The 107,226-nt window shown below is 36.7% G+C and overlaps 6 protein-coding genes and 1 long non-coding RNA gene across 11 annotated transcripts; all 7 read right to left on the bottom strand.

Moving 5' to 3' along the window:
• Positions 1-7,632: 7,632 nt before the first annotated feature.
• Positions 7,633-9,000, bottom strand: LOC113058704 (claudin-4-like). The gene has a single exon (XM_026226862.1). It carries the CDS (start codon positions 8,904-8,906, stop codon positions 8,097-8,099), a length of 810 nt encoding a protein of 269 aa, XP_026082647.1. The 5' UTR covers positions 8,907-9,000; the 3' UTR covers positions 7,633-8,096.
• A 1,345-nt stretch (positions 9,001-10,345) lies between these two features.
• On the bottom strand, positions 10,346-11,836 carry LOC113058711 (uncharacterized). Its single transcript, XR_003278022.1, has 3 exons — positions 11,819-11,836; positions 11,083-11,156; positions 10,346-10,861 (listed from the first exon to the last, which is right to left on the bottom strand). It is a non-coding gene; the product is annotated as an uncharacterized LOC113058711 (long non-coding RNA).
• A 9,924-nt stretch (positions 11,837-21,760) lies between these two features.
• LOC113058708 (claudin-8-like) lies at positions 21,761-23,011 on the bottom strand. Its single transcript, XM_026226866.1, has one exon. It carries the CDS (start codon positions 22,976-22,978, stop codon positions 22,310-22,312), a length of 669 nt encoding a protein of 222 aa, XP_026082651.1. The 5' UTR covers positions 22,979-23,011; the 3' UTR covers positions 21,761-22,309.
• A 476-nt stretch (positions 23,012-23,487) lies between these two features.
• On the bottom strand, positions 23,488-25,920 carry LOC113058701 (claudin-8-like). 2 transcript variants are annotated; one of them, XM_026226858.1, is made up of 3 exons: positions 24,602-25,920; positions 24,202-24,493; positions 23,488-23,574 (listed from the first exon to the last, which is right to left on the bottom strand). In XM_026226858.1, the coding sequence occupies exons 1-2, from the start codon at positions 25,320-25,322 to the stop codon at positions 24,297-24,299; spliced, it is 918 nt and encodes a 305-aa protein (XP_026082643.1). In that variant the 5' UTR covers positions 25,323-25,920; the 3' UTR covers positions 23,488-23,574; positions 24,202-24,296. The 2 variants fall into 2 exon arrangements, with proteins under 2 accessions (XP_026082643.1, XP_026082642.1); XM_026226857.1 differs by having other exon boundaries at positions 24,202-25,918.
• Positions 25,921-26,391: 471 nt separating this feature from the next.
• Positions 26,392-28,012, bottom strand: LOC113058703 (claudin-8-like). The gene has a single exon (XM_026226860.1). The coding sequence runs from the start codon at positions 27,906-27,908 to the stop codon at positions 27,030-27,032; it is 879 nt and encodes a 292-aa protein (XP_026082645.1). The 5' UTR covers positions 27,909-28,012; the 3' UTR covers positions 26,392-27,029.
• A 4,577-nt stretch (positions 28,013-32,589) lies between these two features.
• Positions 32,590-33,632, bottom strand: LOC113058707 (claudin-8-like). Its single transcript, XM_026226865.1, has one exon. It carries the CDS (start codon positions 33,432-33,434, stop codon positions 32,751-32,753), a length of 684 nt encoding a protein of 227 aa, XP_026082650.1. The 5' UTR covers positions 33,435-33,632; the 3' UTR covers positions 32,590-32,750.
• Positions 33,633-38,096: 4,464 nt separating this feature from the next.
• LOC113058683 (T-lymphoma invasion and metastasis-inducing protein 1-like) lies at positions 38,097-106,716 on the bottom strand. Of its 4 annotated transcripts, XM_026226824.1 has the most exons (29): positions 90,478-90,684; positions 86,092-86,179; positions 76,373-76,439; positions 74,710-75,577; positions 71,594-71,803; positions 71,163-71,436; positions 70,397-70,569; positions 69,328-69,552; positions 67,427-67,612; positions 63,796-63,942; positions 63,429-63,503; positions 62,073-62,243; positions 61,601-61,705; positions 61,093-61,174; positions 60,041-60,127; positions 58,470-58,682; positions 58,049-58,149; positions 46,845-47,039; positions 44,725-44,793; positions 43,406-43,531; positions 43,143-43,251; positions 42,653-42,832; positions 41,765-41,883; positions 40,965-41,073; positions 40,808-40,866; positions 40,588-40,693; positions 40,401-40,488; positions 38,800-38,972; positions 38,097-38,727 (listed from the first exon to the last, which is right to left on the bottom strand). In XM_026226824.1, the coding sequence occupies exons 4-29, from the start codon at positions 75,565-75,567 to the stop codon at positions 38,243-38,245; spliced, it is 4,725 nt and encodes a 1,574-aa protein (XP_026082609.1). In that variant the 5' UTR covers positions 75,568-75,577; positions 76,373-76,439; positions 86,092-86,179; positions 90,478-90,684; the 3' UTR covers positions 38,097-38,242. The 4 variants fall into 4 exon arrangements, with proteins under 4 accessions (XP_026082609.1, XP_026082608.1, XP_026082607.1 ...); XM_026226823.1 differs by lacking the exons at positions 86,092-86,179; positions 90,478-90,684 and adding an exon at positions 106,596-106,716; XM_026226822.1 differs by lacking the exon at positions 86,092-86,179.
• Positions 106,717-107,226: the final 510 nt, after the last annotated feature.

Below are 107,226 nucleotides of genomic sequence, written 5' to 3'. Positions count from 1 at the left end.
CAAGAATAATGAAACAACAATAAATCACACACAAAAATCAGTCTAACCATTGAACTTTGGAGTGACAACTAACCCCGGTCTTCTCTAGGCCTATTTAATTCATTTTCTTTCTCAAAGCCACATTTGATAGAACAGCAAATACTTGGAAAACAGTGAATCTAATAATTTACACATTTGCAAGGGCCATGCATTTGTTCTTTATAAAGATGCAGTATAATTTAGTCCTCTGTTTGCTGTTGGGAGATTCACGTGACATCTCTTCAAATATTGTCATGATCTCAGCTCCAGGACAAACTCAAAGCTGTTTATTTAGAGAATAACACACTGCTTCTTAACTGCCAGCACATATCCTCCCACAGGGCTAAAACCAGTCTGATGTGCCGTATGCTGATGCAGTGTTTGCTGTCCATGCCCCAATGTGAAACAAAGGTTGTTTATGGGGCTGAATGCAGTTGGCATAGCAAACATCTGCAGCAGTGAGTTCATATTTTCAGCTCTGCATCCGTTAACAATCATATCTGGAGGTCTCTATCCATTAGCATTCATATTCAAGGTCAGCTGCTCCACAGGTGCAGGATATTCCAGCTTTCCAGCTCATGGGACAAACACTGGAGAATCTGGAGCTGCAGGAGAATGATGCCATGATAGTTACAAATCCTTCAATAACTCCTATTATATGTGACGCTGAAAACAGCAGACAAGCAAACATATAAATCCATTTCACACTTTTATAAGCCCTATGAAAAGCAAAGTTTCTACTTCAATAAAAATGTATTTGTGATTTAAATGTTGCATGCATTGAATACTCTATATGGATTCCTGCTCTTAGTCTCTCTTTTAAAATAATTTTGTGTAATATTCAAAGTACACTTAAAGGCTCTTAAAGCTGTGGTTCTCAACCAAGGGGTTCAGGACTTCCATGCAGCACACAAGATAGCTTAAAATAAGACAAAATTGTCTAAAAACTACAACAGCTTAAAAAAAAAAGAGTCAGCTTTCTTTTTAACCTGCCACTTTTGTTTAAGAACCAGGGTCCTCACAGTCTTGGATATTAAAAAAAAGTTTCTGGAAAACCTGGATATGAGGGAACATATTAAAAATGTGATTTCTATATCTTGAAAAGTACTGGGATTTAATAATAATAATAATAATAAAAAAAAAAAAAATATATATATATATATATATATATATATATATATATATATATATATATATATATTTTGAAATATTTTGAAATATTTTAATGGGTAGAGAAATTACTCTTTGTGTTTTAAAAAAAAAAATTATAATAATAAAAAATCAATGACTATTAAAAATCATCACAAATTGCAAAGGTCATATAAATTAATTGGTAATAAAAAGTGTAAAACCAGAAGAAGAGAGTTATTAAACCTTCAGTAATTATACAATATACATAAAAATTATCAATGATTATTTTATTTTATTATTTTAATACACTACCACTACCTCAAAATAAATAGAAACAAAGCAGAGAATATTAATTATAAAATGTGAAAATATTGTCTTTGACAATAGGGGGCTTCGGAATGAAAAAGGTTGACAAAAGTTTGCCGTAGTAGTCAGGTTCTGACCGCTCTGACTGTCTTTCGCTGTGGTCAGCGGCTGCATGCTGAAGGGTGAATGTTGACCACTAGAGAGCGTAAAGGCATAGCTGAAATTGGACGGAAGGACTGTTGCTCTGAGTCTGTACCAAAGGCTGCTGTCTTATAGAGTTAAAGGTCTGGAAGTGGTTTAAAATGGGTTTGTTAGCTGGTGCGCGAGCATTTAATGAACCTGATTTTGAACCAATGTGATGATAGAGAAATATAATTCCAGAGGCCAACAGAAAAGCACTAGTTACCCAACAGATGCTAAAATCTGCATCACCCCTGCGCCGATCAGACCGATGATGCTCAGGTCACACTTGCCTTCAACCCTCAGTGACCTCACGCTTTTGTTATCAGCTTTCCTAAAGAGGAACAAACATTTTCAGTTTCGCAATACACCTGGGAGGCCTTTGGCGTAGGATGCTTTTTGCATTTAATCTGTCAAGTTTTTAATAGCACCAGACAAATGCTTTTAAATGCAAACAGAATTTAGGCAGTTTTACACTTTTAAAAGAAGCTGCATAAATATCTACTATAATGAAAGCCTATAAAAATATTTGGGATTTACAATACTGTGCAAAATCTTTTTATGCTTCAAAACATTTGCTCTAAGATGCATGGTTGTGTATCTATTTGCTTTAGTGTTCCGGACAGTATATATTATTGTTATTTCTAAACATTCCATTGCATTGCAAATATTGTTAATATCATAATGATTTATTTGTAAATTCATATTTTGACTATGAACACATTTATTCATTTTTTTTAGCATGGATGCATTAAATTGATCAAAAATTACAGTAAAAACTTATAACTTTGAAATGTATGAAGCAGCACAACTGTTGTTAACACTGATATTAATCATAAACATTTCATGATATGAGAATCACTTCTGAAGGATCTTGTGACTCTGAAGACCAGAATAATGATGTTGAAAATTCCTCTTTGATCACAGCAATAAATTTAAATGATGGTTATTTTCTATTGGAATAATATTACAAAATATTACTGTTGTTAATTGTGTAAGTGATACTTTTGAATGAAAAAAGGATAATGTCAGTCTCATGATGGTGTAGCAAACCTCTTTTTGACGTAATCGACCCAGGTTCGGATCCGCCGTTTACCAAACTTTTTTCTCCCTTTTCAAATCACATCATAAAGGCATTTATTTTCAATATAAATGAAGGCAATAATCACAAAAGATGAAAATAAAGTAGCAGGATAAGGTTAGGGTAGGTGTAGGGAGGGCTTTAATGTCTCAATCAAGGTGGCATTCATTTAATAATTTGACTTAAAATTATAATTTACACTCAATACATTATTACTGCATACTGATTTTATAATGTACTATTTTTTTATAATACTGAGGTGCAGATAATTGCTTCTATTTGCAATAAGTAATTTAAATAGCTGAAAATCCTGCATTTATAGCATAGTGTAAATATAATCTATTGCTCTCTACATTTAGTGCAAATAGTCTCTATGGGTATTTGCACTTAGTGTAAATATCATCCATCCCTAAGAAAATATACCATTTTCACTTTATGTAAATAGTATCTAATTGCTATTTGCACTTAGTGCCGCTGGCATTCCTTTAACAGACACTCTTTCATCTACATTAAATTATGTAAATGCTCAGCTCTTGTCCTGGATGAACATCTCCTCAGATGACAGCAAACTATCCTCAAATGAATGACTCCACTCCGAACACAGATAATCCTGTTGGACAGCAATTTAGTGTCCAAATCCAGAGGTCTGGAGTCTGTTAGCAAAACACAGGTGAGTTAATGTAGTACATGTTGTTCCTACTGTAGATTAAATAGAGCAGTCCACATAGCAGTGTAGAGAGAGTGTGGTTTATGTGATTATACAACTTAAAAATAATGACAAACTGTCTTTGTGAAAGCTATCACATGGCTGTCTTCTGATTGGTTGAGGATGATTAGCTGGTCAGTCACCTAAACTGGTCCGACCAGCTTAAGACCAGCACATGACCAGCTAAGGACCAGTATTAACCAGCAAAGGACCATCTTAAACCAGCTCAAACCAGCATCCCAGCTTTAAAACACACCTAACCAGCATATGCTGTTTTTTTCGACAAGGTTAAAAATAGAGTGGATAGTCAATGACTAGGCAGCAATCTACAGTTTTGTTAACTATATTTGGTTGCTTATCCAAAACACAAAAGCTGTACCAATGACTTCAGATGTATAGTCTGGGTCACGTCTGCCTGGTGTTGATCATAGATTGTACTTTGCATTGGCCACTTGAACAGAGGCCAACACTGTGCATGTCACCTCTCAGGGGCGGATCTAGAGAAATATTGATAGGGTGGCAAGAAGGGGGCAGGAATTTTTGAGGGGTGACAACATATGGTAGACGTATATATATACTGAATTTAGTCACAGTTATCACAGTTTGATGATAAATAGTATATGTGCACACTACAAAAGGGCACAGGCTATCATTTACAAACTTAATCTCATGCAATCAATGTCTTGCATTTGAAACAGTTCATATAAGGAATAAGTGACCATACCCCATAAGCACCACACACTCACTAATGCATACAGTATGCATCGACATGTCATTAAGAGCATTATAAAAGGTTCAGTGTTATCCATATGTCAATTTATTATAAGAAACAAGATTTTAACAGCCATTTACAGATGGGGAGACTGATTTTTTACTGTTTAGTTTTAACCACCATATAACTCAACCAGTCAAGAGCTAGATTTAGCCTTAGATGTTATATGAATATGGTCTCTGAAGTATAGGTTTTATTAGCTGACAATAATAATTAATAAATAAACATTATAGGCACAATTAGTTTTATCAAATGAAATGGTGAAATTCTCTCATAGCGCACTGATGGTAAATGTGTAGCATTTATCATGCATCAATATAGTGAAGAACTGAAAACACCACGCGTGCTTCAGTGTGTGTGTGTGTGTGTGTGTGTGTGTGTGTGTGTGTAGTAGAGCACACATTCCCAGAGATGTGTATAACAACACCTTAAGGGTTCCCATAAGCAGGATTTATTGTTGTGCCCCCTTCCTCAAATATGATGATGGAAGAAAACACCTTCTATAGGGGTGAAAAACTAAAAAACTCAATTTTTTGTAATAAAATAAAAAAACTCAATGAATAAATAGTATTATTTACAAATCACAATTGTAGCTCTCGACATTTACCTGTGGCTATAACTTTATTATGACTCTAATTTATTTTATAGTCTCAAGCATTCAGAAATCATGCAAAAGGAAACTAAGCAGTTTTACTATGATAAAACCATGGTTTATTTTTGTAAGGGTTGTGATATGCACGTATTTTGTTGAAGAAATTATAAAGCCTGTGTCATCTAAAGGTGGCCAAAAATGAAAGATTAAGTGAATATGAATTAAATGTTTGGTCAGTAGCCTAAACAAGGATTTGATCGTCCTGTACATGTAACAGCAGCAATCTCATGGCATTTGTAATAACATGTACATAAATAGTTTATTTTGTATTTGCCTACATTATGTATTTTAACAGTGTTATTATTAACCAATCATTATTGCCTCATTATTTTTTTATATAATGCATTTTAAGCCATTTTAAAGGCTATTGATGGCTTAGGTCTGTTTTTATAGCAACAACAACAACAACAACAACAAAAATATTACAGTATATTAATACTTTGTAAATTATTAGAGTTTGGGGATTGCGAATAATTTGAATCAGTTCGGGAGTTCGTAGCGGGATCGGGAATCATTTGAGTCAGTTATGGGGATCGCAAATTATTTGAATCAGTTCGGGAGTTCGGAGCGGGTTCGCGAATCATTTGAGTCAGTTATGGGGATCGCGAATCATTTGAATCAGTTCGGGAGTTTGTAGCGGGATCGCGAATTATTTGAGTCAGTTATGGGGATCGCGAATCATTTGATTCAGTTTGGGAGTTCAAAGAGGGTTCGCCAATTATTTGAGTCAGTTTGGGGATCGCGAATCATTTGAATCAGTTCGGGAGTTCGTAGCGGGATCGCGAATCATTTGAATCAATTCGAGAGCGGAGCGGGTTCGCGAATCATTTGAGTCAGTTCGGGAGTTCAAAGCGGGTTCGTGAATCATTTGAGTCAGTTTGGGGATCGCAAATCATTTGAATCAGTTCGGGAGTTCGGAGCGGGATCACGAATCACGAAAGATTGATTGAAAGATTACATTTTCAAATTGGCCATTACCTTCAATTCGTTACTGCCAACTGGGGTGGCAGCAGGGGCATTTGCCACCCTATGCCACCCCAGTAGATCCGCCCCTGTGCACAATGCATTCTGGGATTGCATTCTTCATGAAGGATGACACCAAAAGAATCTCATCAGACAACTTGCTGCCTACATTAAGTTTACAATTAAGCCTGTGACAACATTGTTAATATTAACTAAAACCATTACACATATTTTTTGTTAATTGAAATAAAGCTGGAATAAAACAAATATAACATGTAAAACTAATAACAAAGTTATTCTAAATAACTGAACTGGACTGAAATAATATGAGTTTAAGCTGAAGTAGTACTAACGTTAAAGCTGGCCTAAAAATAAATGTAAGCTAAATAGAATTTAAAAAAGTTTTTTTTAAAAACAATACAATAAACAATACTAAAAATTTTTTTTGATTATGATCCCTTAAAATACATCACAGCAAAGTTCACCAATGCTGTGTTAGAAAAACATTTATTTAAACATTATTATTTTTATTGTTTTTATCCCATGGTCTTTTATTATAAATATTCTACTAATATTTTTATTCATTCAGTGTGTCATATTTTTGACAAAAACAAAACCAAAATGATTATAACATAGATCCCAGTAAAAGTCTCACACCTCAGTCTGTCTGAGAGTACGCAGTTAAAAGTTTACAGCAGCTTCTTCAGTTTTCATCAGAATAGCAGTCAGTTCTGATCTGTTTCCTGGTGCTGTTGGAGCACTATTATACTGACACGCAGCTCCTGTGTGACTCATTCTCTGGGTGTGTCGAGACAATAGGTGTCTTACGTTTCACTGCGGCTTTCTGTTTATCTGAAGCCACAGGGCACAGAGATCCCGAATGCATTAAACCACCAAATTCAGCACCTGCCTGGAACTCAAACCTCATGATTTTTTGAGAAAACACATTCTCTGAAGCATTTAGATGAACAGATTTCTTCTGAGAACTATTACTGTGCAAATAGACAGCAGAAATCAGAACACAATCTTTTAAAACTAGCTGTAAATGCAGAAAGATATGAGAAGGAATAGTAAATATCTAATCATTAAGGATATTTATCTTGTTTATTGATTTCAAATCATTGATATTTAATAAAAACATTATATCTGAATATTATAACTTTTAACAAGTTTCTATTTTAGACAGCTTCCAAGTAAGACAAAATACTAGTAAAGTAGCATCCTTTATAACGTTCTGAGGTATGAACCGTATTTACAAATGAATCATATAAAACAACAAAAATATGTTCTCTTAATTACATATTTAAATGTTTAAATATATATATATATATATATTTATATATATATATATATATATATATATATATATATATATATATATATATATATATATATATATATATATATATATATATATATATATATATTTATATATATAAAAAAAACCTAAAAAAATGGGGGGAAAATGAAAGGTATGACTTACTTTGTTGCATTAAAACTGTTTAAATGTTACAGTTTTTTCAGTGTTGTTGTTTCTTTGGTTAGAAGTCTGTCCTTTCCATCTCATATCTGCTCCTACTAAGATATTTATAAAGCCAAAGTAGAAACAATATTTAAATGTTGTCAAAAACACTTCAAAGAATGAACTGGGGAAGAAAAAAAATGAAATGCATAACTAGATGCTATGTTTTAAACTGTTAAAATGTAGCAATTTAAAACGTTATACATATATAGGTATATATATATATATATATATATATATATATATATATATATAGCTGCTTAATACTACAAATACTCCTACTTAAATAATACAAAATAATAAACCAAAGTAGTAACAATAATTACATTAAAAGTTTTCTGTTTAATTAAAAACTTTTTTTCTATTTGTCAAACCTCTGGTTAGAGGTCTGTCCTTTCTATTTCTCATCTTCTCTTACTTAGACATTTAAATTGCTACAGTGCAAATGGTATAACAATTCTGTCAAAAACATTCCCAAGAATGAAACGGTGATAAAAAGAGGATATGTTTAAATAGTCTTTTCCCCTTGTTTTTTATTTTATTTTATTTTTATTTTTAAAAGCTTTGTTTAAAAGTCAGTTCTTTAACATCCTATTTAGATATTTGAAAAAAAAAAAATACTACTTTTTTAGGTCTAATTTTCATTAAAATTTGTTCTAATATATATTTTTTAAACCTTTTGGTTAGAAGTCCATCCTTTCCATCTTTCTCTAACACACAAAAACAAACACAAATACACAGGCCAGTGAAACATCCAGCTGGATTTCAGATATAATCGACGGCGCTGCGGGTGGATGGATATCGGGACGGCTGCACGAATGACTGCTGTCTGGACGGATCAATGAATGACTGCTGTCTGGATGGCTGGTATGACTGCTCTATGAATGACGGTGGCCCGGACGGGTGGCTGTACACCAAGTGCGGTTGGGGGTGATAGGTCACGGGCTGTGGCTGATAAGCCATGGGTGCGTTCCTGGTGTACTTGTACCTGGGATCCGGGCCCTCGTCCAGGGAGCCACTACAGCAGGTGAATATGCACCCGCCAGCGAATAAGAAAGCAGAGGACACCCAACCGATGTACAACGCTTCCCCGAGTTCTCTACGCTGGGCATCGATGAGCAACGGGTTGTAGAAGTCCTGGATGATGACATGTCCGGTCCAGGAGACAGGGATGAGGCAGCAGAAGCAGCCCAATAGGATCATGCATCCAGAGATGATCAGAACCATCCGCTTGGCCCGGTCGTTTCCTTGGATGCATGCCGTGCACTGCATCCCAGCGATGGCAATTAGTAAACCCAGCCCAGTCAATGCCACGGAGCAGCACATGAGCCCCCGAGCAGCCTGGAGGTCAGGGGACAGAGCCAGCAAGGAGTCGTACACCTTACACTGCATCCGGATGCTGGCCTGCCGGTAGCAGTTCATCCACAAGCCCTCGAACCGGGTCTCCATCACGATGATGTTCTCCCCGATGAATGCTGTCACACGCCACATCGGCATCCCGGTGCTGGCCGCCAACCCGACGAAGCCGATCAGGCTCACACACATTCCCACGATCTCCAGCGCGCCGTTCGCCATGATTCCAGGAGCCTGAAGAGTGAGGACTGGTTTTGACTGTGAGGTTTGGCATCCCGCTGGAATGGGAGCTGATAGGTGTTCACCTGTTCCCAGGCTCCGCCCTCTTGCTCAGGAGAGGGAGGGAACGCCAGGGCTGGTTGCTATGAAATCAATCCCCCCGGCGAGGCTTTGTGTCTGGTTTTGTGTCACTAGAGAAGGAGGAGGAGCTCGTAGCTGTGTTGATGTTTGCTCAGCAGGGTTTGATTTCTGTCAGGGATCCTGTTAAGTGAGGAAACACAGCTGAAGGGGTTACTGATACACTCAGACACACAACAACTCTGGACTGCTGTCAATGTTTAACTCCACTGGGGTTGTGGCTCATTAAACTGCTGTCTGATAAGTTCAGAAGAACTCCTGTAAAGTCAGCTGATGGCTTAACGTTGATGTTTTTCATTTAGTTAAAGGTAAAGCGTGTCATTTCTGCACCGCTAGAGATTTTGTTATTTTAACAATTCTATTTGAGTGGTTGTTTGCAAGTACTGTAGCTATGTGGTTTTCTATGGGAATCCCAGAACACAACCACATACTGTAGCAACAGTACCACTCAGAACATAAGCAACTGCACAATAACTTCTTAAAAAACAAAACAAAACAAAAAAAACATTTAGAAGCCCTTATCAGATGCATGGCACCTTTTCACAGTAGAGCATTTTTGTAGTTCCATTTAATGCTGAGGGATTTTTAGCATGTTGCTGTATGGTTGCTAAGGGGTTGTGAGTGGTTTGTAGAATGTTGCTGTATGGTTGCTATGCAGCTGATAAGAAATTCTAACTTTTTTTTTTTTTTTTGAATGTTACTATGTGGTTGCTAGGGTTCTGATAGGATTTTAGAATGTTGAGTATTTAGCATCTTGCTGAGAAGGGTCTGTCTGCAGACTGCAAGACGGGGGCGTAACTTGAAGTAGGAGGCGTAACTTGAATTTGTTCAAATCACACAGAACCACGCAAGACCTCAAAACGAGACTTTGTCGGGATGCGTTCGAAACCGCATACCCTTTAATTAGGCACTTAATTTCAATAAGTACTAACTTAAGGAGCGCTAAAAGAGTTTATACTCTACAGCCTAAATGCGTATGTATGAAATATGAATCCAAATTGTATATCATCATCCGCTATGTTGATCATGTGACCTACAAAGTTATAACAAGCACAAAAACGTAAAAGATATAAGTGACAGGTTTAATTATTGTATTTGTAATTATCTTGATATTGAAGAACGTAGCCAATACTGTTGATTTTTTTATATATATATTGTTAACTCTACTTATGTGATCAAGTGTTATCCTTAAAACATTTGTTTTTTATTAGAAAACCCAAAATCGTTATCTCTTGAATATTTTTTAAATAATTTTACGTGAAAAACGTTTTTCTTTTATAGCATTTCATACTATGAACACATCATTTTTTATTTACTGTTTTATGGCATTATGATTGTTTATTATCAGATACAACCTCTTACCATGATCTTTTATGTAATAATTTGGCAATTATAATTAAAAAGTGGGTCAGGTGCACAAACACCTCACAGCGACTCTGCAATATCTGCACAAAGGGTACTTCGATCAGCTGCTTGAAGATCTCATCTTTGGAGAAGACTGTTAATTTGATACTCTAAAGTCAACAACACATGATACAAAGCTTCATTCAAACTTATTGTTCTAACAATCAAGTATTTACAGATGGTGAACCCAACATCCTCCTGCCATCTGAACACAGCTGATACAGTTCTGCCGCTGCACTTCACAATCTCACTCTTCTCAATGGGGATGTCGTTAAACAACAGGATGAGGAAGATCTTGATGACGGCTCTCTGAACCACACAACCTTGAAGCTAGAGCAGGGGAACACGTGCAGGACAATCTGACTGCTGTGTCTGCTCCAAACTTTCGTGTGCCTGCACCCCATGAGCACGACTACCTGAAAAACATTTACACAGAGTTTACAAGAACATGATTTATTACTTTTGTAGTGGGCTAAACCACTGAAGTGGTTCAAATATATAAATAAATTATACATTTATCCAAAGTGACTTACAGTGCAGTTTTTACCTAATATGTGTTTCCTGGTGTTCAAACCCACAACCTTGCACTGCTAACTTAAGATTTAAAATGTTTCATTTATTTTTGTAGTGTACTTACACAAATCCTTTGATGGTAGCATTACTTCATCAGTTACTCTACAGCAGATAAACACATGTGTGTCTCATCTGTCCCTGTATCATCCAGACAAGGGTCAGTCTCCTCTGTTATATATCTGTGATATACTGCATTTACATGTTGAACTAATAACTGATGTAACTCACTTTTTATCCAACACAAATGTTCCTTAAATTATCAATATTGCAAATGGACAAATAAAATAGATAACTTATGTTTAGTTACTTTATGTAGATTTGTTTGTTTACATGACTCACATTCATCTATAGCAGTGTTGACAAAAGTGAATTCTACACAATATCACACACACATATCACTCAGACACCTGTTTCATGTCTGTTAGATGTGCTCATCTACAATACTTATCAAACATTATCCAGGCAGATGATAAATAGACATTTTAGTACTAGTCTTAAAGAAGTATATATAGTTTATGTAAATCTACTATTGAGTCGTGTACTTAATGGAGCTACCCTGTTAGTTATGCATTATAAAACATGTTTACAGCTAAATCACAAATATGCTATATTATGTAGGTCACAGACAGACTGAGCCTGTGATACCTGGGGATGGCGTCTTTTTACCTTTTGCCTATATGTTGCTTACTTTACGCCTTAGTTTTAATAAATTCTTAACTCCAAAAAGAATACCACTGTATGAAAATGACTTATACAGTTCAATTTAAATAATTATTTCGGAAAAAAAATAAGATTCTCACCGTTGTCTCTCACAGCCATAGACAGTAAAAGAAATGGACACAGCGACCCCATTGGAACTCAATTGAGACAAATGAAGCCCAGTTTTAGCGTTTTTTTAGCACTTCCGTTTCTGACGCGCAGACTCAAACGAAGCTTGATGACGTCAGCAACCTGTCTGACAGCTGTAAATCTTCTAGTAGCTGTGTGTGCAAACTGCCATCGTTAATCTTGCAGAGACGGCGAGCTTGAGCGGGGAGTTCTTTGGCGTGAGTGAGCAGGAGTAAGTATTCTGATTAATTATTTTGTATAGTATTTTAAAATGTAACGCTAGTAAGCCATATTAAGTTAATTGCCTGCGAGCTTCTCCACCTGTCTGTACGGTAATGCGACAGAGAGCCGAGTGGTTATGACGCAATCGTTAGCCTATTTTTTACAAAAACTGTTTATACGGGGCCATAATGTAACATAGAAGGTAATGGAGCCCTTTATACATTGTCGTGTATCTTTAGAAATACATAATGGACAAACAGAGTCTTTAAACGCCTCAGATGTAAAGTTATTCGCTGTCAAAGTGACGCCAAAATGAATGGGAGTCAATGGGAATGCTAACGCAAGTGAAGTTCTGCTAAAAGATGGCAGCCCCCACCCGACTTCAACTTCCGGTCGAGTTCCTTGCCCCTTGCTCACAGCAAGCTGTCATATTCGTCTTCTTTCCAGTTTAACGGCGGTTGGCATCCAGCTTATTGGTGCATTACCGCCCTCTTCTGTTCCGGAGTGTGGGTCAGATAATACGTTTTCCTACTAAAACGTAGAATCTCACATTGTCCCCTAACATTAATATCTACACACACATCATGAATCAAATCCTGCCTAAAACCCCTGCCTCCCTTAAAACGTAATCAATATTCTACTCTGCGCCGCCATATTGCCAATAACTTATCGTTTTGAGGTCTCGCGTGGTTCTGTGTGATTTGGACAACTTCAAGTTTATATAGTTCATTTTCATGATGAAATTAGAATTTGGATCATATTGTTTTTTATTTTATTACATCATTATCTTAGATCACATGTACACGTCTCTTTTGGTCTCAAACACACAGTCAGTGTTGCTCATGTCTGCTGGTTAATTTGCATGAGGGGTGTGACGTTTTAACACACACTGGAACAGCACTCAACTGGTTTGACCAGTGTCGCAATCACTGGACCAAAAAACAACAAAATATGATTGTAGATTCCAGGAAGGGACTATCTTAAGACTACAGACCAGGAACACGTACATCCACACTTCTTTTTACACATTTATTTAATACAATTCAAGTCAAAACAGAGATTTGAAAATGGAAACATGTGAAAAACAAACACAATCATATCACAGAGTCAACATTAAGTCACGGATCCACAGTTAAATGCTGTGTTTTATTGTGTTGCTGTTTTAAAATTTCAGTATATTGCATATTATGTCTGTGCAAATTACAAACAGTGTTTTATAATATATACGAGGAGGATACACATTCAAATCAAGAATGTAAAAACTAATATTCACATTTACAGTCATATAATCAACTGAGGATCCGTCAGTCCTGCTTTCCTCTCCCAGCAAGCAATAGCCGTCATTTCAACGTCTGGGTTAAATATAGACCAGATACAGTCCAGCTATGTGTAACCCACTTTTAGCCCAAATAACATTTAATCTGGATAAATGTATTTTTTTTGCAAAATAACTTGTGAGATGTATGATATTCCATCATGTACGCAGAGTCTACCATGATTACAAGTTGTTTGGTTTACTTTATTTTACATGTTATATGTGTAGGCTGTGCGTAGCCACGATTTAGCTCGTATTCAGACCCGGCTATTGTAGCGCACTTTTTGTCAAAACTGATTAATTTTATTTTTTTGCCAGGCAGTGCATGAAATGGTTAATATTCAATCATGTTCGCATTGGTATGATATCAAGGTTCAATACGTCATTTCACGGCATGGTCGATCACGATTTAGCTCCGAATTGGACGGGCTATATGCGGTCTGCTTTAGCCCACCTGCCGAAATCAAGGCAATCTGGTCTATACGTACGGCTTGGCCCAGATTCAGACCAGCGACCTAGAATATTAGTCTTTGAAATGTTTTCGCTTACACAGCTTAATATATATTTGCTGTCAAACATTCATACACAATCTACGATAAAAATATCTAATCAAATGCAATTGCATTTCCCAACCGCTAGATGGCACAATTGAAATACTACTGAGACATGTCTACTGGGACTAATGCCATTGCGCGACTAGGGGAGGACCAAGGGGCAAGGAACTCGACCGGAAGTTGAAGTCGGGTGGGGGCTGCCATCTTTTAGCAGAACTTCACTTGCGTTAGCATTCCCACTGACTCCCATTCATTTTGGCGTCACTTTGACAGCGAATAACTTTACATCTGAGGCGTTTAAAGACTCTGTTTGTCCATTATTTATTTCTAAAGATACACGACAATGTATAAATGGCTCCATTACCTTCTATGTTACATTATGGCCCCGTATAAACAGTTTTTGTAAAAAATAGGCTAACGATTGCGTCATAACCACTCGGCTCTCTGTCGCATTACCGTACAGACAGGAGGAGAAGCTCGCAGGCAATTAACTTAATATGGCGTACGGGCGTTACATTTTAAAATACTATACAAAATAATTAATCAGATTACTTACTCCTGCTCACTCACGACAAAGAACTCCCCGCTCAAGCTCGCCGTCTCTGCAAGATTAACGATGGCAGTTTGCACGCACAGCTACTAGAAGATTTACATCTGCCAGACAGGTTGCTCACGTCATCAAGCTTCGTTTGAGTCTGCGCGTCAGAAACGGAAGTGCTAAAAAACGCTAAAACTGGGCTTCATTCGTCTCAATTGAGTTCCAATGGGGTCGCTGTGTCCATTTCTTTTACTGTCTATGGGGAGGACCGAACATGGCTGCGCCCGAGGTGGGGACTGAGGTGCGTTCTGGGTTGATGCGCCGACTTACGGTAATGGGAGGATGTGACGTAGCAGAAACGAGTGAGAGTGAGATGGAGAAGGAGGAAGCGGGAGAAAAAAATCGTGGATGGGAGAAAGTTATTTCTATGAAAAAACAAAAGAAAAGAAGATCTAATAGTGATAATAGTTTAAATGCTAAATCTCTGAAGTCAGGTGAGCATAACACTGGAGGAAATGTAAGACAACAGGAAGAAATAAAGGTAAAACTACAGTTTGATTCGCCATGTTCTTTGAATCCATTGAAGCTATCAAAAGTGTTATACAACGCTGTAGGAACTGTGTCAGTTAAGCCATTAAGAGACGGAAGTTTAATCATTACATGTGTTGATAACAAACAAAAGGACCTTTTGATTAAAATGACGATCTTGGAGGGGAAGAAGATCAAGTGTGGATTATGGGAGAAGAAAAGAATAGTGCAGGGAGTGATCACAGGGGTCCCAACTGAGTTGACTAATGATGAGATTATGAGTAATGTGACTGGAGCTAAGGTAGAAAGAGTGAAGAGGTTAATGTATAATAAAAACGGGATTAAAAAGGAGAGTTTATCCATACTGTTATCCATGAGAGAGGAGACGTTACCGACAAGAGTTAGGGTAGGATATATGAGCTACCAAGTACGTGTGTACATCCCACCCCCACTCAGATGCTTTAAATGTCAAAAATATGGGCATATAGCAGCAGTATGTAGAGGAAAAGCCAGGTGTGGCAAGTGTGGAGGGGAGGACCATGAGTATGGTAAATGATAAGGTGTTAAAGTTAAATGCTGCAATTGTGGAGGAGAGCACAGTGCTGCGTACAAAGGGTGTGAGATGCACAAACGCGCAGTAGAGGTTCAGAGAATTAAAGTAGAGGGAAAGGTAACATATGCCGAAGCAATTAAACAAGTTAAAGGAAAAAAAGAAGCAGAGTTAACAGCAGGAGTTGGTCCCGGAATATCTGGACAGAATCAGCAATGGTACTCTCAGGAAATTAGACAGACCAGAAAAGAGGTTAAGTCAAAATATATCGCAGTGGACAATGTAAAGTTTATAGCCTTCATAGCAGAAGTTATCAATTGCTCTGCTCAAACAACAAGCAAAACTGAGAAAATCAAAATCATAATAAAAGCAGCGCAGAAATACATTGGTGTGGGGAAATAACTATAGATAGCATCAATGATTTACTACTAGCCGAAGTTGGACGAGAGGAGTCACAAACATTATGACTCTGTCCATTCTTCAGTGGAATGCTAGAAGTGTAATTGCTAATGGTCAGGAGCTAAAGAATTTTATTGAGGAATTAGAAGTCAAACCCAATATTATTTGTATACAGGAGACATGGTTAAAACCAACACTAGATTTCATTATATATGGATATACAGTAGTGCGCAAAGACAGGGACACTACAGGAGGTGGAGTGGCTACATTTATTCAACAGGGGATAAATTATAGAAATATTGAATTGAATGTGCTGGTAGATGTAGAAGTAGTCCTGGTGGATATATGGATAGCTAAGATTAAAATCATCAACTTTTATAATCCTTGTAAAAAAATAGTGAGAGAAATGCTAGATGGGATGTATGAGGGCGAAAATGGAAAGGTAATATTATGTGGAGATTTTAATGCTCACAACACTCTGTGGGGAAGAACAAAAGTGGATGAAAATGGAAGTACTATTGAGGAATTTATGGATGACAATAAATTAATATGTTTAAATGATGGAAGATGTACTAGATTTGATGCATATCATGGGACAGAATCTGCGTTAGATCTTACGATAGTATCTGATCAGATAGCAGGGGTTAGTCAGTGGGAGGTTAAGGAAAGCTTTCTTGGCAGCGATCATTATGTTATTTGGTTAAGTGTTGGGAATCAAAAATTGTGTCTAGAAGATAACTGGTTTTCAAGATGGAAAATGAGAGAGGCAAATTGGGGGTTGTATAGTTATAAAGTGAATGGTAAGATGATGGAGATAATATCAGATAGGAGTTGTGATGTTGATGAATTAAACTCAAAAATAACAAATGTATTGTGTGAGGCAGCGGAGGAGGTTATTGGTAAATCTTCTGGAATGAGGAAAAGGAAAATGGTACCTTGGTGGTCAGATGAATGCAAGGAAGCAGTAAAATTCAGAAATAAAGCCTTCAGAAATGTAAAGTCAAACCATTCATATATAAATTTAATAGAATTTAAAAGAGCACAGGCAAAGGTTAAACAAGTTGTAAGAGAGGCAAAAAGGAAATATTGGTGTGAATTTTGTGGTAAGATTGGGGCAGAAGTTAAAGTGGGGGATGTTTGGAGCATGATTAGGAAAATGGGAGGAATGAGAAGGGAATTCTCTATACCTGTGATTAAAAATAATGAAGTTGAGGCAGTGACTAATCAGGAGAAAGCTGAGATGCTTGCTAAAGGGTTTGTCAAGGTTCATAGCTCAAAAAACTTAACAGATGGAGAAGTATCATGGAGGGTTAAAGTCATGGAGGATTTCTAGGGAAAAAGGTAGATAGTGAGAGCGTACTTGATAAGGAGTTTACTTTATTTGAGCTAAAGAGAGCATTAAATGGGGTCAAGAATACTTCACCAGGGAAGGATGGTATATGCTACAAAATGATTAAGGAGATAGATGATGTAGCCAAATGTGTAATTCTAAAACTTTATAACAAGATCTGGGAGCAAGGTAAATTACCTTTGTGTTGGAAACACTCTGTAGTGGTTCCTATTGGGAAACCAGGAAAGAACAGGACTGAAGTTAAAAGCTATAGACCAATTGCATTGACGTCGAATTTATGTAAAATAATGGAAAGAATGGTGGTTAGGAGGTTAACGTATGAGGTTGAAAAGAAAGATCTACTCTCTAAACATCAGAGCGGGTTCCGCAGTGGTCGAACAACAATGGACCCTGTAGTTTCTTTGGAGAATCTGATAAGGAAAGCACAAAATAATAAAGAAGTAGTTCTGGCTACTTTTTTGATATAGAAAAAGCATATGATATGCTATGGAAGGAGGGATTATTGATCAAGCTGAATAGGATGAACATAGGTGGGAAGATGTTCAATTGGATTAGGGACTTTTTAAAAGACAGAACAATTGAAGTCAGAGTTGGGGTTAATGTTTCCAAGACATATTCTGTAGAAAATGGGACACCTCAGGGCAGTGTGTGTAGTCCAGTGTTTTTCAACCTAATGATTAATGACATATTTGAGTCAATAGAAGATATGAGAATAAACAGAGCATTATATGCTGATGATGGAGCTTTGTGGGTAAGAGGGAGTAATATAGAAAACATTACAGCTAAGATGCAACTAGCTATTAACAAGGTTGAAAAATGGGCATTTGAATGGGGTTTTCATTTATCAGTGGAAAAGACACAAGTTATCTGTTTTTCAAAGAAAAGAAATAACCCTAATGTAGAACTAAAGCTATATGGACAACTATTAAAGCAAGTTAATACTATTAGGTACCTGGGAGTGTGGCTTGATGTAAAATTAACGTTTAAGGAACATATCCAAAAAATGTTGGAAAAATGTAAAAAGGGAAATAATGTATTGAAATGTTTAACAGGGTACAAATGGGGAGCTTCAGGAACATCCCTTAAAAGAATTTATATTGCTTTGATTAGATCAGTATTTGATTATGGATGTATTGTGTACCAATCTGCATCAAAGACACAAATCAAAGAACTGGACAGAATGCAGGCTAAAAAGTCTAAGAATATGTAGTGGGGCGTTTAGAACATCTCCTGTACCAGCGCTACAAGTAGAGACAGAAGAAATGCCATTAAACCTCCGGCGCCTGAAATTGTGTATGGCTTATTGGATCAATTTAAAAGGACATAATGCATCACACCCTACTAAGGAAGTCCTAAGTGAGTGTTGGGAATATGGGAGATCGCAGATATGTAGCTTTGGGTGGGATGCCAACAGATTAGCAAATCAGTTAAAGATAGAGGATATACATTGTAGCAAGACCTTGCCTCTGGCAATAACCCCACCTTGGTTGTTTTGTTCTCCCAGGGTCAACAAAAGTATATTGAGAATATGTGTTACAATACTGCAAAAATATATACAGACGCATCAAAGGATTCTGAGGGTAAGACTGGAATTGGGGTGTATATTCCTGAATCAGAGATATATATCAAAAAGCGAACTACTGATCATTTATCTATCTATACTGCGGAGATGGTAGCCATTATCATTGCATTGCAATGGCTAGAAGAGGCTAGGCTCCCTAAAGCTGTTATCTGCTCTGATTCTATGTCATCATTAACATCTATTCAGAATGGGGAATCAGGGTGTAGACAGGACCTCCTGAATGAAATCAATCAAATCATGTTTACAGTTAATCAACAGGGAACAATAGTGCAGTTTGTATGGGTCCCCGCACACAAAGGTATAGAAGGGAATGAACAAGCTGACAAACTTGCAAAAGAGGCAACAAAAGAAGAGGAAATTCAAATAAATGTTCTACTTAGTAAGTCAGAGATAGGCCTAAAGGTAATAATCAAACAAAAAGTGAATGCAATGTGGCAGTCTGAGTGGGATCAGGAGAGGAGGGGTAGACATTTATATAAATTACAACAAGATATATCAAGGAAAAGGACCAGTTACACAAATAGGCAGGAGGAGGTTTGGTTTAACAGATTACGAATAGGACACACTGGTTTAAATAGCAATTTATTTATCATAAAGAAACATCCATCTGGGAATTGTGAGGTTTGTGGAGAGAGAGAAGATGTGGAGCATGTCCTTTTAAGATGTAGAAGGTTTAATAGGGAAAGAGAAATACTGAAAAGGGCAGTTAATACAGCTAAGAAAGTATTCTCCTTGGAAACATTATTGGCAGAGCCCAGGTCAGGAAGCATAAATAGCTCTATAGTAGCATTCATCAAAGATACACAGTTAGCATGTAGGATTTAGAATTTTTTTTTTTTTTTTTTTTTTTTTTTGCTTTATTCAGTTTCTTTAAAAACCCAAAATGAACTGCACCTCAGTCCAGCAGATGGCGGTAATACACTTTGTTTGTAAACTGCCATAAAACTCAACAGAAGAAGAAGAAGATTGCGCGACTAGATCACTTTAGCCAAATCTCGCGATAAACATTTCCGCCATTTTATTTTACACGAGGCAGCTTTCGGAGAGCAACAGGTGAGCAACAGTCTGAGTGAAAACCTTCATATTTCTACTTCGATCTTGTAAGTATGCGTGTTATTTTTGATATGTTTATTGTTTAAATTAGTTAGCTGTTATAATGTGTAGAAACCGTGACATTTTAACATTAACATTGCAGTGTACTACTTTTCTCCAAAAAGTTAATGTTACCTGCACGTGTTAATGCAAATGTATCTAAATTCAATGAATGTGGTAAGCATGAAACTATGAAACTTATCATTACTATTTTTTATTATTATAAAGATACCAGTATATATTTGTATTTAAATTAGAGTTGATTTAAAGCAAATTTTGTAAGAACTTTACATAAAATTTAACAGCAGCATAGTGCAACATGAAAAAAAATATCCATCCATCCATCCATGCTTCGGGAAGTCGTGGCCTAATGGTTAGAGGGTTGGACTCCCAATCGAAGGGTTGTGGGTTCTATTCTCGGGCCGGACGGAATTGTGGGTGGGGGGAGTGCACTTTATTTGATTTAAAGACACTGTTTATTGCAAATTATCCTGCAATCAGTCAACAAAGTACGGCAATTGAATATACAGAACACTTGTCAATGACTACCATTAAATGTCTTGTTACCAACATTCATCAAAATATATTTTGTGTGTGTGTTCAACAGAAGAAAGCCATACAGGTTTGGAACCAAGTGAAAGTGAGTAAATGATTACAATGTGGAAAATTTCAGTAATTTGCAAGAGACAACTTCTCACTTTGAGCACACGAATGCGTGTTGTTTATTTCTAAGCAAAAACAGAATAACAGAATAATGGCGCTGACCGGCGTGTAACGTCATCACGCTTTCCGATCATTTAAAGGGACCACGATCCCTGAACAGTTATGCAGAACACAGTGTTACATAATCAATTATAATGTTAATTTTATTTCCATATTCAGCAGTTATGGATCCCAAATATCTAAGAGAATGGCGTCGCTTGAGAGATCGAGTTAATGCTCTCGCTGAAAATGAATAGGTCATTTTCATTGCCATTTAAGTGAAATTACAGAACTTGCATATATGAACTTGATAAAAATGAACATTCTAGAAGAAAATTTCAGATATATATGTATGTGTGTGTCTATATAGCATATATATATATATATATATATATATATGCCTTGTACAGAATTGTTCAATACGCGTATCGTTACACGCCGTATTGCATCACCATTACGCGAGCAAAAATTTTCTATTATAGATATTAATTATAATATTGATATAAATTATTGTCTATATTGATATAAATTATATAGTCTCAATCTATATTCTGTTAACTCTATCTTTTAAATCATCCTAGCAAAAGTGATTGACTAATTAGTTAAAAAGGATTGTCAACAATGTTTTTCTTGAGCAATAATTCTTTCCTTTTTCTCATTTGGCAGACGCAGTGATGACCAGATTCCATCAGCTACGGAATGTGAAATAAAAAATGCTATTTCTAATCATTTCAAACAAGCACCAGGGAGGGCAGGGGGTGGGAGTTATGGATCTAAAGTAAACAGTTAATTCTTAAAAATTAATTGTTTTACATATTTTTCCAATGTTTTATTTGTTCATTTTTATGTTTGAATGTTGTCCAAGTTGTTGTTGTCTATATAATTGTTCAAAATAAATCCCTTTATATTCAATTAGTTTGGATGGATTTTCATTTATGAGAACCTGTTATATTTAAGTGAAAAGAATCCTTATGCCTCATTTTGTTGTCTTTTACATGTATATGTAGTGTAATTGATGACTAGTCTATTCTTGGGCAATGGTTAGACGTCTATTAGACGTATATATGTAGTCATTCAATAGCTGTCTATTCTGGGGTATGTTTAGACGTCTATTAGATTTTCACTGACAGCCCAAAATTAGCCTCGATTTAGCCTAGATGTCTCGGCTGTGTTTAGACGGCTATTAGACGCAAAATTGCTTGCTGGGCCCAGCAAGCAATAGCCGTCATTTCAACGTCTGGGTTAAATATAGACCAGATATAGTCCAGCTATGTGTAACCCACTTTTAGCCCAAATAACATTTAATCTGGATAAATGTATTTTTTTTTGCAAAATAACTTGTGATATTCCATCATGTACGCAGAGTCTACCGTGATTACAAGTTGTTTGGTTTACTTTATTTTACATGTTATATGTGTAGGCTGTGCGTAGCCACGATTTAGCTCGTATTCAGACCCGGCTATTGTAGCGCACTTTTGTCAAAACTGATTCATTGTATTTTTTTGCCAGGCAGTGCATGAAATGGTTAATATTCAATCATGTTCGCATTGGTATGATATCAAGGTTCAATACGTCATTTCACGGCATGGTCGATCACGATTTAGCTCCGACGGGCTATATGCGGTCTGCTTTAGTTACACGGAGCCGATCCGGCCCGATACAGAACCTGAGCCAAGTCTTCTTTGTCCTGGGTGCGTGGTGCATGTCGACAAAGCAGGATCACCCCAGCGGTGAAGAGCAAAGCCGAAGTGACCCATCCGATGTACAAGGCCTGCCCGAGCTCTCTCCGTTGGGCGTCGATTAACAACGGGTTGTAGAAGTCCCGGATGATTATGTGAGCCGTCCACGACACGGGAATGATGGTGGTCAAGCAGCCAGCCAAAAACAAACACCCTCCGCTCACCAAAACAATGTGCTTGGTTCTGGGACGGGAGTCTACCAGACGGGTGCAGCGCATGCCCACGGATGACACGATGCAGGCGAAGGCGCTCAAAGCGACCGAGGCGCACATGAGACCCCTGGCAGCCTGGAGGTCGGCCGGGAGGTACAGCAGAGAATCGTAGACTTTGCATTGCATTCGGATGTTGGCTTGCCAGTAGCAGTTCATCCACAGTCCCTCCCAGCGCGTCTCCATCACGATGATGTTCTCCTGGATGAAGGCCGTGACCTTCCACATCGGGAGGCCCGTGACGGACGCGACCCCGATCAACCCGACGAAGCCGATGACCAGAGCAACCACCTCGCAACACATAGATTCCCGTCTCTTTCTCTTCTCGTGCTTCAGCTGCTCCTCGTACATGTCTTTCACAGATTTCTCATATATAGCAGTCAGTTCTGATCTGTTTCCTGGTGCTGTTGGAGCACTATTATACTAACACGCAGCTCCTGTGTGACTCATTCTCTGGGTGTGTCGAGACTATAGGTGTCTTACGTTTCACTGGGGCTTTCTGTTTATCTGAAGCCTGTAAATGCAGAAAGATGTGAGAAAGAATAGTAAATATCTTATCATTAAGGATATTTATCTTGTTTATTGATTTCAAATCATTGATATTTAAATAAAAACATTATATCTGAATATTATAACTTTTAACAAGTTTCTATTTTAGACAGCTTCCAAGTAATACAAAATACTAGTAAAGTAGCATCCTTTATAACGTTCTGAGGTATGAACCGTATTTACAAATGAATCATATAAAGCAGCAAAAATATGTTCTCTTAATTACATATTTAAATGTGTGTATATATATAAAAAAACCTAAAAAAAATGTAATGGGGGGGAAAAATGAAATGTATGACTTACTTTGTTGCATTAAAACTGTTTAAATGTTACAGTTTTTTCATTGTTGTTGTTTCTTTGGTTAGAAGTCTGTCCTTTCCATCTCATATCTGCTCCTACTAAGATATTTATAAAGCCAAAGTAGAAACAACATTTTAATGTTGTCAAAAACACTTCAAAGAATGAACTGGGGAAGAAAAAAAATGAAATGCATAACTAGCTGCTATGTTTAAAACTGTTAAAATGTAGCAATTTAAAACGTTATACATATATAGGTATATATATATATATATATATATATATATATATATATATATATATAGCTGCTTAATACTACAAATACTCCTACTTAAATAATACAAAATAATAAACCAAAGTAGTAACAATAATTACATTAAAAGTTTTCTGTTTAATTAAAAAAAAAAACTTTTTTTCTATTTGTCAAACCTCTGGTTAGAGGTCTGTCCTTTCTATTTCTCATCTTCTCTTACTTAGACATTTAAAACGCTACAGTGCAAATGGTATAACAATTCTGTCAAAAACATTCCCAAGAATGAAACGGTGATAAAAAGAGGATATGTTTAAATAGTCTTTTCCCCTTGTTTTTTTTTCTTTTCTTTTTCTTTTTAAAAGCTTTGTTTAAAAGTCAGTTCTTTACCATCCTATTTAGATATTTGAAAATAAAAATTACTACTTTTTTAGGTCTAATTTACATAAAAATTTGTTCTAATATATATTTTTTTAACCTTTTGGTTAGAAGTCCATCCTTTCCATCTTTCTCTAACACACAAAAACAAACACAAACACAAATACACAGGCCAGTGAAACATCCAGCTGGATTTCAGATATAATCGACGGCGCTGCGGGTGGATGGATATCGGGACGGCTGCACGAATGACTGCTGTCGGGACGGATGAATGAATGACTGCTGTCTGGACGGATGAATGAATGACTGCTGTCTGGACGGATGAATGAATGACTGCTGTCTGGACGGATGAATGAATGACTGCTGTCTGGACGGATCAATGAATGACTGCTGTCTGGACGGATCAATGAATGACTGCTGTCTGGATGGATCAATGAATGACTGCTGTCTGGATGGATCAATGAATGACTGCTGTCTGGACGGATGAATGAATGACTGATGTCTGGAAGGCTGGTATGACTGCTCTATGAATGACGGTGGCCCGGACGGGTGGCTGTACACCAAGTGCGGTTGGGGGTGATAGGTCACGGGCTGTGGCTGATAAGCCATGGGTGCGTTCCTGGTGTACTTGTACCTGGGATCCGGGCCCTCGTCCAGGGAGCCACTACAGCAGGTGAATATGCACCCGCCAGCGAATAAGAAAGCAGAGGACACCCAACCGATGTACAACGCTTCCCAGAGTTCTCTACGCTGGGCATCGATGAGCAACGGGTTGTAGAAGTCCTGGATGATGACATGTCCGGTCCAGGAGACAGGGATGAGGCAGCAGAAGCAGCCCGCTAGGATCATGCATCCAGAGATGATCAGAACCATCCGCTTGGCCCGGTCGTTTCCTTGGATGCATGCCGTGCACTGCATCCCAGCGATGGCAATTAGTAAACCCAGCCCAGTCAATGCCACGGAGCAGCACATGAGCCCCCGAGCAGCCTGGAGGTCAGGGGACAGAGCCAGCAAGGAGTCGTACACCTTACACTGCATCCGGATGCTGGCCTGCCGGTAGCAGTTCATCCACAAGCCCTCGAACCGGGTCTCCATCACGATGATGTTCTCCCCGATGAATGCAGTCACACGCCACATCGGCATCCCGGTGCTGGCCGCCACCCCGACGAAGCCGATCAGGCTCACACACATTCCCACGATCTCCAGCGCGCCGTTCGCCATGATTCCAGGAGCCTGAAGAGTGAGGACTGGTTTTGACTGTGAGGTTTGGCATCCCGCTGGAATGGGAGCTGATAGGTGTTCACCTGTTCCCAGGCTCCGCCCTCTCGCTCAGGAGAGGGAGGGAACGCCAGGGCTGGTTGCTATGAAATCAATCCCCCCGGCGAGGCTTTGTGTCTGGTTTTGTGTCACTAGAGAAGGAGGAGGAGGAGGAGCTCGTAGCTGTGTTGATGTTTGCTCAGCAGGGTTTGATTTCTGTCAGGGATCCTGTTAAGTGAGGAAACACAGCTGAAGGGGTTACTGATACACTCAGACACACAACAACTCTGGACTGCTGTCAATGTTTAACTCCACTGGGGTTGTGGCTCATTAAACTGCTGTCTGATAAGTTCAGAAGAACTCCTGTAAAGTCAGCTGATGGCTTAACATTGATGTTTTTCATTTAGTTGAAGGTAAAGCGTGTCATTTCTGCACCGCTAGAGATTTTGTTATTTTTACAATTCCATTTGAGTGGTTGTTTGCAAGTACTGTAGCTATGTGGGTTTCCATGGGAATCCCAGAACACAACCACATACTGTAGCAACAGTACCACTCAGAACATAAGCAACTGCACAATAACTTCTTAAAAAACAAAACAACAACAAAAAAAACATTTAGAAGCCCTTATCAGATGCATAGCACCTTTTCACAGTAAAGCATTTTTGTAGTTCCATTTAATGCTGAGGGATTTTTAGCATGTTGCTGTATGGTTGCTAAGGGGTTGTGAGTGGTTTGTAGAATGTTGCTGTATGGTTGCTAGGGTTCTGATAGGATTTTAGAATGTTGAGTATTTAGCATCTTGCTATTCAGTTCCTATGCAGAACATCCTAGTGAGCACATAGCAACATCATAAATACCACCACTCACAACATCTTAGAAATTAAATAGCAACACCCTAGCAAACTTTTTACTATTTAGCACTGCTCTGACGGTGTAAAAATCAATTGTCTGTTCTCTATAAGATGGCTGATAGTAACTGTGAACATAAACTTCTAGTATATAGTTCATTTTCATGATGAAATTAGAATTTGGATCATATTGTTTTTTATTTTATTACATCATTATCTTAGATCACATGTACACGTCTCTTTTGGTCTCAAACACACAGTCAGTGTTGCTCATGTCTGCTGGTTAATTTGCATGAGGGGTGTGACGTTTTAACACACACTGGAACAGCACTCAACTGGTTTGACCAGTGTCGCAATCACTGGACCAAAAACAACTAAATATGATTGTAGATTCCAGGAAGGGACTATCTTGAGACTACAGACCAGGAACTCGTACATCCATACTTCTTTTTACACATTTATTTAATTCAATTCAAGTCAAAACAGTGCTTTAAAAATGGAAAAATGTGAAAAACAACATTAAGTCAACATTAAGTCACGGATCCACAGTTAAATGCTGTGTTTTAATGTGTTGCTGTTTTTAAATTTCAGTATATTGCATATTATGTCTGTTCAAATTACAAACAGTGTTTTATAATATATACGAGGAGGAAACACATTCAAATCAAGCATGTAAAAACTAATATTCACATTTACAGTCATATAATCAACTGAGGATCCGTCAGTCCTGCTTTCCTCTGAATCTTGATGCTGATCGCTCCCAACTCATTTTTTTTATTTGAGTCTCTATAGAAGTGGAAAAGCACAGCACTCACAGTGTGTCTCAGTATCTGGGAGGGTTATAAACCGACGGGACAGAAGAATAGTTTGGCTGATAGTTATTGGCAGGCTGGTATCCGTACGCAGGCTGGGATCCATATCCAGGTCTGTAAGAGTAATTATACGGAGCCGATCCGGCCCGATACAGAACCTGAGCCAAGTCTTCTTTGTCCTGGGTGCGTGGTGCATGTCGACAAAGCAGGATCACCCCAGCGGTAAAGAGCAAAGCCGAAGTGACCCATCCGATGTACAAGGCCTCCCCGAGCTCTCTCCGTTGGGCGTCGATTAACAACGGGTTGTAGAAGTCCCGGATGATCATGTGAGCCGTCCACGACACGGGAATGATGGTGGTCAAGCAGCCAGCCAAAAACAAACACCCTCCGCTCACCAAAACAATGTGCTTGGTTCTGGGACGGGAGTCTACCAGACGGGTGCAGCGCATGCCCACGGATGACACGATGCAGGCGAAGGCGCTCAAAGCGACCGAGGCGCACATGAGACCCCTGGCAGCCTGGAGGTCGGCCGGGAGGTACAGCAGAGAATCGTAGACTTTGCATTGCATTCGGATGTTGGCTTGCCGGTAGCAGTTCATCCACAGTCCCTCCCAGCGCGTCTCCATCACGATGATGTTCTCCTGGATGAAGGCCGTGACCTTCCACATCGGGAGGCCTGTGACGGACGCGACCCCGATCAACCCGACGAAGCCGATGACCAGAGCAACCACCTCACAGCACATAGATTCCCGTCTCTTTCTCTTCTCGTGCTTCAGCTGCTCCTCGTACATGTCTTTCACAGATTTCTCATCTGGATATCCCGTGTACACGCTGCCCACGTAGGACTTATCCGCGTAGGGTTTGGCCGTGTAAGACCCGGCGTAAGACATGATGGTCGAGTGCCAGGACAAAACGACAAAGGATCAGACGCAGATGTTACACTGCTCTCCTTCACTCTGGTGTTTCTCAAATGAGACCGGAAGATCCAGATGACAAGTATTTACAGACAAGAAAAAATGTTAATGATGCTATGTGAACAGACTGGTTCACCTGCTCCTGGAGAATCTGATAAACAGTGCAAAGGAAAACAAACGGCTGTCATTATCCAACTCGACCATTAGATGCCTTATAAATATAAATATCAGAACAGAATGGAAGCATGAAGTAGACCTTTTCAAGGTCAATACCAAAATACAACAACAATAATAATATAAAAGTTATAAACATAAATAAAAATGTATACTTAATCAAACTAAAATGTTAGTCACAAATACGACTTATGAAATTTCATAACATGCTTCGGTACAAATGTATTGCTTGAATAATAATTATAAATATGCAAAATTTAATTATACAAAAATAAAATATGATTATTATTTTTGTTGTTGCCTTTATTAACTACACACACATGTAAATATAAATTAAATAAATTAACATACTTACCCAACCCAATAAAACCAAAAAGGTGTCCAGCACTGTGTGTGTATAGAATATATAGAAAGTGCAAAATTTCATTCAATTTTACTGCTCATTAATACATTATTTCTGAATAATATTTCATATAAGTTTAGCTTTGTGTCACGTTTTTCTTAAAATTCCTTAAAATTAAACATTACATACAAATGAAACAGTACGTCACATATAAAATGACTGTGAATAGCAGCTCAGATAATGTAATGCTTCATCTTTTGGAAGAATTTTGTGATAAATGTATGTTCATATTGACATCTCACATTATCACATATCTTGGCAAATCCAAGCACAGTTTGAGTTGTTGTTTGGATATTTTCTGAAACTCTGAGACAGTGGTGCAGCCATGGGTGTGCCAGGGAGTGCCTGTGCCACCCACAGTGGCAGCTGGCACACCTAAAAATAGATGCAGAATTATTTTTTATAGTCTCAATAAAAAATTTTTACTAAACTTGGGCTATTGTTGTTTAGAATTTTTTATATTATTATTTTTTTTTTCGCGACTTGGTTGATTCAGATCGGCACTTCGGAGCCTGTTCGCGACTCGGTTGATTCAGATCTGGACTTCGGAGCCTGTTCGCGACTCTGTTGATTCAGATCGGCACTTCGGAGCCTGTTCGCGACTCGGTTGATTCAGATCGGGACTTCGGAGCATGTTCGCGCCTCGGTTGATTCAGATCGGCACTTCGGAGCCTGTTCGCGACTCGGTTGATTCAGATCAGGACTTCGGAGCCTGTTCGCGACTCGGTTGATGCAGATCAGGACTTCGGAGCCTGTTCGCGACTCGGTTGATTCAGATCGGCACTTCGGAGCCTGTTCGCGACTCGGTTGATTCAGATCGGCACTTCGGAGCCTGTTCGCGACTCGGTTGATTCAGATCGGCACTTCGGAGCATGTTCGCGACTCGGTTGATTCAGATCGGCACTTCGGAGCCTGTTCGCGACTCGGTTGATTCAGATCGGCACTTCGGAGCATGTTCGCGACTCGGTTGATTGATTCAGATCGGCACTTCGGAGCCTGTTCGCGACTCGGTTGATTCAGATCGGGACTTCGGAGCCTGTTCGCGACTCGGTTGATTCAGATCGGGACTTCGGAGCCTGTTCGCGACTCGGTTGATTCAGATCGGGACTTCGGAGCCTGTTCGCGACTAGGTTGATTCAGATCGTAGCATGTTTGAGATTTTTTTTTTAATTCAGATCTGGACATCGAAGCAGTAAGTGTTTGTCAAACAGTTTATTGGTGATAAATGAATATTTTGACTTGAAGCTTTTTTTTACCTGTCGATTCAGCATGTACATGGGCCCACACTGGACACACTCCAGACTTAATCATCAGTAGGGCTCTTAACTTTTCATCCATCACAGTGGCCTAAAAATAGATGCAGAATTATTTTTTATAGTCTCAATAAAAAGTTTACTAAACTTGAGCTATTGTTGTTTACTTAGAATATATATATATATACATATATTAAAATATTTGTAACTTACGCGTGAAAGGGTTGATTTAATATATATATATATATATATATATATATATATATATATATATATATATATATATATATATATATATATTAAATCAACCCTTTCACGCGTAAGTTACAAATATTTTAACTGAACCCTTGTTTCCATGGCGACGCGTCATGATTGTCACATGGCACACCGCAGCCACTAACAGATGTATCGGTATTCGTTTTACTTTGTTTATAATTTTTATAAAAATATATACAAAAACTTGCTTACCATGTCTGCTATCTGATATTCTGATTCTTCGTTTAAAAACCTTTATAAATTATCTTGATCTATAACGAGATGAGCGCTGCAGTTCAGAGTCCCGTCAGCCGGATTTAACATACAGCACTTGAATTCCCCAGTTTCTCCCGAAATGTTAAACTGAACGAAGAATAGAGTAAACTTTATTGTTCTGCTATGTGTGTCTGATATATGACTAGAACACGTCGGCAAATTACATTTTATAAGATAGTTTTTGCTGCTACCATAGACATCAGTGTGTATTTTACAAACTACCAAATTATTGTTTTACTAGTGATTATGTATATTTAAATGTATGAAACCTAAAATAAACATTATGTGGTTGAAAACACTGCATATTAATTGTGATTTATGACAAGTCCGTCTCTGGCTCAGTGCAGCCAACGCGCGAGAGCTGTTTGAATCTGGCAGTTCTGTGACGTCACTGAACATTCTAAATCATACTCTCAGGGGCACAGAAATAAGAATACAATATATGATGCAATAATGCTAAAAATGTTAAAATGTAATATACATTTTCAATGATTTTTGTTTAAATATATCTGCTGACATTCGGACTGCCAACCAATCAGAAAACAGCAGCTGACTGTGACCCCAGCAGTCTATGATATAAACAGATAAATTTTGATTCCACATTGCTAGCTAGCAATATGTTGCAGAGCTCCTTTCTTAATTTTTTTTTTTTTAGCAAAAAACCTTGGCTTGATAAACAGCCGGACACGAGGCCTTTATAGCTTTACACCTGATGAGGATGTTTCTCCCTCCCCGGGCCCAACATCAACAGACAGTGTTGCCAGATTGGAAATGTCCAAGTATCGTACCAGAAGTTCAAAATGATCGTATTTGGAAGAAAATGATTACATTTAACAATTAACTACATTTTGACACGACCTGCAAATTAACACTAGGAGTATGGACGGAAGCAGTGTGACAAAAATACTATCCCATAATTTTGCACAGTAATCTGACAATAAATGTGGCACACCCAGATTTTCATATACACACCCAGAGTCTCTTTTCTGGCTACACTACTGCTTTGAGAGATCAAATCTGAAAAGCAGAAAACAAAAGCAAGAGTCTATTTGCTTTCTATTGGACTTTCTAGTAGAAACAATCAAGATGTTAAATATAGACCATATTTCAGATTTTCCTTTTCTATTGTTATCAAACTCGTTTTTTTTTTTTTTTGTCTCAAGATGTTCCTTGAGGAAACTTGAATTCCCCATGAAGTCCCTGATCTACTGCAGTTTCCTTCAGCTGCTTTATATCAGTGGGAGGTCAGTTGTGTTACAGGTATCACAGCACACACACACGCACACACACACACACACACACACACACACACACACACACACACACACACACACACACACACACAGACAGACAGACAGACACACACACTCACACAGTCTCCATAGAATGAGGTTTACATTTAGTTTCACTTACAGTAAATGAATGCATGTGGGTGTTTCTCAAATGTCTGGCTTGTATGGCAGATAAAAATCAGCAAATGCAGACAGCATGTCACAATTTTTAGGGATGCTTTCTCGTCCAGCTGTTTTAAAAATAAAAGCTGTAGCATGCTGAATTTAAAGAGTTATGCTTCAATCCTCTTGAAAATATAAACCGGTGTTCTTACTTTACTTAAGCATTAACATTAGTTATTTTAATTATCTTTTTATACTTAATGTCAACTGTAATATTTAATATTACAATTGCAATATTACTTATATAATATAAGTACTATAAATTTTAATAGTGCAAAATGTATTACCACATACAGTACATAATATATTTTATCATTAACAGCAAAAAAGTAAAAAGTTAAATCCTATTCTAGATGCACAAGTTAATGTTGTCATTTTCCTACAAACAAAGAACTAAAATAAATCAATTACTATAATATTTAATTGTACAATATTTATTTATAAATATAAGTAATAACACATTTTTTAAAAATTAACATGACAGTTTGTTTAGTGGAATTCATAATTTAATAATTCAGATATGAATAGTTTTATAAGTTTTCCATACAAGGACAGAACTACAATAAATCAGTTAATATTATATTAAATACTAATGCATTTAATTATAAGTAAATAAATACAATATTTGACTAAAAAAATTACAAATGTAATTAACTTTTTAATATATTTTAAATATTACAATAACAGCTTGTTTAATCTAATTAATTATTTACTAATCTTGAATATAACATTTAAAATTGAAAATGTACAGTATATAGCTATATATGTTTGTGGATGCACAACTAAATTTCAGTTTCCCCTAACAAGAACAAAACTGCAACCCAGAATGTTTGAAAAAATAACATACATACAATCATATCATAAGACTCTTTAAATAGACTAAATGTGTTGAGTTAGTTAGTGAGGAACATTTAATCGAAATAACTAGGATTCAACACATGGATTCTTCTGCCGTCAAATAAATAGCGAAGAAATAAAACTAAAGAGAAGCAGTTAGAGTGAGTCAGACGTATTGACTCGTCCGGTACGAGTCAGAAGAGGGCGTCCGTTTCAACACGCTCACTCCCGCCTTGTCCCTCTCCACCAGGATGTATGGCTCGTCCTCCTCCTCGTCCTTCCTCTGACGGTTGCTGAAGCGGCACATCAGTATCACCCCTGCCACCAGGAGGAACAGGAACGTGGCGAAGCCCACATACAGCGCCTGTCCGATCTCCCGCTTGAGCGACTCCAACACCAAGGGGTTGTAAAAGTCTCGGACGATGGAGTGAGTCGACCAGCTGACGGGAAGAAGAGTGGTGAGGCTGGAGACCACGAACAGACACCCACCCACCAGCAGGACCACGTTCTTGCCCCTGGAGTCATTATGGCAGCAGTTTGTGCCCCTTATCCCACAGACGGACACCAGGACGGCCAGGACGGCGAGAGTGATGGAGGCGCACATGAGCCCGCGGGCCGCCTGGATGTCCGCCGGCAGGATGAGCAGAGAGTCGTAGACTTTGCATTGCATGCTGATGTCCGCCTGGCGTATACAGGCCATCCATAACCCCTCCCACAGCGTCTCCATCACGATGATGTTAGGCCCGATGTACGCCGTCACCTTCCACATGGGCATGGCTGTCACCGCGATGGTCCCCACCAGACCGATGGTGCCCAGAACCAGAGCTAGGATCTCCAGCTTAGCCCTCATGACGGCAGCCGCCGAGAGCAGAAGTGGTGTGAAACAGTGTAAATGTGCACGGGTTATCAGACAGGAATGAGACAGGAGGGGTTTAGTCCATCAGTGCTATGTGGTAACACTGGTTTCTCACAGTTTTGTGTTTAAAGCAAGGCCAAGACTGCTCTCGCTGGTTAAAAACACAACCGGCTCCAAGCCAGTGACACTCAACTTGAGCTAAAGCAGAGGCAGCAATGTGACTATTAAATAATTCAAAATAAAATAATTTAAAATAAAAAATACAATTATTTTAAACATAAAATAAAATTATTTGCATTATTTTAAGTGATTAAAAAACTAAAAATAATTTTTTATAATTTAAAATATTATTTAAAATAAAATAAAACAAGATCAATATTTTCAAAATTTTAAATTTGGAAGTGGTTAGATTTTAAGTGTTTCTTTTAAAATTCGAATGATTGAATGAGGGAATTTTAAAAGTGTGATTTCTAGACCTGGAGAATTTATAAAAATCACCGGTAACACTTCACTTGACAAAACCAACTTTAATGCATTAATTATGCTGTATAATGCACTGTATAATGCACCACATTTATAATACACATTTATAATAGTATTTATCTATCCACTTATACAACTTTAGAAAGTGTATATTTCATTAAAACACCTAACAAACAACTGACTTTAGATGGAACAAGGCAAATATTATAATGCATTTAAACATTGGTTATGAAAAGATATAATGCATTATGATGTATATTATGAATACCTTTATAATGCATTATACCTGAAGGTTTGAAATTTTCATCTGATGAAGTGTTTCCTAAATATATATATTTTTCTAGTTATGCCAAGGTCTAAAATATTTGATCAGATAGAAAATTGTAAGTACAAATATTTGTATCAATCAGGCTAATCAGAACTTTATATAGGATGACTAGAGGTTATTTGCCTCGAAACCGTTTCAACACGTCAAATAAGCCATGCATTAAGCCATAAAAGTGAAAATATGAGGAACAGAATGCTTTTGTGACAGATGCTGTTTCACTGACGGATGATGCTGTGTCACTGTTGTGCATTTATATATATATATATATATATATATATATAAGCGCGTTAAAGAGGGGCAATGACATATGTGAGATTTACAAACAACAGCTCCTAAATAATAGAATTGTTTTTTATAACTATGATCTGGTATTTTATTTTTGAATGCATTGAATTTTGAATAATGTTTCATTTTGACTCCTTGGCCTGGAAGATTGAGATGAAGATGTATTAGATGGAGTATGTTCTCACAGAGAGCACATTTCTGTCTCGCCTGAGATAATATGTCACTAATGTTCATGTAAAACACAGTGAGCTATGAAGCAGTTTGAGGGTTATTGAAAAGTCAACAGAAACGTTCAAACCTGTCTGACAGGTCGGACCACAGAGACCGAGTTTCATATCAACACACGTCCAGCCTCAGAGAACAGGAGTGACATTTAACAACTTTTTTATATATTTATATCAATGAATTCTGTGCATAAATATTAAACTTTTCCTACAAGACAGCACTTTACTTCACCTTTTACTTTCCTTTAACGTGACAGTACAAATGTTTCACTTCTTGTCTCAATACATGACCAGAAAATACATATATGCAACATTTAAGTAGATTTTTGAAGAAAAATTATAATTGTTTACATTTTCAGTAGATGACAACACTTTCAGATTTGCATATTTACACGAAATGTTTGTGCGCCATCTAGTGCATCTGTGTAAAACTGCACCTTGAACATCAAAACTACACAATGCAAAACGCTCATAAATTATTTAATGGTACTTATTTATTAAACATTTACGACGAAAAACGTTAGACGTAAATAAGGACGCTTTTTACGTAATACATGGTAAATTAATATAATTCACTACATTTCCGTTATATGATAGCGCTACAGTATCTTTTTAGAAACTGTAATTTTGGTTAATATTTAGCCTTAATGTTGATTTAGTTCAAATCTACCATAACTTGATAAACTTGCCTTTTTTCCTTCATCAGAAGTCCTCGAGTCATTAATAGCAGAAAGTATTCTTCTCAGCATCTGTCAAAATTGCAAACAAAGACAAAAATAACTTAATTTTAACACTGAAGGATAAGGAACACAATTAATGAACTCACGGAAATAAAGCGTCTTCTTGAGTCAATTTTCTACATGTTCTGCTGTAAGAACAAAAATATGCATACAGTATATATATATATATATATATATATATATATATATATATATATTTTTTACAATATCAAAGTTTTCCCTCATTATGATGTTTTCGCATATGTGTGCACGAAGAACATTAGGACTGCAAAAAATACTTTGCACAAAAATATGCTACCAACTTCGTCCACTGGGAGGCAGATCCATCTATTTCACTGTTAAAAAATACAAAATATATAAATGTTATAATTCTACATTTATAAATATATAACATAATATAATAAATACACTTTCAACTGTATAACAATTATGAAAACAATTCATGAAAACCAAAAAAAATGTAAAAGTAGCATGCATAAACGTTAATATTAAGATTATCAAACATGCACAAGAGCAAACAGTGACCGAGCTTGCTTTGACATGACATACAAATCACTTGTAAAGGTTTAAATCTGCCTTCATTATATAGTTGACTCTGTTCTGAATGACTCATGAAGAGGAAAAACGCTTTTTATCCCTCAATTTAAAATCAATAGCTTAAAAGATTCATGAATTCATTTCTGTAAATGATCTCGCTGATGTGTGTGTGTGTGTGGTCTGATGATATCAGTCTGGCCTGAAGACAGAAGCTCTATCAGCTCCTATATCTCAGAAACATCTGAGCGCTCAGAGATTGATCGCTTCACTCGTCGTGTGTTTCACTCTTGCCTCCAGAGTTTCCTCTCGAACATTCAGCCCGAAGCCATCCTGGCACCTCCATCTGTCAGTGACTTCAACACACGAAGGGCTTCTTATTAACACGGCTGTACATGTGTAAAGACATACTGGAAATGCAGAAGCATCCACGAATCACAGGCGCTTGATACGTACGAAACCAGTTTATTTGATATAATATCAATCCACAGCTCTATATACAAAATAAAAATGCAGTCTCTATAGCTCAATGGGAACGTTTTCAATTAGAATTCAGCATCATCTAAAATAGTTTCCAGTGGCTTCTCTTGATTGCATTCAGCAAATTTGGGAATTTTAAATTATGAACTCAAATTTAACTGTAAAATAAAAAAAACCTTACACTGTATGCATTTAGTCTGCATGAAGGTTTGGATGGTCGAGTGTGAATCGTGAGTGTGAGCATCAAAACGAGGGTCGTAATGTGTCCTTAATGTAGAGCTGAACCACAACAAGCCTTTTAAACATGAACAGAACAGTCCATCCGCTAAAAATCATATTGCATTTATCAACAAAATTCAAGTAAAACAGGACAAATTGACCTAGAATGAGCTGTAAAAAATAAAATAAAACAATCCTCCGCTCTGAAAGGAATCACAAAATACATTCAGCATTATTTTGACCTATATTCCACACAATTACTGGATGAATATTTCTAATTACATGTAGATTTCAGGTCAGAATAGTGCGCAGTATGTACATTTCAGATAAATCACAAAAAAATACACAAATATTTACAACCCAAAGGAAAAACGGCGATTACAGCCTCTCATGACAAATATGAGACAATGCTGAACAAATTAAAAAGTGAGATATTTAATCAGGCTGACATTCTTCTTACATCTGAAGGACGTAATAAATAAATCACAGCCCTTATTTTGGAAATAATATGTATATATCATATTATATATACATACATACATATATATCTATATATGTCAAGAAGGAAACAGAAATGTTTGGCAGACGTTGGCGGTCCAACGGCGAATGTGCAATTCTAATTCTATTTGATTGTACCACAACGTTTCCTGCGGTTTCTGATTGGCCACAGCGCACATGTAGAGCTCGTCTAAAGTGTTTAAAGCATCATATCTTACAGCTACTTGGAAAGGAATGTCTAACATTCGGGAATATTAGTGTGGAGAAACTGTCGTCATGCAACGGCTGAAAAGCTTTAAAGGAACAGTCCCCTAAAAATGAAAATTGGCTGAACTTTTACTCATTGTCAGGTCACCCAAGATGCAGATGAGTTGAGTTTGTTTCTTCATCAGATTTGAAGAAATGTAGCATTGCATCACTTGCTCACCAGTAGATCCTCTGCAGTGAATGGGTGCCGTCAGAGTCCTAACAGCTGATAATAACAAACAGTACTCCAGTTAATCAGTTAACATCTCATGAAGCAAAAAGCTGCATGTTTGCAAGAAACTAATCTATAATTTTAAGCGTTTTAGTTTAAGATAAAATATGAGTCTACAATCCATAATAACACTTCCTCCAGTGAAAAAATCTGTTTTTTCCTCACACCAAACATATTTGTATTGGACTGTTTTTGGCTTGTAATCTGTGTCTGATCCGTGCAGATTTCTCTCCTGGGTCAGACCAGATGACTGGAGAAAAAACATTATATATTATATTGTCTTCTTCAGATGTTAACTGATGGACTGGAGTGCTGTGGATTATTGTGATGTTTTTATCAGCTCTCATTCTGACGGCACCCATTCACTGCAGAGCATCCATTGATGAGACACTGATGCAATGCTACATTTCTCCAAATCTGATGCAGAAACAAACTCATCTACATCTCGGATGGCCTGAGGATGAGTAAACTTTCAGCAGATTTTCATTTTTGGGTGAACTATTCCTTTAATTGAGGTTGTCTCCTGATGTGTTTCAGCTCTGAGTTTCGTCCTGTGTCTGGTTCTCCGTGCTGCCGTCCCGTCGCACCCAGATGTCTTCATCTTGCACCTGCTCATCCACACTGGCGACTGACATAGCACACTGCTTCCCTAAATGAGACAGCTTGGCATGCTGGGATTTGTAGTCCTTCTTGCTCTTCTCTTCCTCCTCCAGCGAGAGGGCGGCGAGCGCTCCCTCCAGGTCCGGCTCGGTGGACGGGCTCAGAGCGGACTGGCAGAACTCATCGTCGTCACTCAGGATGTCCGTTTCCTTCACGTCCTGCTCCTCGTAGCGCTGAAGGTCGAACTGTTCCTCCACCCAGCGGTCGGTGTCGCCCGCCGGAACGACGCCCTGCTGCTGAGCATGCTGGGAGTCTGGCGAGTCGCTGTCGGGCTCGGTGTCGAAAACAATGTCTGTGTCGATGGTGAAGCGGTTGCGCACAAGTTTCCTCCGGCCCAGAGTACGAGTCGGGGCAGACACTGAGAAGACACAGTAAATGTCTTAACTCTCACTTTTGATCAATTTAATGCATCCTTTCTTTGTGTGTGTACCTGCTCTGTTCATGGCCGGTCGGGCTCCTTTCAGCGCACACAGGCGCTTTCCTCCGAAGGGAACGTACTGCTGACTCAGAGGAAGACTCTCCGTCTTCAACAGCTGACGCCGCTGTTTATCTCTCAAGATGGAGTGAACCGTCTTCAAGAAGTCTTTCTTACTCTCTGGAGAGCTGCAGACACATTTTTGCACAGTGGTATCAGTTTAATAATCATGCTGACTTCGTAGTTCACATAACAGAAACAATGCAACAACAAATGCAGCAGTGCACAATAACAGTTTTGACACAAATGTACAGAAAGGCAGTACAAGGTTTCTCCACCAGATGGTGACAGTTGACTTTATATCTAGTTTATAAAATATATTTATATATGAAATATTTAAAATATATGCTAAATATGTATATTTTTGAAATAAATGTTAATATATATTGTTTCTATAATTTTTTATATACTTACAAATTATTTGTAATATGTTTTCATTTTATTATATATATATATATATATATATATATATATATATATATATATATATATATATATATATATATATATATATATATATATATATATATATATATATATACACATACACATTTGTTTTAAAATGCATGATATACACACACACACACACACACACACACACACACACATATATATATATATATATATATACAGTACAGACCAAAAGTTTGGAAACATTACTATTTTTAATGTTTTTGAAAGAAGTTTCTTCTGCCCATCAAGCCTGCATTTATTTGATCAAAAATACTGAAAAAAATGTAATATTGTGATATAAAATAATTGTTTTTAAATTTATTATACTTTAAATGATCATTTGTTTCAGTGATGCAAAGCTGAATTTTTAGGATCATTATCACATGATCCTTTAGAAATAATTCTAATATGATGATTCATTATCAAAGTTGGAAACAGTTCTGCTGCTTAATATTTTTTCAGAACATGTGATACTTTTTAGGATACTTTGATGAATAAAAAGTAAAAAAAAAAAAAAAAAGAAGCTATGTTTTTAAAATATAAATATTTTGTGATAACAATATACACTACTGGTCAGTAATTTGGGGTCAGTATTTTTTTTTCCTTTTTAAAAAAAATAAAATCAATACTTTTATTCAGCAAGGATGTGTTAAATTGATAAAAAGTGATAGTAAAGAAAATATATTATTATTATTTTTTTTAATAAATGCAGTTCTTTTGAACCTTTTATTGATCAAATATATCAGACAGCAGAACTGTCTCCAACACTCATAATAAATCAGAATATTAGAATGATTTCTAAATGATCATGTGATCGACTGATGTCACATGTGACACTGAAGGCTGGAGTAATGATGCTGAAAACTCAGCTTTGCATCGCAGGAATAATTTAAAAAAAAAAGTATATTCAAATAGAAAACTATTATTTTAAGTTGTAATAATATTTCACAATATTACTGTTTTCTGTATTTTTGATCAAATAAATGCAGGCTTGAGGAGCAGAAGAAACTTCTTTCAAAAACATTAAGAATAGTAATGTTTCCAAACTGTATTGTATGTGTGTGTGTATTTCTGCAGATTGTTGAAGTGCAGGAGACACTGACCTGCAGCAGAGCTGAAACACTCTCTCTGGTCTTCCCTCTGATTCAGACTTCACATGGACGATCTCACACACTGCTGCACTCTCTCCATCTGAAACACAGCTCTCTGTTTACCTCTATAGGGTCTGACTTCATCATGCATTGAATTGTTTTGTGTGTGTGTGTGTTGACGGGCCACAGGTGAGCTTACCTGTATTGGACAGTGTGCGCACCTGAAGTGCATCAGTGGGGATCATGTGGCGGAAACGGAAGGGATCTTTCTCTTCACCTGAGACTGATGCTCTGTGAGAACCACTCTGAGAAACACAGACAGATGCGTGTGAATAATGTCACGCATTCATCATTCTGATGTGAATCAGGGTGTGAACACTGTCCTGCATTAAAGAAGAGCATGAAAACAACACCCTCACCATTTTCTTCTTCTGCTTGGAGTAATCCTTACAGATGAACACTACAGCGGTTTTGAACACTGGAGGAGAAACATAACATTACACTTCATAAAATGACTTCAGATCTATCAGCGATCGATCTATCTATGAATTGAGGTTGTATGGGAAGAGAACGCACCGAATGTGGCCAGCTGTGGCTCTTTCTTGCACTTTCCCAGTGAGGAGGACGGGTTGATCCATGTCACGCTGGTGTGGAGGAGTAAATCTCCCATAGACAAGTCTGCAACCTGTAATCATAGCAGACGCCACCGTTAGAGCTCACACAACACACACACACACACGCACACGCACGCACGCACACACATGCACGCACACACATGCATGCACATGCACACACGCACGCACACACACACACACACGCACGTACACACATGCATGCACACGCACACACACGCAAGCACGCAAACACACACACACGCACGCACACACATGCACTAACACAGGCGCACGCACACACACGCACACGCACACACACACACACACGCACGCACGCAAACACACACACACACACCTCTCGCAATCTGCAATCCAGAAGGGATCTCGTCTGTCAGACTGCATCATTTAGAGCCACATTATGCAACAAAGTTTCACTGTTTTCACATTATAAGCTAATAAGATTTAAATATGCATGCAGATGACAGTAAATACTGGAATAAAGAAGGAAACCTGATCTGACAGATTTAAGTTTCTATCAGCTGCAGAGCATGAAATGTGGTTGAACATTTCTGTATTATCCCAAGCTGCACTCACATGCAACCACAAACAAAGAGTGAACTCAGACAACGTGAGAACCATAACTGTGCAACTAATATATAAAACAAAATATTGGTTAACTAAATACTAAATTAGGGTGGATGCAAACAGTAAAACATTGCTTGTCGAGTGAAATTAGTTGACTGGAAGGAGCTGATGACAAACCTCTTTCTTGTCTCCGGTCTGTTCAGAGATGAGGAGGTCAAAGACGGCTCCAAACTCCTCGTGGATCTTCTGCATCTCGTTGATGTGACTGGCCACTGTGTTCATGGCTTTCATTGCAACTGCAAAACAGTAGAGAAAAGAAATTATATATCAGTTATACATATGTGACCCTGGAGCACAAAACCGGTCTTAAGTCTCAAATAGTTGTATCTCGGCTAAATATTGTCCTCCTAATAAACCATACATCAATGGAAATCTTAATTATTCAGCTTTCAGATGATGTATAACTCATTTAAGACAGGTTTTGTGATCCAGGGTCACATATGTGTGTCAATTATATAGCAGTGAATTCAGAAAGTTGGCTGAAACATAATCGTTCAGATTGATGGCTTCAGTTATAACATCTTTCTTGGACAATAAACTACACTTTTTAAAAAGAAATGAACACTTCAAATTAATACATTCAGCAAAGACGCATTAAACCGTTGACAGTAATGACATTTATAATATTACAAAAGTTTCTATTTTAAATAAATTCTGTACTTTTGACATTTCTACTCCTCAACGAATCCTGCATAAAAATCATGGTTTATCACAAAAAAAGCGAAGCAGCACAACTGTTTTTAATATTGATAATAATCAGAAATGTTTCTCGAGCAGTAGATCAGCATATTAGAATTATTTCTGTAGGATCATGAGAAAAAATTCATCTTTGCATCACAACAATAAACACCTTTTTTAAATATATTACAACAGAAAACAGTCATCTTAAAGCGTAATAATATTTCAGTTTTTATTGCATTTAAAATCTATTAAATGCAGCCTTGGAGAACAGAAGAGACTTCTTTAAAAACAACAACTGCATGTTCACATGCACCAGTCTCTCACCGTTGAGATGGTAGTGCTCCTCGCTGTCGGGGTCTGTGAGCGAGTGCAGCTCTCTCAGGAGAAGAGGATACTTCAGCACTCTCTGGATGGGTTTGATCAGATACGACTCCAGCGTGGACGAATGCTGCTGTTTAGGGTTACGCTCGTCCAGAAACGCCTTGAAGGCCGCGTCTGTTTTTGCTGGAGAGGACACAAACACAGGAAGATGTGATAACGCTGTCACAAGACTGATAGTGATGGAAAGATTTGAAGACGGGTGGCGCAAAGTGTTTACAAGTACATTAAGTTCTTCGACTTACTGGAAAACACTGTTACGTAACCTATCCTATAACAAATCTACAGAATCGACATTAAATAATAAAAATATCCCACACGCAGCGGCAGGATTGTATTACACACCGGAGAGCCGCTCACATCAGATTTACAGACCCCATGGTGCAGGACTCAATTCACAGGGAGCAAGGTCGCCTTTGAACAGAGATTTACGCACCTTTGACAAGCACTTTGGGCACTTTGGTGTGGCTGGCACAGAAAGCGCTGTAGATCTTGAAGCGGTCGGCATAATACAGGAACGAGCCACCCAGAGAAAAGAGGATTTTCTGTAAGACGAGAGGGATTTTGAAAGAAATACATCTGGTATTATGGTTTGTGTTGAATAAATCTTGCCTTTGAGTAATGCACCACAACTGTAGTGTCCAAAACATGTTATTATCATCACACACATCCAAAAAAACAAGCATCAGAGGGGCAGACCTTGAACTCTTCCACTCGCTCCAGTTTCTCCAGGTCTGGCACCAGCCGGGTTCCGTCTTCCAGAGTCTTCAGAAACTCCACCTGAAACTCCAGCATCTCCAGGAGGTTTCCAAACAGCACGTCCAGCTATCAGATACACATGCAGGAAAAATGAATGTGCTCAAATGTTATAATTTAAACCAATTATTATGTTATATATGAACATAGAACAATTCAAATTTTAAATGTATGTGCTACGGAAAAAAGCTTATAGTATGGAAGCACGTTTCTGCCATTGAATAAAAAAATTATAATAAAGGTAATTGAAACTTTATCTTGCTTTTCTGACTTTTTCTCAGAAAAGTGAGATGTAAACACGCAGTTGCGAGTTATAAAGTGACAATTTTGAGAATAAAAAAAAAAATCTCAATTTTAATATTTAAACTAAAAAATTCGGAGAATAAAAAATCACAATTTCAAAATTTAAACTTGCAATTCTGAAAAAAAAAAAAAAATCACAATTTTAATATTTAAACAAAAAAATTCTGAAAAAAAAATCACAATTTTAAAATTTAAACTTGCAATTCTGAGAATTTTTTATTTTTTGAGATTTAAACACAATTCTGAGGAAATATCAATTTCAAGATTTAAACAATAATTCGCAGTTCTGACTTTTTTCTCAGAATTGCGGGAAATAAACTATACAATTGCGAGTTATAAAGTCAAATTTTTTAGGGGGGAAGATTGATATGTTCTTACAATTTCAATTTTATATGAACTCGAATTCGTTAGGTAAGTCACAATTACCTTTTTTATTATTTTATTTTATTATTCAGTGGTAGAAACGAGCTTCCATATCACACACAAATAATATAAAACATCAAAATATCTAAAAATCTCCATATATACAGAGTAATGATAGATAGAACTAATATATATGTATTTAATATTACTTCAATAACAAATATAAGTAAAAACTGTAGATATTCACTTTAACATATACCTAAAACAGTACATAATAATACATAAAATACATATTTTTAAAAATACATATACTGCTCTCTAGATATCTGTCTGAACCTTAAAGTCTGGGCATTAAAGGAGCAGAGACGCAGACGGTAGATTGAGAACTTCCTCTCTTCTGTCTGATGTAAGTTTTCTTTCCTCCCACTCTCTACCTCTCTTTTCTTTGTGTGTGTGTGTGTGTGTCTCTGTCTCAGTGTCCTCCTACACGCTGCTCTCCATCAGGATGATTATGAAATATCATTCTGTGTTCTGTAGGTGTGTTTGAGCGCGCCAGCTGATAATAAGATGAAACCATCAGCAGCGCTTCAACTCACCTCATCCTGAGTGAGGAAAGACTCCTTCTGCAGCGGGGTTAAATATCGCCCGATCAAACAGTTCAGATCCTGAAAGAGAGAGAGAACACACAATAACATTAAAGAACAGCAACATTTACAATATTAACAATATATTTGACTGTATATTTGACCAATTTTGTGACCGTTAAGAATTTGGACTGGTTTAAAAAGTAATGTATTTATAAATTTTCAGTAATTTAACTAAATATTTAAAAAGCTTTGATACATTGTTAAAATAGGCTTCACTAAACGTATAAACAATTGATTTTTAGAGAAAAAATACATACATTTCATAGCCTATTAATAAGTCGCATTTTATTACTTCATTCAGAAATAGTTCTAACGCTGATGCGAAAAGTTTATAAACATTATAATAAATGTAAACATAGCTATGTTATTTTAGTTCCCCTCGCTACACAACAAATCGTTTCAATTAACAGTAGCTTATTTAAAAAAGAACAAGATAAAGAAATTGCATATAAGAAGTTATAGCAACATAAAAGATAAGCCAAAATGAATTAATAAAAAAAAAATTCCCATATTTTTGGGCATGCAAAATGAACCCCCGGGAAACAAATGTTAATATTTTTTACGGATCACAGACACTTATCCTCTCTAATTTAAAATAATCATATCATTTACTGGTTAATAATCTGTTAACAAGCATCAGTTGTTGATTAGAAAAAATAACTGAAGTAAAAACAATTAATTGCAGATTATTTTGACATCAGAGATCCTGTTATTTTTATAATTTTTTCTTTTATAATTTGAACTAGTTTGTTTTCATATTTTCAATTTTAAAGTTTTGGTGATTTTGTTGTGTATATAGCTTTTATATTAATTTGCAAGTTTATTTTCATATAAATATAAAGTGTTTTCATTTTAAGTAAAAACATTTTTATGGTTTTAGTTTTAGTTAACGATTATAAACCTGACTGGTTCACAATACTGATTCAGTGAATCATTTGAGTCAATCAAAAGTGTTCACAGAGATCCTGAAGTATCTTTTTAAGTGTTTTAGTCAAAAATACATGTAGCACAAGATGATGTTTAGGAGATGCATTGTTACACTGATCTATACAAAAAGCATTAAATAGAAGGCATCATTGTTAAAACTGAAATTATTTTGAAAAATATTTTTTTACTGAATTTACATGCAGTACATATTTTAAAATGCACTTGGTAGATAGTAGCTGTTTGGTCAACATTATGGGTCAAAAGATCCCCATTAAGAGTCATACATACATAAATATATCCAAAAACTCCCAAAACTATTTCTCCAGCTGTATTGCTCAGCCTCGTCATGTTTAATTTCTGCTGTAGTGCTTCATTCAGACTGTTGATTTAGTTCTTTGCTCAAACAGGCAGATGAATCCAAATACACCGCAAATATTCCCAGTGACGAACCGGATGTCAGTGAAGGTGTTACTGTAATCCCAGCCGTCCTCAGAGAGACGAGGAAATACTGTCACGGCTCTGTCGTTGATCTCAACACAGCGAGCAATCATGAGCTATACAGAGAGAATCGAGCAAGATCTGGCAACACTGAGGATTCAGAACATGCCCAGTGATTTCTTGCACTGCACATAAAAAAACACTCATGTTTAAATAAGTCTGCGCACAATTTCTGTAAATACGGTTGTCACTCACTACCTGCATTTTTCAGGAGACAATTCACTTGTAGGATACAGTTGTCACTCCCGTAAATGTGTGCATGTGTGTGCATGCCACGGGCTAATATCTTATCTTGTGCTCCAAAGAAGAAGAAAACAAATGCAATGACAGAACTGACTTTTTTTGGGTGTACTATCCCTTTAAGTATACAATAACACACGCTGCATAGAATACTGTGAGGTCATGTGACAAACTGCTGTTTTAAATCATTGCATTCGGTTTCAAATGCTATTTTTAAGGCAGTATGCTCTATGCTAGTATTCCATTTCAAACGAAGACAGAGAGTGAGAGGGTGCAGAAAGAGGCAAGCCAAGGGCACAATATCTTTCCCTTCAGGCCTCGACTCGATGAAGGGCACAAACTTATGAAAGTCAAACACACAGGTGAATATGTCTGATTAATCACACACACACACAGGTACTGACTTTGACGTAGGTGCGCTCCGTCTCCACCAGTTCACAGATGACTTTGCGGAGTTTGTCGGCATCGGAGAGCTGGCGTGGAGTGGCGTTGCTCGGAGGAAGTGAGGAAGACTCCGGTCCAGACGAGGAAGAGACGACCTCAGACGAGGGATTCATCTCGTGCAGACTGCGGCAGAAAGCTGCGACCTGCTCCGTACTCTACAGAGAGAGAAACGACAGTCGTGATGATTGAGACATCTGACAGTCCTGTGCTGTTATTATCACACACACACACACACACACACACACACACACACACACACACACGCTTACAGCACCTGCAGCTGGATCCAGCCAGCCACTCAGATGAAGAACGCTATAAAAAAATCATTAGCACTCATTTGCTCTTTTTCCTGCCTCTCCTCTCTTTTCTTTCTCTCTCTCTCCCTGCTCTTCTGAAATGTCTTCATTTCTTCTGAACACCAACCAAAACATAAGCACCTGTCCATGGATGCGGTTGCTATGGGAACGGCTGTGATGGCACATGGACCGTTATTCTCACAGTCACACTGACGGACTGAGAGAAAGTACCATCCATCCGTCCATTTATCTATCCATCTATCTAGATCTTTTGCTACACTGTTTTTACTATGGTAGATCAGTATGAAGGGATGGCCAGAGGCAGGACAGCTGTATGTAATTTAAACATGAGAAACGTTAAACTGAGGATACGAATGTGTCCCAGACAAGTCAAGATGATGAAGAACGTGTTGAAAGGTCACAAATTGAGTTGTTAATGACGTTTTTGACTCATACATGAAATATATCTACCTCTTCTGCAGTGCAAATGAGTCATTTTACAGTACTAGTGTTTACTGTTTTGAGTCTTTTGTTTTTAACTCAAGTGCTTTGTAACGTGAAGCTGTTTCACACTGATGCCAGACTCATTCATTTGTTATGAATAATCTGATCTGATCTTTTGGTTTGGTTCCTAGAAGTTTCAAATAAAAAGAGAAAATGATGAAATTACACAAAGAATGTGAAGAGAAGTATTTCATTCACTGCACTATTTAACAATAGACATTACTGCATGATTATTCAATGTATAAACCATTATATTTTTACAATTTCCAGAAAATAAATAAATTAATAAATTGAAACTAATTCAGATGAGCTTTACTGGCTTGACTGTGTAGAGTAGCACAATATTGCCAGAGCATTAAGCAATTAACATGCATTAAACATAAATAAATAAAGATTACCTAATTAAAATTATTTAATAATAATAAATTAAGAAAATAAATAAAAATATTGGACTAAATATAAATAAATGTATTAATTAATTTATTAACACAAAATAAATAATAAAATTAATACCAATTAATAAAAAATACAAATATTGAACCAATTAAAATTAATTGATCATTATTTAATTATTTAAAATCATCTTTAATTCTCTCACTCTCTTTCACTCTTTCTGTCGAGGCTGAAGAGTTTCCTTCTAAATCACCAACAGTTTGCTGTTTTTCAAAGGTGACAAGTACATATGAACTTGACCAAAACTGAGAAGACAGCTTAAAGTTATCTCAATGCTAAGTGTTTGAAACAAAACTTTCAGTGACCCAAACTTTATCGCAAACGTTATTGAATCATACCTGAAAGTGCTCACCGATGCAACCTAGTTGATTAGAGTTCAACTATATTCAAATAAGTAAAAAAAGTAATGCAATGCACCGAGAGCCAATGGCAATGCAGATAGTAGAGAAAAGCCCACTTCAGATGCTAGTAGTGATTTCAATGCATTACTCTAAGCAAGTGATATTTTTTTACAAGGAACCGGATCTCAGCAAACTTAAATGCATGTAAATAAAGCACAAGGGCTGTATATGATCTTCAAATACTACATCAGGTGTGATTTCTCAGGGTTACAATTTCAGTAAGTTAGCAGGAACATTATGTGTTTTGTGTAAATAATAATTCCTCAGGAGCGTCACATTGTGTCTCTGTCTGTGTGTAAACAAATAAATCAGGGATGCAGAATATCATCTCCGAGGGGCGTCGGGCTTCACCTGTCACTTTAGTCATTAGCTAAAACATCATCAGCTGCCACGACTGCGGCGTACAAGCAGCGAGAGAACTGTCAAGATGTTAGTGATCCCGTTATCACAGAGACACGTTCACACGCTTTCAGATACAGCAGCTGTCAGCTTTCCTCTGAATTTCTCCATCATTCTCTGAAACGGCACAGTCTTGAGACAAGTGCATTAGGAGAGAAGAAGTGGCCCTTTCGTACGCCACACATCCACCAACGCAGACACATCGGAGGCTTTTGAAAACAGAGACATAAGAGATTATTTGAAGAGGAAGATCAAGGCTACTGCACACAGAAAACCTCGTACAAAACCCCGTGATATAAACAGAGTTTAAAGGTCAGCTACTTAAACTTGGGTTTTTTTTCTGTGGAGAGACATAAACAGTCGCGCTGAAGAAGCAAAGCATGACGACACCGGCAGGTTTCCCAGAATGCACTCTTAAAAGTAAATAAGCTTTATTTTACGTCTCTATGTACCAGTGTTCATTTAATTTCATTGAGATAATGTTGTAGTCTTTGTTGAATGAGTTATTTTTCATATTTTCATAAAAAAAAAATTGGTTTTAGTAAAACATTTTTGTTTGTTTTTATTAGTTTTTTTAAATGTCAATATAGTTTTCAATCATTTTTGTTTTAGTTGTAGTTATTTTAATACATTACGTTACTAATGAGATAAATAAATAAATATAAAAGCATTTCCTAGACATTTAGCTGAAATAAAAAAAATTTTTTCAAGTAACATTTATAGTTTTAGTATTTCTTACCAGTTACACATAGTTAACTATAATAATAGCTACAAAAGCATGCAAAAGCACAGAATAATCACAATCCGATTAGTCTTTAAAAGCAATCAAAGACTAGCAAGTAAAACCATACAAAAAAAGTATTGTGGCGGTAAAATCATATTAATAGATGATAACACAATGGTACTTTGATATATGGTGATATGCATTATATTTAAAGGCTACTCTAAGGTATTTCATAGTACTATAATGCAAAAAACATAGTATTATCATACTACCACTATGTACAAATAGCACTTTTACCAAGAAAATCCAAACATCTGACGTTCAGAGAGCTACAGTTTACAAAGCACCAACAAAAACCAGCACAGAAACCCAAAGCAGCTCAGGATAAGCAAAACTGTCAGGTTCATCAAAATATCTACCAAGCTACTCATTAAAACAAACCTTGTGATTTGCATTTTGCAAAGAGAAAGCACTAACATTGACTTTAAACTACTTTTATTTATTTAGCAGACTACAGATGCTTATTTTGGCTGACAGAGGTTTTTTTTTTTAAACGTGTGAAAGCTGCTTTCCTTGTTCATTAGCGGAGAGAGTCTTAAAGGTCCTCGAATGCCCACGCAAGGACAAACAACGGATGAATTACAGTGTTTCTCCCAGCGTCCTTGAGTCTCAAAACAGCGTAACAGCAGAGAGAAAATACGCCACCCTCCACGTCCAGTGCACAACACTAGAAAACACATTAACTGCTGGGAAAATGCCAATGTAAAACACGCTTGTTAGTGGTGTTTGCTAAGGTGTAGAGCTCACAACCTCCTGTTTAAACAAACCCTAACCCTAAAGATGCATCACATTAGTGACATTTTGCAGGCAAAAAAGTACATTGTCTATTGTCAGTGTTTTCAAAAAGAGTCACTTTCAAACCAAGCATCTTTCTGTCAGTCAACATTACAAATTTACATGACCAACGTGAAACAATTGCTAAATGTGTACGGTAAATCTTCCGCCCTCATGCGAAATTCCCAATTGCATGGATTCCTATTGAAATTTTTAAGAACATTTGCAATGAATAAAGATAAAAAGGATGAAATCTTGCAGTGTGACTTCACAGATGTTTGATTTATATTCCAACATTAGGAAATGTTTTCCAAACAAATTCCTGACTTTATATAAACTTAGTGTTACAGTGGAATTAGGGATCTTTTTATTAATCTTAATATGAGTATAAAAGGTTGCATGCTCTGAAGAAACAAACACGTGTTATGCAAAGGGAAATCCACACTTCCAATCAACTTTCCTCTATGAAATCCCAACAAGATCGCCACACCCTGCTTAAAATAACAACTTAAACCAGCCTAAGCTGGTGTCTGAGCATGGATAAACTGGTTTGTAACTGTTCAAAAGTGTCTAAAATCCCCCTAAAACCAACAAAAATCTATCTGGAGACCAATCTGGGATCGTGCCAAGACCACTGTAGGCTGGTCTAAAGTTTTTCCAGCAAAATTGCTCATAATTATAATCCGATTGGTCTGTAAAATAGTACAAACCTAAAATCATAATATTAGATGTTAACATGATAGTACTTTGATCTATGACAATATGCATGATATTTAAAATCATCATCACACAAAACAACAACATGGTATTCTCATAGTAAAATGTGCATGAACAATATAATAATAATTGTCACTTTTTACTAGAAAACCCAAGCAACAATCCACAAAACACCAACAAAAACCAGCGCAGAAACCCAAAGCCCTGTCCTGATCAATAAAAGACAGCGATTTGAGATAAACGGCAATCATAAAACGCTTCTCACCAGGTGCAGCAGGTCGTAGATGGAGTCCGACGAGCGTTTGCTGTGTCTGTTGCGTTTGAGCACAGACATGACTGACTCAGGATCAGCAGAAACAGCCTCGGAGAGAAACACGCCGGCCCACTGTCTCTGACGCTGGATCAGTTTCAGGAAACGCCTCAGAAATCACAAATTCACTGCTGCAGCACCCGACAACATCCCTCCGCTCACGACAAATAGAACAAATAACAAAGTAGAGAGAGAGAGAGAGAGAGAGAGAGAGAGACTCGTCGCCCACCTTCTCTCTGCTCGTCCAAATCTGTATTCACCCGCCCGTTCTGATGCGACACCACCTCATTTATCTCCTCTCTCTCTTCCTGCCACGCTGAGCAAACACTGAGCCACATAAGTTAAGATACTCAAGACACATGTAAAAACAATCAAGGGTGAATGGAAAGAGGAAGAGGAAGAGGAAGTTGAAGGAATCTCCTTTAGAAGGTTGTTCTGATTGTTTGTGATGGGATGTGTGAGTTCAGCCACTCAAGAATATCAATGCTGTGAAAGATAATATGAACTAGTTGTCTGCCTGAAAGACTAGTTGATTACACCACCCGGCTTCATATTTGCCAAATTAAATCCATAATTGTTTCATCCATACTAATTTACGGTGTTTTGCTTTCCACAAAATATGCATTTCATGGAAGCCTTGTATCATTCCTTATAAAAACTCAACTCATTATTTTTTGAGTAATCCTAATTTGCACTTTTCTACTTCTTTGAAACTTTTGAAATTTGACTGCTTTTGTTTTGCGAAATTGATCAAAATACAGAATGATATTTAGGTAAAATTAGTAATATTAAATAAGTTTAAGTAATATCATCAAATTAGGGAATATTACACATTTTTACCAAGATGCATCATAAAATCAGAGTAAATAAACTCTTGAATACTGTTATAAGAATTCCTCTTTTTCTTACCACTTTAAACAAACAAATAAAAATATAAACCTTTACTTGAGAAGCCAAATCGGAACGCTTTTGGTTGCATTTTCTTTGGAGATTTCACTATTATTGATAATATTTAATGCAACAACCTACTGTTTTTAATGAGAGATCACCTCTGATTGCTTGATGACGTTCACTGGCTGTCTAATGGATAACTAATGGATACACTTTCCAGTAGAAGTCTAAAGAGGATGAGTGAAGTACTGCATTCTAATGATTTCTTCCGAAAAAACAAGCAGTGATGAATTGCACACAATAAAACAGAAATACTAGATCATTATCAGATGCATACTAGTCGATGCGGTCAATTCACACAATCATATTGAATCCGTTTTCAAATCTGTGTGGGGAAATCTTTTACCATCATGAAAATTCCCAATTGCATGGATTCCTATGGAGTTTTTGGCTAAGGAAATTAGCCAAACAACAGTAAATGTGACCGCAATTGAAGTGCTAAATCTTTGAAGAATGAATCTTGAAACTAACTTAGTGTTCCAGTGGAATTACGGATCTTTTATTGATCTTGTTATGAGTATAAAAGGCTCCACGGTGTGAAGAAACAATCAAACCAACACAAAGGAAGGGAAATCCACATTTAGAATGAATTTCCTTCCATTCCCTGCTTAAAATAACCTTAAATCAGCCTAAGTTAGTTCAATGGTCTTGACAGACAAGTGGTGGTCCCTCTGAAAAAAAAAAATAGTTTTCAGCTGTTCAAAATCATAAATAAAACATTTGAAAACACTTTAGGCTGGTTTAACCTCTATATCCAGCATGCAACAATACATAATACAAAAAAGCCGATTGCAAAAAATTGGGACACTGTTCAAATTGTGAGTAAAAAGGGAATTTAATAAAAATCATAAATCTCATAAACTTATATATTATTCACAATAGAATATAGATAACATATCAAATGTTGAAAGTGAGCCATTTTGAAATATTGGCTCATTTTGGATTTCATGAGAGCTACAAATTTCAAAAAAGTTGGGACAGGTAGCAATAAGAGGCTGGAAAAGTTAAATGTAGATATAAGGAACAGCTGGAGGACCAATTTACAACTTATTATGTCAATTGGCAACACGATTGGGTATAAAAAGAGCCTCTCAGAGTGGCAGTGTCTCTCAGAAGTCAAGATGGGCAGAGGATCACCAATTCCCCCAATGCTGCGGCGAAAAATAGTGGAGCAATATCAGAAAGAAGACAAAGAAGACTTAAGACATAAGAAATAAGCAACTAGAAGCCTGTATTAGACAAGAAAGGGCCACATTTATATACCTAAACTTGACTAACTTGTCCCCAAACGTTTGCAGACTGTTATAAAAAGAAGAGGGGATCCCACACAGTGGTAAACATGGCCTTGTCCCAACTTTTTTTGAGATGTGTTGATGCCATGAAATTTAAAATCAACGTATTTTTCCCTTAAAATGGTACATTTTCTCAGTTTAAACATTTGATATGTCATCTATGTTGTATTCTGAATAAAATATTTAAATCTGAAACTTTCGCATGATTGCATTCTGTTTTTATTCACAATTTGTACAGTGTCCCAACTTTTTTGGAATCGGGTTTGTAATTATGATCCAAATTAGGCTGGTTTCGGTTTCACCAGGCCATTAATAGATGCATTTCTAATGTGTTCTGGTTCAAAAACAACTTGCCAGAGGGGTTCTGAGGTATTTTTAACAACTCAACATGTCATCTTTAATGCAATTCTTTTTGTAGAGGTCTGTGAGTCGTGACGCAACGGCCAAAAATGTCCATCTGCATATGTATGTCTGTAGCAGTGGTGCTTAAAAGGTGATGAAGGGTTTTACTGTGTATACTGTCTAACAGCTGTCAGCATGCCTCATGATTTATTATATAGGACTGGAGCGAGTGTCTGTTTCATAACGACTGATCATCTGAACTGCCATGTGAAGAGAGAGAGAGACAGTCAGCGGGGGAAAATAAACAGAATGAATGCACAGGACTTAAAAGAGCACGGAGAGAAATGTGCCTTCAGATCCTGTGATTCAGGCTTCATTTCGGTTCGTGAACACATGCTGCGATGGTGAAGCGCAGCAGCTGACGAGATGCACCGCGGAACAATGATACGACAGAATCACTTCAGCTATGCAAACACATGCTGCCCCACGTCAGAAAGATCTCATTTATTTTTGTTGCACCATCCCTAGAGAACGTCCTTTCTTTGTCAATGTGTAAGAAATTTAAATGGACTATTTCCATTCATTTCCATTTTAATTTTGAATGAAGTTTTGAGGTCAGTAAGAAATTATCTTTGAAAGTAGGGCTGTCAAATCGATTAATCGCGATTAATTGCATCCAAAATAAAAATTTCGTTTGCATAATATTTGTCTGTGTGTATTGTGTATATTTATATGTATATGTAAATACACACACACATATATGTATTTAAGACATACATACATATATATATATATATATATATATATATATATATATATATATAATACTTCTTAAATATATACATGTAATTGTGTGTGTTTATTCATATAAATACACACACACACACACACAATAGGCACGATTGACTGATTTGACAGGACAATCTAAAATAAATTAATATTTTTATTCAGTAAGGATACATTAAAATGATCTAAAGTGACAGTGAAAACATTTATAATGTCACAAAATAACACCATTTCTTTTAGACTTTCTATTAAGCTGCACAACCCTTTTCAACATTGATAATAATCAGAAATGTTTCTTGAGCAGCAAATCAACATATGAGAATGATTTCTGAAGATCATGTGACACTGAAGACGTGCATCATGGGAAACAATTACATTTTAGAATATTACAACACAAAGCAGGTCTTTTAAATTTTACAGTATTTTTGATTAAATAAATGCAGCCTTGGTGAGCAGAAACAACTTATTTCAAAAACATGAAGAAACAAACGGAAATGCACAAAGAATCAGCCACCTGAAAGAGAAAGAGAAATGCTCACAGAAGAAGACCAGCGCTGAAGACTCGACTTGCCAAATCCTCTACTGAACACTTTTAGCATCAAAGACGTCTCCTGATATAACTAATCACACACACCGCAAGCCCAGCCGCCTGTTAAAGTGGAGATCAGCACAAATCACACAGAAAAATGTTTCAAATGATCCTCGAGTCCAAATCCCTCTCTATTCCACCTACAGAATAATATCCCAGCAGACAGCGAAGCACTGCTAATGTACCGTTATTCACACCTGAGCTCATGAAGTCAACGTGTTGACAGCTGCTTTAAAAATGGATACATTACAACAAGTTCCCGAAATTAAAACTGAATCCTGTAGTAGGGAAACAATAAATAACAATGAAGTCAGAGCTTTGACGAGCTTTTGGACACTTGCGTAAAAATGCATGAATGACACCGCATGACACATTAGCAAACAAAGCGGTATTTAAAAGTACAGATTTACCCTCATCACAAACCTTTTCTGAGTCATTTTTGCAATGACTTTTTAGCCACTAATTAGTTTTTCTGAAATGATTTGCTTAAAAAGTGAGCTTCTGCCATGCTTTTTAAGAAATAAATGCAAATAAAAGCAACATCTTTAATATTTTGCTGCACTGACATTTATATTTAATGTTACTTAATTAAGTGTCCCTTTTTGGGGACATATAGTGTTGAATCGCTGTGATGAATATTAGTCATGAATCACTAGTAAATAAAACTGCAATACACAAATATATATATTTATATATGTGTGTGTTTATAAATCCAGCTTCTTTGATATTTTGTTCCTAATGCATTGACATTCACAATAAGTTTGACTTAAGTGTCCAAATACTTTGTTGGGGACACAATATATTATAATGGCAGAGAAGATAAACAAACCCAAAATCCTAAGGGAAATCATAATTAGTTGTGTCTCACAGCTCAAAAGTATTTATATTTTCAGAGCATACTCAGACTAAACCTGAATTATGTTCATTAAAGTTATCCTGCATTACATTCAACTATGTGCATGTGTGTGTGTGTGTGTGTGTGTGTGTGTATATATGAGCGTGCACTAAAGCTGATTATAGATTCCTTTGCATTCCCCGTCTGCCCTAAACGCTTCTCTCTCCTTTTTAATAAAGGCCAGAGAGATAGTGCTATGCAAAGAGAAAGATACATGTCTATGCATGCCAAAAGCAATCTTCTCCAAGCTCCCAGCGAGACACAGAGTCCTGCTGTCTCTCTGCTTACCCAAAGTGCATCTCTCTGTCTGGGCCTGACAGCAAACCCACAGCAACACAGCCTTCAGATGCAGAACTAACTCATTCTGCACATCAGAGATGCTCAAAGACCAGGCATATAATGGGAGAGATCTAGTTTTATCATGCTGTGGGACTTGCTTGCAGATCAGACGGGGTGTAAAACTATTTATATTGCATTTAATTGGTGGAGCAAGCAGATTAATTCCACAAATATTTAGCAAGTTGTATTTCTGCATGAATATTCGAAACGCCAAACATCAGGAAATGCAAATACTGTCATCACTGATTGGTGCAACAGCTCGGAGCATATTCAAACGGTGTGAATTGTAGTTAGCATCAAAAATGTGCTAACAACGGCAAAATGTGGAAATCTTGACAGTGAAAACAGACCAAATGGACTGATTTCTAAACTGGTGCATCCAATTAAAAACTGTTAATTGAGTTTACACATGAATAATAAGTAGATAAGAAGTTTGCATATGTAGTAGTTGAGAATCAACATACTGGATTGACTACAATGTTCTGGAAAATGTTCTAAAAAAAAAAAACAATAGCCACATATTTGGAAACCAATTAAAATCAAGTCCAATTTAACCTCATTTTCTAAAAGTGGACCCCTCGTTAATTAAGAGTATCCCTGTAGTACATTATCAGCCGAACTAGGAACAAACCATGTAAGGTCTCAACTCATCAGTGCTCAAGTGACATAAGATGAACAGGGAATTCTGGGAACAGCTTTCTAAAAATATGTAAATATGGAAGGGTTGTGCAGAATCTGATTGGTTCCTTCATATCAACACGTCCATCCAATGAAACAACTGTGACTGCATCCAGCAGCTTGAAGATGTGGGAAAATAACTACACACACTGTCACTACATCTAAAAGTGATGTCTGTCTGGCACTTTTCAGAGAGAGACCACCTTCATCACCGCCTCCATGATTTGGCTAATTGTGCCTCATAATAAAGCAATTAGGATGCAAAAGAAAATCAAAGGGCCTCTGTTTTACCGTCACCCGTCTTAACGCAAACTAATTATCTCCAAACACTCAGCGAAGCTATTTGCACAAGATCCAGTTCATCATTACAGACAGGCATGAAGACAGACAGACAGACAGGGTCAAAGTTATTAATGTGACACGACAAATGACAGAATCTGAACTGTACGAGCCGTCCGGATGACAGATGGTGAAGCGCTTCTGCAGTGTGATTCTTCTCGCTCAGAGTTCAGAGTTTCGATAGGTCTCTCCAGTTCGAGATTTGGTGAGCGTGAACGAAACCCACGCACAGACAGGAAAAGTGTGCCATCGTTAAGGGAGGAGCCACACAAGATCTTGAAACAAAATCCATGAGATGAGAGCAGAGCTATTTACCTTCCCATAGTCGTCAAACTCAGCGAAGAGCTCCAAGTCGTCGTCTAAACTGTCTCCTGAAGTCTCCACGATCAGACCCACTCCATCGTCAAGAATCTCCTCTGTGGAAACACAATTACATTTATTATAGATAGCTGCATTAAACCGTGCAATGATTCTGGATGTTATATTAAAGCATTTCAGAGATTATCTGAGCATTTCTTTTAATATTTTGGTTATAATAATGCTTTCGGCTATCAATAAGACTGTAAAGTTAAACACTTTTTTCTAAAAACTCCCTTAGAAAGACAAGAGCATGAACCCCTTGATTATATTTTATAAAAGTGTTGCATTTTAACATGCACTAGTTAGCGGTTGTTTTGAAGCATTATAGCATCTTCAGTCAAATAAAAGGGTCAGCAGATCTCTGGGCTCCCCTCACCCTGACTCTGAGAGAAGATGTCTGTGTAGATGTTGTCCACAGCGTCCGAGCGTCTCGGTGGCAGGAAGCAGAGCTGTCGGCGGTCAACAGGGGGCAGCGTGTTGACGGTGAGAGAGAGAGAGACCTGAGCGAACGCCACCTTCATGTCAGAGAAGGTCAGAGTGTGTGCGTCCTTCCCGTTCAGCTGCAGAATCTCATCTCCCGCATTCAGACCTGCAATCGTTTAAATATGGTAATATTTCATGAATAATTAAGTAGTGAAATATTGCATTTATAGCCTTCTTGAGACATGCAAAGTGGATGAAATTGTGAAAATATAGAGAGGTTCCATGCAATTAATAAAAACAAAAAGCAAAGGGAGAATTTCTGATTTAAGAAAGGATATAAAAACTGAAGATCATGATTTTGGTCTTGTTTGGCGTGATACATTAATGCAAAAATAAATGTGAAAAAATAAATACAGTTTGTTTCTCCTCCTTGATTCATAATGAATACAGTTAAAATCAAAAACTGTAAAAATAATAATAAATATAAAAATAAAACTGCTGAAATAAAATAAAAGCTAATATAAAATAAAATAAATATTAGATTAAAAACTTTAATTTTAAAGCATGCTAACACTAAACTTAGAAATGTTGCATTGGCAATCAACTGAAATAAAATAATATAGAATAAGCTGAATTACTAAAACTGTATTTTGATATGGAAACCCCGCTTTTTACAATCCAGTGAAACTGCAACATATAAAATCAAGTCATGCCCTACTTTTTATTTTACTAAAATATGTCATCTAAGTTATACAATGCCCTTTCTTCACTGATGTGAAGGCTAGCAGCTAAATAAATAGATGCAATAAAAAAAGAGATTGTCTCTAGCTTTTGGATTCTGACCCAGTTCTCTGGGCGATGTGAAATGTCAGCAATAAGCCAGTCGGACCTGATCCCGCCACACTGATCACGCAGACATCACTCAGACAGACGAGAGTCTTATTCGGCATGTTGACAGTGTCTGGATGTCAAGATACGCTTGTTTTGATGGTCATTTAAAGGGGCCATATTTTATATTTTGCCTAGCGTAAAAGAGTAAGAGAAATGTTGAATATAAATGTACTTAAAATGCATTAGAAACTGAAAAACAGTTATTTTCAAAGTGTTGTTGTTTATTTAGATCCTCCAACGTCAGAATTAAATGTGCCAATTCTGTTACTGTACCTTTAAGGTTTCTGTATGCAAAATGCCTCTAAATGCTCTACAAAATCTTGAAGACGAGCAAGGAAAATCCTGTTCGGCATGATACGTCCTACTTTAATCGTCTCTCTGATTCTTTCTATCGTTTGTCATTATTCAGAGTTTAGAAGGGTTGAGACTAAATCTGCAATCTTTGGCTCTCAGAAACCCCATAGAGCTGACAACATGTTTCATAACACCAGGAGCACAGCGCTGATATCACAGCAATTACTTTACAGATGCTGAACAGACAGAGAGAGAGAGAGAAAGAAAAAAGGACAAACCAAGAGACAGGGGTGAGAAGAGAAAGAGAATGTAATTAGGGGGTGAAACATGCTAATGAACCTTTAGCGAACGCTAGTCCTCCAGCTCTCACGTCAGTGATATAGAGCTGCTGAACGCTGTCCTCTTCCACCACAGAGATAGAGAAACCTGTGAGAGACAGAGAGATGAAGTGATAGACATCCTAATCAAGTATAATCATGAAGCAGACCTCAGATTATTAAAGGGATAGTTCACCCAAAAATATCAATTCTGTCATCATTAGTTCTCCATCATGTCTTTTTAAACCCATCTGAATTTTTTTATTCTTCCATGGAGCATAAAATAAATTTTAGAATGATTCATTTTTCGAATTACGAATTCAAAATTGCTAATAATTTTTTAAATAAATAAATAAATATAAAAGCAAAAATTTAATAAAAACATAAATATAATCTTCTATGACTGTGTTGTTATTATAAACTAAAAGTATTAAAATTTGTTTTTGGAAATTGAATTAAAACTGAATTTAAAAAAATCTATATTAAATGTAAAACGTAAATAATTTTTTGTTTTTATTTTTTCATTTTGCCTTTTAACAACAAACTGAAATATGGGAATTGAAGTACTTAAATCACTAAATAAAATAAATGTATACAGTAAATAAATAAAGAGAAAACTAAAATATAAAAATGACAAAAGAACATAAAATAACTCAAATAATGAAAATTGAAAAATAAAAGCTAATTCAAATAATTAATAAATACCATAATAGTATATGAATAATACCAAAATAACATGGCTACAACTTATATTGACATTTTGTGATGTGGATGTAAGATCACCGAAAGGCAACCAAAGTCTCCAAAAACATGTGATAAGACTGATTCAGCTGGTCATGTGATCTCATTGTGTCGTCCAGCATAAAATGACCATATAAGATCAAATAAAATAGCATTTATTAAGTTACTACTGTGAGTGGGCGTACTCAAATCTATGTAAACTTTTTATTGAAACTATCATTTGAAAACTACTGGGAACACTTGTCATTTCCCGAACTTTTCCAGGCATCATTGTAAAATTCCCAGTATAAACAGGTGAGTGTAAAACAGTCATGATTTGATTCTGGCTCTCACCGTAGCCGATCATGCAGGACTCGTCCCGATCAAACTGGATGATCTTCCTGATCTTACAGTACAGCTCGATTTCCTTATACAGCTGAGAAGAAGAGCACAGGAGATTATTCGTTAATATCCCACTGAACACGACTCTAATATTCCACATTCAAAGAGCATAAACAACGCACACATGGGGCGGCATGAAAGGTCAAGGCTGTTGGATAGATTATGTCTGACCTGCACACTCAAAAAATGATAAATGAAGACGCTGAACAGATGTTAAAGGATGATGAAAGAACGAAGCAATTCCATTGCTGAAAATGCTAATTTGTAGGTCAAAATGTAAAAGGACTGGGAAAACATCTCCTTTTGTGTTTCACAGAATAAATGAGGATTTTGTTATTAAAGCGTGAAGGAGAGAGGAAGAGAAAGGGTGTTTGGATGAAGTGTGATGTCCCAGCAGGATGAAAGTAATGAGACAGCATCTAAGCAGCGGGTGGGAGAGCGAGTTTAACTCCAAACCTACCAGATCATAAATATCCTCCTCCGGTTTGGGGATATAAAACTGCACTTGGTTCTCAATGAGGAACTTGAGCCGCATGTAGTGTTTAGTGGGGTCCAGTTGGTGAGCCTGGAGAGAGACCAGGAGAGATGAAAGCAGACACACGTTTAGTGGATGAAGAGCGATGCCAAGACATGTTACTGGGCTGTATCTTGTTCTCAGTGGTCCAGATGGACAGGAATCACACGCTTAAAGGCCCGAACGCTCATATCAGAGAGGATGCAGCACATTTGCATTCGGCATGCATGCGAATAAATTGCTTTATACAGGGTGGACACAAGCTTGAGACTTTAAAAACTCTCTGAGGGACACTGCATCTGAGTTTACTACACCAGTGACCTTCACACTGACATTCAATTCCTCTGAAAAAACCTGTCATCTGAAGAGAACTCCGAATGTTTCTTGCACCAAAGACCTTGGCGTTTCCTGTCGTTACCTTGCAGATGGACTCCAGCATGTCGAGGGGCGACTCTCCGGGTTGGATGATGGCTAACACAGGCCGGTCGTTTGGCAGCAGCACCCATGATGGAGTGAGGTGGTCTCTGGACCAGATGTCGTGATCTGTGTTGGGTCTTGGCAGACCTTTCACTGGGGTCTTGGTGTCTTTCTGTAGTGTGATAAAACAAAGCAGAGTGAAGCCGCAGCTGAGAACGAGGCCTTTAGAGATGCTATTAAACGTGAAATGATGATGATCCTCGTCTCATCTAATCTAAGCACTCATCGAATATCTTGAGGTGCACTGTATTCTTATAATGTCTAGCATAAAAAAAGACATGATTGGAAAACCATAACAGCATGCTACATTATTTCTGAAGTATTTATTTTGTGCAAAGTATGCACATTTTCTGTATGCATAAAATACATTTAAATACATGTCACAAAATGTACCGTATACAACTAGAGTATACTGTTCTGTGTACCGTTTCCCATGATGCAATGCTCTTAACTTGATATTCAAATTCCATTGTGGTCACTGAACTGAAAGTAGTATCAAAAATGATTATTAAACATTTGAATGGACTTCTAAAAGTTACACTTTCATACAAAATTGGATTACATTTATGTGTTTTTATACACCGTGAGAGTATGTGACAATAATATAGCATATAATCATTGCATACTATTTTTTGTATGCAGTATACATTACGCTACCATTATTATTATTTTTTATTAATCAAGTATCTTATTAAAATGAATTTTTAAAATGAATTCTGATCTTTTGAACCTTAACTTGCATCAAAAATGCATCATGCTTTCCACAAAAATATGAAGCAGCACAACTGTTTCAAACATTGATAATAATCAGAGATGTTTCTTGAGCAGCAAATCAGCATATTTTCATGATTTCTGAAGATCATGTGACACAGAAGACTGGAGGAATGACAGCTTTGATCACTGCAATAAATTATATGGTGACAAGAAGAGACTTCATCTTACTGACCCAAAATTTTTCAGCAATTAAACATGGATAAAAATGCACTGCAATCTCCCACTCCACCATCTTTCCTTCTCTGCTTATGATGGAGTGAGTGAATCAGAACATCAACCCTTTTATCAGCACCCCAGGTCAGTGGATTATAGCACAACCACCTGAACTATTGCTACACCACGAACGCCTACACATCCACCAACGCCAGCGATGAATATACACCCACATCTCTGCCAAACCTCTCCAGAGATCTGGCCCAGAGCGCATCTCTCTGAACAGGGCAATCACATAGTATTTTGAATGTTTTTGCCACTTTTCACTTTTATAGATGTAGTGTTGTATTGAGAGATGCATGTTTCTTACCGTCTTCTCACAGGAGGATCCCTCAAACGTGCCTTCAAGAGGACGATGAACTTGGTCATCTCCTTCCGCAAAAACCTGTCTCAAAAGATCATCAATAATTCAGCAGTCACCCACCAAAACCAAAACATGAAAACCAACTGTATGTGTTTTCTATAGCACTCATTTAATCTGCTCATATTGTCTTTTGTCCTTTGCTTGAGATTTGTTAAATTTGCTGGTCAACCAGAACCACCAGCATGTAGCATGTCAGAGCAGCATGCAAATGAATGTGCATTTATTTTTTATTTTTATGATCTGTGCATAATATGCATGTTTATGACTACTGGAAGAAAACACCGAGTGTGAATGAAGTGTGTGTGTAGTTTACCTGGCTGATGCTGGGATGCCCTTTACTCTTTCTCTTGGAGTGGGTGTCCAGACCCCACAGTGAGGAGAAGCGACTCTTGCGTTTGCTAGTGGAGCGCGAAATCGCCTGTGTCCTACGCCTCACGCCACTCTCAGTGCGAGCCGCCACCTACAGACACAAAACAGCCACATGAGGTATGGGGAAACATTCATACTGTGTGCCCCGGCGATCAAACTGACTAGACTGCTCCTAGCAGGAGTCTGAGATATGAACACAGCTGCTCGGTAAAACCGGTTCTCATCGATTCAGTCACACTGGTGTTCAGCCGTGAGCTTCATAAGCAAAGGTGTTCAAGTATCTGGGTATAAATTGGCCATTACTAGGTCTAAATTGGCTATTATTGGTGCAAACTGCTTATTAACTACCGTATTTTCCAGGCTATAAGTCACACTTTTTTTCATAGTTTGGCTGGTCCTGCAACTTATAGTCAGTTGTGACTTATTTATCAAAATTAATTTGACATGAACCAAGAGAAATGAACTAAGACAAATGAACCAAGAGAAAACATTACCGTCTCCAGCCACCAGAGGGCGCTAATGCTCAGTGCTCTTGTAGTTTACCACAGAAAACAGAGCGCCCTCTCGCGGCTGTAAACGGTAATGTTTTCTCTTGGTTTTTGGATCTAAATAAATGCGACTTATAGTCCAGTGTGACTTATATATGTTTTTGTCCTCATCATGACGTATTTTTGAACTGATGCGACTTATACTCAGGTGCGACTTATAGTCCAAAAACTACGGTAGTCTAAATAGGTAATAAGGTTTTCTAAAACTGGTTAGTAGCTGGACTAATTAATAAGCTGGCTTAAATTGGTCATTAGCTTGTCTGAACTTGTCATGGGATGGTCTAAACTGCTTGTTAGCTGGTCTAAATGCATATTTTCATTAGTCTAAACTGTTCATCAGCAGAGTAAACTAGTTGAAAGCTAGTCTAAACTGGTCATTAGCTGGGATAAACTGGTCACAAATTGGTCTAAACTGGTAGTTGGTTTGTTGTTGGTTTTTGCAAGCTTGCACCAGGTAATGATCAGCGAGAAACCAGCTGCTTTTCATGATTTTCAGTTGAAAAGTCAATGCCCTGATCAGATCTGCTTGAGATTTTTCCCCTATGTGTCCATAAACACTGAACGTTTTTAATGGTGACCGTATATTTAAGGAGTGATTTAAATCATTAATAAAATAAGAATGCATAAGCATGTACGTTTGCTGAATACAAACAACCCTGAAAAGACAAATACCCACTGCATAATTTTCAGGATACAGTTTCTCAATAAACTGCATTCAGTCTGTCACAATTGTTCTTGCTCTTACTTTCTCAAAAGAAATGTCAGAGGACGGATTTCATCCATCACTGCTCTTTTATTCAGTCGGTAGATGTGACTTTCCCTACTAATATCAAATAACACTTAATCATTCATAAATGAGCAGCCAACACACAAAACTAGCTTGCTTCCTGTGGTCACTCGGGTCCGGATGAATTTTAAAGGTTAGTGAAGTGTTTGGTGAGTTCTTTTCAGTGTCATTCAAAAATTATACACGCTCGTTGTGTTGAGCGCGCTGTGGCATTTCTGGGTCTCCTGATGGAGAAAAGCACTCGGGCTGCATCAAAAACCCTCTCCACTTCTCTGAACCAACCATTATTTGTGAAGAACAGCACTTCATTTGGACCCAACACTCATCCTCTCTCTGAAGAACATCCCCAGCCCCTCCACACAACAAACATTTATCCAAGCTGCATAGACAAAAATAAAATCTCCCTGTATCCCAGTGTCCTCTAGCTCCTACACAGACCGCCGGAGCTGGAGGCGAATCTGATGATGGAGGTATTGATCAGCCAGAGCCATGGCACACATCCAAGAGAAAATACAGCGAGCGACCCTTAAACTACTGTTTCCCTTTACGCCAAAATCTATTACCTATATACACCAACACTGACAGAGGGAAGGAAGCATGTAAATACATGCATTCTGGGTAAAAATAGAGCGATAGTGATGCTCTTGGTGTAGGTTTCTAAGCAATGCTTCTGTTTGAAATATGTTAGATACCGAAGTAAGTTCCCTTAATGACACCAGGGCGTTGTTCTGTCTGCTTGAAAGGAGAAAGACCGAAATCTCTAAAACTGTCAGTCAATATTATATTTCACACAAAAAAATTATTTCCTCAAATTAAACAAAAGTTATTTTTATTTTGCTCTGTATTTAAAAAATATATTTTATATATACTGTGTGTATGTGTATATGTGTATATATATATATATGTACACACACACACACACACACACACACACACACACACACACATATATATATAATAAAATGTATGCATTTAGCAGACGCTTTTATCCAAAGTGACTTAAGAGTGCATTCAAGCTAAACATTTTTACCTAATATACAGTACAGACCAAAAGTTTGGAAACATGACTATTTTTAATGTTTTTGAAAGAAGTTTCTTCTGCTTATCAAGCCTACATTTATTTGATCAAAAATAAAGAAAAAATGTAATATTGTGATATATTATTACGATTTAGAATAATTGTTTTTAAATTTATTATACTTTAAATTATAATTTATTTCTGTGATGCAAAGCTGAATTTTTAGGATCATTATCACATGATCCTTTAGAAATCATTCTAATATGATGATTCATTATCAAAGTTGGAAACAGTTCTGCTGCTTAATATTTTTTCAGAACATTTAGGATACTTTGATGAATAAAAAGTAAAAAAAAAAAAAAAAAAAAAAAGAAGCTATGTTTTTAAAATTTTGTAATAACATTATACACTACTGGTCAGTAATTCGGGGTCAGTAATTTTTTTTCCTTTCTTTTTTTTTTAAATAAAATCAATACTTTTATTCAGCAAGGATGTGTTAAATTGATAAAAAGTGATAGTAAAGAATATATATTATTAAATTTTTTTTTTTTTTGAATAAATGCAGTTCTTTTGAACCTTTTATTGATCAGATATATTAGACAGCAGAACTGTGTCCAACACTCATAATAAATCAGAATATTAGAATGATTTCTAAATGATCATGTGATCGACTGATGTTACATGTGACACTGAAGGCTGGAGGAATGATGCTGAAAATTCAGCTTTACATCGCAGGAATAAATTATTTTTTTTAAGTATATTCAAATAGAAAACTATTATTTTAAGTTGTAATAATATTTCACAATATTACTGTTTTTTCTGTATTTTTGATCAAATAAATGCAGGCTTGATGAGCAGAAGAAACTTCTTTCAAAAACATAAAGAACATAAATAATAATTTTTCCAAACTTTTGTTCTGTACTATATATATATATATATATATATATATATATGCACTAAGATATATTTTGCATATATATATATATATATATATATATATATATATATATATATATATATACAGTACAGAACAAAAGTTTGGAAAAATTATTATTTATGCAAAATATATCTTAACGCATAATAACATAATACATATAAAATAATTTTGTATATCTAGAAAAATCTTTAATGATATCTACCTATTTATCCACACAGAAATATCTATATCTATATATAGGAGTAAACTGACTGAATAAATGATGGAAAACTGATGGATAATTACCAGTGCATGGAAGGAAGAGACTGAAAAAATGCCCAGTCGGCCCATGGCCAGTTTGGTGGGACGGGAGGCGAAGGCCAGCAGGCGTTTGGGGTTGGGAAGCTCGCCCCCCTGCAGGCTGGACAGGTAACAGCGGAAACGGAAGAGATCCATGTGGAACTGCTCTAAATTCTGCTCCCACAGGAAAATCTGTGAGGAAAAGAGAGAAAGTTATCGGTTAGATAACAGACTAGCAGCATTTAATATTTGTCAAAAAGATCAATCTCTCGAAAAACAAGGTCATTACATTATATTAAGAATTAAAGGACCATCTCTAGATATCTAGAAGCTTCCCTGCCTTGTTTAGTCTGGTTTGAGCAAATAAAATGGTGTTTGGAGGGCAGTGGAGTGTGTTTATACACCACGCCGTCTCCTCCCAGACACTTTTTTTTTGGATGTCGCGGCGGAGGGGGCAGCGGTCCAGACAACACACAAAGTAGCAAACAACGGCGCCACACATTCCACTGGCAGCGAGGTCTGGGACTCCAGAGGAACTCAACCCTGCTGCCATTCACCAGGCCACAATGTGTAACCCGACGCTGCCAAAATCAACTACCCACACAAACACACCGCTTACCCTCCTCATTCTGAGCTCTGTGTCTTACGTAAACATCCATTGAGCGGAACGAGTGTGTGGAGTGAATCTATGTTCTGTCAACATTGTGACAGCATCAGAATTACAGTGATGGAAATCTGCAGTGATACGGCGGATACGGAGGAAGATAGTAACGTAATGCTTTACGATATTGATATAATAATTATGGGAAACAAAACAGCACTGACAGACTCTTTTTGAGGCAAGCAACAATAATTTTGAACATTAAAGGTACAATTCATCCAAAAATGTAACTTCTGTTATCATTTACTCATCCCTCAAGTTGTTCCAAACCTCTGTGAGTTTCTTTCTTCTGTTTAAGACATAATAAGATATTTTAAAGAATGTTTGTAACCAAATAGTTTCCGGTAGCCATTGACTTCCATAGTATTTTTTTCATACTGTTGAGGTCAATGGCTACCACCAACTGATGGGTTACCAACATTTTGGGGGGAACTATCCCTTTAAAACATTTCTTCTGTCACTAGTTTCTGTTTTCATCATGCTGTGCTAGTTAGTCCCGCCCACAAATCTCATTGGTCCAAAACCCTATTCCATATTATTGTTTATTAATTGAGATATACAGAATAAACAAAATATATTTCAAAGATTTACTTTTCAAATGTCTATTTCAAATAAATGTCATTTCTATTCATAAAAAATAAAATAAAATAAAGAATGTTTCCACGAAAAAATATGAAGCAGCACAACATGATGAGAAATGTTAAAGAATGATATTAAAGCTGAAGCCTGTAATAATGAAAATAATTTTGCATCACAGGAATAAATTATATTTTAAAATATATTTAAATAGAAAACCCCTATTTTAAATCTTAATTATATTTCACAGTGTTACTGTTTTTAATGCATTTTTTTTATCAAAAAAAAAATGTCTTAAATGAATAAATGAAGCCTTGGTGAGCAGAAGAGACTTTCTTCAAAAAATTAAAAAATCTTACTGACCATGATTATTTTAATGGAAGAGTACATTGCAAACATTTTCAGGTACTAAAGCTCTATTTACAGTCAACTATGATTTTTGTTGACAATTTTGTTTAATTGCAATTTTAAACAGATTTTAAAAAACACTTTTATACTACATGTTTATATTTTATTTTATCATTATTTTATAACTTTTTTTATTGAGGAAAAAAGCACACCTCAACATCAAATATGTTCTGACTGGCTTCAGTTTTTAGATGATCTGACCCTAAACATGTAGGATTGTGGGTAACTCAGACCCAGACATGGTAAATAACCAATCACTAGCCTGCTCCAGAATGGTCTTCCTCTTCTTGGCGTCGGTGACAGCGGAGAGCTGCATGTCTCCCATCTTCTTCATCTTCTCATCCATGTCGATCTTCTGCTCCAGCTTTCGGATCTCGGCCCGCAGCAGACGCACCGTATCTTCACGGTGGTGTTGACGAGCGACGGCCGCGGCGCAGGCCGAGTGGATGGCCGTGATCCAGTTCTCAAGCTCAGTCTGGCTGCACGTCTGCAGAAAGTGGTCAAGGGTCAAAGGTTAAACAGCATATTAACACACTACTCTACTTTTTCAGGCAGTATGTAGTATGTATATCTTGCATGGTGAGAAAATTCCCTATATGCATGAAATACGTGGTATTTCAGTTGGTATACTATGGCATCCCACAATGCAATGCACTCAAATTGCATTTTTTTATGCTTGCTGATGGTAATGACTGAAAACCAGCTTGACCAATAGCGTGCAGGCATTGTACATAACTGACCAATCATGGCGTGTGAGAAGACGGGATCTACAGAAATCGTTCAAAGCAATGCAAATGCACGTACATGTAATGCATGAGGACTGTAGAGAGCACATCAACAGCAAAACAAAGCCAAAACACAGACATTTTAGGAAACTTGTAAATCCCAAACAGTGACAGTTATCTACTATAGCTGTGAGTTTTGATCAGTTCTGCTTAAAGTTAGCTAATTTGGATTCAAATTGCAAATTAAACATATTTATTGTTAATAAATAAATTAAAATGAAGTAGCACATCATGCATACTGTAAAAATGCATTACATTTATGCATTCAGCAGTCACTTTTTTTAGAAGCAAAACAAAAACAAAAGCAATTTGTCAAAGATCCACCAATAATCATAATATACAATGCCAGGTTTATTAGACAACTAGACTAGGAAAACATAGTATGCAATAACCACTTTACATGATGCAGTGTGCACTAAGTGTGCTACTACTGTGAACATATCAGTAAGTAAGACTTTATATAGTGTATGAAACTCAGTCTGTTACGTTATCTGTTCAGGATCAGTATATGAAGAAGGTTTTGCACTGGATGTTCAGTTACTGTACCTGAAAAAGAAAAGAGTCTCCGAGCGAGTTACTCAGGCAGAAGACAAAATCTTTTTTGGGGTGTTCTGGGACGGCCTGCACGATGCTGTTCTCGGCCCACACGGCATGTTTAGGGACACTGTTGTGATCGATGCCTGACCGGCCATCAGTCTCATAGAAAAACAGAGTGCACCCTGGGAGGACAAATTAGGACAAGACTCAGAAATTCAAAGTTAATCACGTGAGTTCAATTAAGGGGAACAGGAGAAGGATATCCAATAGATTGGAGTTATACAGCTTTATTGATTGAACTCTGCTCTCCAGTGGCCAAAGTAAGAAATGCAGCGCTGCTTTCTTAAACAGAACCCAATATAGTGCAGACACTTTAATGGATTGTTTTTGCAGCTTTTCGATACAGAGCTTTCTAACATGTCTTACACTGTCTGTATTCAGTTATGAGGAACTTATATATAGTATATACACTATGGTTTAGGGCAAGTAAGACTATTTGTGAAAGAAATACATTTTATTCAGCAAAAACACATTAAATTGTCAGTAAATCATTTTTTTTGTAGAGAAATGGGTAAGATAAAATAAATAAGGGAGATGTGTTTAGTCACTTAGAAGCTGAAAACATCAAATTTGTCGGGATATTTAACAAACAAGCGTGTCAGAGGTAATATGGTGAATGATGGGCGTTGATATTATAGCCTCCTCTTCTCTTACAAACCTTTTCAGAGGATGTTGTAAAACCTGTTTATGGTGGCAGGTAACCGCTCACACACACCTTTGAGGGACACCCAGTAGCTCTTCCACTTGCGGCGAGGGGCGAGCTCCACCTTCTTGTTCTTTTTATGCACCAGGAAGTTTTTGACGGCGAGGCGTCCGGCTTTGCGCACGGTTCCCTGCACGGCGGCCACGTTCAGCAGAGGGTCGGTGTGATAAGCCGAGCTCAGGGTCACGCTGCTCTGTTCGTCGCTGAACGCTGAGCTTCTCTCCTCGGGGACCTCCAGCGGACTCACGCTCTGCTCCAGCTCCTGACGGAAGTTCTCATAGACGCCCTGCTCGGACACACACAGGTCCAGGATATGTTTACATTACTCATTTGATGGAACGCTTACCCATTAATGTTGACACATTCATGCACTGATGTTGCATCTCTACTGAAACATATTATGAAACAGCAACCAGCAGTAATAAATAAATCCCACTGCCCACCTGTGTGCCATCTGAGGGTCCCGCTCCGGCCCCGCTGCTGCTCCCACTGTCGCTCCCGGCGAAGGCGCCCCCTGCTGACGTGGAGTAAGCGGAGAAAGACGCAGACATGGTCTTATAGCGTCGAGCGTGGTGCTGAGACGCCTCACTGTCCCCCGTCAGCCCATCGATACCGCTGTCCTCATAATCACTGCCATCTCCCGCCGTGACATCCTTAATACAAAACAAATACATTCAAAAATGATATTTATATTGATTCATTTACTATGCTTATTTGAGATGATGGGATCACTGATCTATATATGATCAATGGATGGGATAATGCTTTAATTTACACAGTCTTATAGGTATAAATTAAGATTAAATTAGAGTACTTTCTAGCCAAAAGAAACTGTGCAAGTGAACTGAACAACTGAGCATAAAAAATAGACATATATTTTTTCTGTTACATATATTTTTATTTGTATATGTTTTTGTAAATATATATATATATATATATATATATATATATATATATATATATATATATATATATATTAAAATGAATGAAAAGGTAATTTTTACTTTAAAAAAGTATATATATATTATTTATTTGTATTAAAAAAAAAAAAAAAAACATAAATTCTTTTTTTCAGGCCTTTTAATCCCACTTTTGAAATTTCCTTAAGTTTCCAGGTTTTTCAGGGCCGTGGAAACTCTCTCTCTCTCTCTCTCTCTCTCTCTATATATATATATATATATATATAAAGTATTAAATGACAACAAATAAATGCACATACTGTAAAATTATCAGATATAGGCCCAGATGGAATATGTGTAGTAATTTTGGAGTAAAATCAGTGAAAAAAAAAAAAAAAGAACCTGTAATGACTTCTGTGAAAACCAGATTGTATGAAAAGACATGTAACTCAATTTACTCCCAAACTTTTTTTTTTCTCTAATTGCTTAGCCTAGGACATTGGTTTTTGGTTTTAACATGACTTACTTTACCTAAAACTAAGCAACACAAATAATCCTAGTTCCTGGATGTTTTTTCTCAGCAACTAAACGTGACAGACTCAAAAGATAAACCCTTATAAACGCGTCTCTTCTCAAACACATCTTCAGTCCTCCTACCTGTTGGCCGGAGCGCATCATGTCTTCAGAAGCAGATGACAAGCGCTTGTGAAGTGAACATTTGACCAATGTTGACACAGGTCTGCCTGCGAGAGCACAGCGCTGTCTGAACTCTGTGTCAAGTTATAGCGCACGCAGTAAACCTGACTGTACAATACCACTCTGTACTGCTGCTGGGGAATGATGGGATATTACCCACCAAACCCACCATCTTTTGAGAGTCACATGACTGGACTGTGCGGCCCGGCATGCCATTCATCTTCACCGACGGCAGTGTCACACAGTGAATCTCTTTTTCTTTCTAGCTGGAGAAAATACCTACATGCAACTCAAAACACTCTCTTGCACACATGTATCTAAGAAATAAATATAGTGAAACATATCTAGAGCTCACTCGCTCTATTTTTGCTCCTCGTTCGCTCTCTCTCAATCGCGTTCCTGTCAGTTACAGCTCATTAGCATGACAAAAGAAGCGAGCTGTTCTCACACAAGTCTGACTCCAGGATCTGGATCATCCAGAAAAAACAGCCAACAACATATGGACAGCGTGACAGGCCCATAATGCACTATCACAGAGAATCACTGTGGTGGTCCTATGGTATAGTGATGTCAATGCTATGTACTTCAATATATCATGATTTTAACAAAGTACTTAAAAGTGTCCTTAAAATATAATACCTTGGTGCATGTTCAACTTTCCATGGTCGCATAATGCTATTAAAATATAATAAATACAATTATATTTTAGATTTTTTTTAATATATGTCTTTTTATTCTATCTACAAAATATATAATATGAATGCCATATAAATACCAAAATAAATGCAATCTTTTTGTTATATATTTTATCTATTAAGAAAATAATATAATATATAAATGTAATTATATTTTCATTATTATTTGATTTGTATATATATTTTATCAATAAAAAATATTATATAAACAAATTATATTATTTATCTTTAAAATCTGAATTTATATATATATATATATATATATATATATATATATATATATATATGTATATATATATATTTATCAACAAAAATACAAATAATATTATATTTTTATATTTTATTTAATCTATAAGAAAAATATTAAATATAAATACTATTATTTTTAAGCATTTAAGTGTTGACATTTTTATATTTTACCTATAAAAAATGAATGCCATATAAATACCAAAATAAATGCCATTTTTATCTTTTTGTTTTATATTTTATCTAAGAAAATAATATAATAATATATAAATGTAATTATATTTTCATTATTATTTGATTTGTATATATATTTAAATATAAATACTATTATTTTTAAGCATTCAAGTGTTGACATTTTTATATTTTACCAATAAAAAATATATTAACATTATATTTTCGTTAGTTTACACCAACAATTGAGCTTCTAGTGTATTTATAATGCTGTCCAATGGGAACAACAGTGGAGTCTGTGTGAACACGCACACAAATGAGTCATTCATATGTACAGTCTCTCTACATGAGGAGATTCAGAGGATTCTGGGAGATTAACCGCAGTCAACGTTCACTGCAAGACTTAAATTCCCCGGTGTAAACCTACACTAACACAACATTACACTCAGATTATTACTGCACACCTACACACTGCCACGCAGTGACTCCAATCATTCAGACAAAGCCACTCACTTTCAATGAGAAGCTGATCTGAAACAGCACGAGTCTCTTCAAACTTGACCATTGATAGAATGATTACATTTAGCACTCTTGGGCAAATATGATCATATTTATATATATAAAAAATATGATATGTATATTTTATAGAGTAAATATAAAAACTAGTTATAAAAAATATAATAGCATTTCTATTTAATACTTTTTAGATTAAATATACATAAAAAATAAATAAAACAATATAATGCTATTTATAAATGTTGCAAAATATAATCAGCATTTATTTGGCTTTTAATACTGGAGTAGTGACCAATAAGATTTCACTGTGGGCGGGGCTACCCAATCAAAACTCACCTGTATGGTTTGTGCCCGCCTCCCTTGCATAGCTCCTTGCTGATTGGTCGGTCCCTCTGACAGACAGTGAGACCGGCGGCAGGGCAGAGTATACGCGCCGTATGCGGCTCCGTCGTCTTCACAGGGCGAGATCATCTTATCCTCGTCACCTTCTCTGCTTGTGGCGCCGCCCTTGTGCCATTTGGCGTAGCGTCCGTGCGTGGGCCTGCAGGCGGGGCTCTTGGGTCCGTAGAGCTCGTCTAAAGAACTGGCACGGTGTGACTCCAGCAGCTCCTGAGCGGACGACTGTAAACTGTTTTCACAGTCGTCCGGCGTGTCTCCGATCTCCTCCGTGCTGGTCAGGTGCTCCTGGCTCAGGTCAGATAAGGACACCTCTAGCGAATCCTCCCTACACATGTCCGCAGACTTAGAGCGCTTCTTTTTAAAGCTGGACGCCTCTTGGGAGTCCCGAGTGCACTGGACGAGTGTTGTGTCCTCCAGCGGCTCGGTCTCGTCCTGCGTGGCTTGTTTGGCGGTGGCGGTGGGCGACTGGGCCGGATGGTTGTGGAAGGACATGGGTCTGAGGTTCATGGCCACGCGGTCCACCCATATGGGGCTGCTGAAGTCGGGCAGCACGTCCGAGTCATTGAAGGGCTCCAGGCCGTGGTCGGCCAGCGACTGAGGGATGCTGGGAGTGCTGCTGGAGCGCGTGCTGGTCTCAGAGTTGCGATGCTCTGGTTTTCCAGACGGCGTTCGGCGGGAACAGTACGTCTGCTTGCTGGACAGGCGCAGCGAGCGGGACATGTGCTTACGGGAGATATGTCGCTGGCCATCTCCATAATAACCATGGCTGCCGCTATGACTTTCTGTGTTACCCATGGTTCAGAATCTGCAGCAGACAGATACACACACAGAGGTCATGCAACTAAATATAACTGACCCCATAAAGTGTTTTCCACTGCCTTATCATTTACATATTTATTTATTCTCCATGTCCACCATGTCACTAGCACTTAAGTCATACAGTTAACAAAAAGAATAATTAAAAACCAAAATTCTAAAATACTCAATGAAAGTTAAATATATATTGTACAGTAGAATCTGATTAAAGAAGAATGGCCCTTACATACTCGCTGAATTATTTTAGTGCATTTCGTGTAAGTGTAAGTTAAAAATAAATATTATAAGGTTTGTAAGTATTATTTTATAAAACAGTGCTTATGAATAAATGAGCATTTGAATTAAATAATTAAAACTTAAATATGTTATTATTAAATCTATTATTAATGTCAGTTGTTGACTGCATTTATGCTGCTGAAAAGTCGATATAAAAAAGCATTTATGCATAAACTAACTGTTTAAATATATTAATTATATATATATATATATATATATATATATATATATATATATATATATATAAATAAAAATATATAAAAATATTTATAGATTTAAAAATAACAATACATTTTAAAATCATTTATGCTAAATATTTTGTTTATATAAATATTTATTTAAGTGAACTCTAGTAGTATTTAAGTCAACTCCAGTAAGCAAGCCTCAGTTTATTACAACACATTTTCAAAAATAAAATAACATTTAATACAATTTTGTATTCTTGTTTTTTTTCACATATGCATTGGCCTAACACCAAGATTCGAGTCTGACAGGTACAGCAAATTACCTGCGGTGTGTCAATGACATCACAGTCATGGTAGATTTCCCTCTGCATACAGATCAGCTTCCAAAACCTGAAGAAAGAGAAGCCAAGAGAGTTATAAATGACTATTCAGAAGAATCCACACACAGCAGTTTTAGAGGCAGTACGATCGGACGAGCTGTTGCAGGATAAAATTAGACTAACCACAGAGAAATACGACAGAATTCGAACTGAAAGAGGGATCGAAGAGATTTGCTGCCGTGGTTGGAGACCACACATGTTCTGGCGCTCTGGACAGCTTCAACAAATGCAAGAAGACGGACTTCACTCAGAAGCGCCACATGAGAAGCTGTGCATGTGTGGTCGCAGATATATCAACCCGCGGTTACTGCTGCTTCCAATAAACGCGTGCATGAATGGAAATATATACACAATGAAATCCAAAAGAGCCATTTTTCATACGGTATGAGAGAGAGGTCGGTTAGCACACACTGTAGAGTTTACTAATGAATAGCATACGCACTAGCAAAATGATTCAATGACCCAAAACAAACACCAGTGGTCCATCACCAGTGGTCCTCTGCAGTGAATGGGTGCCGTCAGAATGAGAGTCCAAACAGCTGATAAAAACATCACAATAATCCATAGGTAATCCACACTTCTCCAGTCCATCAGTTCTCATCTGGAGAAGTGAAGAGCTGTGTTTGTACAAAGCAAATCCATTTTTAAGGCATTTATAACTTTAAATCATTGCATTTGGTTAAAATAGCCAGTCCTCGATCCATAATATTGCCTTCTCTAGTGAAAAAGCGGTCTCATCTGAATCAGGAGAGAAATCTGCACAGATCAAACACTGTTTACAAGTGAAAACAGTCCAATTTTTAGCAAATTGTAATGTTAGCGGCTAACAGGGGACTCTTTCAATTAAAAAAAAGAGTTATATTATGGATTATAAACTTTTGGAAGTTCAAAGTTTCAGAAATAACAGGTTAAAGTTAAAACATCTTGATGGATTTGTTTCTTACAAACACGCAGCATTTTGTTTCTCAAGACATTAATTGATGGACTGGAGTGCTGTGGATTATTGTGATGTTTTTAACAGCTGTTTGGACTCTCAATCTGACGGCACCCATTCACTGCAGAGGATCCACTGGTGAGCAAGTGATGCAACGCTACATTTCTCCAAATCTGTTCTGAAGAAGAAAGAAACCCTGCTTGGATGGTCTGAGGATTAGGAAGTTTTTGGTTTATTCAAAACATCTTATTCTGTAATGCATAGAAGAAAGAAAGTCATTCAGAATTGGATCAACATGAGCGTGTGCATCAGGATCAGCCTGGAGCTGTGTTAGATTCTCTCCTATTCAGAGCGGGATCTCTCTGTCTGTCTTGACTGATGCACTGGAGCAGATCTGGGGTCGGAGTGTAGCGGAGCTGCTAACTCAACCGCAAACAGCAGCGAAGCATCAGGACCGGGATACAGAGCACATGAAGGGAGACGTCTGAGCAAAGCAGAAACAAAACAGGATAACAAGTATTTGATTTGCATGTGTGTCTCATGTTTCTCATTTCTCTCACTCCTAGCCAGCCCTTATTAAATAACTGAACACTGCAAACAGAAAGTTTCATACTGTTTTCCAGTAATAATATCAATGGATCCATAAAACTAGACACCTATTTACCATTCTCACAGTCCCTATGTCTTGTTTGCACACTGACCTTTTGTGTGGCGAGACATTAAACGTGTCTGAATAATTCCACCCCGCTGCACAACGGCGCATAACTCCAGGAAACGCAAACACACAGAAATTCTCCTGTGTCTCTGTGGAAACCAGGCCAGCTCTTCACTGACGGAGCGGGGTCTACACACGCTAGCGTAAACCATCAGGATAACACCAAAATAGAAAGCACTCCAGCACAGGGCCAGCAACAGCCCCAAGTGCTCGATCAAAGTTCTCACACTACAGCAGCTAAGAGCAAGTGCTCATGGGTAAAAAAAAAACATGCGAGTTCAGAACATCAGCTCGATGTGTTCACAGGCTTCAGATTGTGTTTTAAAGAGCAGACACACATCATCTGACCCATGTATTTATAACCAAATGTGAAAAGGTTACAAAAAGATATTCCACCATCGTGAATCTACTTGGCTTGATGTTAAAAAAGAAAGACTCATAAGACTCATGCATAAGAAATACTACAATAAGACTAGATAGAACAATAGTTTTCCAGCTATATAACTCCCAGCTATAGTTTTCAAAACAAATGTAGGCGGATGTTTTTTTTCTATTACTCAACACCAGTAAGACTTACAGTGATTCTGAGGTTTGTTCTGTTTAGGAAGTGTCACCTTTTAAAAGAGTCCAGAAACATGCATATGCTCCAAATGGCTCAAGAACAGCCTGCAATTTACTTTGGGGATGCTGACTTTTTTAGCCGTTTTAGGAACATTTTACGGGAATGCTCAGGGGTTAATTTATTTCTTTATTTTAGTTTTAGTTCGTGATTTTAGTACTTCACCTTAAACTCATTTTAATTATTTGCCAAAGCAGCATTTTTTTTCTTAGGTTTTTTAAGTTTACATTTTGCATTTAATATATATATATAAATATAAATAAAATTTTAGCTTTGTGTCAATTACTGAAAGTTAAAGTGAACTAGATTAGCATTTCCTCAAGAAAAAACTTGTTTGCATGTGAGCAAAGAGTAGTTTTGTGCTTCTGAAGTTCGTTCTTTCAGGCTCGGGTGGGGTCTCCCCACCTGCTGTCCTCCTTCCATTCAGACCTTCCACCTTTTCAAGCCCGGGGCAAGGGATCATAAGCAGATGTCCCTGAGGAGGTGTTGGGACATGCCTGCACTAGGGGTGTGACGAGACACTTATCCCACAAGACGAAACGGCTTTTTAGGAAATCCTCAATGATGAAATATATAGGGAAAATTTGTCTTTTATTCAACTGAAAAACACAAAAATGCAAAAAAATGAAGGTGCATTTTGAAATCAAATCGTACTTCATGAAATTAAACATATATTTTAATAAACTTTATGTAGGTTTAAACAACATGTAAACACTGCAAAAGGTTTTAACACAAACTCAACTGACAGGCAAATATTTGCACAAAATTATAATTAGTGTAAATAAAAATAAATAATAACATAAATATCCCTTTAACGTGGAAGAGAAGCAGCCAGTTAAGGGATTTCCAATTTAATAAAATAAAATAAAATAAAATTATATATATATATATATATATATATATATATATATATATATATATATATATATATATATATATATATATATATTAGTTTATGCTTTTTGAAACGTTTATGTCGAGCCCTGATTAAAGCATTTATTAATATTTTAACTATTAAAGAAAAAAATCATTGCAGTTCGTTGAATCCTTTCTATATTTTTTGTTCGTTCTGAGCACAAATGCAGCAATAATTGCAAGAATAGATAGAGCTGATTTGGTGGTCTCTCAGGTTTTCTGTGTTGAGATTTTGAGTCGATCTGTCACTCGAGCGCATCCACTGAAAGACCTGTCAATCATTCATCACACCACAGTGACCTCCCTGCACAGTTCTGCCATAGGCACATACTTTAAAATCATAAGATGTTCTAATATTTCTGAACCTCATAACACTTGCTATGTGTTTTATGTTGCGTTGGGTGTCTCTTTCAGACAGATGGTAAATTTGTGCTGTTTTCATTAGTGCTGAATGCCCCTCACAGTGTTTCTCAATTACATGTTTCTACAGTTTCTAAATGAGGAAAACAGACACCAAAACAGCACTGCAATGGAAACATGATGGGTAATCCTGATTAAGAACGATAGAAAATTATAAAAATTCCCAAAGATTTAGTTTTTTGATTGTGATTCAAAATAGTCATGGGAAATTTGGAAATAACTTCAGAAGCTGATGACAGAGAAACTTGCTTGCCCAGTGTGATAGAAATATAATTGGCAGAGCTGAAACTGTGAATGTCCATTTGAATGTACACTCATATTGCTCTTTCTGTTTTCCAGATGCATTGTGGGTATTACCATCTCCAATTTCACACAGTCGATCACCCTTGGAGCATGTCACAAATACATCATGCCTTTCTTGGTACTTTAAGGGTTAGTTCACCCAAAAATAAAAGTTAAACCATAAATAACTCACCCTCGAGTCATCCCGGGTGTGTATTCCTTTCTTCTGTCGAACGAATACAGTCAGAGTTATATTACAATTGTCTTTGATCTTTCAAGCTGTTTAATGCCACTCAAAGGGGTGTTGCATGCATCAGTCCAAAAGAAGTTAAATAAAAAGCGTCCATATATAAAAACAAAGTGTCTCACACAGCTCCAGGGGGTGAACAAAGGCCTTCTATAGCGAATCGATGCGTTTTTGTAAGAAAAATATACATATTCAAAACATGATCACTGTTGTACACGAAAGCAGTTCTGGGCGGATGACCTATGGAGGTCGGATTTGCGCATCCATTTTATTTCTCTCTATGTAATGGAAGTCACTGGGAAACCTAACTTTCTTCTGTGGAATGTTTTGAAGAATGTTGGCAACCAAACAGTTTGGGCTCCAATTAACTTCCATTGTATGGACAAAAATTCAACAGAAGTCATTGGGAATCAAAAGTATTCGGTTACTAACATTCTTCAAAATGTCTTCTTTTATGATCCACAGAAGTATGAAAATTTGGGTTTCCTTTGACTTCAGTTGTATCACGGGTGTCCAAAGTCCAAATATGTTCTGTGGTGGAATATCAAACGGACCACAGCACTATTAAAATATATGTGGCCCACCAAGCATAATTTACAAATGCAGTTTCACAATATCAACACAAGGTGACAGCGCTAGATTTTAGGCCAGATGTAGCGATAAAACATGAGTAACCTGAATTTGATAACTCGTATGCGCCAACATTTTCTATAGTGCACAAGAATTCCTGAACGCACTAAAATGGAACAGAGCTAAGAACGTTAATAGACTAAATACCGCAAAGCCATTCTATATTATGGAAATGGAAATATTTGGTTACCAACATTCTTCAATACATATATATATATATAAAGGTAGATTATCCTTTTAACTAGGTCCACCAGAATAGTCAGACATGCAAGATCATCTCCGGAGGTGATCCATTTAGTTTAATTTCTTGCTGTTAATCCATTTTAAATTTAGTTGCTGTCTTGTATAATACAAAATGCTAGTCATCGTAGTACATTGATAAAGTGCTGTGAATTAATTACCAAGCATAAACATCACAAATGGGCCCTCGCTGGTTTTCTTGTCAGGAAATGTTCCTTCTTTTCCACCCTGCAGCTGCTGATGAATTTTGGGTTTTGTTTCCAGCAGCTTCTGATCATTCCCAAGCTCCCACACTGAGAAACGCACGTCAGGTTGAGCTTTGGGGCAAAAAGTGCTGTTTAACTCCTTCACATCCCTGAAGCTGATCGTCTTGACTTTTTTAGCCTGTGGTGGGCAGCTCTCAGACCGCTCTTCTCATGTCTCGACAGGTCATGGTATGTGCGTTCAGGGGACTCTTAATAACAAAGGACTGCAAAATGCACCTTTCACATTTTTTGTTTCTGGATGGGGGATCGCGTGATGGAGCCCCTGGGTGTGTTTGTTTGCACACCTCCATGAATGGGGATTTGGGATGACAGGATGTTTACGGCTGTCGGTTATTTGCCTGACGTCACCGCTGGATTTGATAAACAACTCTGTCACTGCCAGGGATCATATCAGCTAAAGCAGGCCTTTATTCACTGAGAGGATATTCTCACCGACGTTCATCTCAATAACACATAGAAACTGATCAAACAAACACGCTTTGAATTTAATTAAGTGTGCTTTGGTTTGAGTTTGCTGCTCTCTTTAACCTTGTTTGGTGGCATATAAATGAGAAGACCAGTAATGAGCCTGAGGCCAGTTCAAAAGGTTTATATTTTATGAAACTGTAATGCTGTTTGCTCATGTTAAAGTTACCAACACAATGCATGGCTATCTTTGACCGGCTTGTGTGAGGTAACCAGTAAAATAAAAGTCAAAACACAATACAGCCACACTGCTTTTAATTAGAAGGCAATGGCCAAACAATTTTCAAGTCGGTGCATGTAACCATGCACCTTCACTCAAATGTGTTCATGATCATTTAGGACAGCTTTGAAGAAATGCAAGTTTGCCGTTAACCCTTATATAAGTTACCGTATTTTTCCGCACTATAAGTCGCACCTGAGTAAGTCGCATCAGTCCAAAAATACGTCATGATGAGGAAAAAAAACATATATAAGTCACACTGGACTACAAGTCGCATTTATTTAGAACTAAGAACCAAGAGAAAACATTACCGTCTCCAGCCGTGAGAGGGCGCTCTATGTCTTCAGTGGTAGCACCCTCTCGTGGCTGGAGATGGTAATGTTTTCTTTTGGTTCATGTCTCTTAGTTCATTTCTCTTGGATCATATCAAATTAATTTTGATAAATAAGTCGCACCTGACTATAAGTCGCAGGACCAGCCAAACTTTAAAAAAAAATGCGACTATTGTCCGGAACATATGGTATTTAAGCTATTTAAACCTAAAAAAAAAGTTAAATTTTTTCCAAATATTTTTGGTTATATTTTGCATCATTGCATGTCAAAAATAATTGACTTTGTTATGCAAGCACAAAATGTGAAACTGCAGTCTTATTCACAGGCTGTTTATAGCATGTTTATAAATATTTGTACGATATTATATATTTATCTACTTTTACTTAACTGATAATAAAAATCTAGTTTACTTTGACTTTACTTTTACTAAAGCAAATCCGAAGAACACTGAAAAATAATTTGTAGTCATTTAAAATGACTGAAATCTGAAATTAAATACAAATATTAGATGAAAACTAAAACAAAATAAGAATAAATTAAAACTAAAAATAATTTCTGAAAACAAAAACATACAATTTAAAAGAATGAAAATATACTAATCTGATCTACTTGGAGGTTCAGTCAACAAGTCTGCGCTGTTTACTTGTGCCTTTAAGAAGCAAACAAAAGAAAATAAAGTTCTCAAGCCCAGGGGAAGAGGAGGTCACATGACTGACCTTTAAGACAATCTGCATGTGAAAACACCACTGTCTATTAGGATTAGCAATAATTATTGTAAAGACTAAATGGCTCTGTGCTACATGTTTACACATGAAATGGGATACTGCGTGATGCTTTTAACTCGGCAGAGACTAAAGCCAAAAGGGGAGGAGAAGCTACTTGGGATGGCATCACCATGATAGTTTAATATTTTCAGTATTACATTTTGTTACTAAATCATTATTTACAAATATAGTGGTGAAACTAAACACCGACAACAAATATGTTTTTGAGTTTTGACAAAGTTTCAGTGGACCCCACAAAACTGGAGTAAATTTACCTATAAGCAACTGGGTCAACGTCATTTACAAATGCAAACTTCTCTGCAGTTTGTGTCAGTTCAGATGTTTTCTTGTTTCTGGAGAGCATGTGAAGCATAAATACACCTCTGGAGAGCCGCGAGATGAGCACGTCTGCAGCGGTTCACGCCAGACTGAACATGTCAAGCATAAACAAGGCTTTACAATGGCTCGATTTGGTACAATGGTTCAAAGTGTTCACGCTTGCTTCAGGAAACAATGTTAACAATCTGCAGTGCATTAAAAAAAAAATTAAAGACATGACGGATTGTGTAGAAGTTTCTGCGAGTTCACTACAGTGTTTATAATGGCTGTTTGATTTAACACATTCATTTGCTGTCATTATAGTGGAAAAAATAGCACATTAAATGATTAACGCATTTAATGCATGTTGTGGTCACATTATTGTCTCAGCTTCACTCACGGAAATTGTTCCATGGTAGGGCTGTGCGATTAATCGAAATCGAATCGAAATCGCGATATTAAGCTGTTCCAGTGCTTGATTGTCAGCGAATCTGGCAGTGTGGATGAGGCTCGACGAACATGTGCAACCTTCGTCAGCTCGCGCCTGGCTCCGCGTTTAAAACGATTGTAAATTCAGTCTAACTGCTTGCTAATTTCACTTGGATGAAATGAAACATTCAGCACATTTTAGACTTGTTCTTAAAATTCCAAATACAGTGTAACATATGTAATACTTTAATAATTGACTAAATAAATACAGTTCTTAATTTACAAAAGTAAACAAATCATTCCAGTGAAATTCAGTAATTAAATTAATTCTGTAAAAGTAGTTATACCATTATAATCTTGTCTGCTGAAAAAAAGAATCATAATAAAATTATATATCCCATACTCAGAATCCGTGCTCTGCTTTTAACCCATCCAAAGTGTGCACACACACAGCAGTGAACACACACACACACTGTGAGCAGCCATTTATGCTGCGGCGCCCAGGGAGCAGTTGGGGGTTCAGTGCCTTGTTTAAGGGCACCTCAGTCGTGGTATTGAGGGTGGAGAGAGCACTGTACATGCACTCCCCCCACCTACAAATCCTGCAGGCCCGAGACTCGAACGCACAACCCTTCAATTGCAAGTCTGACTCTCTAACCATTAGGCCATGACTCCCTAATGAATTTTGTAATGGTTTAATGGAAACTGTAAGAATTATTATTTTTTCAGCAGGGTAATGATACTGTGCTGCACATTATTGACAATATTGAGCTGAAGCTTAACTTTGCAAATTTAAAATCGCTAATCAAATCGCAATTGCAATATCTATCAAAAAAAAATCGCAATTAGATATTTTCACCATATTGCACAGCCCTATTCCAAAGGCACGGGTTTTTCGTTACTGAATGAATCCATGACTGGAGTGAGCCAATGATTCAGTTACCCATTCATAAAGACACAGCTGTTGAACGAGTCATCAACAGTGACTTGCTGCCACCTACTGGCGGTTATACTTTTTAAAAAAAATTTATACCATTTTTTAAAATCCATTAATTGCCATTTAAAGCCCATTTGTGCCATAGCAATATTTATGCAATTCTAATTGCACTGTGAATGCAATGCCACCTGTGCAAACATACATGCCACTTCATACTCAGCTTCTAAAAACAATAAAATAGCCACATTAAAGGTTAAATCCAAATAATTCTCTCTAAAGCTACGATTTTGTCACTTCTATTCGATGCTTTTCTCATTTAACACATTAATGACTATGAAATATGTTTTGAGGGTAATTTCTCAGCCCAGATTAATGTGTGAATTAATTTTTTAATCTAATTAATTACATGACATGCCATTTAATTAAAAAAATTAATCAGCACATCATGTAATTGATTAGATTAATACATTATAATCCCTCGACAGTCCTAGTTTTTGCATTTTAATTCTTTAAATTTTCTTTCATCTCATACAAAAAAATTATTGCAATAATAGAAATTTTTTTTTGCAAATATAGAAAGCAAACACACTAAATCCAAACCAACTAATGATAATCAGCACTTTCTCAAACACACATCTTAGGTCAGACCAAGAAACTTTTGGAGCTCACTAGCTCAGAGGAGTATTTTCTGAAGGACAAGCGATGGCATGTGTTCCTCTGATTTCCTGAGCCCCGTGTGATACACCGAGAACAGATTAACCAAATCCAGTTTCCAGAAAACCATTATCTGAGTTTTCCCCCTGTGGAAGTCTCTGCTGAACCCTGGGGTCTCTCCTCCCACCCCTCGTCCCCGCGCCGTGCACCCGAGCATAACGAGACGGGATTCAGACACACATGACTACACTAAGCTGCGTTGAAATGAGTTTACTTGCTCCGAGCTCCGATCACAGGCCTTTAATTTCCATCCGGCTCCAGTACAATAACGCCTCTGTTTCCCTCTCCCCGCCACGATGAAGCTGGAAGATGAAGAACAAACTAAGCGTGTGCACAAGTCTGTCGACCTAAACCACCTGTCTAGGGTTTGCCATCATAGACAACCACTTTAAAACAGCTGCCTTCAACCCTAGAGATAATAACCCTTCAATTAAATCACTCATCAAAACGCAGGGTATGAACAGGTATGAATGGTGTTTTTGATGCATTCTGGGTAAATGGAATTATAGGCCACAGGAGTGAGACAAAAAAACTTACCTAGACAGCATTTCTAAGGCATTTTAAGTAATTATGCATCAACATAAAAAGATATAACCAGATCATCATATGCATGCTTTGTGGAAAAGGAAAGCCCATAATGCAGTGCACAGGGAAAACAAAAACATCCCAAATAATATAGGAGTAAGAGAAATGTTTATAAATATACATATTTTATTCAGTCGTGCAGAGTATTGATATAAAAGCTCAATAATAATTTAATTTCAATTTCTTTATTAAAATAAATAATAAAATAATAAATAAATAAATAAATATATTTATTAAATAAAAATATAAATGATAAACTCTTGGAATTATTTTTTGTCAAGTCTCTAGTGTTGATAACTAATAAGATATTTCATTTTTGTATTAGAATAAAAAATAATACATTTATAAATAAATACATAAAATATTACATCAAATTATAAGTATTAAAATATTTAAGAAAATCTACTGGAAGTCTCTAGTGTAGTTAAACAATACAGTGACTAATAATTTAATTTTATATTTCTATTCATATTAAAAACCATTTATATAATACAATTATGAAAATATAAAAAATAACATAACCCTATTGGAACACATCTCTAGTGTAGTTGCAAAAAAAAAAATTATAAAATAATTTCAAATTGCTCTTTATAATAATACATTTTCAAAAATATAAAAATATTAAATAATTTATATATCGGAATAAACTGTAATATATACCTTTTATATTTCTATTTATATTAAAATAATACATTTATAGAAAACTATGTGTAAAATTAGAACCAAACGTAGTCAAGTCTCTATTTGTGCAACAGGCTTTGGAAATCAGTCTCTTACAGTATGAGGTTTCATTTACATTAAGATGCTGCCTGTGTAGACCATAAAGCAGCTATCTGGGTTATGAAACAGAGCAAGCCCAGAGCATCTTGACGTGAAAGCGGAGAGGCGAACAGATAAAAGGGATTCCCGTCTTTAAACACTACTATCACTCAGCTGCTAGTATGAACACATCACTCGCTCCTGTTGACAGGGAACTATTCCAGGTATGCCCTGGAAGTCATAAAACTCTGAAGGATCTGTTTGGAAAACAATGCATAAGTGCATAACATGATACTATCTCATGCTTACGATGGTTCTGAATCCCTCTAAACCCCCCAAAACCAATCCAGGAGAGTTCATTAACAACGCTGAGTACAGGAGACGCAACCCAGCGGCAATGACCACATCAAAGCACAATGAAAGTGATCTGTATCTATGAAAACCACGTTCTAGCCTCATTTTTTATTATCAAAGTCAGCGTGTCCCCCGAGTAAAGAAGGAAACTATTTCAATCAATTATTTTCAAAAGCTTGGGTCTGTATTAAACCTGTTTAGTTCTACACTTGTGCACCTTTCTTGGCTTGAATGCTGGTTCCTGTATGAAGATTATAAAGACTGAACTGCACTACGGTCAAAACAAAATATTACTTCCTTAAAACTGATATTGTTTCTATTTATTTATTTAGAAATTAGTCCATTAAGGGCAAGTATTTGCCCCTGGAATTGTTATTTAGGGCCATTTTTACCTTCAGAAGTGCTTACTGAATAACAGCACACTAATTATTTTACTTCGACTGAATCAATTAACTGACAGGACTCTTGAATTTGAACAATTATGGCTTAAATGTGACCCTGGAGCACAAACCAGTCTTAAGTCTCTTGGCTATATTTTTAGCAATAGCCAAAAAAACTTTGTATGGGTCAAAAAAAAAATGTAATTCCAAAAATCATTAGGATATTAAGTAAAGATCATGTTACATGAAGATATTTTGTCAGTTTCCTACCGTAAATATATCAAAACTTAATTTTTTATTAGTAATATGCATTGCGAAGAATTCATTTGGACAACTTTAAAGGTCATTTCTGCCAAATACTGTCCGATCCTTATAAACCATACAACAATGGAAAGCTTATTTATTTATTCAGCTTTCAGATGATGTTAACATCTCATTTTAGAAAAATGTACACTTAAGACACTTAAGGTTTTGTGGTCCAGGGTCACAAATATACAATCAAATCAACACGAAAAGTAGCTTATAGCATTACATACAACACTTCATGAGAGATTCCCATTGCGAAACCATTGGGGCATATTGTCACAAACATTTATTGTTTTCAGTGACTGTGAATCTAAACTTCTGATCATCAACAGTAAAACTGTCTCTCAGAAATATAATTTTGGTAATAAAGCCTATAAACTAGTTTTTTAAAAAAAGTGTGACTAGCCAAGGTTATCTTAAAATGTTAAACAACAAGAATTGGCCATAGAGATTCTGTTGTGATTCTATTGGGGCATGTTGTCACAAAGGGTCAATGTGTTTTTAATAAACTGTGAATTTAAACTCCTAATCTATATGATTTTTTAAAATAAGTGGAGAAACTAAGTAAAAAAGTGTAACTAGGCCCGATCTCCTGTGAAATGATCTGTATGAAAGGTTAGACAAGAATAACTAGCTTAAAGGACCTTTTTGTGATTGGGGCATGTTGTCACAAAGGATGAGTGTGTTTTCAGTGAAGTGTGGATCTAAACTAAATTTCTCAGTGTCTGATCAAATAAACCAGAAACTAGGGAAAAAGTGCGACAACTAACCCCAGCAAGAATTTGCTATAGGGACCTTTTTTCCACCATATTTTGGTAACTTTTGGCCCAGATATGACCTGTGTTTCAGATCAGCTCTAATATGATGCAATGCACTTCACATCTGCGTCCTCCAGCACTGATCTCCTGTCCTGCAGATGGCTGATTCATTTCCATCTGTACACCAGCAGATGAGAGATTCCTTCTGTCTTTCCTTTTCTCAGGCCATTCAGAGAGAATTAATTCAGCTCATCTGAAGTCCTTCCCACCAGGACATGCTCAGAAGGGGATTCTCCTTGACCCTGACCGTCTCACACATTTGCAATTCATCATCTTCCTCACACGGCTACACAATAGCACCAGCACACTATGTCATTGTAAGGACACACGCATGGACTGTTTACAGCGTCTGAAACCTGCAAGAAAGCCTGTGTTTGCGTGCTGATGTTCTGTCATTAACCACCAGTTCAATTAGTATTTACAAGACCACGGTTGGAAGACAATAACAATGCTTTAAATGAGCTTTGCTCTTTAAGGATGTATCTTTTTGATATGCAACAGGCAATTGGAAAAGCAGCTATATTAAGACACGCAACTATGCTTGCGGCAAAACTTATTTTGCAAACCACAGTCCAACTGTCACACATGCAAAGTCATATCCCCAGCCAAACAAATCCTATAGGAATTTTTGCCTTCAACTGAATCCTAATGGGAATTCCAACACACAATTCCAGCAAACAACAAGTAGATCTTAAGAACAGATAGTTCACAATAGGACTTTTTGGTTCCCAGTGGGATCAAATGTCCATGTAGAACATTGCAAGCAAATCTTTCAGGGTTTTTAAAAACTCCTGCAGCTTTCTTTAAACTCTAGTTAAAACATTATTCCAACAAAAAACAGGAAAAGTTCCTGTAAGGACTACTTCAAATCCAAAAGACCTCAACAGGGCTCAACAGAGGCTTTTCCAAAAAAGATGTTTTGCATTTAAAGAGGATAATTTCTATCCAATAATAACTTAAAATTACAAAAAAAATATTTTTTATATATGTGTATACTTGTACATAAAAAACGTCTCTGATATTTACACGTTGTGGAAATAAAATAAATAAATAATTGTTAATAAATAAAATCAAAGGAAATAATTTTTGCTTTATCTAAAAGAATATTATGCAATTCTTACGATTACGATTTCTTAAGATTGATCGCAAATAATGAATGAAATTCCAACAGGAATATCTTGACTAAAGATATATCAGTCATGTGAAATCTTAATAAGAACAATTCTAAAGCAGGGAAGTCTAAACTTATGAAAACACTGAGATACAAACACTAGATAGTGACCAACGTACTTTTCACCTCCACAAAAAGTCTGTAAGACCAGTGTAAAATACCCAACAGTAAACATGTAAATATGGAATGGTTATTAATGATTTGCAGATGCAAAAACCCTTGTGTACCTGTCAATAAGCTTCTTTGAGTGTTCAAGTAGAGCCAGTCAGAGAAAGACAGACGAAGACACGTACAGGACTGAGCTGTTCAGATGTGAGGAATCCGTTTAATCTGCTTTCTCTGCCTCTCGACAGATATCCAGAGTCTTTAAAGCCGTGAAACTGCAGCGTGTCTTCTCCTGAAAATTATCAACGTAAACCCAAAGCCTGCCGCCACACCTCAACAACCGCACAAACGTCTTCCCTTCCCAGGGGGCGATCCTGTGACCCAATGACACGCGTTTTTTCTAAAAATCTCATGTTTCCTGCATCGCCGTCCACATTCTGTCTCCAACTCATTCTGACTCCCACGTGAACTGGACGGGAACTGAAACAGCTTGAGATGGGGGCTGTGTCTATTCAGCGACCCCCCCCCACTCTTCCCCTTCCCCCTTTCCTTTAGTCTTGGAATGACTGAGATTGGGAGCAGGAATGCATGTGGTTCTGCTCCTTTTGGTCCGTCTGAACGGCTCTGCTGTGACCCTGCGGAGAGCACCACATTTACACAAGAATTCAAACCCGCCTCTCACAAATACAGACTCCGCCCACTTATCACACCTTTCCCGCAGAGCTCCGCCCACCTCAGGGCAAATTCTCCCGCTGAGATAAAGTATGCAAAATAAAGAGCGCACCCCAGAAAGAAAACATGTCTAAGGCAAATTTAATCACCAAATCAAAAGAAAACTATTAATTATATTTTTATAAGCTTATTGTATGAACGGTGCTTTTTTTCCAATTGGAATATTATATTTATGAAAATTAAACAAGTCTCCTTCCTGTTCTTATTATCATCATGTGTCTGGAGATTTTTCCCCCATTATTCTCAATAGATTTGTGTATTACCAAAATACATTTTTATTATTACTATTTGAATCAATATAATTTAAAGGTTAAATAAATACAGCAAAAAAAAATCTACCATGATACAGAAATAATTAGATTTTTTTTTTTTTGCTTTCATATAAAAGTAATGAAAATGACTTTTTTATTGCATTATGGTAATGAGAATATGAAGGAAAGTCTGTGCTTTACTGTCATTAAAATAATGTCATAATGCAATACATTTCATCATGCAAAATATAATCCTGATTTTTTTCTTTCAATTTTAGGGGAATTTATGACATTGTCATCAAAATAACGTCACAATGCAGTAAAGCTATAAATAGGTTCCATTTCATTATGCAAAATATAAGTTTGCATTATTTCTTTTGATTTTGAAGTAAAAATATGAACCAGGCATGTTCTAAAAGGGTTTTTCAATATTCACCCATCACAACCTCCCGTTACATGACGTCTACAAATACATCTATCATACGCCATAATTCCAGCTAGAAGAGGGTAAACCTTAAATACTTGGACAGAACAGCATGCATATGTGTCTGTGGAGATAGAGGTGTGATTGGTGGGAAGGCAGCAGCGTTGTTGTCATAGCACCAGAGCTGTAGGAGGAGAGAGACACAGACGTCAATGATGACGACCTGAGCTGAATTCATTTTCAGCACACACACACACACACACACACACACACACACACACACACACACACCTTGTGTAGGTATTCTGGGACGCCAGGCAGTGGCCACAGTGTTTAGGAGCAGGAAGCTGTTCCATCACTCTGATCATGTGATCTGCGCGCTGCTTTGCATACAGCAGCACAGACGCCCGGGGCCAGATTGAGAGCGGTGTGGGCTGTCTGATATAACCCAGAGACAGAACTGGACTGTACGCAGCTCAGAAGCACAACCTCCCGTCTAGACGATTGTGATTAAACTGTCTAAAATAAGAACCTCTGCACTGTTGTTAGTCTGATGCTGTATAAAAGTGACTAACTTTGCCAGCCAAGGTAATGACCCCTAATCTGTACAAACTCCACAGCTGGATACTTTCTCCCAAACACAACACAGAGCCAGAGAAACAGAGAGTGAGACAGAAGGATGAGAGAAAGAAATGTCTTGTGTATCCCTACTGTAATGTAATTAAAACATATATGTGACCCTGGAGCACAAAAGCAGTCTTAAGTCTCTCTGGTATATCTGTAGCAATATCGCATGCATGGGTCAAAATTATTTTTTATGCCAAAAATCATTAGGATATTAAGTAAAGATCATGTTCCATTAAAGTGTTTTGTACATTTCCTACCGTAAATACATCAAAACTTATTTTTTGATTAGTAATATGCATTGCTAAAAATTCATTTGGACAACTTTAAAGGTGATTTTCTCAGCCAAATAGTGTCCGATCCTAATAAACCATAAATCAATGAAAATATTATTTATCCAGCTTTCAGATGGTGTATAAATCTCAATGTAGAAAAAAATTTACATTTAAGACCTAAGTTCACCTATAAAATCATATTTTATTGACTAAATATTTAATATTTAATAAAAATAAGAATACATACTAATAATCCCATAATAATTATCCCAATAATTCCATTAAATTGCTTAAGAACACACACACAAAAAATCCCAACAATCCCATAATTAATAATAAATATAAACAAATAAAAATAAATAATACAAATCTTAATAATCCCATAATAAGAAGAAATCAACAAATTTTTAGTAACACCACAATTAATATTAAAATAAAAACTCCATAGCTGAATACGTTCTCTTAAATGAAACAGAAAGAGAAACAGGAGGAAGAAAGAAAAATGCTGTTTTATGAACCCTTACTGTAATTTAAAATCAATATGAACTCATATTTTATTTTCTAATAATTTATACTCAATAAGATTTTTATATGAATATGAACAATTCCCTAAATATTAAAAGTAAAAATAAAAATAAATAAAAAATGTTATAAATTAAATAAAGTGTAAACACCGTAATGATTCAATAATATTAATAAAGATTTTTTTTAATCTTAAAAATTGCATAATTAATATATGAACAATTAAAAAATACATTTAAAATTGTAATTTCATAATAATTAGCTAACTTTCTTTCACCCAACTTGTAGCTTTCAAACTATTTGCAAATTAGACCATATGCAAAAAAGGACCCATAATATTCATAGCACACTTTTCTTGATGGATAAAAGAATTCCTGCCCGACGTTGTTTCCAATTATTCAGCTTCATTTGACGTATTGTGAAAGTTAATGATGATGTGTGCAGAAGTGACACACATCAGCTTTAACAAGACGAGCCGGTGTTGTTTCTGTGAGGAGAGACAGACGTGACATGACAGTCTCTCGGGAGAAAAAGATCCACGTCTGCTCCGAGTCCGCACGATAAACTATCAGAACCATCGTGGAAACCTCTCATATATCTGTATCAAATGATTCATTAGGGTATGAGCTCATTATAAACCAGTTTAGTATTCATGACGCTTCAGATCCTCAGGACATTTTAATATGGTAATGTATGTGAAATAATTTTTTCGTATCAGAATTGGAAATGACCTCTGTGACCTCAATTCCAGACAGAAAGTCCTGAAGGAGACATTCTTCTCAACGATACAGTCACACCAAAACTGAAGTGATTAGAAAAGCCAGAGACATAAATAATAAAACGATATTTGACACTTTACATAACTCATACACACAGTGATAAACAACAGCTCCCAGGAACACCAAATCTGGTTAGTTAATCGTGCCATTCAGCAGTCAAATATTTCTGATATTAATGGCATCAATCCATGACAACACTTTAAAATGAACTGCTTATTTCTCAAACTAATATTTCATACAGAGCTACACTAGCATTTGGGGTCAGGAATGTTTGTTTGTTTGTTTAAAGAAAAGTAATTAATACTTTTATTCAGCAATATGCATTAAATTGATCAAAAATAATAGTAGAGATGTATATATTACTACAAAATATTTATTAGATAATAAATACATAAATGTTTGCTTTTTGTGCACAAGTGTTTTTCAACATTAATAACAATCTGAAATGTTTATTGAGCAGCAAATCAGTAAATTAAAATGATTTCTTAAGGATCATGTGACACTGAAGACTGCAGTAATGATAATAAATAAAAATAAATAAATACATGCAGCCCTGGTAAGCATTAAAAACTCCTTACCCCTGCACACTCCTTACAAGTCAACTAATAAAGTAATTTGCTGAATTAAACATTTTATATTCATATATTAATTTCTTGGATAAGAAGCTGCTTAATAAGTGTGATAATGTACAGTCAGATGATCATTATCACAAAATAAAGGCTCAAAAACAAACTACCATAAAAGAGGAGGCTGAATTAAGTGTTCCTAAATTTCTCCTAATATTCGGGTTTATTTGTGATAACGATTCACTAACTGTAGATTATTCCTTATTCATTTAACTAAATTTTTATTTCACTACAAAAAAGTGAAATGTTCTGAAATGTTCTTGCTATTCATTCAGTCCCTCCAGAAAAACTCGGATTTGTTTTTTTTGATTGTTGCGGGCAAAAATCCTTGGTTTTGCGGCACGTTTTCTTAAAAAATGCGATGGAATATGCAGGATATTTTTGCAATTTTACGCAATGAAATTGCGTGAACTTGCAAAAACTGCGGTTTGATGAAAAAGAGAAAAAAAGTTGATTCTCCCAACACCTTTTTCTCACTAGGCTACTACCTTAATGTAAAGAGTAATTTCTTATTACTTCCTATGATAAGCAAGCATACTAAATCACAGAATATTTAAGTTGCAATCTCTTACTGCAACGTAAATAATTTTACATACTACTAATATAATTACAACTGTAAGTTTTTGGTACTGTTCTGTAACAAAAAAGTGCAATCTTACAACTGTAAAGTTGCATCAACTTCTGAATGAAACTACAACAGTGTTAGTAGCCTAGTGAGAACAGGGTGTTGGGGGAATCACCTTTTTTTCTCTATTTCATCAAACCACAGTTTTCGCAATCGCAAGTTCTCGCAACATAATTTGGCTCCACTGTCATGTAACAAATCGGGATTTTGCGCTTATTTTTGTTGGCAAATAATAATGATTTGCGCGCTTCAAGTTTCACCCTGGTTTCACCACCGCGGAGTTTGCAGATGATGTTCACATCACATAATTACGTCACTTTATAAGGTAACCATGGCAATAAGGAGAAAATGTTTGTTTTTTTTCTTCCTCTCTCTATTGATTGTAAGCTACATACCCCTTTATTGTGTTTTATTCCTCTTCTTCTCCTCTATCTTCTTTATTTGTTAATGTTCTCCTGAAGGTGATTGTATATTTTCATCCAATTTCTTGAATTAAAAAAATAATAATAATAAATAAAAAAATAGGGGAAAAATGGCGCTTTACGTGAAGTAAACGCAACATTTTTCAACTTTCTGCTAATATATATTTGAGTTTTTTGCTACGAAAATACAGGGATTATGAAATCATGCTAGCCCTGCATATTTTGCTTTCTGAAATCGGCAATTTATGCGGCAAAAGAGTGGCGTATTTGAAAAAATATGCGGCCTTTGACTGATTATGCATTAAATCAGGCGACCGCATAATCGCATTTTTCTGGAGGGACTGTTCATTATGCAATAACACTGCTAATGATGTCATAGCTATAACTGGTTGAGAAAGTTAGTTTAACTGCCAGTATAGCAATTACACACCTGGTTTAGGAGTATCACCCCCAAGGCCTCATGCATTAAACATGAGCAGAACAAATATCTGTTCATTGTTTGTAAAACAGTAGATTTATTGCTTGATTGTGTTCAAATTCAATATAAAAATATGTAAATGTAAAAATGCATTTGTGAAAAAATCGCACTGAAAAATGCATAATAATATTGTGTCTGAAATTGAGCTTAAATTCATTATGCCTTAAAGCAAACAAAACGGCCCTAAAACCAGATTCCTCGATTGGATAATGCACAGAATGAGAACAGCAAACGATGAAAGTAAAGGACAAGCAAACGTAACATCTTCTTCAAACTGAGGCGACACGAGTCACTTTCAGTAACGGTCAGGGACTTTACCTTCACCGTCTGCCGTGTTTGCATTAGCTTTTCTGATGACATTCACTGAGGAATTCAATAAAGTATCCCCGACTGAGACAAAAAACATCAGTGTTCCCACAGAGAAGCATCTACTGTTCCTGAATCCACAATATTTCATTGACCCAGGAGAGAGGTTTACACCAAACGCTAAAGCTAGCAGCCTAACTGGGATTTGCGTTTAAAGTCATCGACGCGCCAGCTGCACAGAAATGCACTGCAAATTTGCTCACAGCTATTTGGAATCACGTTCAAAGACAATACATATTCATAACACTGGAAACAATGCCCTGGCTTAGTAAAAACATGCACAGAAACATGACGTGACTTGGGAATCGCATTCTTGTCTGATTGTAAAACATGACAGAGACGAGAAACACTGCACATCTCATGTGACCGCAAGCGTTTGTTTGTTTGTCATTATCTTTATGTTTTTTCTTATCAAGATAGTCCTGTAATAATTTCACCGTGCCGTTCTGTGAAGAAACTTTCTATCAAGCAGCAGATGAACTGCTTAAAACTGCTTGATTTGCTGTCATTATTAAAGTCTGTTGCAGAAACGGTGCAGAGAGAGACTAAATTCAATGCTTAGCTTAACCCTAAGTGTGAATAACAACAACATTAAGAGATAATGGTCAGTTTTTAGTGGTAAAGCAGTTAAATCCAGCTTGAGATTTTCCCAAAAATTTCTCTGTGCTATATCGATCAATTAAAAAAGTTGTAAAAGATGAAAAAGTAAACATTAAAAGTACATGTAATCAATAGCCAACCATAATACAGATGAGTCCATAGGAACTACAGAATATCTGTGGGATCTATTATTAGATCTAAATGTGGATATTATTTTGAATAGCTTAATATATAATGGATCATTCAAAAGTTTGTGGTCAGTTTTAAATGAATAGTTTTATTCAGCAAGGACGCAAATTAATCAAAAGTAACCATACAGATATTTAATTATTAATTTATTATATTTTTCCCTGTATGTTTTGATCAAATAAACGCAGCCTCGGTGACCAGAAGAGCAATGCAAAAAATCACCAAAAACAGTAATGTATATACAATTACTTAAATATAATACTTGAACGCTCCCGTTTAAATTAATAATGTTTGTTATCATTATACAGTTGTTTATATTCTTAAGAGTCTGAAAGGCTTGAGAAGATGACTCAGATGTTCCAGAAACCCTGGATTGAACCTGTAAGATCCCTGTTAGGAAGCAACAGCTGCTAAATATGTTCAGGATCCTTCAATATTTGAGATTCTGGTCCAAATCCCTAATAAATCCCAGGCGTGTTGACTTATGATCTGATCTTCACTCATTCCCGTTCTTGTAGAAGCAACACACAGCATGAGCATGGAGTAGAGGACGCTTACCGGCCATACCTCACTTCACTTAGGGCTTGAGAAGAAACGGAAATATTTATTACAGTCCTGCTAGGCTTGATCTCAAACAACAAAGACACAGACTCAGTATTAGGGACCAGATGAAAGGGATTGGCTGGAGCATACTGGAGATCATTAGTGAAGATCCCCAGCAGACTCCATCTCATCTCATCTCCTTCTCCTTCTCCTTCTCTCCAATGTACATCAAAGCAGTCTGTCGCTATGAATGCAAACCAGCCAGAACATGTCATGCAAACTCTCAGACAACCGATGATATGTTGGCATGAGGTGGGCTGATCTTCCTGCACAAGCATGATTGTATTCATTTGATTATCTGCATACACATCACCAGGAGAAAAGGGCGTTCCTGCAGGGTCACATGACTTTGGGCAGCATGACCGCATGCTGATTACTGAACAGTGTGGAAAGACAAAGGTGAGTGGTTCTGAAGTCAGATATTTTTGTGTCTTAAAGAAACATTTCACCTAAAATGTGCTCAAAATTTGCTTAAAACAAAAATTAGTTTTGTTTCTTCATTGGAAATAAAATTGGAGAAATATAGCATTACATCACTTGCTAACCAATGGATGCTCTGCAGTGAATGGGTGCCGTCAGAATGAGAGTCCAAACAGCTGATAAAAACATCACAATAATCCACAGCACTCAGTTAACATCTTATGAAGAGCTGCTGAAGGCATTTTGTGTTGCATGGAAAGTTAACAGCAAACAGTTTTGAACGAAATGAGGGTAAGAATCAAATGGCAGAATTTAAATTTTTGGTTGATTTTTTCTTTCAGCATAGTGTCATAAAATATACAAGTGTCTTTGTTTTGCAAATACAGGGCAAATCAAACTGTCCCACAAAAGTAATGATGCATTTCCATATTTGTGTCTTCACAATCACACTGACAATCTGCGTCATTAATAAAAATAAATTTAGAACTAGAGTTGAACTAAGGGACAGTCAATGTACTTCCTTTCAGACCATCCAGAAAACCAAATGTGGGTCAATTTCAGGAAACTGCCTTTTGTGTCGCTTATATATTCATGAAGGTATACTAATATTAGACATCATGTAAGAGATTTAACCGTTTATTTTGTAAAGCAAAATTACTTTACAATAAAAATGTGAATCTTATTAATGTTCTATTGATTTGTGTTTTTCACTGTCTGTGAAGTCTAAAATGGGTTATGCACTTAAGCAATAAAAACACTGAATGGATGAAGTGTGTCAACATATTTAAGTGAGTGAAATCAGAAAACTTTTGTTTCCCACAGGTCTGAAATATGTTTGCGGTGGTAGCCGGGTGGAAAATCCTCCTGTTACCCATGGGTCTAAAGTGGGAAAATTATTTCCTGAAGGCACAGCAGTACAACATCCTGGCACTTTTCCTTTGGAAAGACTAAATTAGTCTTAAACAGACTCCTGCAGGGTGCAAAAAGTTCCAGCTATTTATTATTCTAGCTCCAGCCAATGCACACCAACAACAATGAAATACGAGTTTCGTTTCAATGAGAGCATCTGCCTGCTCTGAAACACAGTCACATCAGGCTCACAATAACGTGCTGGCATATTTACTTGTGTATCAGATCTCAGATAAGACTGGAAATGCTAAGTACGAAACCGCTACACATGACATTTCTCCTGTCATGCTAAAGTTACGAGGATCATTTATCTCCTGCATAATTAACAGCATTGACGGATGGTCCTGTTTTATACGTTTACTCTGATCTTCTGGGCTAACAGAGCCACTTTCAGTTTCCCCACAATCCTCTGCAGGTTCATTAGCCCTAGTGGTGTTATAATGGGTGCTGAGTCATTCCCCAAGTCAGAGCCATGAGCTGGAGTCACCCTCCAGACAATTTATCAGGATTAGGGACAGTTCATCCTACATATTTATCAGGATTAGAGATCATGCATGTGAATCTGAGACTCTGCATGTGCAGGCGTGCATGTCTCCTTCCCAGCATCCATTACTTGCAGAATAAAGATGCATGGTCAGTTATGCAAAGCCAACTTCACATCTTTCCTCTCCTAGACTACAGTGATACGAGATTGATGTTTTAAAACAGTCAGATACAGACTTAAAGCAGATCAGAACCAATCAGACGTGCTTGTGCAGAGAACCAGCCGGAGTTCTACATTCACTTTAGTTTAGAGCCTGCACAGTGAAATATGAGCACAGGTGTATTGTAATACATATTTCAAGTGTTATGTTGCTGCACAGTCAGAAACACAGTGTGTAAGCACCTAAGTGGGTCATCTGAAGCCCCAAGTATCTGGGACAAGCCAATGAGCCACGAGGACTGGTGAAAGTCCAACTCCACACGCTTCACAATGACCAGAATAACAGCTCACAAATTAGGAAAACAGACCTACACATGATATGTAAAAATTGATAGCCTAAATGCACTGTAAGTCACTTTGGATAAAAGCGTCTGCTAAATGCATTAATTTAATTTAATTTAAATATGGTTCATGACAACTGAGTAGAAGACTTAAGTAGAGACTGTCCAACATATGAGCCAATAATTGGCCATTTTGTGATTATAGCATCAGTGGATTAACAGAACAGCATAATTTCCAGTAAATATTTATTAACGTATATATTTGTACAAATATTGCAATTTAAAAGAAACAATAACAATATTATTAATATATTTAATAGATCTAAAATATTTAGACAAATATATTAATATTTAATTATATCTATAATAAATACATACATTCAATATAATATAAATACTTTAAATATATTACATACCATTGATAGATAGATAGATAGCCTTACATTATTTTAAGATTTTTTTTTTATAATACTATATACAGTATCAAAGTGATAAAATATATAATCATATTATTTTAAGATTTTAATATTATGGACAAAATATATAATACAGAAAAATAAATCAATTTAGTAAGTAAATTAACTTCTGAAAGGCCAAATAGAAATAAAATAAAATACAGAGACATAAAATAACGTTCAAACAGAATTTTTAATTAGTTTTAATTTACAAAATGTTCATAATAACATCAAATTTACTCCTAAATATCAGTTACTGATACAAACTCTTATTGAGCACTGATCTTGAGTGGTCAACAATATTTTATGAGACATTTCTGCACTTGTTTATAGGGTTTTGCTGCAATACAACACAAGGACACGACACACAGACTGTAAATAAGTGTTTGGACACAAAGCCTTGAGATAATAAATCAACAATCTTTCAGGGTTGAGTTTGGTGACAGGTCTTAGTAACAGGCCTAGCACTGATCTTTCTTTTCACAAATCATGGGAATCTTGCAATACCAGTTGCTGCAAAGCACAGATATTCATATTGTATAAGAAAGAAATAAGTAATCCGTTGTACTCCACAGGACTCACTCACAAGACAACTCTGGCCATAATCTCGTGATTAAGGCAATGGAGATGAGTAATGCACAAAGAGGGCCATTTAAATCAACAAGAAACAACCTTAAGCAGTGTGTTTATCTCACTTACACGTTTTCAAGACTCCATCCAAGCAAAGCTGCAAGTATATCAAAATTAATTAAGCCTGTACTCAAGCCAGCATTTTACCTCAGAAATTATCGCTTCATTTCATGAGCCAACACAACGGCACTACCGCACAAATGAGTCACTGGTAACAATGGCTGATGAAGATAAAGCTAAATCAAAACTGGATTTTTCACAATTTCTCAAGCACATGTAAGTGGTGTTTGTCTGTGGCTGTGATCCTCTGCAGTGAATGGGTGCCGTCAGAATGACAGCTGATAATAACATGGCAACAATCAACACCACTCCAGTCCAACAATTACTCACCGCTTATGAAGTGAAAAACTGCATGTTTGTAAGAAACTAATCCATCAAGGCATTTTATCTTTAAACTGATGCTTCAGGCCAACATGCAAGACCATAATCCATAACAAGACAACTTTTTCACTGTAAAAAAGTAATATTAGGGATGAATGATCCATATTTTTAAAAATCTGCAAGTCATTTAACTAACAGCAAACCAAACAATAACTTTTATATAAATCATTCCAATCTTAGCAACAATCACAATCTAAGACAACGGAGTTAATTTATTTAAAAAGTAATTCGTTACAGTATTAGTTACTGTCAAAGGTATCACGTTACTAATAACAGGGTTCTTTACTCAACTCCAAAGAACCTTTTATGCTAAAAAGGTTCTATAATGACAAGAAAGAACCCTTTTGGCACAGATGTTCTTTAGGCTATTATTCATTCATATTACATTATTCTGAAACATTTTGTATTTGTAATTAAATTATTGTTTGTAGTAACTTAATATCACATTTTAACCACACACACTAGTATGACTTCATCATGTAACTTTACATTAGCCTAGATGCGTGCACTTTTTAGGCATGATTTGTTTAGGTTTTGAATATAATTCATACTGTTAAAAGGCACATCATTAAAACAAAAAATACGAATTCACAAATCACACCTAAACACGTGTGGAAAACATAATTAGAACTAGCTACTAAATTAGTTAAAAATGCCTATCCATATACAGCTATGATTCGCGAACCCCAAACTGGTTCAAATGATTTGCGATCCCGCTCCGAACTCCTGAACTGACTCAAATGATTCGCGATCCCGCTCCGAACTCCTGAACTGACTCAAATGATTCGCGATCCCGCTCCGAACTCGCGAACTGACTCAAATGATCCGCGAACCCGCTACGAACACCCGAACTGACTCAAATGATCTGCGGACCCGCTACGAACTCTCGAACGGATTCAAATAATTCGCGATCCCGCTCCGAACTCCCAAACTGACTCAAATGATTCGCTATCGCCAAACTGACTCAAATGATTCGCGAACCCGCTACAAACTTTTGAACGGATTCAAATGATTCACGATCCCACTCCGAACTCCCAAACTGACTCAAATGATTCGCGATCCCCGAACTGACTCAAATGATTCGTGAACCCGCTACGAACTCTCGAACGGATTCAAATTGATTCGCGATCCCGCTCCGAACTCCCAAATTGACTCAAATGATCCGCGAACCCGCTCCGAACTGATTCAAATGATTCACACTTCCAACTCCCGAACTGACTCAAATGATTCTCGATCCCCAAACTGACTCAAATGATTCGCGAACCAGCTCCGAACTCCAAAACTCCACTTCAGTCAAAATTAATTAATTTTTAAAAAAGTAACGGACAATGCACCATATGGTAATGGTAACGGTCAACTTAGTACCCATATACAGATTACGAATTCAAGACTAAATTGTATTTAACCCATCATAACCAAAACATCTGGGAATCAATAATACTCTCAATTCAGCATTTAAATAGGTAAAATCAAAAGAACAATTTTTAATTTTGTCATTGAAGAATGTTTGTGGCCCGTGAATCCTGCTGTCCTTATTGTAAACAAACACAAACCCTTCTGTCTCAGCAAAAACAAGTGTTCATTCTCAATTTGTTCTGGAGTGAATGAACAATTCTGTCAACATGTGTATCATATGAACATCACATCAGGAAGATTTCAAATATGCATATTTGGAGTCCTTCCACATGGCATGTTTCTTCACAGCACAAAAAAAAAATGTCAAGATCTGTACAACCCCCCCCCCCGTTATTAATACACAAATCCCACAACAGGCCCACACAAACATTATGATAAAGAAGATCCACGACAGCTGGAATAACAAGGAAGACGGGTCAAACATTTAAATAGCCATTTTGCATTTAAAATAAAATATGCATGAGTCCTAATTGAGCACCGATTATACAGCTGTTTATTTTAGCATATGGTTGATTGGTGCATATCAATGCATTCCATCCAACGCTTCTCATCTCTCATTTCCAATCTTCACAGTGCATCAGAGATCACATCTGCTCTCTGATAAAGCTTGTTTAACTGAGAATTGAACCTGAGAGAGAAAGGTTTTCTCTCTCTGCCCTGGAGACACATCAAGCTACAACTGAAAGATCTTTAACTAAACACTCTCTGCTTTCCACCGACCTCATATACCACTCAAATGCTCTGGGGTGTCCTTGTCCTGCTTGGGACTTGTATCCATTTTAATGGAGCATTGTACTAGCTTTGTAGATCATAGAAACCATTGGCACCAATGATCTCAAGAATCTAAGTTTACAAAGCTTTGGGGAAATGCCTGGTGAACATATGGGTCATTTTGATTTTGGAATGGACACCAATTGCAAAGTGGGGTTCCGATTTCCGAAAAATAAAAATTCCATTCATTTTCTCCATAGGTAATTGATTTTCAGTGATAACTTATAAAGCTTTAAATACAGACATACTGTGAGTTTCACGGTTGTTAAAAGATGGTATGCTTTTGTTGAAGCCATCCGTTCACTTTATTTCAACTACTTTTTTAATGAATGTCTGGCGGAAGGCTATACGATGCTGTACAGAAAATCTCACCAATCAGATTCGCAATGAATGACGCTTGCATGGAAATGCACCAATATATGAGGGATTTGAGTCATATCTGAATATTATAAATAACATATTAGCAACCAAATAGCAATGCAACGTGTCATCCACAAAACCACAGCAGCATGCTTTTGAAGCCTGAAATGTCATTACAAATGGTATCACTAATATAATATAATATAATGCATTTTTATCTATTTAATCAATTAATGGAAATGCACCCAAACATCCATTTTTAAACAGGACCGATCTGCATGTCACCATGTGGCACATATTCTGAGCATCAATGCACCAGATGAGAACACATCAAGAGAAGCCAATGTCTCCACATTTATTCTAGAGGAAAACCTCCAGTGACACGAGCAGTGAAGGATTGTCACGTCCTTGTTTTAAAATCAGCAGTACAGTGCGCTCTGAGCTGTAAGGACAGGGTCACCGGAGAGATTGTGCCCTTGGCATTGACTGAGCATCCTGCAGATGAATTCATAACACACGCATGGACGCGCTCAAACATCTGATGCATCTCGAACACATCTGTTGACTTACAGTAGATTAACAGTAACTTCTTTCATTCTTTCTTCAGTCGCAAAGAAATTAAGGTATTTGAGGAAAACATTTCATTGTTTTTTTCCATATAATGGACTTCAACGGGGACTGAAAGGATGAGGAAATTGCTGAAATTATAAAAATAACCCCATTCAAAAGATTGGGAACCCTTGGTTCTTTTAATACTGTGTGTGGTTACCTGGATGATCCTCGACTGTCTTTCTGTTTTGTGATGGTTGTGCATGAGTCCCTTGTTTGTTCTGAACAGTTAAACTGAGAACTGGTCTTCAGAAAAATCTTTAAGGTCATGCAGATTCTTCAGTTTCCCAGCATCGTTGCATATTTGAACCCTTTCCAGCAGTGACTGTATGATTTTGAGATCCATTTTTATTTTGAGGCACAATTGAGGCACTCAAACACAACTATTAAAAAAGTTCAAACATTCACTGATGCTCTAGTGAGGAAAAAAAGATGCATTAAGAAATTTTGGGAATTTGAAGATCAAGGTAAATTGTACTTAATTTGTGTTCAGGGAAACATACAAGTATCTTCTGTTGCTTACGAAGGGCAGAACTAAATGGAAAAAAATCATATTTCAACAAATAAGGAAAATTTTGACATCATCGTGTTGAAAGGTTTTCACATTGCAAGAAGAGCATTTGTTGTTGAAAAGTATATTAAGAGCTTTACACAAGGTATATATATATATATATTTTTTTTTTTTTTTTTTTTTGACAAATTGTTTCGCTAGATAAACCCCTTAATTCCTCGGCTGGGATCATGTAGATAACTTTGAAGATGCAATTTGGACCTTCAGCCCGTTGGCCACCATTGAACTCCATTATATGGAGAAAAATCCTGGAACGTTTTTCTCAAAAACCTTTCATTTCTTTGCAACTGAAGACAGAAAGACATGAACATATTGGATGACATGGGGGTGAGTAAATTACCAGGATTTTTTTATTCTGAAAGAGAACTAATCCTTTAAATGTTACCACACGGTTTGCATTATTTTTGGGAACCAACTTCTAACATTCTAGAAACAATCTTTTATGTTTTTAATAACCAAAGACTACCGTTCCCAGAACATTAATGTAAGGTTTTTGTTTAATCACCCTATAAGAAGAAACAGGTCCTTTAAAGGTTATTTTCAGAACCACAAACTAATGTTGTCTGAATGTTAAGGAAGGTTTTAGTTTGACAGCCTAAGAACTTACATAAGCTTACATTAAGGTTTATTTGATTTACAACCATACTGCCCTAGTAAAAAATCCTGAAGCAATATGTAACGTTACAGTATTACAATTTGTATCATAATCTGGAACAATTGTATGAATCAAAATATGAATCCAAAAAATAATCAAATAAGACGCTACTGGATTAACTTAAAAGTTTTCAGATGCTTAATTTGTTATGTTTCACACGGGCATCTGGAAAACTATGACCTAAAAACAAATTTATTGTAACGTAGTATGTTGTAAATTCTCATTATAGGATCCTTTAGGATTGCTTTCTAATTCTGACAGAATTTCCGTTAGAAATTTCTGATCAGGGCGGGAACCAAAAACGGTTAGCTGAGAATCACTAGCCTGAACGCAACCTAGATAAACAAACACAATTACTGCGAGTCAATTAACATTTCGCGCCCAGCACGCGCGGTCTCTAGTGATGCCGCAGTCACGTGCCTCAGCATTTGTGTCGCCTCATCGCAATTCCGCGAAAAAATAGTGCCATTCATTTGTAAATGTGTATTATTGTATGTACATACCCGTCATAATTCCGAACGGTGTCCTGCGTGTGAGGTGACTGAGAGACATCATAGCGTCCAGCGCGTCTCTCCGGTCAGACGCGGCGCTCCGCGCGCGCACACGTGCTTTCAGTGAGGAGAGCGCGCGCTGTACCCGTGGAACACTCTTACCGGACGCGCGCACGCACTTGTTGGAACTATGCTGGCCCATCGAGAAAAATGATTATTTAGTAATTAGTCAATAATAGATTATTATATAAAATACAAGACATTATAAATATTATACTATTACTTTTATTTTTAAATCATCACTAGAATTACATTATTATTTTTTCAATTATTTCTAGAATAATATCTATTTTTATTTAAATATTGTTTTTTATTACACTAGATACAAATAATCATCACAAAATAATGAAATAGTAATATGTTAATAGTAATAGTAATACATTAGTAATATATTATTATAACATATAATCTTGAAATTATCCTTGTTTCTTTGTTTAAAGCTAAATAGCCTGTCTTTAAAAGCATAAATAGAACTACAGCAAAATATCTATTCATAACACACACATCTACTCAACTGATGAATATTAAATATATGCCACGGATTTTTTACTCATGGATTGAGCTGGACACTTCCAGAATGATT

Source organism: Carassius auratus, chromosome 40 (assembly GCF_003368295.1).
Source record: "Carassius auratus strain Wakin chromosome 40, ASM336829v1, whole genome shotgun sequence".
NCBI lineage: Eukaryota > Metazoa > Chordata > Actinopteri > Cypriniformes > Cyprinidae > Carassius > Carassius auratus.
This window is presented reverse-complemented; position numbering and strand designations above follow the sequence as displayed.

Excerpts from the sequence above, each read along its gene's own strand:
- LOC113058683 (XM_026226823.1), bottom strand. The coding sequence starts at position 75,567 with ATGGGTAACACAGAAAGTCATAGCGGCAGCCATGGTTATTATGGAGAT. Across the intron at positions 63,504-63,795 it reads GGCATCCCAGCATCAGCCAG|GTTTTTGCGGAAGGAGATGA; the intron begins GTAAACTACACA and ends CTTTTGAGACAG. Across the intron at positions 42,833-43,142 it reads GCCCAAAGTGCTTGTCAAAG|CAAAAACAGACGCGGCCTTC; the intron begins GTGCGTAAATCT and ends TGTCCTCTCCAG.
- LOC113058704 (XM_026226862.1), bottom strand. The coding sequence starts at position 8,906 with ATGGCGAACGGCGCGCTGGAGATCGTGGGAATGTGTGTGAGCCTGATC.
- LOC113058708 (XM_026226866.1), bottom strand. The coding sequence starts at position 22,978 with ATGTACGAGGAGCAGCTGAAGCACGAGAAGAGAAAGAGACGGGAATCT.
- LOC113058701 (XM_026226857.1), bottom strand. The coding sequence starts at position 25,322 with ATGGCGAACGGCGCGCTGGAGATCGTGGGAATGTGTGTGAGCCTGATC.
- LOC113058707 (XM_026226865.1), bottom strand. The coding sequence starts at position 33,434 with ATGAGGGCTAAGCTGGAGATCCTAGCTCTGGTTCTGGGCACCATCGGT.
- LOC113058703 (XM_026226860.1), bottom strand. The coding sequence starts at position 27,908 with ATGTCTTACGCCGGGTCTTACACGGCCAAACCCTACGCGGATAAGTCC.